General features: G+C 44.2%; 3 protein-coding genes across 4 annotated transcripts in view; 2 read left to right on the forward strand and 1 right to left on the reverse strand.

Annotated features, from left to right (window-relative positions):
- Positions 1-5,556: 5,556 nt before the first annotated feature.
- Positions 5,557-24,589, forward strand: LOC135558141 (protein shisa-like-2A). 2 transcript variants are annotated; one of them, XM_064991876.1, is made up of 3 exons: positions 5,557-5,738; positions 7,888-8,024; positions 23,555-24,589. In XM_064991876.1, the coding sequence occupies exons 1-3, from the start codon at positions 5,557-5,559 to the stop codon at positions 23,746-23,748; spliced, it is 513 nt and encodes a 170-aa protein (XP_064847948.1). In that variant the 3' UTR covers positions 23,749-24,589. The 2 variants fall into 2 exon arrangements, 1 of the variants encoding a protein (XP_064847948.1); XR_010458313.1 differs by lacking the exons at positions 5,557-5,738; positions 7,888-8,024 and adding an exon at positions 18,806-19,105 and having other exon boundaries at positions 23,555-23,643.
- A 31,965-nt stretch (positions 24,590-56,554) lies between these two features.
- On the reverse strand, positions 56,555-96,114 carry LOC135558142 (cilia- and flagella-associated protein 57-like). The gene is made up of 22 exons (XM_064991878.1): positions 95,894-96,114; positions 94,285-94,598; positions 93,400-93,659; positions 92,421-92,604; positions 92,162-92,314; positions 88,124-88,263; positions 85,824-85,989; positions 85,513-85,626; positions 85,153-85,365; positions 84,393-84,566; positions 83,235-83,396; positions 81,860-82,015; positions 79,411-79,504; positions 78,704-78,894; positions 77,562-77,735; positions 75,969-76,127; positions 72,865-73,008; positions 69,874-69,990; positions 59,925-60,059; positions 59,188-59,331; positions 58,677-58,806; positions 56,555-57,394 (listed from the first exon to the last, which is right to left on the reverse strand). The coding sequence occupies exons 1-22, from the start codon at positions 96,048-96,050 to the stop codon at positions 57,216-57,218; spliced, it is 3,660 nt and encodes a 1,219-aa protein (XP_064847950.1). The 5' UTR covers positions 96,051-96,114; the 3' UTR covers positions 56,555-57,215.
- Positions 96,115-122,653: 26,539 nt separating this feature from the next.
- Positions 122,654-144,179, forward strand: part of LOC135558099 (low-density lipoprotein receptor-related protein 8-like) — a 148,476-nt gene continuing 126,950 nt past the window's right edge. Inside the window, exons 1-2 of the mRNA XM_064991847.1 lie at positions 122,654-122,717; positions 123,338-123,460. Coding sequence (XP_064847919.1) covers positions 122,654-122,717; positions 123,338-123,460 — 187 coding nt within the window. The remainder of the gene's footprint in view (positions 122,718-123,337; positions 123,461-144,179) is intronic.

Raw genomic sequence — 144,179 nt, forward strand, 5'->3', positions numbered from 1 at the left:
GCTGAGCCAACCGGGGAACAGAATCCTCTCGAGCCAGCTAGGGCCTGGAAGCACGACAAGCCAACTAAGGACCCGACGACACCACCAACCGAAAATCCAGCATTCTGTAAGAACCAACGCTGGAGTAGAAAAGCAGGTACGGAGAGTGAACATTTAATTTTGCACAGACATAGGACAGGACCAGCGTCAGAACCGGGTAAACACAACAACATACGACATTTAATGATGAAGCGGGGGAACAGACAGTTAAAGGAGAGCTAATAACACAGGTAATTGAGTCCACGACGAGAGAAGCAGGTGTGAGTAATTATGGTGGCAGGAGTGCATAGTGCTGGGCAGCCTGGTTCTTGAGCGCCAGGGAGGGAGAGCAGGAGCAACATGCATCAAAGTTGTTTACACTTTTAGAGTTCTGTTTTCAGTTGGCGTTAACACCTCGATCACAACAACAATGGTTTGCAACATCATCTGTGTGCAACAACATTCACCTTCTGCTACAATTTCTGTCAAGCTGCATATGCATACAGTTTAACGCATACATTCATTTTTATTTACCTTGGCAAGTCAGTTAGGAACAAATTCTTATTTTCAATGACGGCCTAGGAACAGTGGGTGAACTGCCTGTTCAGGGGCAGAACGACAGATTTGTACCTTGTCAGCTCGGGGATTTGAACTTGCAACCTTCCGGTTACTAGCCTAACACTCTAACCACTAGGCTACCCAGCCGCCTTGTTAAATGAAATGTATGCACCACATAGAAAGCACTTTGTCTGCCTCTGCAACGCAATGCTGCAAGACAAATGCAGCGTTCCATTGGAAATGAATTTACTTCTGGTGTAACAAAATGCAAAGGCTGGCATTGAGGTGCTAGTGCTCTTTGGCAATTTCAATTTGTAAAAGCCAGCACTCTGCTATTTTCCAACCCTGGCCCCAGGGTTCCTGGTAGAACCCTCTGTTTAAAGGAACTCTCTGTGTACTAGGAACTCAAAAGAGTTCTACCTAGAACCAAAAGAGTTCTACCTGGAACCAAAAGAGTTCTTCCTAGAACCAAAAGGTTTCTACCTGGAACCACAAAGGGTTCTTCAAAGGGCTCTCCTATGGGGACACCCGAAGACCCCTTTTAGGTTCTAGATAGCACCTTGTTTCTAAGAGTGTAATTATCCAACTTCATGCCAAGGTCTTTATTGATGTTCACAGGTCGACACTGAATAGTAGATGTCAGATAGCAATCACCATGGATGTCTTACATCTGAAATCCGTTTTGGCTTCAATCTCTTCAGCATTTCTTTGCTATTCATCCATGGTTAACTCTCAACCTGACATAAGAGTTAAGGACATTTGCAAGCATTACTGGGAAAGCCACCCATTCATTGAATGAGGCAGCATATGTTGAATGTATGACATATATACGTATACTTGCATACATACTGCCAGAGTAAATGATGTGAGGCCATCATTATGCAGTAGAAGAGAAGAGATCCATTGGAACACACCTCCTAATGGATTGACACGAAGGAAATCTAATGTTCCAAGTTACTTAATGTTCCTTTGTACCTCCCACCTCTGATCTACAGGATAGAGCTTTGACGAGACAATCTGAACCGCTCAAACAAATTGATCCGCCTGCATACAGTACACGCAGTTTTTAATGCGTAACACTGATTTATCATTGGTTGTATTTAGTGTAGGATGGAACTGTGAATACAGTCATGCCCACACACGGTCTAACTTCCTACAGTCACTGACACCGTTCATTCAATGGGCTTTGCACATAGGCCTAATGAGTCTACACTTTCACAGAAGCTGCATGGACAAATATAATGTCCAATATAAAGAAAAAATGGGAATGTCGGTTTTATTGTTCATGATAGTTTAATTAAGAATGTAATCATCCAGCTAGATGGTACACTGTCCTTCTCTCAGCACATATCAAAGCTGCAGGCTAAAGTTAAATCTAGACTTAGTTTCCTCTATCCTAATTGCACCTCTTTCACCCCAGCTGCCAAACTAACCCTGATTCAGATGACCATCCTACCCATGCTAGATTACGGAGACATAATTTATAGATCGGCAGATAAGGGTGCTTTCAAGTGGCTAGATATTCTTTACCATTCGGCCATCAGATTTGCCACCAATGCTCCTTATAGGACACATCACTGCACTCTATACTCCTCTGTAAACTGGTAATCTCTGTATACCCGTCGCAAGACCCACTGGTTGATGCTTATTTATAAAACCCTCTTAGGCCTCACTCCCCCCTATCTGAGATATCTACTGCAGCCCTCATCTTCCACATACAACACCCGTTCTGCCAGTCACATTCTGTTAAAGGTCCCCAAGGCACACACATCCCTGGGTCGCTCCTCTTTTCAGTTCGCTGCAGCTAGCGACTGGAACGAGCTGGAACAAACACTCAAACTGGACAGTTTTATCTCAATCTCTTCATTCAAAGACTCACTCATGGACAGTCCTACTGACAGTTGTGGCTGCTTTGCGTGATGTATTGTTGCCTCTACCTTCTTGCCCTTTGTGCTGTTGTCTGTGCCCAATAATGTTTGTACCATGTTTTGTGCTGCTACCATGTTGTGTTGCTACCATGTTGTTGTCATGTTGTGTTGCTACCATGCTGTGTTGTCATGTGTTGCTGCCATGCTATGTTGTTGTCTTAGGTCTCTCTTTATGTAGTGTTGTGTTGTCTTTCTTGTCGTGATGTGTGTTTTGTCCAATATTTACATTGTATTGTATTTATATTTTTAATCCCAGGCCCCTGTCCCCGTAGGAGGCCTTTAGCCTTTTGGTAGGCCATCATTGTAAATAAGAAAGAGTTCTTAACTGACTTGCCTCGTTAAATAAAGGTTAAATAAAATAGATAAATAAAAATACAGTATATATTGTCTTCTAACATGGAGTATCTTCTATCTGGTCCTAAATGCAGGCTGCTTTGAACCCATTTTAGTATATTTTCATCAATCATGTTGAGCATGTGTTGACAAACCTTTTAACAAATCTGTACAGACCCCTTCCTGTGTTTGCAAACATTGCCTCACGAGGGCGATGCGAGCAAGTTGGTCTCAGAACAATGGTGAGTTCTTATAGAACGCCAGCAAAAAAAGCCTCTATTTAAACGTTGCTTATGAGTGCTTTTCACACTATTTTGGGATTTTAATTGGATTTTAAAGGCTCGTATGAATGTCCTGCTTATTATAATGTTTGTGTCATCATCACAAATCAACTGCATTATACTTAAAAAATATTTAAACTTTAACCAGTAAATGGCTCTTTGGCTAGCTTTTGCTGCAGCCTATATCAATGAGCGTTAGCATTCTAGCTAGCAATTGCTGCATCCAAAATAGTTATTTTGCAAACATCAGAACCATATATAATCTTAGCTACTGTTCAAGCAAAAATAATTGTAAGCATATGAGAACCCCAAACACTTTTTTTGTTGGGAAGTAACAGAAATGCAAATCTAGACTATGTTGAATGGGCGCAGATGGCAATGGTTTCTTACTGCAGCCAAGAGTCGCGCGCATCGGTACATGACGTCAGTGTGTCGTGTACTGGAACATAGTCTATTATCTAGGTGGAGGGAATTACATTAACGATGGAGATTTGAGAATGTTCTTTGGTTGATAGACAGTTTTGTCTAAGAGTCACAGAGCTATCATTAGAGAGATATCGTCGCAGAGATATTGTTACAGAGATATTGTCGCAGAGCTATCGTTAGAGATATCATTGCAGCGATATCTGAGATATTGTTACAGGGATATCGTCACAGAGATATCGTTAGAGAGATATCGTCACAGAGATTTTGTCACAGAGATATCACCTTCTTGGCCAATTTCAAGCAGGCTGCTGGTGATCTATAACGCAATTGGTTATTTTTCTGCCAGTGGAGGCTCACAGTAGTCAACAACCAATGTCTAATTAAACTATCATAGACAGCAAAACAGACATTCCTGTTTTTTCTTAACATTGGACATTATATTTGTCCATGCAGCTCCTGTGAAAAGTGTGGACTCATTATGCCTATGTGCAAAGCCCATTGAACGAAAGGTGTCAGTGACTGTAGGAAGTGAGAGTGTGTGGGCATGACTGTATTCGCAGTTCCATCCTACACTCATACAACCAATGACTGTGGCTCTTGAGTGGTGCAGAGGTCTAAGGCACTGCATCTCAGTGCTAGAGGCGTCACTATAGACCCTGGTTTGATTCCAGGCTGTATTACAATCAGCCGTAACCTGGTTTGCAATAGATCTAGGCTACAGTATATTTTCTAACATGGAGTATCTTCTATCTGGTCCTCAATGCAGGCTGCTTTGAACCCATTTTAGTATATTTTCATCAGTCATGTTGAGCATGTGTTGACAAACCTTTTAACAAATCTGTACAGACCCCTTCCTGTGTTTGCAAACATTGCCTCACGAGGGCGATGCGAGCAAGTTGGTCGCAGAACAATGGTGAGTTCTTATAGAACGCCAGCAAAAAAAGCCTCTATTTAAATGTTGTTTATGAGTGCTTTTGGATTTAATTGGATTTTAAGGCTCATATGAATGTCCTGCTTAATATAATGTTTTTGTCATCATCGCAAATCAACTGCATTATACTGCATTAACTTCAACCAGTAAAATGGCTTTTTGGCTAGCTTTCGCTAATGAGCATTAGCATTCTAGCTAACAATTGCTGCATCCAAAATAGTTATATTGCAAAGATCACTACCAAATATAACCTTAGGAACTTTTCAAGCAAAAATCAAAACATCATTGTAAGTGTATGAGAACCCCCAAAAAGTTATTTTGTTTAGAAGTAATAAAAATGCAAATCGAGGCTATGTTGAATGGGCGCAGATGGCGATGGTTTCTTACTGCAGCCAAGAGTCGTGCGCATCGGTACATGACGTCAGTCCAGAACCTCCACCTCCGGCTTCTTCACCTATGGGATCGTCGGATGGGGGAGGTGGGGGGGAGTATTTCTGTCTGTGGGGAAAACTCATTTTGATTGGCTGGACCACCCATGGCTGGACCTCTTCCCAGCCCTGTGAAAAACATAGATTTGGGCCTAATGAATGTATTTAAATGGTTTGATTTCCTTACATGAACAGTAACTTAGCAAAATCTTTGAAATTGTTGCATTTGTTCATATTTATGTTCAATATAGATTCAGTCAAATGGCTACTGTGTATTACAATAGACTAACCCACACAAGAGGATCAGCAATCTAAACGGGCTATCAATCAGAGCAATTAGTGTCTCTTATGTCCCCATCTAATTAAAGTTTTTTATTCATTTATTCCCATTGTAGGGTGTTGTATCAGAGAAAGAGAGAGAGAGAGAGAGAGACAGAGAGAGATGTGGATGGAAGGGGGTGTGGTGGGGGGACTCCAGAATTCAATATGGTACATCGGGATGCAGTTTTTCCACATTTCTCTTTCATGCTCGGAAATATGAAGCCTACTATGTTCAGCAAGGACACATTGTGCGCGACATTGCAATAAAACCCTTACACAGCTAAGAAAATTACCTCATTACCTCGACAGAGCTTTCTTTTTTTCTTACCAGCATGACTGCGAATTGCACAAGCTACTACAGCGCAGAAAATGCTTTTGTGAATGGCTTTTTGTGCCCTAAAGCGGGAAGCGGTGCCCGCGCGGTATTCTGCTGCGGATTTAACGATATCAAGTATTGCTGTGATGACCCCAACAGTTTTTTCCCCTACGAGTATGCATACATGTGGTGGCTTAGGTAAGGAATTTTTTACACATCTTTAATTTGATGTTATACCAATTCATCCGTTTTGTTTTTCCAATATAGCCTTACCCTATCTTGGGGAAATCTCATTTACTGCTGGACTTTTAAGTTTGCATAATGTACACCTATTATAGGTTACAGTAGGCTACTGTATAACGAGGGAAGCTGATGCAAGGAGAAAAGTGCCTAAATTACCTAAATACCTAAGTACCTAAATTAAAAGTGAAAATAAAAACTGAAAAAGTGTACATTTTCCTCCCACTATACTCAATACTGTATCCAGGGGCAGACTGGCCCATGTTTTTCCTCAATAACCCCATTATTAGCCAAATTATATATATTTTATTTAACCTTTCTTTAACTTGGCAAGTCAGTTAAGAACAAATTCTTATTTACAATGACGGCCTCCCCCAGCCAAACCCGGGCAACGCTGGGCCAATTGTGCGCCGCCCTATGGGACTCCCAATCACTGCCAGATGTGATACAGCCTGGAGTCAAACCAGGGACTGTAGTGATGCCTCTTGCACTGAGATGCAGTGCCTTAGAACACTGCACCACTCAGATGGACCAGCCCATCTGACATTAGCCCGAAATGCTGGATGGCCAGTCCGCCCCTAAATGTATCACTCTCAGAAAGAGTGCAATCTATTATCTGTCTTCCCCATCACCTTTCTCTCTGCTCTCCCCTGCCTTTCCCTCCCTGTATTCCCCATCACCTCTCTCTCTGCTCTCCCCTGCCTTTCCCTCCCTGTCTTCCCCATCACCTCTCTCTCTGCTCTCCCCTGCCTTTCCCTCCCTGTCTTCCCCATCACCTCTCTGCTCTCCCCTGCCTTTCCCTCCGTCTTCCCCATCACCTCTCTGCTCTCCCCTGCCTTTCCCTCCCTGTCTTCCCCATCACCTCTCTGCTCTCCCCTGCCTTTCCCTCCCTGTCTTCCCCATCACCTCTCTGCTCTCCCCTGCCTTTCCCTCCCTGTCTTCCCCATCACCTCTCTGCTCTCCCCTGCCTTTCCCCCCCTGTCTTCCCCATCACCTCTCTGCTCTCCCCTGCCTTTCCCTCCCTGTCTTCCCCATCACCTCTCTCTCTGCTCTCCCCTGCCTTTCCCTCCCTGTCTTCCCCATCACCTCTGCTCTCCCCTGCCTTTCCCTCCCTGTATTCCCCATAACCTCTCTCTCTGCTCTCCCCTGCCTTTCCCTCCCTGTCTTCCCCATCACCTCTCTGCACTCCCCTGCCTTTCCCGCTCTGTCACACATTTATGACATTCTCTCGTCTTCTCTTCCTCGCTCCCCCTTTCTCTCACCTTCTCTGTCCATTGCTTTCTCCCTGTCTTCTCCTAATCTCTTTCTCTCCTGTCCCCATCTGTCTCTGTCTCTTTCTTCATCTCTTTCTCTCCTGTCCCCATCTGTCTCTGTCTCTTTCTTCATCTCTTTCTCTCCTTTCCACATCTGTCTCTGTCTCTTTCTTCATCTCTTTCTCTATCTGTCTCTGTCTCTTTCTTAATCTTTTTCTCTCCTTTCCCCATCTGTCTCTGTCTCTTTCTTCATCTCTTTCCCTCCCTGTCCCTCACCATCCCTCCCCGTCCCTTTCCCCCTACTCCCCATCCCTCCCCGTCTCTCCCCGTCCCTCCCCGTATCTCCCCGTCCCTTTCCCCCTACTCGCCATCCCTCCCCGTCCCTCCCCATCCCTCCCTGTCCCTTTCCCCCTACTCCCCATCCCTCCCCGTCCCTCCCTGTCCCTCCCTGTCCCTCCCCATCCCTTTCCCCCTACTCGCCATCCCTCCCCGTCCCTCCCCATCCCTCCCCATCCCTTTCCCCCTACTCGCCATCCCTCCCCGTCCCTCCCCATCCATCCCCGTCCCTTTGCCCCTACTCCCCATCCCTCCCCGTCCCTCCCCATCCCTCCCCGTCCCTCCCTGTCCCTCCCCGTCCCTCCCCATCCCTCCCCGTCCCTTTCCCCCTACTCGCCATCCCTCCCCGTCCCTTCCCGTCCCGTTCCCCCTACTCGCCATCCCTCCCCGTCCCTCCCCGTCCCTTCCCGTCCCTTTCCCCCTACTCGCCATCCCTCCCCGTCCCTCCCCATCCCTCCCTGTCCCTTTCCCCCTACTCGCCATCCTCTTTCTCTTCTCCTTATTCCTTCATCTCTTAGCGTCGGGGCCCTGATAGGTCTGTCCATAGCAGCAGTGGTCCTGCTGGCCTTCCTCATCACAGTCTGTGTCCTCTGCTACCTCTTCATCGCCACCAAGCCCAGTCGCCTTGACAACGGCCTGCCACTCAGAACACCAGGTGGGTAACACTTCTGGGGTGGGCTAAGGTCTTGACACATCATCTAAAGGTATGTGATGGGATACATAGAGCCGGGCTAAGGTCTTGATACATCATCTAAAGGTATGTGATGGGATACATAGAGCCGGGCTAAGGTCTTGACACATCATCAAAAGATGTTGGGTAGGATACATACAGTGCATTCGGAAAGTATTCAGACCCCTTGACATTTTCTACATTTTGTTATGTTACAGCCTTATTCTAAAATGGATTAAATATGTTTTCTCAGCAGTCTATACACAATACCCCATAATGACAAAGCAAAAACAGGTTTTGACACATTTTTGCAAATGTATAAAAAACAAAGTACAGAGAAATCCTTGATGAAAACCTGCTCCAGACTGCTCAGGACCTCAGACTGGGGCGAAGGTTCACCTTCCAACAGGACAACGACCCAGCAAACACAACGCAGGAGTGGCTTTAGGACAAGTCTCTGACTGTCCTTGAGTGGCCCAGCCAGAGCCCGGACTTGAACCCGATCTAACATCTCTGGAGAGACCTGAAAATAGCTGTACAGCAACGCTCCCCATCCAACCTGACAGAGCTTGAGAGGATCTGCAGAGAATAATGCGAGAAACCTGTAGCGTCATACCCAAGAAGACTCGATACTGTAATCGCTGCCAAAGATGCTGAGTAAAGGGTCTGAATGTGATATTTCAGTTTTTATTTTGAGTAAACTAGCAAACATTTCTGAAAACCTGGTTTTGCTTTGTCATTATGTTCTATTGTGTGTAGATTGCTGAGGGAAAAATGATTTAATCAATTTTAAAATAAGGCTGTTACGTAACAAAATGTGGAAAAAGTCAAGGGGTCTGAATACTTTCCGAAGGCACTGTACATGAGATATTGTATAGAAAATACCAAATAAAACTCATTTTAGGGCTATCGTGCTATCACGGATACAAGTCTGTTGACCCTTATCACACAAGGCACCTTGATGACAGCCCCCAACATCAGGTAATTGAAAGTGTCTTTCTTCTGGAACCAAGTTACATGTTCCTCAGTACACAAACACACAATAATATAATGAGCCATGCCATGCATTGCTGGGCTCAGTCAGGTCTTTGACACATTCACCCGCTCCCCCACTGAAACATCACCCACAAAATGTTGGCACCATTGTAACAGGTTGTAATCAAAGCCCTGGTCTCCAGCATGGGAACAGAGGATGAATACCTGGTGGCTAGGTAGTCTCAGGTAGGAATACTAAAAAAAACTTGGCTCTGACAACGAAAGCATTTCATGTCCATCAACTTTTCCAAATACCTGTCACACCCTACAGCAGCGCTGCCCCTAACCCTCTTCCTGGAGATCTACTGTCCTGTAGGTTTTCAGCCCAACCCTCTTCCTGGAGATCTACTGTCCTGTAGGTTTACAGCCCAACTCTCTTCCTGGAGATCTACCTTCCTGTGGGGTTTCAGTCCAACCTTCATCTAACACACCTGATACTACTAGAGCTGCTCAAAAAGACCTTAACTAGCTGTATCAGATATGCTGAATTAGGGTTGGACTGAAAACCTAAAGGACAGTAGATCTCCAGGAAGAGGGTTGGACTGAAAACCTACAGGACAGTAGATCTCCAAGAAGAGGGTTGGACTGAAAACCTAAAGGACAGTAGATCTCCAGGAAGAGAGTTGGACTCAAAACCTACAGGACAGTACATCTCCAGGAAGAGGGTTGGACTGAAAACCTAAAGGACAGTAGATCTCCAGGAAGAGAGTTGGACTCAAAACCTACAGGACAGTACATCTCCAGGAAGAGGGTTGGACTGAAAACCTACAGGACAGTAGATCTCCAGGAAGAGGGTTGGGCTGAAAACCTACAGGACAGTAGATCTCCAGGAAGAGGGTTGGACTGAAAACCTACAGGACAGTAGATCTCCAGGAAGAGGGTTGGACTGAAAACCTACAGGACAGTAGATCTCCAGGAAGAGGGTTGGGCTGAAAACCTACAGGACAGTAGATCTCCAGGAAGAGGGTTGGGCAGCCCTGCCCTACGGTAACCTGTGGATCATCAGAACCTTCAGAAACCAGCAGAACGTTTATAAGCTGTTTATTGACACTTGATAGTGTCCTGTAATGATTTGTTTGAAGTGAGCCACCTTCGGTCAATCATAACATATCAATAAAGACTCTGTATAGTGTGACAGTGTACTTACGATAAAGTGAGCCACCTTCGGTCATTCATAACACGTACATATAAATGAGGCAAATGTAGTTAACACTTAAGGAATTATCACTGTCAGCTAAAACAAATAAACGTTCAAGACAAGTTTAAACATCTCTTTTTATTTTTTACATTTGAAACCCCTTCTCATTTATACTACACCTGATCGCCCTCCCTATTCCTAATCACATGGTATGTCAAATTAAAACCTTAAAACAATACAAATACAGTAAGTTTTTTTTAAATCCAGCAATGCAAATTACACTGAACATTATACAGGGTTGTGAACAGTGTAGCTTGTCCCTGAGCTGGTCGACCAACGGTTCTGGTCTCTCTGATTGCTGGAGGCACAGCATGTTGGTTTCAACCTTAAAAGTAACGAAGGTAGCAGTTTTTTTAAGGAAAAGTCTGTTACATTCGCTGGATAAAGGCATTTCTGTGCTGTACTGATATGACAGGTTGGCTGCATTGTCAGTGGTGGAAAAAGTACCAAATTCTCATACTGTAGTAAAAGTAAAGATGCCATGATAGGAAATGACTCAAAACGCGCAGCACAAAAGCTGAAACATCGCATACAGTGCCTTGCGAAAATATTCGGCCCACTTGAACTTTCCGACCTTTTGCCACATTTCAGGCTTCAAACATAAAGATATAAAACTGTATTTTTTTGTGAAGAATCAACAAGTGGGACACAATCATGAAGTGGAACGACATTTATTGGATATTTCAAAAAATTTTAACTAATCAAAAACTGAAAAATTGGGCGTGCAAAATTATTCAGCCCCCTTAAGTTAATACTTTGTAGCGCCACCTTTTGCTGCGATTACAGCTGTAAGTCGCTTGGGGTATGTCTCTATCAGTTTTGCACATCGAGAGACTGAAATTTTTTTCCCATTCCTCCTTGCAAAACAGCTCGAGCTCAGTGAGGTTGGATGGAGAGCATTTGTGAACAGCAGTTTTCAGTTCTTTCCACAGATTCTCGATTGGATTCAGGTCTGGACTTTGACTTGGCCATTCTAACACCTGGATATGTTTATTTTTTAACCATTCCATTGTAGATTTTGCTTTATGTTTTGGATCATTGTCTTGTTGGAAGACAAATCTCCGTCTCAGTCTCAGGTCTTTTGCAGACTCCATCAGGTTTTCTTCCAGAATGGTCCTGTATTTGGCTCCATCCATCTTCCCATCAATTTTAACCATCTTCCCTGTCCCTGCTGAAGAAAAGCAGGCCCAAACCATGATGCTGCCACTACCATTTTTGACAGTGGAGATGGTGTGTCCAGGGTGATGAGCTGTGTTGCTTTTACGCCAAACATAACGTTTTGCATTGTTGCCAAAAAGTTCAATTTTGGTTTCATCTGACCAGAGCACCTCCTTCCACATGTTTGGTGTGTCTCCCAGGTGGCTTGTGGCAAACTTTAAACAACACTTTTTATGGATATCTTTAAGAAATGGCTTTCTTCTTGCCACTCTTCCATAAAGGCCAGATTTGTGCAATATACGACTGATTGTTGTCCTATGGAAAGAGTCTCCCACCTCAGCTGTAGATCTCTGCAGTTCATCCAGAGTGATCATGGGCCTCTTGGCTGCATCTCTGATCAATCTTCTCCTTGTATGAGCTGAAAGTTTAGAGGGACGGCTAGGTCTTGGTAGATTTGCAGTGGTCTGATACTCCTTCCATTTCAATATTATCGCTTGCACAGTGCTCCTTGGGATGTTTAAAGCTTGGGAAATCTTTTTGTATCCAAATCCGGCTTTAAACTTCTTCACAACAGTATCTCGGACCTGCCTGGTGTGTTCCTTGTTCTTCATGATGCTTTCTGCGCTTTTAACGGACCTCTGAGACTGTCACAGTGCAGGTGCATTTATACGGAGACTTGATTACACACAGGTGGATTGTATTTATCATCATTAGTCATTTAGGTCAACATTGGATCATTCAGAGATCCTCACTGAACTTCTGGAGAGAGTTTGCTGCACTGAAAGTAAAGGGGCTGAATAATTTTGCACACCCAATTTTTCAGTTTTTGATTTGTTAAAAAAGTTTGAAATATCCAATAAATGTCGTTCCACTTCATGATTGTGTCCCACTTGTTGTTGATTCTACACAAAAAAATACAGTTTTATATCTTTATGTTTGAAGCCTGAAATGTGGCAAAAGGTCGCAAAGTTCAAGGGGGCCGAATACTTTCGCAAGGCACTGTAGCTAGCTAACTTATGCTGCTAACATTAACTAGCTATCTATCACAGCAGTTGCAGTGAAGTTAGCAAAATTATTTGAAATAACGATTGAGGTATCCATGTAATCTAGATAAATAATGTACATTTAAATTAATATTAATAAAGTTAAATTTTCCAGTTTATCCCTGTCCAGTGGCACCACAAGTGGGCATTTGATTTGCAAACTCCATCACGTGCCCACATCACCAACAAACTAGAATGAGCCAAACACACCAAGACACACCAAGAGGGCACAACAAAGCCTATTCCCCCCAGGAAACTAAAAAGATTTGGCATGGGTCCTGAGATCCTCAAAAGGTTCTACAGCTGCAACATCGAGAGCAACCTAACCGGTTGCATCACTGCCTGGTACAGCAATTGCTCGGCCTCTGACCACAAGGCACTACAGAGGGTAGTGTGTACAGCCCAGTACATCACTGGGGCTCAGCTGCCTGCCATCCAGGACCTCTACACCAGGCGGTGTCAGAGGAAGGCCCTAAAGACCCCAGCCACCCCAGTCATAGACTGTTCTCACTATTACCGCATGGCAAGCGGTACCAGAGTGCCAAATCTAGGATAAAAAGGCTTCTCAACAGTTTTTACTCCCAAGCCATAAGACTCCTGAACAGGTTACCAATGGTTACCCGGGCTATTTGCATTGTGTGCCCCCCCAAACCCCTCTTTTACGCTACTGCTACTCTCTGTTCATCATATATGCATAGTCACTTTAACCATATCTACATGTACATACTACCTCAATCAACCTGACTAACCGGTGTCTGTATGTAGCCTCACTACTTTTATGGCCTCGCTACTGTATATAGCCTCGCTATTGTTTGTCTCAAAAATCAACACCTCAAAAGTGGTCCCCTGATGTGGTTTAAGCATTGTTGTGATCATAGAACATCCAATTCGGTGTTTTTTTCTTTAAAAAATGTTGTGTTTTTTTAGACCGAAATCCAGAAAAAATGAGAAAATCAGACACCTGGAAAAACAATAACAAGAAATGTAATTTTACCCCCCCCCCCCCCCAAAAAAAAAGTTACAACTGCTTTTAAAGGGCCCTACCAACGTTTTTGGGTGTGCGTGACTGCACTTTAGAGTGTGTGTCATGCTGCAGCACAGCATTTTTGAGGAAAGTTGAGGTCACGTCTAATATTGGCTATACACCTAAAATGGAATTTTAGTTGTCTTTTTGTATATTTTTCATTGAACCTTTATTTAACTAGGCAACTAATTCTCATTTACAATGACAGCTTAGTAATATAATATAATATATGCCATTTAGCAGACACTTTTATCCAATGCAAGTGCATATGTAACGGGTGAGAAAATAGCTCGCCCTGAGAACTTGAAGTAGTTGTTTCCTCGTGGAATGCATTGTGGGTAACTGTTGTCGATGTGTTCAGAGGGTCCTTGGTTAGAGCCCATGTTGGGGCAAGGAGAGGAACGTAAAGCAATATGTTTTACACATACACTTTTACTTATGGGCGGTCCCAGGAATCGAACCCACTATCCTGGCCTTGCAATGCTCTACCAACAGGCATGACAAAGTTATAGATGCTTGTGAAGCCTCAATTTAATATGATTTATAAAGCCTTTATTAAGTAGTGCTTATGTCACCGTTTGCAAAGCACAGGTTTATGTCATATTTTATATAGTGGGTTATGTCACATTTGACATAGGTTGTTATGTCACACAGTTATGCCACATTTATGAACCCTTTATAGAGCATGACATACAGTTATAGATGATTTGTGATGCATTTGTGTAGTGCTTATGAAGGCTTTATGAAGCCTTTAAAAGCTGCACTTCATTTAAAGTGGGACCAAATCGGTCATCTGTAATCCAATAACAGTTGCGTAATGACAAGCATTATAGGTGTAACAGTTGTGAAACGGCTAGTTTAGTTAACGCTAAATAGCGTTTCAATCGGTGACGTCACTTGCTCTGAGACCTTGAAGTAGTGGTTCCCCTTGCTCTGCAAGGGCCGCGGCTTTTGTGGAGCGATGGGTAACGATGCTGCGTGACTTTTGTTGATGTGTGCAGAGGGTCCCTGGTTCGCGCCTGGGTATGGGCGAGGGGACGGTCTAAAATGATGCTGTTACATAAGGCAATGTTATATACCAGAGCAAGTCAATGCAGCCAAATGTCTAGAAAAGGTAAAGAAATCGGCCAATCAGCACACTTACATAGCTAGAGTTCCCTTGATTTGGCTAATCACATCGAGAGAAAGCTCAAGTGCTACTGGATTACAATTTCATAATTTTAACAGATTTATATCTGGAAAATAGCGTCATATACATGTAACACATCTGAGGTCAGATTGACTTGAAAAACATTTCTGCTTGCGATACTGACGGTTATATTGGTCAGTTGATACAGGACTAGAAAATGCCCAGTGCGCTACATCACCGCCCTGGGATTTGAAGGTCCTGGGTTTGCTCACACACATGGTGTGTGCACATTTTAATTTATTAGGTGTCCCTTAAAAGACACTTGGGGTTCGTTGGGCTGAGTGAGAGGGGAGAGTGTGTATTAGTACTAGTGTGCACGTGTTACTACAGAGGAGGAGGAGAGAACGGTGGAAAGACCAACTCTCAATCTCTCTAGGAAGACGTCGCTGCCCTCCTCCGCTAGATGCACGCCATCTCTATGCACGCGATAAATTGCACAGGTTGTAAACGTCCCTCCTTTTCAGGAGCCACTTTCTATAATTTGAGAAGATAAGACATGTTGTCAAGCTGGCCCACGTGGAGCTGACAAATGACTTCCGAGTGCTTATTCAGATGCACACAGTACATTGTACAGTAGCACCTACAGTACATTCGGAAAGTATATTAATATTAAATAAATACTAATAACTACATTATTTCTGTTGCCATTTGTCATTATTGTTATTACTTTTACTGTACTTTACACATTATGATGCTCATATAAATGTCCTTTCCTTTTTTCGGCTCCAGACACCTGGCTACTATATAACATCCTCTTCAGGATGGATATCCCTAAACTGGGACGGTTGTTGCTAACGTGCACTAATGTGACTAGAACAACGTTGTATACTACAGCCAACATTCCTGGACAGATCATATTAATGGGGCTGCAGGGTAGCCTAGTGGTTAGAGCATTGGACTAGTGACCAGAAGCTCAAGTTCAAACCCCCAAGCTGACAAGGTACGAATCTGTCGTTCTGCCCCTGAACAGGCAGCTAACCCACTGCTCCTCAGCTGTCATTGAAAATAAGAATTTGTTCTTAACTGACTTGCTGGTTAAATAAAGGTATTAAAAAATTATTGTTAAACTAACTGTAGTGTCCAATAGTAGTTATTACGGTGAAAAAATACCATGCTATTGTTTGAGGAGAATGCACAACAACAAAACACTTTATCACGGCAACTGGTTTGATACATTCACCTCTGACGGTAAATAGTGTACTTACATTCGGTAATCTTGCTCTGATTTGTCATCCTGAGGGTCCCAGAGATAAAATGTAGCATAGGTTTGTTTGAAAAAATAAATGTTTACGTTCAAATGTAGGAACTGGGGTCTACAGTTTGACCCCACTGCTGTCTCTGGCTCCACACCCACCCCGTCCCGGCCATCTCGATGTGTGAAAGTTAGTGTAGAAACTAATGATACATCATGTATGACATTCCTGGGAGTGTGTAAACATATATTTTTTTATTACCATATAATTTAAGTATGTATCAATTAGACCAATTCGACACATTTGGGCAAACTCCTGGTAAACTTGATACAAAATATTGTGCAGTAATGAAATTCTTCACTGGATCGGTGTGAAACTTTGCACACCCACTGCTGCCATCTGGTGGCCAAAATCTAAATTACACCTAGTCTCCAATCTGAAAGTCTGGCCTTTCTCTTGAATTTCAAAGATGATGAAAAAATGTTTTTAAAAATAACTTGTATTTTTGTTTGTATAATATTTTACCAAATTTAATGTATTATATTCTCTTACATTAATTTAACATTTCCACAAACTTCAAAGTGTTTCCTTTCAAATGGTATCAATAATATGCATATGCTTGTTATCCTTGTACAGGCAGTTAGATTTGAGTATGTCATTTTAGGTAAAAATTGAAAGAAGGGGTCGGATCCTTAAGAGGTTCCATGGTTTTTATCAGCAATGTTTCAACATCTAATGGAAAGCCTTCCCAGAAGAGTGGAGGCTGTTATAGCAGCAAAGTGGGGACCAGCTCCATATTAATGCCCATCATTTTGGAATGAGATGTTTGACGAGCAGTTGTCCACATACCTTTGGCAATGTAGTGTATGTCCGAGCCTACCTCTTTCAGGTAATAAATCCAATGCAGTATTAGCCTTATATTTAGCTAGACCCGAGGTCTAGTCAACCAATTTACATGTGAGTGTATTCATGATACAGCACTGCCTCACGTTACTGTGACCAACATATTTAATTTTCATTCAAATGTACACCGTACCAATGTATCCTCCAAACACCGGCTTCGAGAACATTATCACTGTTAAACATGGGGTTACCAATATATTTAAATAATAAGTGACATAATTTCATTAAAAACGTTATTTTTATGAATGTATTCATACTATTTCATCCTTCTACAAGATATAGTCTTGACACAAGATAGTCTTGTGAAAAACAGTTTAATAAATACACTTCTAGCCTACAACCAATTTAATAAATACACTTCTAGCCTTCAACCAGTTGAATAAATACACTTCTCGCCTACAACCAGTTTAATAAATAAACTTCTAGCCTACAACCAGTTTAATAAATACACTTCGAGCCTACAACCAGTTTAATAAATACACTTCTAGCCTACAACCAGTTTTATAAATACACTTCTTGCCGACAACTAGTTTTATAAATACACTTCTAGCCTACAACCAATTTAATAAATACACTTCTTGCCGACAACTAGTTTTATAAATACACTTCTAGCGTACAACCAATTTAATAAATACACTTCTAGCTGACAACTAGTTTTATAAATACACTTCTAGCCTACAACCAGTTTAATAAATACACATCTAGCCTACAACCAGTTTAATAAATACACATCTAGCCTACAACCAGTTTAATAAATACACTTCTAGCCTAAAACCAGTTTAATAAATACACATCTAGCCTACAACCAGTTTAATAAATACACTTCTAGCCTACAACCAGTTTAATAAATACACTTCTAGCCTACAACCAGTTTAATAAATACACATCTAGCCTACAACCAGTTGTATTAATACGCTTCTAACCTCTGTCTCTTGCGCAGTACACTCCTGTGCTCTCCTGGTCTCTCTCCTTAAAACATGCATATAAGAGTCCCAGGAAAAGCTAGACTATAATAGCTTTTTGTTGTTGCATTTCTTAGGCTAATAGACTATTTGAAGAGGATGCAAGCTCTTGTCTGCTGAATCTTATATACAGTAGCCAGTAGAACTCACGGGGAGTTTAAAGCAGTAATGTGTTCCAAACCATAACCATCCGCGAAGAGAACTGAAAGCCGTCTGCAATTTAAGCATGTCATTACAATGATGATGATTAGGACAACAAAACGTATTTCATTGAAATGTTGAAGGGAGGAAGCAACAATAGAGAGAGTAGAGGTAGGCCAGGGATTCCCAACCCTTTTTGGCCCACTAAAATGAATGTGAAAAGAGTATGTAATTAACAGCCGATGTCTACTTGTTTTATTTGGTAATATGGTAGTCAATTGAAAAACATTCTAACAGTATTTCTGATTGTCTTCTTAACTCACCATCACTTACTTTTAATGTGGGGCTATGACAGTCAATTGCCAGTTAGTCTGACATGATTTGCCTTATCTCACCACGAATGAGATGGATGTGTTTGATGCATGTTGCCTAGGAGCTTCTCAATGCAGGGTGCGTGTTCGATAGTGCGCACCTCCTCTCTGCTGCCACATCCAACCTGGATCGATTTTTGGTTTGAATGCAGACGAATGCACTGAACAGCTTTACACAGAATACGAGGTCAAATCTTGACATCTGTGGTCTTCAGATCGGAAATTTGGAGCTCTATAACGAGACCCGAGTTACCGAGTTGGAATTCCGAGTTGGATAACCTTTCAAAAATATTTTCCCCATTCGGAGCTCGTTTTTTCCGAGTTCCCAGTTGTCTTGAATACACTGAACTCGGAACCCAGATTTCCGAGTACCCAGTTCCGAGATCCCAGATGTTTTGAACGCGGCATTAATGCTCAGTGGGAGACAGACATGAGGAATCAAATCTCCTCTGTGGTGATCCCTGAGTGCGGGTAGTTCAGTTAGTTTCCCCATGATTGCTAGCAATAGCATAAATTCTTCGTTTAAAAGTGTTATCTGACAAAGGTGTTTCTGTGCCTCTGCCTCCCAAAGTTTTGGACTCAAGTCACATGACTTAAACTCGAGTCTGACTGTGAAATCACAACTTTGTTGACGACACGCGACTTGATAGAAAACAAAACAAAACAAACTGAGACTTGACTTGGACCCTCAAGACTCAGGACTCGACATTGACTTGAGACTGATGACTTGAAATGATCTGGCCAGGTTTTGTAATGTTTTGTCACAGAGTATAAACGTGGATTGATTACTCTACACATATTGTAGCAGCATCGCCCAAGCAACAAAAGACTGCAACAGATTGGCTAAGGGTGAGTCAGCAAAGACATGGCCAAAGATGTTCTAGTGTTGTCATTGTTTTATCTGTGACCTTGCTGATTTGTTTTACGGCGCAAATGTCAAATTGTAGGATGAGAGGATTGCCATGATAATACAACTTGTTTGGGGATCGAGAATATTAACTTTTTACTTTGTAAACTCACCGGCAAGGGGCAACCATTACTAGCACTGATATTTTAGTATGTAACAAATGCTTGAAATTGATCATCTATTTATGAAGCTTGCATTTGGAATTTGTTGTTCGAATGAATTATTAATGTGGCGAAGACGCACCACTCGCGCGCTCCAAACCCCAGCCAGTGGAGAGCGATATTTTTTTTTTCTTCTGTTGTTTAAATGTTTGCTGTTGCTTTCAGACGTTTAAATACATAGGCCCTATGTGGTAAATATATATTCAATCGAATACTCCAATAATTGCTAGCGTTTCATCATTCCATCCCAGTACCGTTAATTGCAACACGTATACATGTCTGTTAAACCGTGCTTCTACACCTGCATTGCTTGCTGTTTGGGGATTTAGGCTGGGTTTCTGTACAGCACATGGAGATATCAGCTGATGTACGAAGGGCTATATAAATAAATGTGATTTGATTTGTTAAATGTCTGATATGCCTATGATACCTTTTCATTTAGCCAACCACTTCTGACTCTGCTCTGAGTTGGAGGTATGTTTAGAACGTTAGTGCACATTAACGTTCGCAAGACTCATGAGGTAGAAGTTCTGTTTATTTAATTCAATGTATGGTTCCCTTTGTTCATATTGCCCGGGTTATGTCGGAGGTGTGTGTGTGTCCTACAGTATGTCATTTTTGTTCTGCGTGAACAAATGAATGTTCCATGTATGCATTGTGTTGAAATATCATTCATAATCATTAATTCTGATTGAGACGAATGTAACATTGGATGTGAAAATTGCCTTTTACATTGTAGAACCAGTTTATTGGTTGTAATTGACAATTTTGTAATTGTATGGGGGCCTAGTGCTTATTATGCAGGCCTCTTCGTGTTTGAGCACCTGTTAGACAGATTCAAGGCGAGGCTGTACTGTCTTCCCCTCTACCGGTGTCCGTTCAGATAGGACAGGTCAAGCCTGTCTTTTGGGCTGTTGCCAGTGTATATTTGGTAAATCTACTGGTATATTTTTGTATGAAATGGCGCTTTCACCTTTGGATCACCAAGACCTGTAAATACCTCTACATTCTGAGCACGTCCACATGCCTTGCCTTCTGCTGATTTCATGTGACTGCTGCAAGGTCTAATCAAAAAGTCTGTTGCAGACAAAGTAATAAAACGGCCTGTCGAGTAGCCTCAATAAGTAGACACAGATTTGTAGTTGAACAAGGTGTTGCAGGTATAGATTTTTTTTTTTACTTGACTTGAAAACTTGTGACTCAACTCGACTTGCTCTTAGAACGTACGACTTGGACTTGAGTTGAGTCTTGACCCGTTTCTACCTGGGACTCATATAGTGACTTGGTCCCGCCTCTGCTGCCATGTTTTCACATTGTTTTCACCATATCAATTGCAGCCGGTGATATCAAAGTCTCTGCAATAGTGTGTGGTTTCAGAGTTTAGGAGGCCGAGCATTTCATTGTGAGAATGATTCAAGTGCGGCCTTTTCCCAGGATCTAAAGGCGCTCTCTGGTTGAATTTTGTCGTTTAGATATGAATCATTTTCAATTAGATTTTTAAGTTTAACCACATTACAATGCTTTTGAGAAACAAAGACGATATAATATATATATATATATATATATATATTTTTAGGATTTTGGAAATTCTCCAGCCCACCCTGCTTTCATATCAGACGACGCCACATGGGGTCGCGAACCCTAGTTTGGGAAGCAACCCATAGTTTAGGAGCCGCTAATGTAGGCTAATAAGCACATCGCACAACATTAGGGAAATATTCTGAAAGCTAATTAGTCAACCTACTAATCAGCCTATAAAAAATGAAAAATAGGCCTATTACTGTATATACTGTATATTTCAGAATTCAAATTCTCTAGCCTATTATTGTAACTTTGTAGGCCGCGTGTCCTGCACCTGCATACATGCTGGTGCAGGACGAGGGGCGTAATTCCAGTCCGTGTAATACAGTCCAGTAATACAGTATAATACAGTCCAGTAATACAGTATAATACAGTCCAGTAATACAGTATAATACAGGCCAGTAATACAGTATAAAACAGTCCAGTAATACAGTATAATACAGTCCAGTAATAGTGTAATACAGTCCAGTAATACAGTATAAAACAGGCCAGTAATACAGTATAAAACAGTCCAGTAATACAGTATAATACAGTCCAGTAATAGTGTAATACAGTATAATACAGTCCAGTAATACAGTATAATACAGTCCAGTAATACAGTCCAGTAATACAGTGTAATACAGTCCAGTAATACAGTATAATACAGGCCAGTAATACAGTATAAAACAGTCCAGTAATACAGTCCACACTCAAAAAGATTAGCCTGCTAAAGCTTGTTTAATCATTTTTTACCAAAAAGATTTTGCTACATCTATGGGCTTTTTTGTTTTTCTGTTGTGTGTGTAATGTGAGATTGCCTATATAATGGGCTATGTATAGGATAACTGCACAATCATTTGGGCTTGGGCTCATGAAATGTGTTTAATGTAGGGCTCATGAAATGTGTTTAATGTAGGGCTCATGAAATGTGTTTAATGTAGGGCTCATGAAATGTGTTTAATGTAGGGCTCATGAAATGTGTTTAATGTAGGGCTCATGAAATGTGTTTAATGTAGGGCTCATGAAATGTGTTTAATGTAGGGCTCATGAAATGTGTTTAATGTAGGGCTCATGAAATGTGTTTAATGTAGGGCTCATGAAATGTGTTTAATGTAGGGCTCATGAAATGTGTTTAATGTAGGGCTCATGAAATGTGTTCAATGTAGGGCTCATGAAATGTGTTTAATGTAGGGCTCATGAAATGTGTTTAATGTAGGGCTCATGAAATGTGTTTAATGTAGGGCTCATGAAATGTGTTTAATGTAGGGCTCATGAAATGTGTTTAATGTAGGGCTCATGAAATGTGTTTAATGTAGGGCTCATGAAATGTGTTTAATGTAGGGCTCATGAAATGTGTTTAATGTAGGGCTCATGAAATGTGTTCAATGTAGGGCTCATGAAATGTGTTTAATGTAGGGCTCATGAAATGTGTTTAATGTAGGGCTCATCAAATGTGTTTAATGTAGGGCTCATCAAATGTGTTTAATGTAGGGCTCATCAAATGTGTTTAATGTAGGGCTCATCAAATGTGTTTAATGTAGGGCTCATGAAATGTGTTTAATGTAGGGCACATCAAATGTGTTTAATGCATGGGTCGTTAGCCTCAGGTAGCGTCAGGTTTGAATGTTTAATGTAGGGCTCATCAAATGTGTTTAATGCATGGGTCGTTAGCCTCAGGTAACGTCAGGTTTGAATGTTTAATGTAGGGCTCATCAAATGTGTTTAATGCATGGGTCGTTAGCCTCAGGTAGCGTCAGGTTTGAATGTTTAATGTAGGGCTCATCAAATGTGTTTAATGCATGGGTCGTTAGCCTCAGGTAGCGTCAGGTTTGAATGTTTAATGTAGGGCTCATCAAATGTGTTTAATGTAGGGCTCATCAAATGTGTTTAATGTAGGGCTCATCAAATGTGTTTAATGTAGGGCTCATCAAATGTGTTTAATGTAGGGCTCATCAAATGTGTTTAATGTAGGGCTCATGAAATGTGTTTAATGTAGGGCTCATGAAATGTGTTTAATGTAGGGCTCATCAAATGTGTTTAATGTAGGGCTCATGAAATGTGTTTAATGTAGGGCTCATGAAATGTGTTTAATGTAGGGCTCATGAAATGTGTTTAATGTAGGGCTCATGAAATGTGTTTAATGTAGGGCTCATGAAATGTGTTTAATGTAGGGCTCATGAAATGTGTTTAATGTAGGGCTCATCAAATGTGTTTAATGTAGGGCTCATGAAATGTGTTTAATGTAGGGCTCATGAAATGTGTTTAATGTAGGGCTCATGAAATGTGTTTAATGCATGAGTTGTCAGGCTCAGGTTCATCAGGTTTGAATGTTTAATGTTGATCAAAGCTCTAATCAAATTCTGATTTTATTTTTTATATGCTTTATATGCTGTGGAATGCCATTTCCGGTTTGGAAATACTGGTTACCCAGGAGACGTGATTTATTCCTGAGATAGAACGTTTGTAAATTACTGGGAAAATATTCAACTGTGTGTATGTGTGTGTGTGTGTCTGCTTTTTGTGAGCGTGTGTGTGTGTGTGTGTGTGTGTACTGTATGTTTGTGTGTGTCCGTCCCTGCGTGTCTGCCTGCTTTTTGTGAGCGTGTGTGTGTGTGTGTGTGTCTGTCCTGTATGTGTGTCCTGTATGTGTGTGTGTGTGTGTAATTCCAGGAGTGGTTCCCATTCCCAGTGAGGAACCCAGCAGTCACTCCGGTGCGCGGCCTCCCAGTGGTCCCCAGGGCTTCAGGAAGTGCTTCCTCAGCCGGAAGCTGGACTGTGACAACCAGCCTCCCGACCCTGAGAGACTGTTCCAGAAGGGCTTCATGGCAACCGTCACAACTGTCAACATGGAGGGCCCTTCTTAGGAGCACTTGGAAGGACCCCTTATAAGGGGGCCAGATGTCCACTTGTTTTGGAATGAGTGTGTAAAAGGACCAATGAATCACAAAAAGGATCCTTTTCAACCTGTCAGTCACACATACTGTACAGTTAAAGTCTGAAGTTTACATTCACCTTAGCCAAATACATTTAAACTCAGTTTTTCACAATTCCTGACATTTAATCAGAGTAAATAATCCCTGTCTTATGTCAGTTAGGATCACCACTTTATTTTAAGAATGTGAAATGTCAGAATAATAGTAGAGAGAATGATTTATTTCAGCTTTTATTTCTGTCATCACGTTCCCAGTGGGTCAGAAGTTTACATACACTCAGTTAGTATTTGGTAGCATTGCCTTTAAATTGTTTAACTTGGGTCAAACGTTTCGGGTAGCCTTCCACAAGCTTCCCACAATAAGTTGGGTGAATTTTGGCCCATTCCTCCTGACAGAGCTGTTGTAACAGAGTCAGGTTTGTAGGCCTCCTTGCTCGCAAGCGCTCTTTCAGGATTGAGGTCAGGGCTTTGTGATGGCCACTCCAATACCTTGACTTTGTTGTCCTTAAGCCATTTTGCCACAACTTTGGAAGTATGCTTGAGGTCATTGTCCATTTGGAAGACCAATTTGCGACCAAGCTTTAACTTCCTGACTGATGTCTTGAAATGTTGCTTCAATATATCCACATCATTTTCCACCCTCATGATGCCATCTATTTTGTGAAGTGCACCAGTCCCTCTTGCAGCAAAGCACCCCCACAAGATGATGTTGCCACCCCCATGCTTCACGGTTTGGGGTGGTGTTCTTCGGCTTGCAAGCCTCCCCCTTTCTCCTCCAAACATAACAATGGTCATTATGGCCAAACAGTTCTTTTTTTGTTTCATCAGACCAGAGGACATTTCTCCAAAAAGTACGATCTTTGTCCCCATGTGTAGTTGCAAACCGTAGTCTGGCTTTTTTTATGGCGGTTTTCGAGCAGTGGCTTCTTCCTTGCTGAGTGGCCTTTCAAGTTGTATCGATATAGGACTTGTTTTTACTGTGGATATAGATACTTTTGTACCTGTTTCCTCCAGCATCTTCACAAGGTCCTTTGCTGTTGTTCTGGGATTGATTTACACTTTTCGCACCAAAGTGCGTTCATCTCTAGGAGACAGAACGCGTCTCCTTCCTGAGCGTTATGACGGCTGCGTGGTCCCATGGTGTTTATACTTGCTTACTATTGTTTGTACAGATGAACATGGTACCTTCAGGCGTTTGGAAATTGCTCCCAAGGATGAACCAGACTTGTGGAGGTCTACAATTATTTTCTGAGGTCTTGACTGATTTCTTTTGATTTTCCCATGATGTCAAGCAAAGAGGCACTGAGTTTGAAGGTAGGCCTTGAAATACATCCACAGCTACACCTCCAATTGACTCAAATGATGTCAATTATCCTGTCAGAAGCTTCTAAAGCCATGACATCATTTTCTGGAATTTTCCAAGCTGTTTAAATGCACAGTCAACTTAGTGTATGTAAACTTCTGACCCACTGGAATTATGATGCAGTGAAATAATCTGTCTGTAAACGATTGTTGGAAAAATGACTTGTGTCATGCACAAAGTAGATGTCCTAACCGACTTGCCAAAACTATAGTTTGTTAACAAGAAATTTGTGGAGTGTTTGAATAACAAGTTTTAATGACTCCAACCTAAGTGTAAACTTCCGACTTCAACTGTATATAAACATATGGAAGAGATGTACATTTGGAGGTGAGTGGTCAATGATCACCATGGACAATATCTAACCTCTGAACTGTGACCATGGTCCTAACTAATGTGTACTCTATTAAGTTATAAACTCTGTATTGCACTGTTGTTTGGTCTGCGGATGAAAATTGCTGAGTGTCTTCTTCATGAGGAAATAGACTGATTGTCATGCTTACAGCCAGGCAAGACCGGAAAGGACCTAGGTGTATCTAAGGACATGCTACATGTCTCAACCAAATCTTCAATCTGACTCTGAATCTCTGAAACTATTTTTACGGTAATTCCGTAAAAGAAGTATAGAGTTTTTAACTTGATCAATATCTGCATCTAACACTTTTTGGAATTGTGTTGTACAGTTTGTCTAAAATGTTAATTTGGTTGAGCGTGTTGCCCAGGAGATATAAGTATATTTCACAATGAAAATAATTGATTGACAAGTCATTTTTACATCAAATGGAATACATAGAATCAATTATGTCTGTCTTGGTGTGTAAGTATTTGTTTGAATGTTCCAAAATAGCCCAAACCTTGAATTGGATTCAAAGGTTAAAAGTCATTTTTATTTTAATAGAGATATTAAGACACTTGTGTTGGTGAAACAATGCATGTTGAATCTTCTGTGTACTGTTCGGCTGTGTTTTCCCAGTACTCAAAATAAAAAAAAATTGAAGTACCAAAATTTGCAAAGATAAATGTGTCGTAGCTGTCAATGCTTTTTCCAATTTGAACATTTCAGAAATGTCATTATTTGACATACAAAAGATGAGAAAAATTACACTTCAAAAATGTCTTGTCACAATGCATTTGTGTCATCATTAGAATAGTTTCAAGACTACTACGTAGCTATTCTAAATAATGCATAGTTCCCAGAGAGGAGTTGAATTTACATTTACATTTAAGTCATTTAGCAGACGCTCTTATCCGGAGCGACTTACAAATTGGATAATCGAATAATGGAACACCCAATAGTATCCATGGTAGGGATTGAATAATGGAACACCCAATACTATCCATGGTAGGGTTTGAATAATGGAACACCCAATACTATCCATGGTAGGGATTGAATAATGGAACACCCAATACTATCCATGGTAGGGTTTGAATAATGGAACACCCAATACTATCCATGGTAGGGTTTGAATAATGGAACACCCAATACTATCCATGGTAGGGATTGAATAATGGAACACCCAATACTATCCATGGTAGGGTTTGAATAATGGAACACCCAATACTATCCATGGTAGGGATGGAATAATGGAACACCCAATACTATCCATGGTAGGGTTTGACTAATGGAACACCCAATACTATCCATGGTAGGGATGGAATAATGGAACACCCAATACTATCCATGGTAGGGATGAAATAATGGAACACCCAATACTATCCATGGTAGAGATAGTAATAATGGAACACCCAATAGTATCCATGGTAGGGTTTGACTAATGGAACACCCAATAGTATCCATGGTAGGGATTGTAATAATGGAACACCCAATACACTATCCATGGTAGGGATTGTAATAATGGAACACCCAATACACTATCCATGGTAGGGATTGTAATAATGGAACACCCAATAGTATCCATGGTAGGGATTGAATAATGGAACTCCCAATACTATCCATGGTAGGGTTTGAATAATGGAACACCCAATACTATCCATGGTAGGGATTGAATAATGGAACACCCAATACTATCCATGGTAGGGTTTGACTAATGGAACACCCAATACTATCCATGGTAGGGATGGAATAATGGAACACCCAATACTATCCATGGTAGGGATGAAATGATGGAACACCCAATACTATCCATGGTAGAGATTGTAATAATGGAACACCCAATACTATCCATGGTAGGGATTGTAATAATGGAACACCCAATAGTATCCATGGTAGGGATTGTAATAATGGAACACCCAATACTATCCATGGTAGGGATGGAATAATGGAACACCCAATACTATCCATGGTAGGGTTTGAATAATGGAACACCCAATACTATCCATGGTAGGGTTTGTAATAATGGAACACCCAATACACTATCCATGGTAGGGATTGTAATAATGAAACACCCAATAGTATCCATGGTAGGGATTGTAATAATGGAACACCCAATAGTATCCATGGTAGGGATGGAATAATGGAACTCCCAATACTATCCATGGTAGGGTTTGAATAATGGAACACCCAATACTATCCATGGTAGGGATTGTAATAATGAAACACCCAATAGTATCCATGGTAGGGATTGTAATAATGGAACACCCACTAGTATCCATGGTAGGGATGGAATAATGGAACTCCCAATACTATCCATGGTAGGGTTTGAATAATGGAACACCCAATACTATCCATGGTAGGGATTGTAATAATGAAACACCCAATAGTATCCATGGTAGGGATTGTAATAATGGAACACCCAATAGTATCCATGGTAGGGATGGAATAATGGAACACCCAATACTATCCATGGTAGGGATTGTAATAATGGAACACCCAATAGTATCCATGGTAGGGATTGTAATAATGGAACACCCAATAGTATCCATGGTAGGGATTGTAATAATGGAACACCCAATAGTATCCATGGTAGGGATGGAATAATGGAACACCCAATACTATCCATGGTAGGGATGAAATAATGGAACACCCAATACACTATCCATGGTAGGGATTGTAATAATGGAACACCCAATACACTATCCATGGTAGGGATTGTAATAATGGGACACCCAATAGTATCCATGGTAGGGATTGTAATAATGGGACACCCAATACACTATCCATGGTAGGGATTGTAATAATGGAACACCCAATACACTATCCATGGTAGGGATTGTAATAATGGAACACCCAATACACTATCCATGGTAGGGATTGTAATAATGGAACACCCAATACACTATCCATGGTAGGGATTGTAATAATGGAACACCCAATACACTATCCATGGTAGGGATTGTAATAATGGAACACCCAATACACTATCCATGGTAGGGATTGTAATAATGGAACACCCAATACACTATCCATGGTAGGGATTGTAATAATGGAACACCCAATACACTATCCATGGTAGGGATTGTAATAATGGAACACCCAATACACTATCCATGGTAGGGATTGTAATAATGGAACACCCAATACACTATCCATGGTAGGGATTGTAATAATGGAACACCCAATACACTATCCATGGTAGGGATTGTAATAATGGAACACCCAATACACTATCCATGGTAGGGATTGTAATAATGGAACACCCAATACACTATCCATGGTAGGGATTGTAATAATGGAACACCCAATACACTATCCATGGTAGGGATTGTAATAATGGAACACCCAATACACTATCCATGGTAGGGATTGTAATAATGGAACACCCAATACACTATCCATGGTAGGGATTGTAATAATGGAACACCCAATACACTATCCATGGTAGGGATTGTAATAATGGAACACCCAATACACTATCCATGGTAGGGATTGTAATAATGGAACACCCAATACACTATCCATGGTAGGGATTGTAATAATGGAACACCCAATACACTATCCATGGTAGGGATTGTAATAATGGAACACCCAATACACTATCCATGGTAGGGATTGTAATAATGGAACACCCAATACACTATCCATGGTAGGGATTGTAATAATGGAACACCCAATACACTATCCATGGTAGGGATTGTAATAAAAAAAACATAATACAACAATTGATAATGAAATCAACTACAAATACAACAACATTCAACAAAGGGAATGTTGTAAAATAATTAGTATTCAACTTTCTAGTCATAGTATTTATACATAGATCATTATTTAAACAATACATCTTCAAAAATAAGGAACTGGAACACAAAAGTATTTAAAAGCCCGAAATGAGGTAGGAATCAACATGGTAGAGATGAAATCCCAGCAGAGGATATAGGAGGCACAGTATGTGAGAGATGTGTATGTGTAGATGTATTGTGATGGATGGTGGGGTGTGTGTTTTTGTGTTTTGGAAAAGTGTGGAGTTGAGTGAAAAAGGAAAACGGCCAGAGCCCGTGTGTCTGCGAGCAGGAGTTGTGACAGAGAGAACTTTCAATTTTGTGCAGATATGAGATATATACATTTTTAGAATAGATTATAAATATAGTTTATTTATTTATTGTCTTATCGTGATGGAGCAGTGCCCAACCCTGTACCTTAGACACCCACCTCAGCGACGCACACACCTAGGACAAGTCCTTATCTGTTTTATTGGCCTACTACAAGTAGCCTATACGCAGCCAAGGCAGAAAGTTTCCTCAAGTCGCAAAAACCATCAAGCGCTATGATGAAACTGGCTCTCATGAGGACCGCCACAGGAAAGGAAGACCCAGAGTTACTTCTGCTGCAGAGGATAAGTTCATTGGAGTTACCAGCCTCAGAAATCGGCAATTAACTGCACCTTGGATTGCAACCCAAATAAATGCTTCACAGAGTTCAAATAACAGACACATGTCAACATTAACTGTTCAGAGGAGACTGCGTGAATCAGGCCTTTGTGGTCAAATTGCTGCAAAGAAACCACTACTGTGAAGCTTTAACCTGTCTGTTAAGCTTAATTTATCCTGGCCTGTCTGGTAAAGCACCGAGACACTACTAATAATAACAAATCATAGGATGACCCAGAGAAAATCTCAATATCTGTCTCTGTGAAAAGGGGGTTGGACAAGACAGGGCATCCTTTGTTTTTCTCTGTGGTTCAATACAAAGTCTTAGAGAAGTACAACTCAGTGAAGATGTATATATTCCAACACAAAGATGGCCACTTGTGTGAAGTTTTCTGCTGCCTGTGACTGGAAAGATTTGCAAAAATCGCTGAAGTTGGAGACTTTTATCTCCCTCACCAACTTCAAACATCTGCTATCTGAGCAGCTAACCGATCGCTGCAGCTGTACATAGTCTATCGGTAAATAGCCCACCCAATTTTACCTACCTCATCCCCATACTGTTTATATTTATTTACTTTTCTGCTCTTTTGCACACCAGTATCTCTACCTGTACATGACCATCTGATCATTTATCACTCCAGTGTTAATCTGCAAAATTGTAATTATTCGCCTATTGTCACAACTTCTGCCGAAGTCGTTCCCTCTCCTTGTTCGGGCAGTGCTCGGCGTTCGACGTCACCGGTCTTCTCGCCATCATTGATCCATTTTTCATTTTCCATTGGTTTTGTCTTGTCTTCCCACACACCTGTTTTCAATCCCACTCATTACCTGTTGTGTATTTAACCCTCTGTTCCTCCTCATGTCTTTGTCAGAGATTGTTTTATTGTCAGTGTAGTTTTATGTTGTACAGGTGCGCGTCGGGTCCTCGTGCCCATGTTTGTTTATGTATGTACCTTTTAGTGTTATGGAGCATGTTACGTGGACTTTATTAAAAGACTCCATTTTACACTCTGTTTGACTCTCCTGCGCCTGACTTCCCTGCCACCTATACGCCTATGCCTGACGCCTACCTCCTCATGCCTTTTGAACACAATGTATATAGACTCTCTTTTTTTTCTACTGTGTTATTGACTTGTTAGTTGTTTACTCCATGTGCAACTCTGTGTTGTCTGTTCACACTGCTATGCTTTATCTTGGCCAGGTCACAGTTGTAAATGAGAACTTGTTCTCAACTAGCCTACCTGGTTAAATAAAGGTGTTCTCAACTAGCCTACCTGGTTAAATAAAGGTGTTCTCAACTAGCCCACCTGGTTAAATAAAGGTGTTCTCAACTAGCCTACCTGGTTAAATAAAGGTGTTCTCAACTAGCCTACCTGGTTAAATAAAGGTGAGAAAACTAAAAAAAAGTGATTGATCACTGGTGAAGGCCAAACATGCTCATCTCATTATCAACAGTATGGATTCATCTTGAATAAACCACAGTTAACACTTTACTCGAAGCACCTTCCTGTGACTATGTTTTATATTATATGGCCTGGTACACACATATTAACAGAGCCTTTAGATGCATTTCATAGAGCATTATGAAATTGTATGACGTTTCAACCTAAAGTAAAAAAACAAACAAAAAAAGGGTTTTGAGCCTTGGATGATTTCAGATGGAATGTCACGTTTGTTGACAACAACAAATCTGAATTCCAACAGGATGTTGAATTCGTACGATGTCTTTGCCCACTGTGATCCCATGCAGTCTGATACGAATTACATCTAAAAGCTAAAGTGATTTTATAATCGAGTGCCACAATTACGTAAATTCAACGTCTTTTCCACATTGGTTAAACGTCATTTCATTGACGTAGTAAGGTCTACTACGCCTGTTGTATTTGGCGCATGTGACAAATCAAATTTGATTTGACTCAACCAATGTGTGCCCAGTGGGAAGGTACTATTTCCACGGAAGGGTGATTTCCATGTTCCTCGCCCTATGACCCCTGCTCTTTTACATACTTACTCATTATGATAGATACATTAACGAGACACTAAGTGCTTCGAACCCCTTCGGTCAACGTTCCAGCCTTGACACGAGACAGGATGTATTCTCCTCTCCTTTATACCCACACGTACCCACGTACACCATTTGACAGGGGTAGAAAATAGCACTTGCCGCATGCAAATCAAGCTAAGTGGTTTACCGGTTGGAAAAAGCTTGGAAAATACATTTGAAAAGGTGCTTGGTAATTATCATGGTTTGTTCAAGTATCTCAGTTTTAATTCACCTCCTGCATCACTGATAATGTGTTGAACACTATTTCTATTTCTTCAATATGTTTCATCTGAAATGTAAAGCAGGTTTCATTTCCATACTTTTCATCATCCAATGATCCTAATCAGACCTGTTTTTGTCGACTCCATACATATGGAGTAGGACATTAGTAGAGCCGAAATATATATTTTTAAATGTCTCGATAGCTATGAAACTTAGTCTTACGAGTGTTTTAATGATGTGTCGTTCCTACAACGGCCATTTCCAAAAACACCAAACAGAAGAAAACTTTTGCAAAGTGCATTGTTGTAGAATGTGTTGATACTGATAGGATAGAAAGAGAGGCAGTGCTGTTCTCGGATCAACTTTCTCCATTCAAATCTTACCCTTAACATTATAATTATTTCAGAATACTGACAATGGATCAGCTCCTATTACCACTTATAGAGCTTACCCTATAATAATGTACTAACTCACAGATTTGTCACATCATTGCTGCCCGGTTCCAAAACGAATGCATTTTTCTTGTTGTGCAAACTCCCCCCACCGGGGTAACCCAGGCCAGATAATTAAATCCTCTCATTGGACCATAAAAATGTCTCTTTTGGGCCTCCCGGGTGGCGCAGTGGTTAAGCTGTGCCACCAGAGACCCTGGGTTCGCGCCCAGGCTCTGTCGTAACCGGCAGCGACCGGGAGGTCCGTGGGGCGACGCACAATTGGTCTAGCCTCGTCCGGGTTAGGGAGGGGTTGGCCGGTAGGGATATTCTTGTCTCATCGCGCACCAGCAACTCCTGTGGCGGGCCGGGCGCAGTGCGCGCTAACCAAGGTTGCCAGGTGCACGGTGTTAAGAAGCAGTGCGGCTTGGTTGGGTTGTGTATCGGAGGACGCATGACTTTCAACCTTCATCTCTTCCGAGCCCGTACGGGAGTTGTAGCAATGAGACAAGATAGTAGCTACTAAGAACAATTGGACACCACGAAATTGGGGAGAAAAAGGGGTAAAATTAAAATTGGATACCACAAAATTGGGGAGAAAAAGGGGTAAAATTAAAAAAATGGCTCTTTATTGACACCTAGGTGTAAAACCACATGACCCAGCAGGACTAGGACTAGCACTGCTCCCCTCTCTGTCTCTTAGCTTCCTCTCTCAGTCTCCCAGCCGACCACAGGGCAAGAACTGGTGATGACCCAGCAGAACTAGGAAAGCACTGCTCCCCTCTCTGTCTCTTAGCTTCCTCTCTCAGTCTCTCAGCCGACCACAGGGCAAGAACTGGTGATGACCCAGCAGAACTAGGAAAGCACTGCTCCCCTCTCTCAGACTCTCAGCCGACCACAGGGCAAGAACTGGTGATGACCCAGCAGAACTAGGAAAGCACTGCTCCCCTCTCTCAGACTCTCAGCCGACCACAGGGCAAGAACTGGTGATGACCCAGCAGGACTAGGAAAGCACTGCTCCCCTCTCTGTCTCTTAGCTTCCTGTCTCAGTCTCCCAGCCGACCACAGGGCAAGAACTGGTGATGACCCAGCAGGACTAGGAAAGCACTGCTCCCCTCTCTCAGTCTCCCAGCCGACCACAGGGCAAGAACTGGTGATGACCCAGCAGAACTAGGAAAGCACTGCTCCCCTCTCTCAGACTCTCAGCCGACCACAGGGCAAGAACTGGTGAACTGAGAGAAGTTATGGAAAGTACCCAGGGGGGAACATAGCCTCTTCAATACAACAGTTGTGACGAGGGACGCAAGTACATTGAGTACCCAAGTACAGTCTCAGAAGACATAAGACCTTAAGGAGTTCGCGTAGCCTGGACGATACAAGAAGCTAACCTTCTTCAAGGAAGGAAGGAGAAGACCATCAGAGCACAGTATACAGTATAAACAAGCCAAAAAAGGACCACCACAAGGAACCCTGACTCAGAGTAGAGGAACAAGCTCAAAAGACCAGCTCAGGACTAGAGGCCCTTCCCTTTGTTCTCGTCCATGCTGCCTGAAGAGCAAAGAGGCCACAACAGAATGAGGTTAACATTACTTCAATGTTTCCATATTCTCTACATCTTGTCTATCACCTTGTTCGCAACCCCTTTTCTCTGATCATTCTCATGTTCGTAAATATTTTGAATTAGTGTAAGTACATTTTGATTGCATGAAGAAATTGTTTGTCTTTATTATTCTGGTACAAAGTGAGCTCCTATTGATTCTCAAAAGAAGTCCAACCTTCAAATAACATAATGTCCTACCATTGTTACTACTTGTGTCTTATAGTGTAATTATTAAGATAACTCATATGTCAGGCCTTGCGGCGAGGAGCATTTTGTCCAATATTAGACTGCTGATCCGTTTTAATAATTTAATCGTAATAAGTGTTCACACTACTCTAGAAAGACGACGGTTGTGTCAGTCTTAGTTAATTGGCTGTCTTTGGACACCTCTCTAACCTATCTCCGTGGACACCACCAACCCTGCTAAAAGGATTCACCCTAAGAAAAAACACTGCCAGAACAATAGTGCATTTTAAACAGCTCACGATTACACTTTGCACTTAGTGTGACAGGGAAGTCATTAGAGAAATATATTCAGAGATGCATAGACAACAACCTCAGAGAGAGGTTGTCTAATTAAGTCTATTGCACCATTCCGAGAGCTTTGAATGATAAGATTCTACTGTATCTTCTTTTTAGTCAAAAACTGAGTTATTGACATAGTCTTGTTCTGTAGAAAGTTATCTCTGTCCTATATATTATTCTAAATAGAGAGAAAGAACATCTTAACAAACCCTTCACACTGGGGCTGGAGAAAACCCTTCACACTGGGGCTTGAGAAAACCCTTCACACTGGGGCTGGAGAAAACCCTTCACACTGGGGCTGGAGAAAACCCTTCACACTGGGGCTGGAGAAAACCCTTCACACTGGGGCTGGAGAAAACCCTTCACACTGGGGCTGGAGAAAACCCTTCACACTGGGGCTGGAGAAAACCCTTCACACTGGGGCTGGAGAAAACCCTTCACACTGGGGCTGGAGAAAACCCTTCACACTGGGGCTGGAGAAAACCCTTCACACTGGGGCTGGAGAAAACCCTTCACACTGGGGCTGGAGAAAACCCTTCACACTGGGGCTGGAGAAAACCCTTCACACTGGGGCTGGAGAAAACCCTTCACACTGGGGTTGGAGAAAACCCTTCACACTGGGGCTGGAGAAAACCCTTCACACTGGGGTTGGAGAAAACCCTTCACACTGGGGCTGGAGAAAACGCTTCACACTGGGGCTGCAGAGAACCCTTCACACTGGGGCTGGAACATTGTGTTTCAACAGTTTCACACTATTCGAGACAACCCGGGTCTAGAGACTAGAAGTGACGCCACCTGTTGCCAGACAACGGGATAAAAAGAAAGACGTTTCATGGGAACAGTGTGGAGGACATAGAAGCTTTAGAAGCTATATTTTGTTAAGTAGCCCTCATGCTAAAAAAAAAGTTTGGACACCCCTGCTATAGAAGAGTTGCAAATATGATCTGTAAAATGGTTCCATGATGTGTAAACATATGACATTTTTTTGAGCAGTATAACGGTCCCCCTTTTTCTCTGTCGTCTCTTCACGCAAATGATGGGGATTTGGGCTTGTTCCCAGGTAAGCGGTATATCCTTCACGTCGGGCTCGTCAGACTCATTAAAGGAAAAAGTTTCTACCAGTTTTGGGTGAGTAATCACTGTTCTGATGTCCAGAAGTTATTTTTGGCTAAAGAGACAGTAGTAGCAACATTATGTACAAAATACGAATTAAGGAGATTCTGAAGTACTGTTGATGACTTGTAGTGAATTACATGATTAGAAGACAACAATGGGAAACGGGTTAAATCATTGGAACAGCTGTCAAGATGAGGGAAAAAATAATTTCTCATAAAATAAAATTAAAAGAACATGGAATGAGGGAAAGAAGACTTGGCAGCATGTATAGCAAGCATGTATAACAAACATGTAAAACAAGCATGTATAACAAGCATGTATAACAAGCATGTAAAACAAGCATGTAAAACAAGTATGTATAACAAGCATGTAAAACAAGCATGTATAACAAGCATGTATAACAAGCATGTAAAACAAGCATGTAAAACAAGCATGTATAACAAGCATGTAAAACAAGCATGTATAACAAGCATGTAAAACTGCATCTCAGTGCTAGAGGCGTCACTACAGACACCCTGGTTCGAATCCAGGCTGTATCACAACCGGCCGTGATTGGGAGTCCCATAAGGCAGTACACAGTTGGCCCAGCATCATCCGGGTTTGGCCGGTGTAGGCCATCATTGTAAATAGGAATTTGTTCTTAACTGACTTGCCAAGTTAAATAAAGATTACACATAACAAGCATGTAGAACAAGCATGTAAAACAAGCATATATAACAAGCATGTAAAACAAGCATGTAAAACAAGCATGTAAAACAAGCATGTGTATAACAAGTGTGCATAACAAACATGCATAACAAGCATGTAAAACAAGCATGTGGAACCATGAGTTCCATTCCTGTCTTCTAGACCCAGGATTTGAACGCGTTACCTTCAGCACGTTAACACAACATTACTCAAAGTTTACTGTGGCTAAGCTACGCTCCTGCAATTATTAGGTTTTACCACGTGACCTGTCAGGAAAAACACATCGATTCTGCCCTCATGTAAATGTCTGATTCAATGTCACAGAACCTTATTCAAACAAAGTATAATCGATCTAGTGTGTCGGATCCGCCTCTATACATTTTTCAGAGTCAACTTGACATAATGAGTCTCTTTCATCGAATATTTTTTCTCGAAAGTAAGCGATGGAATGAGTGGTCATTGAAGTTACTATATTCTTACGTTTGTTAGAAAGAATTTTACACATCATTCATACAAAGTAGAATCTAACTAGTGACGGATCTGCCTCTTCACGTTCTTCAGGGTCAGCTTGGCCTGCTTTGTCTCAAGGTAACATTTGATTTGAAAGGACAAGAGAGAATGAACTACATCAAATGAGGAGGTATAGTGAAAGTTCAAAAAGCAGACTTTTCTCTTGACATAATGAGTCTCTTTCATCCAAGGAAAACGACTTCGAAATATTTTTGCTCAAAAGTAAGCGATGGAATGAGTGGTCATTGAAGTGACTATATTCTTAGATTTGTTAGAAAGCATGTTACACATCCTTGTCATGTCTAAGCTACATTTGACAGAAAAATGAATTCATTATTTTGTGTTCAGAGTCAGCATGAAAGGTGGTAATAGACTTACAGAGAGAGAGAGAGAGAGAGAGAGAATGAGAGAGAGAGAGAGAGAGAGAGAGACACAGAGAGAGAGAGAGAGAGAGAGAGAATGAGAGAGAGAGAGAGAGAGAGAGAGAGAGAGAGATTGGTGGATAAGAATAAGAGAGAAAGTGTGTACCTGGAAAGTGTGATATTCACAGTCCTGCATTCCTGAATTCTTGACTGTATTCCATTTTGAGATAACAGGGTAAAATATAATATTTTTAAATCTACACTGAACACAAATATAAACGCAACATTTACAGTGTTGCTCCCCTGTTTGATGAGCAGAAATAAAATATACCAGATATTTCTCTAAAATGTTGCGAACAAATTCATTTCCTTCCCTGTTTGTGAGCATTTCTCCTTTGTCAGTATAATCCATCCACCTGACAGTTGTTGCATATCAAGAAGCTGATTAATCAGCATAATCATCACAGTGCTGGGGACAATAAAAGGTCTAAAATGTGCAGTTTTGTGACACAACTCAATGCCACAGATGTCTCAAGTTTTGAGGGAGCGTGCAATTGGCTTGCTGACTGCAGGAATGTCCACCAGAGCTGTTGCAAGATAATTTAATATTCATTTCTCTACAATAAGCCTCCTCCAATGTCGTTTTATAGAATTTGGCAGTACGCCCAACTAGCCTCACAACCACAGACCACGTGTGGGCGAATGGTTTGCTGATGTCAACGTTGTGAACAGAGTGCCCCCTTGTGGTGGTGTGGTTATGGTATGGGCAGGCATAAGCTACGGACAACGAACACAATTGCATTTCATCGATGGCAATTTGAATGCACAGAGATACCGTGACAAGATCCTGAGGTCCATTGTCGTGCCATTCATCCGCCGCCATCACCTCATGTTTCAGCATGATAATGCATGTCCTCATGTCGCAAGGATCTGTACACATTTCCTGGAAGCTGAAAATGTCCCAGTTTATCCCTGGTCTGCATTCTCAGACATTGAGCATGTTTGGGATGCTCTTGATCACTGTGTACGACCGCGTGTTCCAGTTCCTGCCAATATCCCAGTTACTTGGCACAGCCATTGAAGAGGAGTGGGACAACATTCCACAGGCCACAATCAACAGTCTGATCAACTCTATGTGAAGGAGATGTATGCTACATGAGGCAAATGGTGATCACACCAGATACTGACTGGTTTTCTGATCCCCACCCCTACCAATTTTTTAAGGTATTTGTGACCAACAAATGCATATCTGTATTCCCAGTCATTTTAAATCCATAGATTATGGCCTAATGAATTTATATCAATTAACTGATTTCCTTATATGAACTGTAACTCAGTAAAATCTTTGAAATTGTTGCATGTTGTCTTTCTATTTTTGATTAGTGTTGTAAAGACCAGTAATGTTTGACTTTGCTGAACCGACTCTTCAAACACGGACAGAAGCCAGCTCTCTCTTCTCTCTCTCTGGTCTGTTCACACACTGGCAGGGTTTGTTCATTCTGAGATAATTCATATCTATCTGTTTTTGAAGATCGCAAGTCTTTTCCGTTATGACAACATCATAAATCACAGTCCAGTCCACCACCCTAAACGAAATTCCTCCCTTTATGTTGTTTTTTTTTTTTATGGTAAAGCTCTCTTTGAACTCCAGCACTATACGATGTTAAGTGTGGTGAAGCATGTTAACCTCAAAGTCCAGTGTCAAGATGGCTGCCATGGGTCAAATAGGCTGACCAGGAAATGGACATGTTTTAATAAATACATTGAGAGCCCTTCTAATACACTGTATATAACCATGCGAAACAGTGGAGGCTGCTGAGGGGAGGACGGCTCATAATAATGGCTGGAATGGAGCGAATGGAATGGCATCAGACACCTGGAAACCATTTGATTCCATTCCTCTGATTCCATTCCAGTCATTATCACGAGCCCCGTTCTCCCCAATTAAGGTTCTACCAAAGCTTTTCAGAGATAAATCTCTCACTTACCTCACAGTGTGATCAGTAGATAGCATTGACTATTCAGGCTGGCTGCATCATGTGCTTTTTACATTTTGCCGCGTCATTGCCCCTGACATGTTAACTCTGAAGACAAGCAGGAAGTAGGAACAAGTCAACTGGGCATAATAGAGGGGATGTAATGTAACAAGTTCTTAATTCAATTGTCTACTTCTTCATTAAAACTATACTGCTACACAAACAAACCTACTCGTGTTTCTTTTGGTTCATTTTCTTCCATTAACACCTAGACAATGTGTTTATCTCTGTGTAGAAAAGTATATCTTATATCCTAAATAGTCATGATAACTCTGGTGTCTGACGTTTCTCTCTCTGATGTGGAGAGTTAATTGACATACATGGGAAAAGGTGTAGGACACTAGAGAATGACTCTAGCGTCCAAAAGCCTGTTTTAGCATGGGTAGCGCCATTGAGGAATTTCACAATTTTGAAGTAGTCAATTGGGTGGGACTTCCTATGGGGTTAAAGAAGGATGACAGAATTCCATCCAGGTCATCAGGAGGGATCAGCCAATGAATTATACTCTTGAGCAAACATTCCATAACTGCAAGTGGCAGTAAATCTCCAACATGTTCAAACAACACACTCTAGGTGGCAGTATGAACAATTTCAGTTTGTTTACTAACTCATAGAAGTAGTAGAAAATTGACAACTTTAAAATGGAAATGGCCTCAATGATGGCCTCGAGCTCACAGCACTGAACTATGAAAGAACTAAAAAATTGTGTCCAAGATGGCCGACCATTTTTTTTAAAGTAATCTACTCTCGTTCGCATACGGCGATTCGTGGACCGGCTATATCCAGGTTGCATCCGGTTTATTTGGCCACACTCACATGCGAACTAGCACAGAGAGCAGCGCAAACAAAAACGACATCATCACGTAATCCACAAACATGTTAAACTGCACTTCCCGAATCAAGTCAAAAAGCTTGCCTCCAGACCGGACAGACAGACGCCATAATGGGACAGATACAAAGAAGAGTCCTCTATGGCAGGGTTTCTCAAACTCGGTCCTGTGTGCTGCGTGGCTATATTGACGGAAAACAGATTCCATGAGATTGAATGGTGGGTTTTTGCACAGATGGGGCTCCATCTATGGCGGGACGGAGGGCAGGCCTCTGCACTTGTCACGACTTCTGCCGAAGTCGTTCCCTCTCCTTGTTCGGGCAGTGCTCGGCGTTCGACGTCACAGGCCTTCTAGCCATCATTGATCCATTTTTTATTTTCCATTGGTTTTGTCTTGTCTTCCCACACACCTGTTTTCAATCCCATTCATTACCTGTTGTGTATTTAACCCTCTGTTTCCCCTCATGTCCTTAGTGTCCTTTTGTCTTGTTCTGTGTTAGTTTACACAAGTATAGGCTGGTTCGGTTTTCGTTACGTTTATTGTTTTGTAGTGTTTGTGTTTAGTGTGTTTTATCATTAAACATGAATCGTAATCTACACGCCGCATTTTGGTCCGACTCTCCTTCCCATACAGAAAACCGTAACAGCACTCTGGTTATGAATGTCTCCCTCTGCCATATGGATGCATTGTATGATACACCGACGCACTCTGGTTATGAATGTCTCCCTCTGCCATATGGATGCACTGTATGATACACCGAGAGCAACTGGCGGCAAAAGATCTGAGCACAGAACTCTGAGATATACTGCAACAGGTAACTTAGATTGTAAACTACATCAAACCACATTCACTGCGCGTATGCCTGTTCACTAAACTATGTGGAGATCAGTAGAGGCTCTTCAGAAGAGGAAGTGGAAGACCCTCCTCCTCAGTGAATTCCATAAAAACATTGAAACTTTAAAAAAATATATATTTTTAGATAAAAATATACTAAATATATTCACGTCACCAAATAATTTATTAAAACACTGTTTTCCAAAGAACGTCTACAGTAGCTTCAACAGCACTCTGTAGGGTAGCACCATGGTTGAAAAAGCTGGTGCTACCCTACAAAGTGCTGTTGAAGCTACTGTAGACGTTCTTTGGAAAACAGTGTGTTTTAATAAATTATTTGGTGACGTGAATATATTTAGTATATTTTTATCTAAAAATATATATTTTTTTAAAGTTTCACCATGGTGTAGCCGGGGTACAGGTCCTTTCCGTGACTCTTCCAAGTCAAGGTAAGCTTTTGGTTTTATTCATTCATTGCCATCGGGGCCCGCTGGTGTAACTGTTAAACTTTTGCTGACTGTACACTCTGCTGCATGATTGTAGCGGGTTTACTAATGCGTTAGTTCTAGTAGCAATATTGACTAGCTTATGACGTTTGTTACCATATTATCTTTAATATAGGCTGTGTGTAGTGGTTAGCGGTTATGATATGAAGGTTTAGCTTGGAAAGTTAGCTGATGTGTTGTGCACTGAAGTCTATAAGCGAGGAAAAATGTGAGAGTAGGAGAGTGCGTAGATGGGAGAAAGAATTCCACAATGAGCAAAGTGATCATGCTGTTTGTATGTGGCTGCTATGAAAGAGAACTGTGTGTGATCAGGGGTGTATTCATTCCACCAATTCTGTTAAAAAAAACGTTTCTTAAAAGGAAACAAACCGAACGAAACGGGGATAAACATACATTAATTTGTCCAATAGAAACCCTCGTTTGCAACTGTTGGACTAATGATTACACCCTAGATCAGCTAGATGCAGGCAAGAGTTGTGCAATGTGATATTGAATGTGTCACTGTCTGCCACCTTGATTGCTCACATTTTTCTCTCGACCTGTTTACGTTGTACGTTGTAAACCTTCATTCATCGGCTAAGCTGTAGCAACCTCATGATAGGAATGGGGAGAATTTGAGTATCATGTGGTAGCCTAAACCTATCGATGTTACATTGAGCTGGATGAATTAAATATGAATGACAGTCATCCAATATCCTCCCTCATATTAAATGTCCCCGACCACCACTGGTAATTGGTAGTTATAGAGGGGGAGTGTTGGAAAGATGTTTTGCATTGAGAGAGGAACTGTTGTCATTCACACTGTATGTAAAAAAAAACGGACTTGGTTGACTTTCTGTGTAATGAAAAGAAAATGTGCATCCTTGCTTATGTAACAGACATATTTGGGAAACTGAACAAACTTGTAACGGCGTTCTTCGTTTGTCGCAAGAAAGTCGGACCGAAATGCAGCGTGTTGGTTACTCATGTCTTTAATGAAACAAATGACGATACATGAAATAACTTCTAAATACAAAAACAACAAACGGAACGTGAAAAACCTATACAGCCTGTCTGGTGAACACTAACACAGAGACAGGAACAATCACCCACAAAAAATACTAAGACCAAGGCGTGACAAAACTGAACGCAAGCAGACAGATGAGTGACCAAATCCAGGGGAGTCAGAAACTATGCCCCCTTCCCTTGGCTGTGCATGTTTCTAGCAGAAAACAGCATCAGTAAGTGTCCCACACTAGTGATGACTGCTCACCTCCAACACTTGGAAGAGCACTTTGGGACCTACTTCCCACTCTGTTTGACAGCTGAGCATTAAAAGGTAAACATTGGCTGTTAATTACACATTTTTTTCTCCACATGGTTGGGATTGGAAGAATTTTCAGATATCAAAATGCGGTCGTGGGCCAAAAACATTTGTGAAGCACGAGTGTAGGTCTACTTGGACACCGGCAATGGCACATGTAACTGTACTGCCACCTTCTTGTTATAACACTGAACTGCTGTTGAATTTGTGAAGTAAACAAATGGAATGTTCCTCAAATTCAAGCCACAGATTTCCACTTGATGAAGTCATTATTCTCAGATGACCAACAACGGGCAAAGTAAGCACACTGAAAATAAACTCAATAATTCCTTGTGTGCTGATTCAAGCCTTGAATTGAAGGTTTAACAGATAGCGCTTCCACCTGAAAGTAATTTCCAAGGAAAATACTACTCTTTCCCACGAATATATTTCATCCATTGCTTACCTAATTACAAACTTGAGTCTTACACAGCTGACTAAATTAAGTGACAGAGATAGGAATAAATGAATGACAAACCAAACCCAGTTATAAAGTCACTTATTAACTGTCTCTTTAAGGCTACGAATGGGGCAGACAATGACATTTCCTTCAACCTTTAGCACAAGTCTCCTTGCAGTCAGCTAAACAAGAGGACAAAAACACCTGCCGAGAAAACATCTCAAAGATATTAAGTCTATCAACGTCATTGTCTGTCAGGTATGTACAAGTCATTTGCCAAAATTAATATGAGGAGCGGACTACAGATTGTTGTTGAGTAATGTCAGTTATAGGCATGTGGTGGTCATGTGACAACAGGGTGTTTTTGACATAGAAAAGTGCACATTATGGGGGAATTACGAGAGGTGGTTGAAGTGGCACCACCCTAGTGGTTGTGTCAACTGTGTTGAATATATATATTACTTTAAATTTGTTTTATCAAGAGGTACAGTTTATCTTTTTTTAAATTATTTTTTATATTATATATATATTTATTTTTTTATATGTTCAGAACTTTTGTGAAATAGCACAGTAACAAATATATGGCAAATAGAAGTAAAAACAAGTCCTATATCGACATAACCTGAAAGACCGCTCAGCAAGGAAGAAGCCACTGCTCCAAAACCGCCATAACAAAGCCAGACTACGGTCTACAACTGTAAATGGGGACAAAGATCGTACTTGTTGGAGAAATGTCTTCTGGTCTGATGAAACAAAAATAGAACTGTTTGGCCATAATGATCATCGTTATGTTTGGAGGAGAAAGGGGGCTTGCAAGCCGAAGAACACCATCCCAACCGTGAAGCACAGGAGTGGCAGCATCATGTTGTGGGAGTGGTTTGCTTAAGGAGGGACTTGTGCACTTCACAAAATAGATGGCTTCATGAGGGAGGACAATTAAGTGGATATATTGAAGCAACATCTTAAGACATCAGTCAGGAAGTTAAAGCTTGCTCGCAAATGGGTTTTCAAAATGGACAATGACCCCAAGCATACTTCCAAAGTTGTGGAAAAATGGCTTAAGGACAACAAAGGTATTGGAGTGGCCATCACAAAGCTCTGACCTCAAACCTATGAAAAATTTGTGAGCAGAATTGAAAAAGCGTGTGCGAGCAAGGAGGCTTACAAACCTGACTCAGTTACACCAGCTCTGTCAGGAGGAACGGGCCAAAATTCACCCAATTTATTGTGGGAAGCTTGAGGAAGGCTACCAGAAATGTTTGACCCAAGTGAAACAATTTCAAGGCAATGCTACCAAATACTAATTGAGTGTATGTAAACTTCTGACCCACTGGGAATGTGATGAAAGAAATAAAAGCTGAAATAAATAATTCTCTACTATTATTCTGACATTTCACATTCTTTAAATAAAGTGGGGATCCTAACTGACATAAGACAGGGATTATTTACTCTGATTAAATGTCAGGAATTGTGAAAACTGAGTTGAAATGCATTTGGCTAAGGTGAATGTAAACTTCCAACTTAAACTGTATGTTTGTATCTGTGTATATGTAGGCATGTTTACACAAACATATATATGTGTGTGTGTATGTATGTACGTACGTACATGTGTGTGTACATATATATGTGTATATGTACATATGTGTGTGTGTGGGAATGTGTTTGTGTGTATATATATAATATATATATATATTCACCCCCAAAATTAACGGGGCATTGGAAATTATGCAGATAATTACATTGATGGAAGTAACAATCCATTTGCAATATTAAAGCTGACCCCCCACCCCCCAAAAAAGATGGACCCTTTTCAGTTATATTCCAGGGAGGATTAGGAACAGGTAGAATGATTGGATTCTTTCATGCTCATCATATCACCCAAATCTTCCTTTTTCTGCAGGACAGTCATGGAACATCTGGGCTGCAGGCCCATCGTGGCCTTTTGTTTTGTGGGGGCACTTATTGCAGGTGCACATCCTCCTGGATCAGTCCTGGGGGAGACTCAATCATTTCAAAGAAAACTCCTGATGGAATATGATAATAACCCTGCCTCAACAACCAGTACGTTTTTTTTCTACTATTACATTTAAATGTAACACCTTCACAGAGTGCAGTGCCTTCGGAAAGTGTTCAGACCCATTGACTATTTCCACATTTAGTTACGTTACAGCCTTATTCTAAAATGGTTTAAATAAAAATATTTCCTCATCTATCAACACACAATTCTTCATAATGACTGGCCAAATAGTCTGGCCACTCTAACATAAAGGCTTGATTGGTGGAGTGCTGCAGAGATGGTTGTCCTTCTGGAAGGTTCTCCCATACCTAGGATAGGATAAAGTAATCCTTCTCACCCCCCCCCCCCTTAAATGATTTAGATGCACTATTGTAAAGTGGCTGTTCCACTGGATGTCAGAAGGTGAATTCACCAATTTGTAAGTCGCTCTGGATAAGAGCGTCTGCTAAATGACTTAAATGTAAATCTCTGGAGCTCTGTCAGAGTGACCATCGGGTTCTTGGTCACCTCTCTGACCAAGGCCCTTCTCCCCTGATTGTTCGGTTTGGCCGGGCGGCCAGCTCTAGGAAGAGTCTTGGTGGTTCCAAACTTTTTCCATTTAAGAATGATGGAGGCCACTGTGTTCTTGGGGACCTTCGATGCTGCAGAAATGTTTTGGTACCCTTCCCCAGATCTGTGCCTAGACACAATCCTGTCTCTGAACTCTACGAACAATTCCTTTGACTTCATGGCTTGGTTTTTGCTCTGACATGCACTGTCAACTGTGGGACCTTAGACAGGCGGGTGCCTTTCCAAATCATGTCCAATCATTTGAATTTACCACAAATGGACTCCAATCAAGTTGTAGAAACATCTCAAGGCTGATCAATGGAAACAGGATGCACCTGAGATGAATTTCGAGTCTCATAACAAAGGACCACTCCTCAGTAAAAGGCACATGACAGCCCGCTGGTAGTTTGCCAAAAGGCACCTAAAGGACTCTCAGACCATGAAAAACAAGATTATCTGGTCTGATGAAACCAAGAGTGAATGCTTTGGCCTAAATGCCAAGCGTCTCATCTGGAGGAAACCTGGCACCATCCCTACAGTGAATCATGGTGGTGGCAACATCATGGTGTGGGGATGTTTTTCAGCAGCAGTGACTGGGAGACTAGTCAGGATCGAGGGAAAGATGAACGGAGCAAATTACAGAGAGATCCTTGATGAAAACCTGCTCCAGAGCGATCAGGACCGCAAACTGGGGCGATGGTTCACCATTCCACAGGACAACAACCCTCACCACACAGGCTTCGGGAAAAGTCTCTGAATGTCCTTGAGTGGCCCAGCCAGAGCCCGTACTTGAAACCAATCAAACATCTCTGGAGTAAAAAATAATAGAAAATAAAAAAGATTGTGGAAAAAGTCAAGGGGTCTGAATACTTTCTGAATGCACTGTACATATGAGTCCCACCAATACAGTGTCAAATTACATTTTTGAGTGTTGAAAAAAGAACACTGTTTCAGTTTATGGGCATATACCTTGACATACGTTGACACAATACACTATGAAAGTGATGTGGCATTTTCCAGGAAGTAACCTTCCAAGAAGTAGCCTTTTTTAACTTTTGTAGGCTTTTTGAGGGTTCTTTAATGGACCAAACCTTTATAAAAAGGCCTCTGGTAGAAATAAATTCATCCACAAACACAAATGTAATTTTATACATATCTTAAGTGATGGCGTTTCACAAATGTTATGATATAAACATCAAGCCCATTCAAAAGATTAGGGTACAGGACCCGGAAGTATGACATCATTTTGCACAGCGTATAGTTTTTGGTATAGGCTACATACAGTATTAGTGTGGACAAAGTGGAAAATAACCATACAATGTTCAGTAACTCTTCATAATCATTCAATTACAATAAACATGCTTACATTACAATATCCACACTAGCACATATCCACACTAGCACAATATCCACACTAGCACAATATCCACACTAGCACAATATCCACACTAGCACAATATCCACACACACACATATCCACACTAGCACATATCCACACTAGCACAATATCCACACTAGCACATATCCACACACACACATATCCACACTAACACACATATCCACACTAGCACAATATCCACACTAGCACAATATCCACACTAGCACATATCCACACTAGCACATATCCACACTAGCACAATATCCACACACACACATATCCACACTAGCACAATATCCACACTAGCACAATATCCACACTAGCACATATCCACACTAGCACACTGGTGAATTCTAAATACATTACTTCAATATACAGAGCCTTCAGAAAGTATTCACACCCCTTGACTTTTTCCACATTCTGTTGTGTTGCAGCCTGAATTTAAAATGGATTAAATGTATATTTTGTGTCACTGATCTACACACAATACTCCATAATGTCAAAGTGGAATTATATATATTTGAAATATTTTCAAATTAATAAAAAAAAAATGAAAAGCTTAAATATCTTGAGTCAATAGGCATTCAATTATTTTGTTATGACAAGACTAAATAAGCTCAGGAGTAAAAATGTTTATTTTATTTTATACAAGTCACATAATAAGTTGCATATACTCACTCTGTGTGCAATAACAGTGTTTAACACATACCCCACACATACAAATATCTATAAGGTCCCTCAGTCGAGCAGGGAATTTCAAGCACAGATTCAATTACAAAGACCAGGGAAGTTTTCCAATGGTTCGCAAAGAAGGGCACTGATTGGCAGATGGGGAAAAAAGGGGGTTCACTACAAAGATACAGGTGTCCAACTCAGTTGCCGGAGAAGAAGGAAACCGCTCAGGGATTTTCACCATGAGATCAATGGTGACTTTAAAACAGTTACAGAGTTTATTGGCTGTGACAGGAGAAAACTGAGGAGGGATCAACAACATTTGAGTTACTCCACAATACTAACCTAATTGACAGAGTGAAAAGAAGGAAGCCTGTACAGAGGAACAATATTATAAAATAATAAAATATTCTAAAACATGCATCCTGTTTGCAATAAGGCACTAAAGTAATGCCAAAAATGTGGCAAAGCATGGTGGTGGCTGCATCATAATATGGGTATGCTTGTCATAGGCAAGGACTAGGACGTTTTTTAGGATAAAAAAATTTATTAAATAGAGCTAAGCACAGGCAAAATCCTAGAGGAGAACCCGGTTCAGTCTGCTTTCCTACAGACACTGGGAGACAAATTCACCTTTCAGCAGGACAATAACTTAAATCACAAGGCCAAATATGCACAGGAGTTGCTTACCAAGACGACATTGAATGTTCCTGAGTGACCTAGTTACAGTTTTTACTTAAATCGGCTTGAAAATCTATAGCAAGACTTGAAAATGGCTGTCTCAACAACCAACTTGACAGAGCTTGAACAATTATTTAAAGAATAATGGGCAAATATTGTACAATGAGCAATCCAAGTGAGCAAATGCCTTACCCAGAAACACTCACTCCCTGCCAAAGATGATTCTAACATGTATTGACTCAGGGTTCAATACTTATCTAATCAATATAATCTAATCAAATCTAATCAATTTTCATTCATATATAGTCCCAGTCAGTACCAGTCAAAAGTTTGGACACCTACACATTCCAGGGTTTTTCTTTTCAGTATTGACTAACCTTCATGTCTTAATGTAATGATCGACTGTCGTTTCTCTTTGCTTATTTGAGCTGTTCGAACATAGCCCTTTTACCAAACAGGGCTATGTTCTGTAAACTACCCCTACCTTGTCACAGCATAACAGATTGGCTCAAACGCATTAAAAAGGAAATTACTTTTAACATGGCACACCTGTTAATTGAAATGCATTCCAGGTGACTACCTCATGAAGCTGGTTGAGAGTGCCAATATTGTGCAAAGCTGTCATCAAGGAAATAGGTGGCTATTTATTTATTATTATTCTTTTGAATTTTACCCCATTTTCTCCCCAATTTCGTGGTATCCAATTGTTTTTAGTAGCTACTGTCTTGTCTCATCGCTACAACTCCCGTAAGGGCTCGGGAGAGACGAAGGTCGAAAGTCATGCGACCTCCGATACACAACCCAACCAAGCCGCACTGCTTCTTAACACAGCGCTCATCCAACCCGGAAGCCAGCCGCACCAATGTGTCGGAGGAAACACCGTGCACCTGGCAACCTTGGTTAGCGCGCACTGTGCCCGGCCCACCACAGGAGTCGCTGGTGCGCGATGAGACAAGGACATCCCTACCGGCCAAGCCCTCCCTAACCCGGACTACGCTAGGCCAATTTAGCGTCACCCCACACCCTCCCAGTCGCGGCCGGTTACGACAGAGCCTGGACGCGAACCCAAAGTTTCTGGTGGCACAGCTGGTGCTGCAGTACAGCACCCTTAACCACTGCACCACCCGGGAGGCCAAAAGGTGGCTATTTTGAAAAATCTCAAATATACTTTTGATTTGTTTAACACTTTCTTGGTTACTACATGATTCCATATGTGTTATTTCAGAGTTTTGATGTCTTCACTATTGTTCTACAATGTAGAAAATAGTTTAAAAAAAAATAAAAAATAGGTGCTCGAATAAATGAGTAGGTGTGTCCAAACTCTTGACTGGTACTGTACATATATATTTATTTTTTATTATTCCACTTTGACATTAGTGTATTTTGTATAGATCGTTGACAAAAAATATACAATTAAATCCATTTTTGTCCCACTTTGTAACACAACAAAATGTGGAATAAGTCAATGGGGTGTGAATACTTCCTGAAGGCTCTGTGTGTAGTAGCTTGTGTGGTGGATAATGGAACATTCTCTGTTTATTCTCTGAATTTACCCCAGTGTCCTGTCCCCTGCACCCCACAGCTGTCCACCCCACCGTGGCTGGTTCCTCCGCAGGCTCTACCTACCTGGCTGCAGCACTGGCCTCCACCTTCACTGTCTCCCTGTTCCTCGTGGTGGCCTTCAAGTGCCGCCTGTTCCACTGCTACCTGGCCAGCAACCGCCACTCCCTGCTCCCCGAGGGGGACACAGCCAGCCAGTACAGCCCAGACGAGGTGACCTTCCCTGGGCACGGCATGGTAGGCCGAGGGGGTGAAGGCAATAGGACCCATCGAGGGTTGGATACAGATGACGACGATGGCTTCATAGAGGATAATTACATCCAGGCCAGTGAGAGGGCGAGAGCGGAGAGTCACGTGGATGACGGGATGGAAGGAGAGGATAGTGATGATGATCTCCTGATTTGAGGTGATTTAGGACTGGTTGAAAGGAATAGTTAACAGTTGACTTGATGACAGTTGTGGGTTCACGTCATAGAGTCCAATGCTGTCCAGACCAGGCCTGGGTATAAATAATATTGGATTTCTTTCAAATATTTCAGCTGTGCTTAATTGAGCTTGTGTGACACAGCTGAACTAAATGAATCATCTCAAAAATGAAAAACCCCACCCAACAGGCACTCCAGGCAGGCTCAATAAAACACTCAAAGTATTTTAAAGAAAACAATTACTATTTGAACCCAGGTCAGGTGAGAATATGTTGAAAGATGACAGAGATACTGAGAAAAGATCATGGTCCCACTTAACAACTTACTGTATAATTACTGTATACTTTTTAAATACTTCATAGAACATTCATCAAAAATATAACATTCATCATAAATACTTAATTAGGCTGTTTGAGAAGGTTTGAATCTTAAGCAACCTGCACACACATGATTTGAAGTACAATAGACCAACATAGCTACTGTAGTAGGTCAAAGCTGTGCGCTGTAAAACCTTGGTATGACATGGGTGAAGTACGCATCGTGGCGCTCATGTGAATTTCCTTTATTTATCGGCTGCATACCAATGCCTACTTCTCACTCAAAACAGTTTTTTATTTTTAACACTACATATAGTGATTTACAATTAATTTGTAAGAAAATACTGTAAAACCATGTTGATATACTAGGTCATAAAATCTGATTCTTTGCCAAATGTGGTATAGTAACCCCTTTAAAAAGGGTTTATGAAGGCTTCATTAACAGTTAAAAGTGTTTCCTTTGAAGTGGGACATTTTTCAAGTGAGAGACGAAATGGGCCTGAGCCACATTGAAGATGAGTTGTTACTGTTTGATATGCAATGATTTTTATTTTCTGAAGGCCGCAATGCAAAATAAATATCCTTGATTCTTTTTGTATGTACAGTACCAGTCAAAAGTTTGGACACACCGACTCATTCAAGGGTTTATCTTTATTATTATTATTTTTTAAACTATTTTCTACATTGAAAAGCATTCCTCATGAAGCTGGTTGAGAGAATGCCAAGAGTATGCAAAGCTGTCATCAAGGCAAATGGTGGCTACTTTGAAGAATCTCAAATATAAAATGTATTTTGATTTATTTAATAGTTTTCTGGTTACTACGTGATCTCCGTTTGTGTTATTTCATAGTTTTGATGCCTGCACTATTGTTCTTCAATGTAGAAAATAGTACAAATAAAGAAAAACCCTGGAATGAGTCGGTGTGTCTGACTGGTAATGTACAAAGCCTTTTGACACTTTTATATCTGTTAATGTTAATAATGTTGAAGATGCAAGATCCATTCAACACTATGCTCAACAAGTGATGTTGTTTTTATAGTCCTTAAAAAATGATGTATGTTATCATCGATATTGATAACTTTATTATAATGCACTGTGTAAATCAATTATTGAAACGTTGCTGTTGTAGATTATTTTTTTTTTAAATCTTCATTCATATTCTTAGCCACTTTAACATCACAGATGAAGAATTAAGACAATAAATCCTTCTTTACACCTGGTGCTAACATGCTTCCTTTGCCCTGATCTGGTCCACATTCTCATCATGCCCACATTTTCAGAAATATGTCTACACACATGGTATGGTAATGTGTCTGTTATCCGTCCAATGTGTCCGCATTGTGACCAGATATCCTGGTCCCTCCGTCCCTGATTGTAAATTATTTTACATCCGTTCTTTCAAAATAATCTAAATGTTTTTACTCAGTCATATTGATGCCATTAGTCCATGGTGGCACAACGGTACCAACTCTTAATGACTTTAGAAAGCGGATAATTATGATTCGCTGAAGTGTTACAGATTGCACACAATGTTTACCGTGAACGCGGTCTCTGCTAACGCGGGAACATTGCCTTTAAACTGCTAACGCTGTAATGCTGAATTTCCGCGATACGGATTGAATAGAGCCCCAACTGTCCAGATCCGTCTACACTTGTAAGATTTCCAGGCACTAAGCGTGCCAGACTACCTTCCGAGGTGCCCAGGAAGATCCTATCACAATCAGATCACAACGCGTCTACAACTGACTGAATATGGAGGCACAATCAGAATGTGGACCAAGGACACATTCTAGAACCAGGTACAAACGGGGCTAAAGTCTCATGGAGAAAATATTAACCTTCGTGTTTACAGTTCTCAGGTTTGTGCACATCGTGTCTCCTTTTTTCCCCTGCATTTAATTTAAAAAAGCAGAATACACAATCCATACAGACACAAATGGTGATTATTAATCCGATACATCCTGTTTTATGGTGTCCATATTAGGACAGCTCAGAACAAGCCCTGCTGAGACTGAGGATGTCCTAATATGGGGGGGGGGGTCCGCCCACCACCACTCATCATTAACTCTATCCGTCTCCGGCTGCGAACGCAACTCATGTCCTGGATGGCAGAGTTTAGGAGCTGTTTGAGGAGGACAGCCAGCACTAGGAGGCAGAGCATGTTGCCGGATCGGGACACCACCAGTCCAGAGCTGCTCAGGAATGGCAGCAGGCAGGTGTGAGTGCATCTGAATGCACAGTGAGGCAAAGACTTTTGGAGCATGGCCTGGTGTCAAGAAGGGCAGCAAAGAAGCCACTTCCCTCCAGGAAAAACATCAGGGACAGACTGATATTCTACAAAAGGTACAGGGATTGGACTGCTGAGGACTGGGGTAAAGTCATTTTCTCTCACGAATCGCCTTTCCGATTGTTCAGGGCATCTGGAAAAAAAGGTGAGCACTACCATCAGTCCTGTGTCATGCCAACAGTAAAGCATCCTGATACCATTCATGTGTGGGGTTGCTTCTCAGCCAAGGGAGTGGGCTCACTCACAATTTTGCCTAAGAACACAGTCATGAATAAAGAATGGTACCAACATATCCTCCGAGAGCAACTTCTCCAAACCATCCAGGAACAGTTTTGTGACAAACAACTTTTTCCAGCATGATGGAGCACCTTGAAATAAGGCAAAAGTGATAACTAAGTGGCTCGGGGAACAAAACATCAATATTTTGGGTCCATGGCGAGGAAACTCCCCAGACCTTAATCCCATTGAGAAGTTGTGGTCAATCCTCAAGAGGCGGGTGGACAAACAAAAACCCACAAATTCTGACAAACTTCAAGAATTGATTATGCAAGAATGGGCTGCCATCAGTCAGGATGTGGCCCAGAAGTTAATTGACAGCATGCCAAGGCGGATTGCAGAGGTCTTGAAAAAGAATGGTCAACACTGCAAATATTGACTCTTTGCATCAACTTCATGTAGTTATCAATAAAATCCTTTGTCACTTATGAAATACTTGTAATTATACTTCAGTATCCATAGTAACATCTGACAAAAATATCTAAAGACACTGAAGCAGCAAGCTTTGTGGAAATTCATATTTGTATCACTCTCAAAACTTTTGACCACGACTGTAGAGTCAAATTGCAGTCGAGGTAATGTGTACATGTAGGTAAAGTGACAATGAATAGATAATAACTAGAGAGTAGCAGCAGCGTAAAAGAGGGAAGAACAATAGATTTTCACTTTGTCAGCTTGGGGATTCAATCTTGCAACCGCGCGGTAAAAAATCCAACTCTCTAACCACTAGGCTACCCACCTCTCTAACCACTAGGCTACCCACCTCTCTAACCACTAGGCTACCCACCTCTCTAACCACTAGGCTACCCACCTCTCTAACCACTAGGCTACCTACCTCTCTAACCACTAGGCTACCTACCTCTCTAACCACTAGGCTACCCACCTCTCTAACCACTAGGCTACCTACCTCTCTAACCACTAGGCTACCTACCTCTCTAACCACTAGGCTACCTACCTCTCTAACCACTAGGCTACCTACCTCTCTAACCACTAGGCTACCTACCTCTCTGACCACTAGGCTACCTACCTCTCTGACCACTAGGCTACCTACCTCTCTAACCACTAGGCTACCTACCTCTCTAACCACTAGGCTACCTACCTCTCTGACCACTAGGCTACCTACCTCTCTGACCACTAGGCTACCTACCTCTCTAACCACTAGGCTACCTACCTCTCTAACCACTAGGCTACCTACCTCTCTAACCACTAGGCTACCTACCTCTCTAACCACTAGGCTACCTACCTCTCTGACCACTAGGCTACCTACCTCTCTAACCACTAGGCTACCTACCTCTCTGACCACTAGGCTACCTACCTCTCTGACCACTAGGCTACCTACCTCTCTGACCACTAGGCTACCTACCTCTCTGACCACTAGGCTACCTACCTCTCTGACCACTAGGCTACCTACCTCTCTAACCACTAGGCTACCTACCTCTCTGACCACTAGGCTACCTACCTCTCTGACCACTAGGCTACCTACCTCTCTGACCACTAGGCTACCTACCTCTCTAACCACTAGGCTACCCACCTCTCTAACCACTAGGCTACCTACCTCTCTAACCACTAGGCTACCCACCTCTCTGACCACTAGGCTACCTACCTCTCTGACCACTAAGCTACCTACCTCTCTAACCACTAGGCTACCTACCTCTCTAACCACTAGGCTACCCACCTCTCTAACCACTAGGCTACCCACCTCTCTAACCACTAGGCTACCTACCTCTCTGACCACTAGGCTACCTACCTCTCTGACCACTAGGCTACCCACCTCTCTGACCACTAGGCTACCCACCTCTCTAACCACTAGGCTACCCACCTCTCTAACCACTAGGCTACCTACCTCTCTGACCACTAGGCTACCTACCTCTCTAACCACTAGGCTACCCACCTCTCTGACCACTAGGCTACCTACCTCTCTGACCACTAGGCTACCTACCTCTCTGACCACTAGGCTACCTACCTCTCTGACCACTAGGCTACCTACCTCTCTGACCACTAGGCTACCTACCTCTCAGACCACTAGGCTACCTACCTCTCTAACCACTAGGCTACCCACCTCTCTGACCACTAGGCTACCTACCTCTCTGACCACTAGGCTACCTACCTCTCTGACCACTAGGCTACCTACCTCTCTGACCACTAGGCTACCTACCTCTCAGACCACTAGGCTACCTACCTCTCTGACCACTAGGCTACCTACCTCTCTGACCACTAGGCTACCTACCTCTCTGACCACTAGGCTACCTACCTCTCTAACCACTAGGCTACCTACCTCTCTAACCACTAGGCTATCTACCTCTCTAACCACTAGGCTACCTACCTCTCTGACCACTAGGCTACCTACCTCTCTGACCACTAGGCTACCTACCTCTCTGACCACTAGGCTATCCACCTCTCTAACCACTAGGCTACCTACCTCTCTAACCACTAGGCTACCCACCTCTCTAACCACTAGGCTACCTACCTCTCTAACCACTAGGCTACCTACCTCTCTAACCACTAGGCTACCCACCTCTCTAACCACTAGGCTACCTACCTCTCTAACCACTAGGCTACCTACCTCTCTGACCACTAGGCTACCTACCTCTCTGACCACTAGGCTACCTACCTCTCTGACCACTAGGCTATCCACCTCTCTAACCACTAGGCTACCTACCTCTCTAACCACTAGGCTACCCACCTCTCTAACCACTAGGCTACCTACCTCTCTAACCACTAGGCTACCTACCTCTCTAACCACTAGGCTACCTACCTCTCTAACCACTAGGCTACCTACCTCTCTAACCACTAGGCTACCTACCTCTCTGACCACTAGGCTACCTACCTCTCTAACCACTAGGCTACCTACCTCTCTGACCACTAGGCTACCTACCTCTTTGACCACTAGGCTACCTACCTCTCTAACCACTAGGCTACCTACCTCTCTAACCACTAGGCTACCTACCTCTCTGACCACTAGGCTATCCACCTCTCCACATGATGTGTAATACATCCAAACACATATTTCAGGAAAATTGTTAAATCTTTATTTACATCACACAAATAGCTTCGCGTTGCCCGACTATATAATATAAATACACTCTGCTCGTATTTGACTGTTGAAATGGTGTTTTCAATACTTCACTCAGTGTGACTATGTGATATTGTGGGCAGACACCTGATCAATCCCTGGCCCTGTGTTTCTGCAGGTGGCTTCGAGCTTGGTCCCAGATCAGTTTGTGCTGCATAGCCAACTCCTATGATCGTTGTCATGCAAATCAGCACAAACAGATCTGGGACCAGGCTAGATGCCCTCAGCTCGACTACCTCCATGTATAATCAGTACATGTATCTCTGCATGTATGTTGTTCATTGGGTATATACCAAATCTACTGCTCATGTCCACCAATGTCAGGTTCATTCCATTAAAACTGAGTTCCTTCAGGATCCTAATCAGACCTGGGTTCAAACAGTATTTATTTTCGCTCAGCGTTTGATTGAGCCAAACAGGAATGCTGGATATGCACGTTTATGGTCTGTTCTACTCACTCCATTGTACCAGGCAAGCTCAATCAAACTCTGCTAAATGTTTTTTAAGAAAAACAATAACTTTTAACCAATAACTCTTAACTCGTGTAACCATCACAACCCATCTCCACCCTCCTCCTCCTCTCCTCCCCCAGGATCAAGTGGTGAGTACAGGCAGCTTGGTGCTGCTAGAGGGGGGTATTAGGGAGTGGCTCTGGCCCTGCATCTGCATCTTCAGCCTCTGGATCTCCACGCGCTGCAGCTGGATGATACGCTCCGCTTCCTCCTCGAAATTCAGCCTCGCCACCAAACCCCTCCCCTCCACAGAGGTCAGCGCTATGGGGATACAGAGGTCAGAGGTCAGCGCTATGGGGATACAGAGGTCAGCGCTATGGGGATACAGAGGTCAGAGGTCAGCGCTATGGGGGATACAGAGGTCAGCGCTATGGGGATACAGAGGTCAGAGGTCAGCGCTATAGGGATTACAGAGGTCAGAGGTCAGCGCTATGGGGGATACAGAGGTCAGCGCTATGGGGATACAGAGGTCAGAGGTCAGCGCTATGGGGATTCAGAGGTCAGAGCTATGGGGATTCAGAGGTCAGCGCTATGGGGATACAGAGATCAGCGCTATGGGGATACAGAGGTCAGCGCTATGGGGATACAGAGGTCAGCGCTATGGGGATACAGAGGTCAGAGCTATGGGATACAGAGATCAGCGCAATGGGGACACAGAGGTCAGAGGTCAGCGCTATGGGATAAAGAGGTCAGCGCTATAGGGATACAGAGGTCAGAGGTCAGTGCTATTGGATACAGAGGTCATCGCTATAGGGATACAGAGGTCAGAGCTACGGGATACAGAGGTCAGCGCTATAGGGATACAGAGGTCAGTGCTATGGGATACAGAGGTCAGCGCTATAGGGATACAGAGGTCAGCGCTATGGGGACACAGAGGTCAGAGGTCAGCGCTATGGGATAAAGAGGTCAGCGCTATAGGGATACAGAGGTCAGAGGTCAGAGCTATGGGATACAGAGGTCAGCGCTATGGGGACACAGAGGTCAGCTCTATAGGGATACAGAGGTCAGAGGTCAGTGCTATTGGATACAGAGGTCATCGCTATAGGGATACAGAGGTCAGAGCTACGGGATACAGAGGTCAGCGCTATAGGGATACAGAGGTCAGAGGTCAGTGCTACGGGATACAGAGGTCAGCGCTATGGGGACACAGAGGTCAGAGGTTTACACTACAGTGATGCAGAGTGGTCAAGAGGGTCATATCATGCTTTTTCTTGCATTAATGTTAATTTATTAATTAATTTGTTTCATTTTAGAATGCATGGGAAGTTGTTCCATCACTACATAGAAACAAGAACGCGTTCAAAACTATTGAAGATGAACAGGGGACAAATTTACTAGCTAAGCGTTTGCACCAAAGTTTGCAGAATGTTTTTTCCAAAAAGGATTCCATTATTGAAGACAGAACAAAAAGGTCAAATAAAGGTCAGAAGTGTGAACGCAGGATGAACCGATAAAACAAGTAGCAACAGATCAACTCTCAGGTCCAACTGTTATCTGGGTTATAGTGAATATCAGATATTGTTGTGTGTGAGGGTTCAGTCACCAGTGAGGTCTGAGGAGCTCAGTTTCTTTTTGCTGATGCCTGATTGGCTCTTATTGTCGTGGACCTGAGTCCTCACCAGACGCAGCTCCCGCCTCAGATCATTGATCTCCTTTATCAGAGACACGTTCTCCTGGAAAAGAGACATGAAACTGAACATCAGTGCTAAACTGAAATTAGGATTTTGAAATATCATTTAATTAGTGGAATATGGAATGTGAATAAACCACACTATATATCAAGGTACATTTCTAGCTCTCAAAATTGGGTTGTAGACATCATCATTTTCTGTTTGAAATGTCATGTTCAGCAGGGGGAAACGTTTTTAACTGGGTAGGTACAACCTGAATTTATCCAATAAGAACAGGTTTCGGTTACAAAATGTTTTGCTACAGTGTGCCCTACTGAACACAACCTTGGTTTTTCACGTTGAAGCATTGTCTTCACAGGCTTTTCTCAACCCATTTTGCCCATGGGGCTTCGGTTGGTGTTAGCGAGCGTCTCTCCCTCCCACCTTCATGATCTTGACGTTTTCTGTCCGGTGGACCTCTGTGTCTTTGGCCAGCTTCCTCTTCAGAGACGCCACATTCCTCTCCAGGTGTTCCCTCTGACGACTGTACTCCCTCTGGATGTCTGCGTCCACACCCACTATGTCCACCTCAACACACACATTACACACATAACATACACATTACACACACATTACCCACTATGTCCACCTCAACACATACATTACACACATAACACACACATTACACACATTACACACACATAACACACACATTACACACATTACACACACATTACACACACAACACACACATTACACACATAACATACACATTACACACACATTACCCACTATGTCCACCTCAACACACACATTACACACATTACACACACATTACACACACACATATTACAGACACACATATTCATTTTACTAGCATGTGTGTATTTGTGTTTCCTGAATATTTATTCCGGATGCTAACTGGTAATTCATTCCCTTAAAGTGGTAATTTATCAAAAACATTTTAGAAATGCATCCAACTAATCTGTGTTAAGTGTGTGTCTGTGAGCCAGCATGCAGAGCAGCACTTGAGTGTGTGTGTGTGTGTGTGTGTGTGTGTGTGCGCGCACGCATGCATCATCGTCCTGTCTCGTCCTGCCATAACCTTCCACACATAATACTTTTTAGTGTGTGTGTGCGTGCGTGTGTGTGCGCGCGCATTCACTGGCACGTAATCTCACCACATCACTCTGCTGGACGTAGTGGTCATAGAGCTCTCTGATACTATCCTTTAACCTCTTAGGTTCCTGGATGAAGCCTACACAGTTATGGAGGTCTGTCTTGAACCTGCGTACCAGGGCCTCCACGTCCCTCACCTGGGTGAAGAGAGCAAGAGTACACCATGACGGTTTCTGGAATTACCAGACAGATATATTAATATACTGTTTATGTACAGCATCAAATCAAAATGTTAATTGTCACATACATGTGTTTAACAGATGTTACTGCAGGGGTGTAGCGAAATGCTTGTGTTTCTAGCTCCGACAGTGCAAGTTCATTTTATCTTTATTTAACTAGGCAAGTCAGTTAACAACAAATTCTTATTTTCAATGACGGCCTAGGAACAGTGGGTTAACTGCCTGTTCAGGGGCAGAACGACAGATTTGTACCTTGTCAGCTCAGGGGTTTGAACTTGCAACCTTTCGGTTACTAGTCCAACGCTCTAACCACTAGGCTACCCTGCTGCCGATATACTCTCACACGTCATAAAAATACATCCACAGGTATACCTCCAATTGACTCAAATGGTGTCAATTAGCCTATCAGAAGCTTCTAAAGCCATGGCATAATTTTCTAGAGGGCACAGTCAACTTAGTGCATGTAAACTTCTGACCAACTGGAAATGTGTTAAGTGAATAAGTGAAATAATCTGTCTGTAAACAATTGTTGGGAAAATGACTTGTGTCATGAACAAAGTAGATGTCCTAACAGACTTGCCAAATCTATAGTTTGTTAACAAGAAATTTGTGGAGTGGTTGAAAAACTTGTTTTAATAACTCCAACATAAGTGTATGTAAACTAGTTTTAATGACTCCAACCTAAGTGTATGTAAACTAGTTTTAATGACTCCAACCTAAGTGTATGTAAACTAGTTTTAATGACTCCAACATAAGTGTATGTAAACTAGTTTTAATGACTCCAACCTAAGTGTATGTAAACTAGTTTTAATGACTCCAACCTAAGTGTATGTAAACTAGTTTTAATGACTCCAACCTAAGTGTATGTAAACTAGTTTTAATGACTCCAACCTAAGTGTATGTAAACTAGTGTTAATGACTCCAACCTAAGTGGATGTAAACTAGTTTTAATGACTCCAACCTAAGTGGATGTAAACTAGTTTTAATGACTCCAACATAAGTGGATGTAAACTAGTTTTAATGACTCCAGCATAAGTGTATGTAAACTAGTTTTAATGACTCCAACCTAAGTGTATGTAAACTAGTTTTAATGACTCCAACCTAAGTGTATGTAAACTAGTTTTAATGACTCCAACCTAAGTGCATGTAAACTAGTTTTAATGACTCCAACCTAAGTGCATGTAAACTAGTTTTAATGACTCCAACCTAAGTGTATGTAAACTAGTTTTAATGACTCCAACCTAAGTGTATGTAAACTAGTTTTAATGACTCCAACCTAAGTGTATGTAAACTAGTTTTAATGACTCCAACATAAGTGTATGTAAACTAGTTTTAATGACTCCAACCTAAGTGTATGTAAACTAGTTTTAATGACTCCAACCTAAGTGGATGCAAACTAGTTTTAATGACTCCAACCTAAGTGGATGTAAACTAGTTTTAATGACTCCAACCTAAGTGTATGTAAACTAGTTTTAATGACTCCAACCTAAGTGTATGTAAACTAGTTTTAATGACTCCAACCTAAGTGTATGTAAACTAGTTTTAATGACTCCAACATAAGTGTATGTAAACTAGTTTTAATGACTCCAACCTAAGTGTATGTAAACTAGTTTTAATGACTCCAACCTAAGTGTATGTAAACTAGTTTTAATGACTCCAACCTAAGTGTATGTAAACTAGTGTTAATGACTCCAACCTAAGTGGATGTAAACTAGTTTTAATGACTCCAACCTAAGTGGATGTAAACTAGTTTTAATGACTCCAACATAAGTGGATGTAAACTAGTTTTAATGACTCCAGCATAAGTGTATGTAAACTAGTTTTAATGACTCCAACCTAAGTGTATGTAAACTAGTTTTAATGACTCCAACCTAAGTGTATGTAAACTAGTTTTAATGACTCCAACCTAAGTGCATGTAAACTAGTTTTAATGACTCCAACCTAAGTGCATGTAAACTAGTTTTAATGACTCCAACCTAAGTGTATGTAAACTAGTTTTAATGACTCCAACCTAAGTGTATGTAAACTAGTTTTAATGACTCCAACCTAAGTGTATGTAAACTAGTTTTAATGACTCCAACATAAGTGTATGTAAACTAGTTTTAATGACTCCAACCTAAGTGTATGTAAACTAGTTTTAATGACTCCAACCTAAGTGGATGCAAACTAGTTTTAATGACTCCAACCTAAGTGGATGTAAACTAGTTTTAATGACTCCAACCTAAGTGTATGTAAACTAGTTTTAATGACTCCAACCTAAGTGTATGTAAACTAGTTTTAATGACTCCAACCTAAGTGTATGTAAACTAGTTTTAATGACTCCAACATAAGTGTATGTAAACTAGTTTTAATGACTCCAACCTAAGTGTATGTAAACTAGTTTTAATGACTCCAACCTAAGTGTATGTAAACTAGTTTTAATGACTCCAACCTAAGTGTATGTAAACTAGTTTTAATGACTCCAACATAAGTGTATGTAAACTAGTTTTAATGACTCCAACCTAAGTGTATGTAAACTAGTTTTAATGACTCCAACCTAAGTGGATGCAAACTAGTTTTAATGACTCCAACCTAAGTGGATGTAAACTAGTTTTAATGACTCCAACCTAAGTGGATGTAAACTAGTTTTAATGACTCCAACCTAAGTGGATGTAAACTAGTTTTAATGACTCCAACCTAAGTGTATGTAAACTAGTTTTAATGACTCCAACCTAAGTGTATGAAACTAGTTTTAATGACTCCAACCTAAGTGTATGTAAACTAGTTTTAATGACTCCAACCTAAGTGGATGTAAACTAGTTTTAATGACTCCAACCTAAGTGGATGTAAACTAGTTTTAATGACTCCAACATAAGTGGATGTAAACTAGTTTTAATGACTCCAACATAAGTGGATGTAAACTAGTTTTAATGACTCCAACATAAGTGGATGTAAACTTACAACTTCAACTGTATGCATTGTCTGTCAATATACCTGGTAATACAATGGTTAATAAACAGTATTTGGCATGACAGGCCCCATAAAACTATCTTTTGTATTTTTCTGAATATGTTTTATTTGTCCTGGTTTGGGATGTTTTTACTCTCAATATTAAACATTTTAATTGAAAAAAAAACAAAAAAAATGAAAATGGATGTTCTGAGTCCATGTCGAAGCTTAAATCACATCAGAAGACAATTTGCTGGGTCTAAAAAATATAGAATTTTGACTTTTGAGTGTAATTCCCCTTTAATTGCGCATCGAGCAAGAGAGGAACGTGTCGGTTTAGCGATGTTTCTGCTGTTAGGCCTACTGCTGCAACACATGTCATGGCAGAGTTAGCAAATCAATTGCCATCCAAATTATACAAATAATGATGATTTATTTCTGTCAGGTAAGCCTACTTTGCAGTGCACATTTAGCTGAGTAGGATTTTGTAGCCTTTCTATCGACAAACAAGACACTGGTTATCATTAGCATCACTAACTGGCTACATAAGGCCTGACGCACGCATCAAACACAGACAGACAGGCAATATTAATGTAAATGAATAGGCAGATATTGTGTTACGTGTCTAACCAAGGGTGGGATAATGTCAACACGGCTTCGATTGGATAGTAGTAGTGGGAGTTTTGTGTTTATGACAGTTTGTAACTGTTCCCGAGTGGCGCAGAGGTCTAAGGTACTGCATCTCAGTGCAAGAGGTGTCACTACAGACCCTGATTCGATCCCAGGCTGTATCACAACCGGCCGTGATTGGGAGTCACATTGGGCGGTGCACAATTGTCCCAACGCCGTCCGGGTTAGGGTTTGCCGGGGGTAAGCTGTCATTGTAAATAAGAATTTGTTCTTTAACTGACTTGCCTAGTTAAAGAAAATGTTCAATAATTACGGAACACATGAAAAAATGAATGTACTTTGGCATTGGCGAGCTGCTCGTCGGTGGGCTGGTAGCTGGCGACCTGTCGGAGACGCCCTGCTCTGACTATATCTTCCATTAAACCTCATGATAGTATACAGTACATAGCAGTTGAAGACATGTATAAGTGCCTATGACATAGGGGTCCCTTTCAGAATAGGTATTCCCTTTCCATGTCTTTAAGATTCTCTACTATGTACAGTGTTTTCATGAGGTGAAGTGAAATATTTAGTATGAGCCTTCTCTCGCTCTGCCCATAGTCCCCCCAAAACCTCTGTGATTCTCATCCATTCTCATGTAAAGCAGACAGGCGTCCTCCAGCCTCTCTCACCCTCTGCCCATAGTCCCCCCAAAACCTCTGTGATTCTCATCCATTCTCATGTAAAGCAGACAGGCGTCCTCCAGCCTCTCTCACCCTCTGCCCATAGTCCCCCCAAAACCTCTGTGATTCTCATCCATTCTCATGTAAAGCAGACAGGCGTCCTCCAGCCTCTCTCACCCTCTGCCCATAGTCCCCCCAAAACCTCTGTGATTCTCATCCATTCTCATGTAAAGCAGACAGGCGTCCTCCAGCCTCTCTCACCCTCTGCCCATAGTCCCCCCAAAACCTCTGTGATTCTCATCCATTCTCATGTAAAGCAGACAGGCGTCCTCCAGCCTCTCTCACCCTCTGCCCATAGTCCCCCCAAAACCTCTGTGATTCTCATCCATTCTCATGTAAAGCAGACAGGCGTCCTCCAGCCTCTCTCACCCTCTGCCCATAGTCCCCCAAAACCTCTGTGATTCTCATCCATTCTCATGTAAAGCAGACAGGCGTCCTCCAGCCTCTCTCACCCTCTGCCCATAGTCCCCCCAAAACCTCTGTGATTCTCATCCATTCTCATGTAAAGCAGACAGGCGTCCTCCAGCCTCTCTCACCCTCTGCCCATAGTCCCCCCAAAACCTCTGTGATTCTCATCCATTCTCATGTAAAGCAGACAGGCGTCCTCCAGCCTCTCTCACCCTCTGCCCATAGTCCCCCCAAAACCTCTGTGATTCTCATCCATTCTCATGTAAAGCAGACAGGCGTCCTCCAGCCTCTCTCACCCTCTGCCCATAGTCCCCCCAAAACCTCTGTGATTCTCATCCATTCTCATGTAAAGCAGACAGGCGTCCTCCAGCCTCTCTCACCCTCTGCCCATAGTCCCCCCAAAACCTCTGTGATTCTCATCCATTCTCATGTAAAGCAGACAGGCGTCCTCCAGCCTCTCTCACCCTCTGCCCATAGTCCCCCCAAAACCTCTGTGATTCTCATCCATTCTCATGTAAAGCAGACAGGCGTCCTCCAGCCTCTCTCACCCTCTGCCCATAGTCCCCCCAAAACCTCTGTGATTCTCATCCATTCTCATGTAAAGCAGACAGGCGTCCTCCAGCCTCTCTCACCCTCTGCCCATAGTCCCCCCAAAACCTCTGTGATTCTCATCCATTCTCATGTAAAGCAGACAGGCGTCCTCCAGCCTCTCTCACCCTCTGCCCATAGTCCCCCAAAACCTCTGTGATTCTCATCCATTCTCATGTAAAGCAGACAGGCGTCCTCCAGCCTCTCTCACCCTCTGCCCATAGTCCCCCCAAAACCTCTGTGATTCTCATCCATTCTCATGTAAAGCAGACAGGCGTACTCCAGCCTCTCTCACCCTCTGCCCATAGTCCCCCCAAAACCTCTGTGATTCTCATCCATTCTCATGTAAAGCAGACAGGCGTCCTCCAGCCTCTCTCACCCTCTGCCCATAGTCCCCCCAAAACCTCTGTGATTCTCATCCATTCTCATGTAAAGCAGACAGGCGTCCTCCAGCCTCTCTCACCCTCTGCCCATAGTCCCCCCAAAACCTCTGTGATTCTCATCCATTCTCATGTAAAGCAGACAGGCGTCCTCCAGCCTCTCTCACCCTCTGCCCATAGTCCCCCCAAAACCTCTGTGATTCTCATCCATTCTCATGTAAAGCAGACAGGCGTCCTCCAGCCTCTCTCACCCTCTGCCCATAGTCCCCCAAAACCTCTGTGATTCTCATCCATTCTCATGTAAAGCAGACAGGCGTCCTCCAGCCTCTCTCACCCTCTGCCCATAGTCCCCCCAAAACCTTTGTGATTCTCATCCATTCTCATGTAAAGCAGACAGGCGTCCTCCAGCCTCTCTCACCCTCTGCCCATAGTCCCCCCAAAACCTCTGTGATTCTCATCCATTCTCATGTAAAGCAGACAGGCGTCCTCCAGCCTCTCTCACCCTCTGCCCATAGTCCCCCCAAAACCTCTGTGATTCTCATCCATTCTCATGTAAAGCAGACAGGCGTCCTCCAGCCTCTCTCACCCTCTGCCCATAGTCCCCCCAAAACCTCTGTGATTCTCATCCATTCTCATGTAAAGCAGACAGGCGTCCTCCAGCCTCTCTCACCCTCTGCCCATAGTCCCCCCAAAACCTCTGTGATTCTCATCCATTCTCATGTAAAGCAGACAGGCGTCCTCCAGCCTCTCTCACCCTCTGCCCATAGTCCCCCCAAAACCTCTGTGATTCTCATCCATTCTCATGTAAAGCAGACAGGCGTCCTCCAGCCTCTCTCACCCTCTGCCCATAGTCCCCCCAAAACCTCTGTGATTCTCATCCATTCTCATGTAAAGCAGACAGGCGTCCTCCAGCCTCTCTCACCCTCTGCCCATAGTCCCCCCAAAACCTCTGTGATTCTCATCCATTCTCATGTAAAGCAGACAGGCGTCCTCCAGCCTCTCTCACCCTCTGCCCATAGTCCCCCCAAAACCTCTGTGATTCTCATCCATTCTCATGTAAAGCAGACAGGCGTCCTCCAGCCTCTCTCACCCTCTGCCCATAGTCCCCCCAAAACCTCTGTGATTCTCATCCATTCTCATGTAAAGCAGACAGGCGTCCTCCAGCCTCTCTCACCCTCTGCCCATAGTCCCCCCAAAACCTCTGTGATTCTCATCCATTCTCATGTAAAGCAGACAGGCGTCCTCCAGCCTCTCTCACCCTCTGCCCATAGTCCCCCCAAAACCTCTGTGATTCTCATCCATTCTCATGTAAAGCAGACAGGCGTCCTCCAGCCTCTCTCACCCTCTGCCCATAGTCCCCCCAAAACCTCTGTGATTCTCATCCATTCTCATGTAAAGCAGACAGGCGTCCTCCAGCCTCTCTCACCCTCTGCCCATAGTCCCCCCAAAACCTCTGTGATTCTCATCCATTCTCATGTAAAGCAGACAGGTGTCCCTCCAGCCTCTCTCACCCTCTGCCCATAGTCCCCCCAAAACCTCTGTGATTCTCATCCATTCTCATGTAAAGCAGACAGGCGTCCTCCAGCCTCTCTCACCCTCTGCCCATAGTCCCCCCAAAACCTCTGTGATTCTCATCCATTCTCATGTAAAGCAGACAGGCGTCCCTCCAGCCTCTCTCACCCTCTGCCCATAGTCCCCCCAAAACCTCTGTGATTCTCATCCATTCTCATGTAAAGCAGACAGGCGTCCTCCAGCCTCTCTCACCCTCTGCCCATAGTCCCCCCAAAACCTCTGTGATTCTCATCCATTCTCATGTAAAGCAGACAGGCGTCCTCCAGCCTCTCTCACCCTCTGCCCATAGTCCCCCCAAAACCTCTGTGATTCTCATCCATTCTCATGTAAAGCAGACAGGCGTCCTCCAGCCTCTCTCACCCTCTGCCCATAGTCCCCCCAAAACCTCTGTGATTCTCATCCATTCTCATGTAAAGCAGACAGGCGTCCTCCAGCCTCTCTCACCCTCTGCCCATAGTCCCCCCAAAACCTCTGTGATTCTCATCCATTCTCATGTAAAGCAGACAGGCGTCCTCCAGCCTCTCTCACCCTCTGCCCATAGTCCCCCCAAAACCTCTGTGATTCTCATCCATTCTCATGTAAAGCAGACAGGCGTCCTCCAGTCTCTCTCACCCTCTGCCCATAGTCCCCCAAAACCTCTGTGATTCTCATCCATTCTCATGTAAAGCAGACAGGCGTCCCTCCAGCCTCTCTCACCCTCTGCCCATAGTCCCCCAAAACCTCTGTGATTCTCATCCATTCTCATGTAAAGCAGACAGGCGTCCTCCAGCCTCTCTCACCCTCTGCCCATAGTCCCCCCAAAACCTCTGTGATTCTCATCCATTCTCATGTAAAGCAGACAGGCGTCCTCCAGCCTCTCTCACCCTCTGCCCATAGTCCCCCCAAAACCTCTGTGATTCTCATCCATTCTCATGTAAAGCAGACAGGCGTCCTCCAGCCTCTCTCACCCTCTGCCCATAGTCCCCCCAAAACCTCTGTGATTCTCATCCATTCTCATGTAAAGCAGACAGGCGTCCTCCAGCCTCTCTCACCCTCTGCCCATAGTCCCCCCAAAACCTCTGTGATTCTCATCCATTCTCATGTAAAGCAGACAGGCGTCCTCCAGCCTCTCTCACCCTCTGCCCATAGTCCCCCCAAAACCTCTGTGATTCTCATCCATTCTCATGTAAAGCAGACAGACGTCCTCCAGCCTCTCTCACCCTCTGCCCATAGTCCCCCCAAAACCTCTGTGATTCTCATCCATTCTCATGTAAAGCAGACAGGCGTCCTCCAGCCTCTCTCACCCTCTGCCCATAGTCCCCCCAAAACCTCTGTGATTCTCATCCATTCTCATGTAAAGCAGACAGGCGTCCTCCAGCCTCTCTCACCCTCTGCCCATAGTCCCCCCAAAACCTCTGTGATTCTCATCCATTCTCATGTAAAGCAGACAGGCGTCCTCCAGCCTCTCTCACCCTCTGCCCATAGTCCCCCCAAAACCTCTGTGATTCTCATCCATTCTCATGTAAAGCAGACAGGCGTCCTCCAGCCTCTCTCACCCTCTGCCCATAGTCCCCCCAAAACCTCTGTGATTCTCATCCATTCTCATGTAAAGCAGACAGGCGTCCTCCAGCCTCTCTCACCCTCTGCCCATAGTCCCCCCAAAACCTCTGTGATTCTCATCCATTCTCATGTAAAGCAGACAGGCGTCCCTCCAGCCTCTCTCACCCTCTGCCCATAGTCCCCCCAAAACCTCTGTGATTCTCATCCATTCTCATGTAAAGCAGACAGGCGTCCTCCAGCCTCTCTCACCCTCTGCCCATAGTCCCCCCAAAACCTCTGTGATTCTCATCCATTCTCATGTAAAGCAGACAGGCGTCCTCCAGCCTCTCTCACCCTCTGCCCATAGTCCCCCCAAAACCTCTGTGATTCTCATCCATTCTCATGTAAAGCAGACAGGCGTCCTCCAGCCTCTCTCACCCTCTGCCCATAGTCCCCCCAAAACCTCTGTGATTCTCATCCATTCTCATGTAAAGCAGACAGGCGTCCTCCAGCCTCTCTCACCCTCTGCCCATAGTCCCCCAAAACCTCTGTGATTCTCATCCATTCTCATGTAAAGCAGACAGGCGTCCTCCAGCCTCTCTCACCCTCTGCCCATAGTCCCCCCAAAACCTCTGTGATTCTCATCCATTCTCATGTAAAGCAGACAGACGTCCTCCAGCCTCTCTCACCCTCTGCCCATAGTCCCCCCAAAACCTCTGTGATTCTCATCCATTCTCATGTAAAGCAGACAGGCGTCCTCCAGCCTCTCTCACCCTCTGCCCATAGTCCCCCCAAAACCTCTGTGATTCTCATCCATTCTCATGTAAAGCAGACAGGCGTCCCTCCAGCCTCTCTCACCCTCTGCCCATAGTCCCCCCAAAACCTCTGTGATTCTCATCCATTCTCATGTAAAGCAGACAGGCGTCCTCCAGCCTCTCTCACCCTCTGCCCATAGTCCCCCCAAAACCTCTGTGATTCTCATCCATTCTCATGTAAAGCAGACAGACGTCCTCCAGCCTCTCTCACCCTCTGCGTCTCCTTGTGCATCTCCTTATCGGTGGCTTTCAGTTTGAGTTTCAGCTCAGTGATGTTCAGCTCCAGCTGAGTGTTTCTCTTGTGGACCTGGTCCAGCTCGCCCTCCATCTAATAAAGAGAGCATCCATTTTGCCAGTCAGTCAATCTCAATGAGTGCTACAATACATACACTGAGTATACAAGACATGATTTAGGAACACCTCTTTCCATGGCATAGACTGACCACTACTCTGGTTCTCCCTCCCTCCATCTACTCTGGCTCTCCCTCCATCTGCTCTGGCTCTCCCCTCCATCTGCTCTGGCTCTCCCTCCGTCTACTCTGGCTCTCCCTCCATCTGCTCTGGCTCTCCCTCCATCTGCTCTGGCTCTCCCCTCCATCTGCTCTGGCTCTCCCTCTGTCTACTCTGGCTCTCCCTCCATCTGCTCTGGCTCTCTCTCCATATGCTCTGGCTCTCCCCTCCATCTACTCTGGCTCTCCCTCCCTCCATCTGCTCTGGCTCTCCTTCCATCTACTCTGGCTCTCCCTCCATCTACTCTGGCTCTCCCTCCCTCCCTCCCTCCCTCCCTCCCTCCCTCCCTCCCTCCATTTACTCTGGCTCTCTCTCCATCTACCAACAAGGTAACACTATACTTAAAGCCTACAGGTATGCTGCAATGAAGAGAGCACTGGGTACTCAACCTCAATTAGCTCACAGTGTAGGCTATTGCAGTTTGCTGCAGCATCATATTCATGTCCACCTACATCTTACATGCATCCTCATGTGTTGACTGGAGGGCTACAGAGAGGGGTCAATGGAGGGCAGAGAGAGGGGTCAATGGAGGGCAGAGAGAGGGGTCAATGGAGGGCAGAGAGAGGGGTCAATGGAGGGCAGAGAGAGGGGTCAATGGAGGGCAGAGAGAGGGGTCAATGGAGTGCAGAGAGAGGGGTCAATGGAGGGCAGAGAGAGGGGTCAATGGAGGGCAGAGAGAGGGGTCAATGGAGTGCAGAGAGAGGGGTCAATGGAGGGTAGAGAGAGGGGTCAATGGAGGGCAGAGAGAGGGGTCAATACAGGGCTAGAGAGAGGGGTCAATGCAGGGCTAGAGAGAGTGGTCAATACAGGGCTACAGAGAAGGGTCAATGCAGGGATAAAGAGGGGTCAATACAGGGCGAGAGAGAGGGGTCAATGGAGGGCAGAGAGCGGGGTCAATGGAGGGCAGAGAGAGGGGTCAATACAGGGCTAGAGAGAGGGGTCAATGCAGAGCGAGAGAGAGTGGTCAATACAGGGCTAGAGAGAAGGGTCAATGCAGGGCTAGAGAGAAGGGTCAATGCAGGGATAGAGATGGGTCAATACAGGGCGAGAGAGAGGGGTCAATGAAGGGCTAGAGAGAGGGGTCAATGCAGGGCTAGAGAGAGGGGTCAATACAGGGTGAGAGAGAGGGGTCAATACAGGGTAAGAGAGGGGTCAATACAGGGTAGGAGAGAGGTCAATACAGGGCGAGAGATGGGTCAATACAGGGTAAGAGAGGGGTCAATACAGGGTTAGAGAGGGGTCAATACAGGGTAAGAGAGGGGTCAATACAGGGTAAGAGAGGGGTCAATACAGGGTAAGAGAGAGGGGTCAATACAGGGTAAGAGAGGGGTCAATACAGGGTAAGAGAGAGGGGTCAATACAGGGTAAGAGAGGGGTCAATACAGGGCTAGAGAGGGGTCAATACAGGGTAAGAGAGAGAGGTCAATACAGGGCTAGAGAGGGGTCAATACAGGGTAAGAGAGGGGTCAATACAGGGTAAGAGAGGGGCCAATACAGGGTAAGAGAGGGGTCAATACAGGGTAAGAGAGAGGGGTCAATACAGGGCTAGAGAGAGGGGTCAATACAGGGTAAGAGAGGGGTCAATACAGGGTAAGAGAGGGGTCAATACAGGGTAAGAGAGGGGTCAATACAGGGTAAGAGAGAGGGGTCAATACAGGGTAAGAGAGAGGGGTCAATACAGGGTAAGAGAGAGGGGTCAATACAGGGTAAGAGAGAGGGGTTAATACAGGGTAAGAGAGGGGTCAATACAGGGCTAGAGAGGGGTCAATACAGGGCTAGAGAGAGGGGTCAATACAGGGTAAGAGAGGGGTCAATACAGGGTAAGAGAGAGGGGTCAATACAGGGTAAGAGAGGGGTCAATACAGGGTAAGAGAGGGGTCAATACAGGGTAAGAGAGGGGTCAATACAGGGTAAGAGAGGGGTCAATACAGGGTAAGAGAGTGGTCAATACAGGGTAAGAGACGGGTCAATACAGGGCTAGAGAGGGGTCAATACAGGGCTAGAGAGAGGGGTCAATACAGGGTAAGAGAGGGGTCAATACAGGGTAAGAGAGAGGGGTCAATACAGGGTAAGAGAGGGGTCAATACAGGGTAAGAGAGTGGTCAATACAGGGTAAGAGACGGGTCAATACAGGGTAAGAGAGGGGTCAATACAGGGTAAGAGAGGGGTCAATACAGGGTAAGAGAGGGGTCAATACAGGGTAAGAGAGGGGTCAATACAGGGTAAGAGAGTGGTCAATACAGGCGATTGAGTGCTTTCGTGTGTAAATGCAACATGGCAAATGTACTGTATGTCATGGCATTTTGATCAGTTATATGAAATTGTGGATTTTTTGTGGGCTTTTTTTCCCCATGTTAGATGTGCAATGAGTGAGAAAATGTAGCGGTCAATGCTGATGATTCAGGTGGGTAAAAACATGATGACATGAATGTCAGTAGTAGCATTTTGATCAGCAATAAGAATGTATGTATTTCAGATTTTTCTGCTGCTCACCGGTATGATCATATAATATTATACACCATTTAGCAGACGCTTTCATCCAAAAAGACTTAGTCATGCCTGCATACATTTTACTTACTGCTGGATCCGGGAATTGAAACCCCTATCTTGGCATTGCATGCGCCATGCTCTACCAACTTAGATACAGAGGAACCACTGAGACCATCTAAAAACAGATCTAGCTGTCTCTGACCTCTTGAATCTGCTCCTTCATCTCCTTGATGTCGTTCTCTCTGGGCTCGATCTGTTTCTTCAGTTCTTTGATCTTGTAGTCCAGGACAAACTTGAACTTCTCCAGCTCCTGGTTCTTCTTCTTCAGGTCATAGATTCTCTTCTCCTGCAAAAAGGAGGAGAGGAGTTTTGTTACCTCTTTTATAACCCAAAACATGTCTCTGTTGAAGTAATAGCTACTGTGATAGTTTGTGACCTGTGGTAGTTCTGACATTTTGGTCCAAATGAGTTCTTCACAATAGAGTTGCACTTCAGGCTGTCCTTTACATGTGAGACATGTCAGATAAAAACAAAGGACGTTTACGATGAAAAACATGTAACATCAGAAAGATCCCTCTGCGCCAAACACCTTTTAACTCGGTGTTATAAGGTCCTATCTGCAATCCAATCACACAACACTGGGTTGTCAATCAAAACAACTGTATGTAAGAAAATATACTAATTTGAGTCAAAAAGAGGAAGACATCACAAAACAGATCCCAATACCCATTATCTCAGAACTATACAGTCTGCAAGATAGAACCTTATAGTCCCAGGTCCTTGATTATTTATATCATAGGTTCTGGTCCTCTTTTTAAATGACTTAGATGTTTTTATCACAACTGTTTCAGAAGACTGGCCATAACATAATGTAAGCTCTTTAAAGGTAAAACAAATAAATACGAGTTCCTTAGATCATGTTTTAGGCCATGTTTTTGTCTTGTTCTTTATCAATAGGAAAATCTCCATGGAAGGAGTATTTCACTAAAATTATAAAACTTACCACATTTTATTGATAACTAGCCAAGTAGTTTACTGACTTTGGTTGAAAAATATATCAGTTTAGTCATCCAGAGCTAAGCTTTAGCAATGTTGCTAGTTATCCATAAGATGTACACTGAGTTTATCCCTCAGAACAGCCTCAATTCATCGGGGCATGGATTCTAGAAGATGTCAAAAGCGTTCCACAGGGATGCTGGACCATGATGACTCCAATGCTTCCCACAGTTGTGCCAAGTTGTCTGGATGTCCTTTGGGTGGTGGACCATTCTTGGTACACAAGGGAAACTGTTGAGCATGAAAAACCCAGCAGCGCTGCAGTTCTTGACACAAACCGGTGCGTCTGGCATCTACCACCATACCCCGTTCAAAGGAAATGAGGGATCATAGCTTTCTTTTTTTTTTGGATGATGGCTGAACCCAGATAGGATCTTATAGCTGAACCCAGAGAGGACCTTATGGCTGAACCCAGATAGGACCTTATAGCTGAACCCAGAGAGGACCTTATGGCTGAACCCAGATAGGACCTTATGGCTGAACCCAGAGAGGACCTTATGGCTGAACCCAGAGAGGACCTTATGGCTGAACCCTGATAGGACCTTATTGCTGAACCCTGATAGGACCTTATTGCTGAACCCAGAGAGGACCTTATGTCTGAACCCAGAGAGGACCTTATGGCTGAACCCAGAGAGGACCTTATGGCTGAACCCAGAGAGGACCTTATTGCTGAACCCAGAGAGGACCTTATTGCTGAACCCAGAGAGGACCTTATGGCTGAACCCAGAGAGGACCTTATGGCTGAACCCAGATAGAGCCTTATGGCTGAACCCAGATAGAGCCTCATGGCTGAACCAAATAGGACCTTATGGCTGAACCCAGATAGAACCCAGAGAGGACCTCATGGCTGAACCCAGAGAGGACCTCATGGCTGAACCCAGAGAGGACCTTATGGCTGAACCCAGAGAGGACCTTATGGCTGAACCCAGATAGAGCCTTATGGCTGAACCCAGATAGAGCCTCATGGCTGAACCAAATAGGACCTTATGGCTGAACCCAGATAGAACCCAGATAGGACCTTATGGCTGAACCCAGATAGAGCCTTATGGCTGAACCCAGATTGACATTTCAGAGCCATAAGGTTCTATCTGCGATTGCACCCCCCCCCCCCTACTCTGCACTTTAGGTACCTTTAAGGACCTTACTGGGTCATGACAGAATGATGTACTACATATTCAGTTGTATCTAGGAAAGATGTTCCAGAAGAAGAAGCTAACATAATCAGTGTCTCGTCTCCCTACCAATAACTGGTGCTAGAAGGTGGATCCAATACATATGAGGTCAATAGCCCCCTTATACAGAACGCGTCCTACAGTAAGTCATGTTTCTGTTAAAGAACACAAAACAACATTTCTCGTTACATTTCTTTTTCTCCATCTCAGTCCCTTTTCTCTTGTTTGATGCTTGATGCCTAATGAACAGGACCCTGTCCATCCCCACTTTGACTTGGATGGCCTCGTCTCTCTCCTGGATCTCCATCTTCAGGCCCACAATGTGCGTCTCCAACCCTCCCCTGGCCTAGGTTCCTCCAGTACCTGTACCCACCCCATCCCCCTGCAGCCACCCACCACCCACCTTATCCTGGATGGTCTCGTCCCTCTCCTGGATCTCCTTCTTCAGGCCCACAATGTGCGTCTCCAACCCTCCCCGAGCTTAGGTTCCTCCAGTACCTGTACCCACCCCATCCCCCTGCAGCCACCCACCACCCACCTTATCCTGGACGGTCTCGTCCCTCTCCTGGATCTCCTTCTTCAGGCCCACAATGTGCGTCTCCAACCCTCCCCGAGCCTAGGTTCCTCCAGTACCTGTACCCACCCCATCCCCCTGCAGCCACCCACCACCCACCTTATCCTGGATGGTCTCGTCCCTCTCCTGGATCTCCTTCTTCAGGCCCACAATGTGCGTCTCCAACCCTCCCCGAGCCTAGGTTCCTCCAGTACCTGTACCCACCCCATCCCCCTGCAGCCACCCACCACCCACCTTATCCTGGATGGTCTCGTCCATCTCCTGGATCTCCTTCTTCAGGCCCACAATGTGCGTCTCCAACCCTCCCCGAGCCTAGGTTCCTCCAGTACCTGTACCCACCCCATCCCCCTGCAGCCACCCACCACCCACCTTATCCTGGATGGTCTCGTCTCTCTCCTGGATCTCCTTCTTCAGGCCCACAATGTGCGTCTCCAACCCTCCCCGAGCCTAGGTTCCTCCAGTACCTGTACCCACCCCATCCCCCTGCAGCCACCCACCACCCACCTTATCCTGGATGGTCTCGTCCCTCTCCTGGATCTCCTTCTTCAGGCCCAGGATGTCCTTCTCCAGGGACTTGATGACCCCTCGTAGCTTCTGCTGCTCCACCCTCAGCTTCTCAATCTCCACGTTGCGGTCATCTATATCCTTCTGCATGCTGCTGAACTGTCACAGGAGAAGACGGAGGGGGGAGAAGAAAGAGAGGGGAGAAGACGGAGAGGGGGACCAGAGAGAGAAGACAGATAGGGGAGAAGACAGAGAGGGGAGAAGACAGAGAGGGGAGAAGACAGAGAGGGGAGAAGACAGAGAGGGGAGAAGACAGAGAGGGGAGAAGACAGAGAGGGGAGAAGACGGAGAGGGGAGAAGACAGAGAGGGGGACCGGAGAGAGAAGACATGTTTAAAAGGTGTGAATGAGAAGTGGAGATTAAATAGTGTGTGTGGACGCTATAGCATACTGTATGTGGAAGCTATAACATACTGTATGTGGAAGCTATAACATACTGTATGTGGAAGCTATAGCATACTGTATGTGGAAGTTATAGCATACTGTATGTGGAAGCTATAACATACTGTATGTGGAAGCTATAACATACTGTATGTGGAAGCTATAACATACTGTATGTGGAAGCTATAACATACTGTATGTGGAAGCTATAGCATACTGCATGTGGAAGCTATAGCATACTGTATGTGGAAGCTATAACATACTGTATGTGGAAGCTATAACATACTGTATGTGGAAGCTATAGCATACTGTATGTGGAAGCTATAACATACTGTATGTGGAAGCTATAACATACTGTATGTGGAAGCTATAGCATTCTGTATGTGGAAGCTATAACATACTGTATGTGGAAGCTATAGCATACTGTATGTGGAAGCTATAACATACTGTATGTGGAAGCTATAACATACTGAATTCACCAATTTGTAAGTCGCTCTGGATAAGAGCGTCTGCCAAATGACTTAAATGTAATGTAAATGTATGTGGAAGCTATAGCATTCTGTATGTGGAAGCTATAGCATACTGTATGTGGAAGCTATAGCATACGGTATGTGGAAGCTATAACATACTGTATGTGGAAGCTATAGCATTCTGTATGTGGAAGCTATAGCATACTGTATGTGGAAGCTATAGCATACTGTATGTGGAAGCTATAGCATTCTGTATGTGGAAGCTATAGCATTCTGTATGTGGAAGCTATAACATACTGTATGTGGAAGCTATAGCATACTGTATGTGGAAGCTATAACATACTGTATGTGGAAGCTATAGCATACTGTATGTGGAAGCTATAGCATACTGTATGTGGAAGCTATAGCATACTGTATGTGGAAGCTATAGCATACTGTATGTGGAAGCTATAACATACTGTATGTGGAAGCTATAACATACTGTATGTGAAAGAGAAAAAAGCATTGTATCATGGAATAATGAATGTCGTTAACCCATTGTTTCAAAGACATTTGAGGACTGGATATGAATAAGTCATTGTGTTCTGGTTTTCTGTGGTCTGGTTTTTACATGATGAGTGGATTAGGGTTATTATACGAGTGGGGAACGTAAGAGTGAAGATGACTGTTTATTTTGTATTCACCTTTTTCCTCATGACGCCCGTCTCACCCTTCAGGCGCAGGTTGATCTCTTTCTCTACCCGTAGCTTCCTCTCGTACTTGATGCGGATGTCCTGGATCTCCCGGTCTCCGTCCTCCTCCATCTGCTTCTTGGACTCCTCAAACTCCCTCATCTGCTGCCTGGACTCGTCCTGACACTGAGAGACACACACACAATCAGAACTCAGATACACAAATATGATAAGCTTGAAGAGGGGCTGAACTTGGCTTTTCCGCCTGCTCATTGAGAAATGCAAGAAGCCACGAGCTGTTTTGCAGGTGTGATTTGCTTTTGGTGTGTTATATTTGCTATAGCCTGCAGTTGTGTGTTCCTTTTAACCCGCCGTAGTTGAAATATCCAAACAACCACAGCATCAACCGCGTGACGCAGCATGATAAGGTGACGCAGCATGACAACGTGACGCAGCATGACAACGTGACGCAGCATGACAACGTGACGCAGCATGACAACGTGACTCAGCATGACAACGTGACGCAGCATGACAACGTGACGCAGCATGACAACGTGACTCAGCATGACAACGTGACGCAGCATGACAACGTGACGCAGCATGACAACGTGACGCAGCATGACAACGTGACGCAGCATGACAACGTGACGCAGCATGACAACGTGACTCAGCATGACAACGTGACGCAGCATGACAACGTGACGCAGCATGACAACGTGACGCAGCATGACAACGTGACTCAGCATGACAACGTGACGCAGCATGACAACGTGACGCAGCATGACAACGTGACGCAGCATGACAACGTGACGCAGCATGACAACGTGACGCAGCATGACAACGTGACTCAGCATGACAACGTGACGCAGCATGACAACGTGACGCAGCATGACAACGTGACGCAGCTTGACAACGTGACGCAGCTTGACAACGTGACGCAGCATGACAACGTGACGCAGCATGACAACGTGACGCAGCATGACAACGTGAATGTGATAGATCAAGTATTCCAAGCCCCAAGTTTCCTCTTTTCTAGAGTAGTATCTTTGATGACAGTTTGTGATGGAGCTTGGCCTCGTACAAGAGGGTGAGCTCCTCCAGGGTACATCCTAGCCCCATCCGCCCACCCCCAGACCCCCAATCCCTACCCTCACCTGGCCCAGCATGAGCATCTTCTCCTGGAGCTTGGCTTCGTAGAAGAGGGTGAGCTCCTCCAGGGCGCGACCCTTGCTGTCCACCATGGCCTGCAGCTGCCGCTCATAGCCCTCCTGCATGAGCTGCGACTTGAGCTGCAGCTCCTGGTACTTCTCGTACTCCAGCATCAGCTTCTGGTTACTGGTCGACTCTGGAGAATGACGAAGATAATGACATGGCGGCAGGTGTTAAGAGCGTTGGGCCAGTAAGCGAAAGGTTGCTAGATCGAATCCCCCGAGCTGCCATGGTAAACATCTGTCGTTCTGCCCCCTGAGAACAAAGCAGTTCACCCACTGTTCCTCGGCTGTCGTTGTAAATAAGAACTTTTTCTTAACTGACTTGCCAAGTTAAATCAAAAATATATACAAAATGTTCATCTAACAGATGCCTTTACCTTAAACAGTTTACACTGTACAATGTGGCCCATGCAGGAATCAAACCCATGACTCGTGAAGGGTGTGCGTGTATGAGTGTGCAAATGTGGCAGTAAAATACGAGGCCCAGCAGGGTTATTGAATACAAAACTTCATCTGAATGTTCTGTTGTAAAGTATTAAGAGGTTCCACTCAGCTAAGGTCATAAGGTTTCAGAATATTTGATTGATTCTTAAGAAATTGCATTCACGTGTGGTTACGTACAGTTAAAAAAAAATGTATTTCTCTCTTACCGAAATCCTGCTGCTCTCTGGAGTGCTTCTCCACGACCTCCCTCATGACCTCCAGGTGGGACATTTCCTGCTTCTCTTTCTCCGTTTTCAGGACCTGCAACACAACAGATCAGCCCTGGGTTCAATTTCCTTCATCAATTAACGTTTGCTTTAGCCTTGTCATTTAAAAAAACTTTTTCTATTGGTTCTGTTGAAACAGGGAAGCTCAGTCAAGCCCAGATAAGAGTATTCGGAATGATTTCAAATAGTATTTGAAGCCAGGTCCGCAACTGAATAATGTATATAAACATATAGGCTGTGAATATGCATGTCTATATCAGCACAACAGACGGACCACGACCCTGAATGAAGGGTTCTCTCAAAGGAAAATGTACTGAGTGTTGACATACAAACATCTGCACATTTGTCCCATACCAGGGGCTGCATTAGAGTAAACAGTAATGATTGTTTGTGAGAAGTAAGCAATAGTTGAGTGATTCTGCTTTTAGCAGGCTACTTGAAGAACAAACATCTGCTTTACTATAGGAGATGTAGTCGGCACAAAGCGCTCGTCTAGCTTCAAAGCGCTCGTCTAGCTTCTTCACTCATTGGAAAACAGATATCTGCTTTCCTATAAGAAAATCATATATCATATAAGTTTGAAAACATTGAAAAAATAAATAAATAAATATATATATATATATATGATATATACGTATATCATTAGTAAAGCCGCATACAAACATGGTCTCTTTCTTGTTTTCTTGAGTAAGGTAGCTCCAAAATACAGGTGTTTCAAGCTAGCTCAGTGCTTTCTGTAATGGTGGGGCAAGCCAGCAGAAAATACGAAGCGTTGCACTGAGAGTGAATTGGCTCAGTGTTCTGTCACTCATGAGGACACTACGTCACCGCCAAGTCTAAGGGTAGACTTTAAATATTATAGCCTCTTGGGTGCTGCCATAGAGTTACATTCGAAGTGTCAATCCAAGAAGGCTCAAGGTGTTTGGCCAAGGATACAATTACGTCAAATCATGTTACATGTACAGTAGTTTTGATTAGACTGATCATGTCAACATCATACTTTCAAAATCTTAGCAAGTAGTCATCATCATGAATCAAGTTGACAATCTACTGGCAAATCTTTTTTAATTCTTGTCATTGAAAATAAATAATGAAGAGAAATTATAGATGAAACGTATCGGTGCTCATCGGCCATTGGACATAAACATCACACAACAAGTTGGAAATCGGAAATTCAACAATGAGTGGTTTGGTAGGAATCAGTGGCTAACTGCAAGCATTGCAAAAAAAATCCTTAGCCTTCTATTCAGTGGAGTGGCTGTGTGGTCCCAAGTCACAGATTAAGGGTCTCTTTTCCTAGGGTCTCTTCCTGCGCCCAAAACAACTGTAAACTCGGAACTTCAAAATCTGGCTTTAGTGGGTTCAAGACAACTGGGAACTCAGGTAAAAACGAGCTACGACTGGGAAAATAAGTTTTTAACTTTCATCCGACTCGGAATTGTAAATCGGGAACTCAGGCATCTTTCAAGAGCTATGACCTAAAGATCACTGACGTCCTCATGATTCAACCTTTTTTTCTTTTTCGGCGTTCCCGGTTGTCTTGAATGCACCATAAATCCAGAGAATGCCAGACTTTGATGACAAAATTTGCCCACGAAGGACCACCGCGTCACTTTCCTGTTCAAGTGAGCAGAGCACATCAAGGTGAGTCCAAAAATGGCCTGTATGCTGCTGCATAAATGATGTAATATACCAGAGAGATATGTGGACTGTAGCTAAGAAAGCAATACTAAGTGGGATGTTGTGTAGTAAGATGTTAGTAGCCCATGTGCCTCACCCTAATAATTTGGTCTATTTATCTTCTTAATTTCACCTACTGTTCTGACTTGGTGGTGCACATGTAGCCTATAACTTGTTTTAGAGAAATGTAATCATCAAATATTGTAAGAGCTTTCATTGTTTGCTTATATACCCACTTTATCTATCCTACGGTTCTGACTTGGTGTACAGGGAGAACACTGTAAGAACAGACCATGTTCTGAATTCTGTCGCTGTACATTTCAAAAGTGCTGAACAAATAGTTATATTGACTACTTCTATCCTAGCTCGCTCATTAATGTCTTAATCGAAATTACGTATTGCCTCTTATCCGCTTGTTGTCCCCTTATGCCATAGTTTGTACATCTCAATTGTCAATAGAAACCACATTTGTTTAAGCAAGTCAGCCATATCAGCTATGTTTTTTTAAAGTCAGTAAATGAGGCTGAATGAACTGTTTCGCTGCCAGACAAGGCTCCGTTGATAGCCATGTGTAGCAGTGGTATAGTGCAATTCATGTATTGTTTAGTGTTATGTTGTGTAGTGGCTTTGCTGGCATGCATCCCACATCTATTTTTTCCCCACCAATGGGCATGCTAAAATACATGATAAAAATCGCCACTGGTTGTACCTGGTTTTTGGTCTTGAGGGACTCGATCTCTTGGACAAACTTCTCTGAGAGGTCCTTGATTTTCTCGTTGTAGTTCATGTCCTTCAGACGCAGCTGGTACTCATTTTCCATCTTCAGCTCCTCCACACGGGTCTTCAGTTCCATCATGATCTGGTTCTGTTACAATAGAATAAAGTACAATAGAGTAGAATAGAACAGAACAGAGTAGAGTAGAGTAGAACAGAGTAGAGTAGAACAGAGTAGAGTAGAACAGAGTAGAGTAGAACAGAGTAGAGTAGAGTAGAGGAGAATAGAAGAGAGTAGAATAGAACAGAACAGTAGAATAGAAGAGAGTAGAATAGAACAGAACAGTAGAATAGAAGAGAGTAGAATAGAACAATAGAATAGAACAGTAGAATAGAACAGAACAGTAGAATAGAAGAGAACAGAGTAGAGTAGAAAAGAACAGAGTAGAGTAGAACAGAGTAGAGTAGAACAGAGTAGAGTAGGACAGAGTAGAGTAGGACAGAGTAGAGTAGAGTAGAGGAGAATAGAAGAGAGTAGAATAGAACAGAACAGTAGAATAGAAGAGAGTAGAATAGAACAATAGAATAGAACAGTAGAATAGAACAGAACAGTAGAATAGAAGAGAACAGAGTAGAGTAGAAAAGAACAGAGAAGAGTAGAACAGAGTAGAGTAGAACAGAGTAGAGTAGGACAGAGTAGAGTAGGACAGAGTAGAGTAGAGTAGAGGAGAATAGAAGAGAGTAGAATAGAACAGAACAGTAGAATAGAAGAGAGTAGAATAGAACAATAGAATAGAACAGTAGAATAGAACAGAACAGTAGAATAGAAGAGAGTAGAATAGAACAGTAGAATAGAACAGAGCAGTAGAATAGAACAGTAGAATAGAAGAGAGTAGAATAGAACAGTAGAATAGAACAGTAGAATAGAATAGTAGAATAGAACAGTAGAATAGAACAGTAGAATAGAAGAGAGTAGAATAGAAGAGAGTAGAATAGAAGAGAGTAGAATAGAACAGAGTAAAATAGAACAGAGTAGAATAGAACAGAAGAATAGAACAGTAGAATAGAACAGTAGAATAGAACAGAATAATAGAACAGAAGAATAGAACAGTAGAATAGAAGAGAGTAGAATAGAGTATAGTTTTTTGGGGGACAGAGAGGAAGGCAATGCATGATCAAGAACAACAACCTAGACTACGATCCAGTTAACCATTTACATGCACCTACTAGAGGCATGGTACTCAAAGCATTAGTAGCAATGGGCAAACCAGACCTAAATCAAAAGACATGCAAGTCTCTCATGTTTTAACTGTATTTTCTCTCTCCCGTATGTCGCCCTCTTTTTCTCCATAGTCCGTCATGGCCAGTACCTTCTCCTCCAGGTCTGACTTGGTGATGAGGATCTCCTCAGCGTAGGTGATGTCCTTGTCTCTCTTCAGGCCGCGGCCCTCCTTGTCTATGATCTTCCAGATGAGCAGGCAGCAGTCCTCAGACACCGTCAGCAGGTACTGGTCGTCAAACGTGATCACCATCTGAGTGGGGACAGGGTAATAATAAGAACACCTTTTATTTAAGTGTTCTAGGTGGTACCTCCTTGTTTCATTCCATTACGAAACACTTTCTCCTTACTGAACAAGACCAACGTGATCATTATTTATATTTGTTCATTCAGTAGACTTTATTGTACAATGTACACGTAACTACCAAAATAAAGGAAACACCAACATAGTGTCTCAAGGTGTTGGGCCACCAGGAGCCAGCAGAACAGCTTCAATCCACCCTGGCATAGATTCTACAAGTGTCTGGAACTCTATTGGATGGATGCGACACCTTTGTTCCACAAGAAATTCCATCATTTGGTGTTTTATTGATGGTGGTGGAAAACGCTGTCTCAGGTGGTGCTCCAGAATCTCCCGTAAGTGTTTAATTGGGTGACTGAGACACACCCTTTAAACCCCCTGTGCTCCTTTGATCCCCCTCTTTCAAAGTCACTGAGATCTCTTCTTCTAGCCATGGCATTCAATATAATGGGCATCTGGACATTTTTATACATGACCCTAAGCATGATGGGATGTACGTTGCTTAATTAACTCAGGAACTACACCTGTGTGGAAGCACCTGCTTTCAATATAGTATGTATCCCTCATTTACTGAAGTGTTTCCATTATTTTGGCAGTTACCTGTACATGCTGGGGTAAATCCACTGGAGAAATGGGAGCAGAAAGGAGAGAGGGCTAAACGACCACACATGTACGCTCAAAAAAACACTTTACAGTTGTCTTGATTTGATTTGCTTTCACATGAAATGGCAGAAAAGTCCTAGCCTGGCCCGAGATATCATAGATCAAGCATCAATTGATCTGCAAGATTCGGACATTCCTAGATCTGTTGGTGCTGTATGGTCAAATTTTACTGTAGTCGTTATTTTCATGGCAATGATCAAAAGAGTTAGCATGACAACATAAACAGATCTTTCAGGTACGCCACAATTGAATATTCTGGGATTGGGCGAAACATCACACACCCACCTTGGTGACAGCCCCTGAGTGGGCCTGGTACTCGATCCAGTCTTTCTGTGTGGATAGAGGGTACTTGATGGCCCTGACAGTCCCGATGGAGGTCCCTGCGAAGAGCACCCGTCCTGACCGGGACATAGCGATGGTGGTGTAAGCCACGTCGTCCGCTGCCACCTCCCTAAGGATCTGAGAACAGTTTGTCACATTGGTACAAAGCACAAGCCCGGTCCCAGATCAGTTTATGCTGTCTCGCCAACTCCTATGGTCATAGTTGGCAAGGCAGCACAAACAGATCTGGGATCAAGCTAGTACACCATGTCATTCACACTAGGGGCTTCTTCTCCTCACAGTGGCGAGGCAGAGGGAGAGGAGGGAGAAGGGGCTTCCTCTCCTCACAGTGGCGAGGCAGAGGGAGAGGAGGGAGAAGGGGCTTCCTTCCCTCACAGTGGCGAGGCAGAGGGAGAGGAGGGAGAAGGGGCTTCTTCTCCTCACAGTGGCGAGGCAGAGGGAGAGGAGGGAGAAGGGGCTTCCTCTCCTCACAGTGGCGAGGCAGAGGGAGAAGTGGGAGAAAGATGAAACTGGGCCAACATTCTGCACATTTTCTCATCGATGAAATCATAGAAATGGATCTCTGTGGATGAGACATTCAATCTAAATGCAGTTTTCTACTCCCAAAACTACAATTTGTTACAAACACAGTTACCTAAACTAAGTTTTGTAGACTTGTTATCTGGGGAACCATCCTTAGCTGAGGGTATAACCTCCATCCCACCTGACAGTCTTGGATCTCCTTAAGGGTACAGTCTGTCCCCACGGCGAAGATAGTCTTGGCATCGGGCGAGATGGTGACGCCAGTGTAGCTGCAGGACTTCAGAACGCTCTCCGACTCGCGCTTGCTGTTCAGCGTGTTCCACTCGTACACGGCCCCGTCCATCCCGCACGACACCAGGCGACTGTCGTCCGTGCTCCACACGATGGCCCGCACCTGACAAACATAATTTATACGCAATAACAAGTCAGACAGCAGGGAGATGTAGTAGTGACAGTCAGCTGGGTTTCATACATAGTCTCTGAGGGAAATTATGTTTGATGAGTATAGGACCATAGATTTTCCTGATCAGGGAAAACACACCTTTCCATTGTGGCCCTTCAGATTTAAGAGGTTGTCAAATGTAGTGGAGGAGTAGATGTGTATGAGGTTTCCGTTGACCGCAGCGAACATGTGTCCCCCATGACTGAAAACACACTAGGAATGGAGAAACACAGACAAGCAACAAGTCCTGGCTTATTATTCCATTTACCGCAATACAATATTCTTCATTTAGTTCAACTGACAGTATCTATAGTGAAGTTTATTTTGACATGGAGTACCTGTAACCCATACATACAGTACCACACACCCCACCCCACCCCACCCCACCCCAACACCAACCCTTCCCCTACCTCTCTGCAGCCCCTGACAGTGAACTCCTTGAATGTCCTAACATCGTCGATGAGCAGGTTCATGAGGCGCAGCTTGTCGGAGAAGCCCACCAGGATGAAGAGACCAGAGGGGTGCAGGGCCACGCTGAAGGCCTCTTCCTGGAACTCTTTATGCAGCTCCAGCACACTGACACAGACAGGAGGAGAAGACTCTCATGTAGAACACAGCGTTAGTAGAAACCTGTTGTTGATGGGCTATGCTCCAGGAGGAGTAAATTAGTACTTTTTTATATAAATCTATTTGGTGTTAATCATGCTTTGGAGCCAATAGCAGATTTGCACTAACGTTTGAATTGAGCGTAGGTTTCCCAAGAAGGGTGACCACATTTAAAATACTCAAATGAGGAACAACCAGAGTGTAGCCTACAGTAACAGTCAGAAGTTTGGACACACCTGACTCATTCAAGGGTTTTTCTTTACTATTTTTACTATTTTCTACATTGTAGAATAATAGTGAAGACATCAAAACAATGAAATCACACATACGGAATCATGTAGTAACCAAAAAAGTGTTAAAAAAATCTAAATATATTTTATATTTTAGATTCTTCAAAGTAGCCACCCTTTTCCTTGATGACAGCTTTGCACACTCTTGACATTCTCTCAACCAGCTTCATGAGGTAGTCACCTGAAATCCATTTAAATTAACTGGTGTGCCTTGTTAAAAGTTAATTTGGGGAATTTCTTTCCTTCTCAATGCATTTCAGCCAATCAGTTGTGTTGTGACAAGGTAGGGGTGGTATACAGAAGATAGCCCTATTTGGTAAAAGACCAAGTCCATATTATGGCAAGAACAGTTCAAATAAACAAAGAGAAGCGACAGTCCATCATTACTTTAAGACATGGAGGTATGTCAATACGGAAAATGTGCAGTCCCAAAAACCATCCAGCGCTATGATGAAACTGGTTCTCATGAGGACTGCCACAGGAAAGGAAGACCCAGAGTTACCTCTGCTGCAGAGGGTAAATTCATAAGTGTTACCAGTCTCAGAAATTGCAGCCCAAATAAATGCTTCACCGAGTTCAAGTAACAGAGACATCTCAACATCAACTGTTCAGAGGAGACAGCTTGAATCAGGCCTTCGTGGTCGAATTGCTAAAAAAGAAAACACTACTTAAGGACAACAATAATAAGAAGAGACTTGTTTGGGCCAAGAAACACGAGCAATGGACATTAGACCGGTGGAAATCTGTCCTTTGGTCTGATGAGTACAAACTAGAAATTTTAAGGTTCCAACCACCATGTCTTTATGAGACGTAGAGTAGGTGAACGGATGATCTCCGCATGTGTGGTTCCACCGTGAAGCATGTAGGAGGTGTGATTGTGCTTTGTTGTTGACAATGTCAGTGATTTATTTAGAATTCAAGGTATACTTAACCAGCATGTCTACCTAAACATTCTGCAGCGATACGCCATCCAATCTTTGCACTTAGTGGGACTATCATTTGTTTTTCAACAGGACTATGACCCAAAACACACCTCCAGCCTGTGTAAGGGCTATTTGATCAAGAAGGAGAGTTATGGAGTGCTGCATCAGATGATCTGGCCTCCACAATCACCCGACCTCAACCCAATTGAGATGGTTTGGGATGAGTTGGAACACAGAGTGAAGGAAAAGCAGCCAACAAGTGCTCAGCATATGTGGGAACTCCTTCAAGACTGTTGGAAAAGCATTCCAGGTGAAGCTGGTTGAGAGAATGCCAAGAGTGTACAAAGCTGTCATCAAGGCAAAGGGTGGCTATTTGAAGAATCTCAAATATATTTTGATTTGTTGAACACTTTTTTGCTTACTACATGATTCCATACAGTATGTGTTCCATAGTTTTGATGTCTTCACTATTATTCTACAATGTAAAAAATAGTATGAATAAAGAAAAATCCTTGAATGAGTAGGTGTGTCCAAACTTTTGACTGGTACTGCATATATTTTTTGGTAAATTATTGGTGTTTTAATTTGTTGATAAAATGCGGGACATGACTGTTTGGTTGCGGGACGCAGGACAATGGGCCAAAACACGGGACTGTAATGTAATGTCACGCAAAATCTGGGACATATGGTCACCCTATTCTCAGGTTTTGTCCTACAGTATGAATAGAATGGAATGAAAACCGCTGAAATATATAATCTAGGGACAAGAGACGTACACTGATGGATAACACAGTTGGGGTCGATTCCATTTAAATTCAGTCAATTCAGGAAGTGAACTGAAAATTCCCATTGAAATTTTTGCCATTGAAAAGCAAAGAGATAATCTCTTACTTGGTCTCAAAGTTCCAGATGCGTACGGAGTGGTCCAGGGAGCATGTGGCGATAAGGGGCTTGCGGATGCAGATGGACAGACCTGTGATGGTGTTGGAGTGAAACGAGTGGGACAGGAACTCAAAGTGGGCTTGCTCCCCCTGGTGGACAAGACAGAGAAATTGAGCTGAGTGCAAGAGGCCTTTCAACGTCCCAATTCTCTACTTTTCTGCTCAAAGTGTGCACTTGTTAACTTACTTTCAAACACCAATCCAATTATTTGAAATGGAAAGGGGAGGAGTGTACAAGTGCCCATTACTGTTGAAAGGATTGTCTAAAGGGAGACCAATATGGTCAATATACCTCACCTACACATATCCACACTCAATCTCAGGCTCTCAACTTTATTCCTCTGGATTGGAAGGAAGGAAGGAATGACAGTAGGTAGGATAGAAGAACAAAATAAAGAAAAGGAGCATTTGGACCTAACTTAACCTAACCTGGCCCTAACCAAACCTAACCTGGCCCTAACCTAACCTAACCTGGACCTAACCTAACCTAACCGTAACCTAACCTAACCTGGCCCTAACCTAACCTAACCTGCCCTAACCTAACCGTAACCTAACCTGGCCCTAACCTAACCTGGCCCTAACCTAACCTGGACCTAACCTAACCTAATCTAACCTGGCCCTAACCTAACCTAGCCTGGACCTAACCTAACCTAACCTAACCTGGCCCTAACCTAACCTAACCTGGACCTAACCTAACCTTACCTGGCCCTAACCTAACCTAACCTGGCCCTAACCTAACCTAACCTGGACCTAACCTAACCTAACCTGGCCCTAACCTAACCTAACCTGGACCTAACCTAACCTGGACCTCACCTAACCTGGACCTAACCTAACCTGGACCTAACCTAACCTAACCTGGCCCTAACCTAACCTAACCTGGACCTAACCTAACCTGGCCATAACCGAACCTGGACCTAACCTAACCTAACCTGGCCCTAACCTAACCTGGACCTAACCTAACCTAACCTGGACCTAACCTAACCTGGCCCTAACCTAACCTAACCTGGACCTAACCTAACCTAACCTGGCCCTAACCTAACCTAACCTGGACCTAACATAACCTAACCTGGCCCTAACCTAACCTGGACCTAACCTAACCTGGCCCTAACCTGGACCCAACCTAACCTAACCTAACCTAACCTGGCCCTAACCTAACCTAACCTGGACCTAACCTAACCTGGCCCTAACCTAACCTGGACCTCACCTAACCTGGCCCTAACCTAACCTGGACCTAACCTAACCTGGACCTAACCTAACCTGGCCCTAACCTGGACCTCACCTAACCTAACCTGGCCCTAACCTAACCTGGACCTCACCTAACCTGGCCCTAACCTAACCTGGACCTAACCTAACCTGGACCTAACCTAACCTGGACCTAACCTGGACCTCACCTAACCTAACCTGGCCCTAACCTAACCTGGACCTCACCTAACCTGGCCCTAACCTAACCTGGCCCTAACCTAACCTGACCTAACCTGGACCTAACCTAACCGGGACCTCACCTAACTTAACCTGCCCCTAACCTAACCTAACCTGGCCCTAACCTAACGTGGCCCTAACCTAACCTAACCTGGACCTAACCTAACCTGGCCCTATCCTAACCTAACCTAACCTGGACCTAACCTAACCTGGCCTTAACCTAACCTAACCTGGACCCAACCTAACCTAACCTGGACCTAACCTATCCTAACCTGGCCCTAACCTATCCTAACCTGGACCTAACCTAACCTGGTCCTAACCTAACCTAACCTGGTCCTAACCTAACCAACCTGGCCCTAACCTAACCTGGCCCTAACCTAACCTAACCTAACCTGGACCTAACCTAACCTGGACCTCACCTAACCTGGCCCTAACCTAACCTAACCTGGACCTAACCTAACCAACCTGGCCCTAACCTAACCTAACCTGGACCTCACCTAACCTGGACCTAATCTAACCTGGACCTAACCTAACCTGGACCTAATCTAACCTGGACCTAACCAAACCTGGACCTAATCTAACCTGGACCTAACCTAACCTGGACCTAACCTGGACCTAATCTAACCTGGACCTAACCTAACCTGGACCTAACCTAACCTGTACCTGACCTAACCTGGACCTAATCTAACCTGGACCTAACCTAACCTGGACCTGACCTGGACCTAATCTAACCTGGACCTAACCTAACCTGGACCTAATCTAACCTGGACCTAACCTAACCTGGACCTAACCTAACCTGGACCTAACCTGGACCCAATCTAACCTGGACCTAATCTAACCTGGAGCTAATCTAACCTGGACCTAACCTAACCTGGACATAATCTAACCTGGACCTAACCTAATCTAACCTGGACCTAATCTAACCTGGATTTAACCTAACCTGGGGCTAATCCTGCTGACTGCGAGCCCAGCATGATTTAGCATAGAATGTCATAGCAGCTGTTCACCTTGCACACATCCATATGGTCTATATCATATACCAGGGGTTCTCAAAGTGGGGTCTGCAGCCAGATCTCAACATAAAACAATCAAAAATAGGTATGTTTGAGATTCAAGTTGGAGGCAGAGAAGGCTGGGGGGAGGAGCTTTAGGAGGTTGGGCTCATTATAATAGCTGGAATGGAATAAATGGAACAGAGTTTCCATATGTTTGATACTGTTGCATTAATTTCCTTCCAGCCATTACTATGAGCCTGTCCTCCTATAGCTCCTCTCACCAGCCTCCTTTCCCTCCAACTTGTATCTCAAACAGACCATTTAAAAAATGCTTGCTAGGATTTCATACTGCCTTGGCTGAGCTGGCCAATCAGCAGTCTACTCGCATTAATATTTTTTTATGACCGGTATACCCAAACACCATTCTGTTGTTGAAGTACATCCACAACATTCTGTTGTTGAAGTACATCCACAACATTCTGTTGTTGAAGTACACCCACACCATTCTGTTGTTGAAGTACACCCACACCATTCTGTTGTTGAAGTACACCCACATCATTCTGTTGTTGAAGTACACCCACACCATTCTGTTGTTGAAGTACACCCACATCATTCTGTTGTTGAAGTACACCCACACCATTCTGTTGTTGAAGTACACCCACATCATTCTGTTGTTGAAGTACACCCACATCATTCTGTTGTTGAAGTACACCCACACCATTCTGTTGTTGAAGTACACCCACACCATTCTGTTGTTGAAGTACACCCACACCATTCTGTTGTTGAAGTACACCCACATCATTCTGTTGTTGAAGTACACCCACACCATTCTGTTGTTGAAGTACACCCACACCATTCTGTTGTTGAAGTACACCCACAACATTCTGTTGTTGAAGTACACCCACAACATTCTGTTGTTGAAGTACACCCACAACATTCTGTTGTTGAAGTACACCCACACCATTCTGTTGTTGAAGTACACCCACATCATTCTGTTGTTGAAGTACACCCACACCATTCTGTTGTTGAAGTATACCCACATCATTCTGTTGTTGAAGTACACCCACACCATTCTGTTGTTGAAGTACACCCACACCATTCCAACACAGAAAAGTAGCTTTTTAAAATACTTAATTATTTTTTTTAAAGAAAACTATCACTCATATTGTCATTAATTATAGGTCATATTTCACAGAAATCTGTAAACACTGGACAGTTACTTAAATACTTTAAAACATGTAAAACATAAATGCACTGTAATTTAAGCTTTAAAACGGCAGAGTTCTCTCTCTTCCCCATGACAAAATGTGCAGAATTACAGGAAATTATCCTAAAAACTGCTAAATGTTCTCTCTGATCCCAAGAGGAGGTCCTTTAAAATGTTCCTTCCCAGAGACGTGGTTCTTCCGGCGATGCACTGCCAAAGTCATAGTAAAACTCCTTGTATGCTATTTTGACCTCACTCGAGTTATGATTATGAGTTGGGTTCCTGATGAATTTTCTAAAACAAAAGGGGTCTCCAGCTCCCCTGTACTATACATTTAGGCCTATATTTTCACTATATCGCTGCTCACCTTGCTCATCTCAGCAGAGGACAGGGTGATGCTGTAGAGCTGACCACGGTCTGTACTGGTGACCAGGGTCTCCTCTGACGGGCTGATACACAGTGTGACCATCTCCTGCTGCTCCGCATGGCTCGGCTCGTTGCTGCACGGGTCTGCCGGGATCTGACACACACACACACACACACACATTTCAAATGAATGAGACCACCACCTCCTGTTCTGTTCATTATGAAGTCAAGTTATCATGTTCTCCAAACATTGACATTACCCTGATCTCCCTAGTCTTTCTGTAGTTGTCCTTCTCCTCTGTCTTCTCAAACAGACATACGGTCCCTGGGCCGGCAGAGCAGGCAAAGCCCTTAGAGTAGGACGTGATGGCTGTGATTCTGGGCATACGGGATGGGGCTGCCCCCTCTGACTTGACCTCCTCTGGCTTTCTCCTCTCTAGTTGTCTGTGCCGTGAAAGGACAGTCATTTGTTATCCATTTGAGAATTAAATCTGTTAATGATTAGGATCAGACAGTCCAATTGTCAATGGGGTAAGTGTGGTAGGATTCCCCCTGCAGGACGCATTCCTACAGACAGGTAGCCTAGCAGTTAAGAGCGTTGCGCCAGTAACAGAAAGGTTGCTGGTTCAAATCCCTGATTCGACTAGGTGAAAAAAATCTTGTCGATGTTCCTTTGAGCAAAGCACTTAACCCTAAGTCGTCTGCTAAATGACAAAACAAATAAATTATTCTAAATAGCTGCTAGTGAGCTGCTAGTGCTGTAAAAAAAATAACTATGTTGTCATTGCATAACACTTTGATAAATCAGAATAGTCCAACCTTATGAATAGAATGGGCTTGGAAGCAATTTGACTAGTAAACTTATGGGTACACTCTCAATGGCTTCCTCTTATTGTGATGCAATAATTTCCATGGTATTTTGGAATGTTCATTCAACTGATGCTGGATTGCCATGGTAATGTAGAATGTTCATTCAAATGATGCTGGATTGCCATGGTAATGTAGAATGTTCTATCAAATTATGCTGGATTGCCATGGTAATGTAGAATGTTCTATCAAATGATGCTGGATTGCCATGGTAATGTAGAATGTCAATTCAAAATGATGCTAACTGATGTGGCTCATGTATTTTTCGTAATAGATGTGGTAAAGAGGTCAATGGAGTGCAGACTGTGGAGGATAGAAGGAGGAAAATGTTTGATTGATTGATCGACTGATTGATCCGTCATCCTGTCTGACCTGTCTGCCTCCTGTAGGGCAGGCTTGGTGGTGACGCTCATCTCCCAGCGCAGGTCACCTGACTCGAACACCAGCAGCCTTCCCGTCTCTGTCCCAGCTATGACACGCTCCTCGGACATCCAGGTGTGCGACAGGAAGTTATGGGACTCCAGCTTAAGGAAGTTGGACTGCTTCAGGGCGCCCTCAGCATAGCGGAAGAGCTTGAAGACCCCATTGCCGCTCACGCAGATCTGGGTGTTGTCCTGCGGGTTAAAGCTGACCTGGGGGTGATGAAGATGAAGACGATGATGATAGGTCTTTTGTATTTATTTATTGGACCTTTATTTAACTAGACAAGTCAGTTAAGAACAAATTCTTGTTTACAATGGCGGCCTCGGAACAGTGGGTTAACTGCCTTATTCAGCAACAGAACGACAGATTTTTTACCTTGTCAGCTCGGGGGATTCAATCTAGCAACCTTTCAGTTACTGGCCCAACGCTCTAACCACTAGGCTGCTATATAGTTGTTCAGTGTGTGTGGTTGAGTACTTTATGGTCTGTGCTCGACATGGACTGAAATAGGTGCCGGTACTGTTTATTTAGGTGGAGGAGCTCCACAACACCTGTGAGCTAATATTCTATGAGAGGAACAGGAGCTCAAGCAGTAGTAAAACAGAGATGCCGATACTCTGGTGAGCTCCTTGCCCAAGTCAGGCAAGGTGTGTGTGTCCCTGTGTGTTCGCGTCCACAAGATACATACATCCACAACTGTACCTCAAAATGTCACACTTTTCTTTTGTTTTAATTTCACCAGGATAAAATACCATCATGAAGTAGAGGCCCACTTCTCCCCCCTCTTCTCTCCTCTCTTCTCTCCTCTGGTCTGCCTACATCTGTCACACCCACCTGGTTGATGGGGTTGGTGGACCCTGTCGTCTTCACTGAGGCCATGACCTTCTGCTTCTCCCACATCCAGTAGAACAGGGTCCAGTCGGGGGCTCCTGCCTGCCCTATCAGGTACTTGGAGTCGGGGGAGAAGGCCATGGAGACAAATTCCAGCACGGGGACCTCTCCCCCACTGAGCACCTTTCTCTTCCGGCTCTGCTCGTGCTGCAGGTCGTACACGGTGATGGTGCCCTTCTCACCACGCTCTGACACGGCCAGGTAGCGGCGGTTGGCGCTGATGGCCAGGGCCTGCATGCCCTGGCTTTTCTCTGTGCCTATGAGGAAAAATGGAGGGGTAGTGCACTACATAGGGAATAGGATGCCATTTGGGACAAACACCTAATGTTGTACATGAGGTTTTGGTCTTTGTCATTTTCATTTAATGAAGTATACCTTTACTTAACCCTCCAGCTGTGTTCCAGTTTTCTCTCTGAAAAATGTACTTCATTTAATCTGATTGTCATAAGGTTCCATGACTTTGTCCACACTGGACATCTAAACACACAAAATTCATTTGGATGATTTTCATAAAATGTTGGGTGTTTTATTTAACTTTTGTACACCTGTGGTGTTCCCGGTCAAAAATTACCGGTCTTTAGAAATGAATGGGAGAGACTACAATTAGTGTATAAAATGGATTCCCAGACCCCCACATGGATGTGTGTTTGAACACACACACATCACTCCCCTTCTTGGCTTCCATGGCAACCCCCACATGGACCTTTCCCTAATAGAATCTTACCCCCAACGGGAACCACACCTGTTAGCATTCTCACAAACAATCGCAACATTGTTTCAATAATATATAGAACTTTTCTCTCCACTCTGGTATATAAAGCTTTTTTGAGGCCTTGCCTGTTCATTTGCTAAATTGTAATTACTTCGCTACTATGGCCTATTACCTCCTCGCCATTTGAACACACTGTATATATACTTTTTTTCTATTGTGTAATTGACTGTACGTTTGTTTATGTGGAACTCCGTGGTGTTGTTTGTGTCGCACTGCTTTGCTTTATCTTGGCTCAACTGGCCTACCTGGTGAAATAAAAAAAATAAAAACGTGAGGCTCTTGATCATGACACTGGTGAGGAGAGAATCCTTGTTAAACTTTGACACAAAGTAATCTGTGATAAATAACACACAAGGTTTTATCTGAGTATTTGATAGTCAAAATAATCCATACATTATGACTTTTTTCTTACTCAAAAACGAGTTGTATGAGCTCAGGTCAATTAGGGCTACAGGCCATAAATAGCGAATAGAAGTTAAAAACGTGTAATGTTCACAAGAACTTAAGCTGATAAAAAAAGATCGAACAACATTAGGTGATAATATATATATATTATTGTGGATTTATAATCAGCTATAATGGGAGCGGTCTTTTTGGACCGGGAACACAGAATTAATTCACATGAAACGAACACAACTGGAGGGTTAACCAGACAAGTTGATTGAGAACACATCATGTTCCAATAAACTTAGCTAGCTAACGAAACGCATATGTACACTGCAAGAGAAAATAAGTATAACTAGCTAAAAATGTATACTGTTATAATTTGGAAGCAACTACCTGGAATGAACCTCTGCCATCTCTGGTCAATGTTGTAGCGTACACAGTTGTTTCCGCATGGGAAGATGACCGTCTGCTCATCGAAGTAGCAAATATTATTTATTACTCCTGTCCGCAAACCGAAGATGTAGTGACACTGGGCTACAACCGAAGCCATTGTTCAATCCGGTAACCCGTTATTAAAACCAACTGTTCTAATGTCTGTAAGACAAAGCACACAAATTTAGCTAACCAGTCACGGAATGCAAACATACAGCCAGGCTAAATTAGCTTGCTAACGTTAGCAGTTAGCTTATAGCTGAGCAAGTTCTGTTTGCAATTCAAGCTAACTGTCTAGAAATACAGAGACAACACACTCTCGGGCATTGACACTAACCTGATCCGTAGTTGAAACTTTGCAAATAAATTAATATTAGTTATCAAGTTTAGATATGTCAACCTGTCTTTCAAAAAAAAAAAAGTTTTTGTGCATGTTTTGCAGAGCGGACGTGTTCCTCTAGTGTGTTTGGTTACCAAGGATACGTGAAGCCTGAGCGATACCATAGCAACCATGGAGAATGACGCGCAACGCTGGACCATTGGATGGCGCCAAATACTGAACCTTCTCCAGATGCGATTGGCTTTGGCGTTTAAATCATATCCAAGTACTACTTATCATTTTAATATCAACATCAAGAGTCATTTTTGATTGCACATTACTGTAACACTGTAAGACAATTTTATGCTCAAAATTAATCCATTGATCTGTGGGGGTTTTTAAACTCCCAACACTCATCTGTGACACAAGACTGTATTAATATTCATGTATGCATAATGTCTGTTGTAAATTAGCTTATCCACCCACTGGCTGTTTGCCGTCTGGAAAAGAATATAATGAATCAATACATTTTTTTGTGACTTCCTTATATTCAATATTCCCCGTGTGAAGGTTGGTGTAATGTAATGCTTGTCTGAATTTGTATCAACATTTAAGAAATACTGAGAGCAATAAGATCAGGCTAAAATTATAACTCAATCTTAAAACTACAAGCTATTCCTTATGTACAAATGTGATATTAGCAATGGCACTGTGTTCCTGTTTTTGCCATTCAACATTGAATCCATATAGATTTTCTCCTGATCCAAGAGTCACTGTAATACAAAAGAAATTGGACGTGTTGAGTTTGACTGGTCTGACGGTCAACTGAATCCCATGAAGCACCCAGAGAGGCTTTACAAAGAGAACTTTTTCTTATATGTGCTTTACACTAAAGAAAACGGCATCAAATCACACAGGCCTTTTCCTCGAAACCAGCTGTTTAGGAACACGTAATGACAACAGCATTGATTTTTTTGTTATATATATTTTATTTCATGAACAACCGCAACATGGCTGTGAATATAAAACAACTGAACTGACTAATTAACAGAATGAGGAAGAAAACATTGTTCCTGATAAAGAGAAGACAAGAAATGACAAGGCAAATCTTTTTTTTTTTTTTTTTTTTTTAAACAAAAATGAGATTATATTTGACTATCACATACTGCTATAAATATGACTGTTAAAATTATTAATTCAATAATTAAACAAAAAAAGTAAAAAAATTCACTCCCCCCCCCCCCAGAAATGATAGCAGATTATTGTTGTGTTGTTGTTCTTTTATCCAATGGTTGTTATTGTGTGTACAATGAGAATTGAAACCCCTGTGCATAATGAACTACAAGGCGTAACAAGGTAAAAATGTCAACAGTGACTGAGCTAAGTCTTTGGTGCTGTATAATTGCACAACAGAAAGGGTAAATATGATTTTTCTCAAGTGGATATATGATGTTAGGATGCCAACCACATGACCTTCGCCCTCACACAGTGTTCTGGGAAGAGGAGGCATTTTCCAGTGAGCTGCTCTCTGACCCTTGGTTGCTATGGGAATGTCCACCTGTAGTAGGAGAAAGGAAAGACAGGGCGACATTGTGAGCCAATCGAGTTGTCTCTGTGGTCAGAGAATGCATTTATTTAAGTTAACTTTTATTTAAAATAGGCAAGGCAGTTTAAGAACACATTCTTATTTACAATGACGGGCTACCCCGTCCAAACCCGGACAACGCTGGGCCAATTGCGCGCTGCCCTATGAGAGCCCCAATATTGGCCGGTTGTAATACAGCCTGGAATTGAACCAGTGTCTGTAGTGATGCCTCTAGCACTGAGATGCAGTGCTTTAGACTGCTGCGCCATTCAGGACCGTCAGAGAATGTATATATATATATATATATGCCAATATATGCCAATAATATCTGTAAGAAAGTGAGAAATATAATACAATTTAGACCGGTCTCTTAATGTCCTACTGTTCTGGCATTTTCAGTTGTTACATCCTCTGCAGCATTGAGGCCTCAGTGGCAAAGCAAGTGGTCTCTATGACATTATACATTATCCACTAACACAGTATGATTGCCGGCAACAGCCACAAAACACACATACTTGTTCCATGTTCTCTGTCCTTAGGTAGAGAAGGCTGTGGTGACGGATGCGACCTCAGAACCAGCTCCTCTAGGTAACTTCCAGGACGAATGTCACTGCCAGGGGGGTGAGGGGCAAATAATGGCACTCTGCCACCCTGGGTGCAAACCATACACATTCACATACAAGCAAACGGGCTTCCATCCATTTTGTCAGGGTTAATTTTCACCAAAATAGCTATACACTGTCATGGCATAGTATGGATCGCAAAAAATATATATTAATCTGTCATGTCATAGGCATAATGTAATGTCCTTAAAGTGTAAAGCCCGTTTTGACAGCACATTTACTTCAGTATATATATTTTTAATTCTAGTGCTTTTTGGTCTTAAGTTTATAGGACCTGCCTCAGGAGGGTAGTGCATCGGGCCAGGTGCTGGAAAGTGAGGGAAACCCATTGGACCATTTCCAACCTTGAAAGGCCCTGGTGGTGGCAGCGGCATGTTCACCAGAATGGCTGGGCAAGCTGCGTAGCCATTCGGGTAGCCTGAGAAGAACTTAAAGGGGAACTGCATGGCCACCATTTCTCCAGAGTACATGTCTCTCTGGCCGCCAACCTCCGCTATAACATAGTCGCTGGGGAAATGTGGGCCGCCTTTGTGGATGCGAAGTAAAGAAAGAAAGAAAACATGTAAATGCGAGTTTGTACGTACAGCATTATGTGTAGGCTACATAATCACAAACACTGAAACTCATCCCAACAAGAGAATAAAAAGGCGCGAAATTAGAGCTCTGAAATTCAATAGCAACCTAACCATGTTAGCTACCCTGTTAATAACAAGGTTTATCAACAATATTAAAATATATATCGTTTTTAAAAAAAAAAATATTTATTATGTTTTTCAAGAGTGTAACGTTAGCTAGCGCTACAAAAAACCACATGCATGTTAAATGAATTTATTCAACAAAAGATTGATCAACTTACTTCGACTCATCGCTGAAGACGCATCCTGAATCCCACTCCAAGGCGCCCCGTAACCACCGTCTTCACCGCCATGATCACCACCTCCAGGGGTGGACTTTCTCTGCGGTTCATGAGTGATCCATGGGCCATGGCTATCTTTGGCAGACTTGTCGGGGACCTCCATCTCCGCATAGGTCCTACCGTATGCCTCTTCAATTTGTTGTGGTGGCATCTTGATGACTGTCTCTGTACGTGTTCCGGGGCCAGGAAACATCACTCCAGATGTGTCGGGCAGATGTGCGTTTTCCACCCGGCCGCTCAAAGTGCCATCAACCGGTGTATCACCAGGCCTTGACCAAGTCAAATTAAGTGCTGATTCTTCTTTGTTAGTTTTCTTGATCCGTCTTTGAAATGCCATTATTTTCGTTCTCTCTGCAATCAGAGAACATTTCCAACAATTGCATTTAAGAAATTGACACTGTCCCGAATGTCCCTTGAGTTGAACAATGAATCCATGATTTCTGCATCTGGCACACTTTGGGTTTCGTGGACTTTTTTGCGGTTTGTAAACATTTGACATGATTAATTCTACTTAGCTAGCTAGTTATCCGGCGATCAAGAAGGCCTGCAAGTCAAATCGAAAGTTAACCCCCCCAAAAATGGCTTAATTTTCCTACTGATTGTGTTGCTAGCTATGCTTGTCACGATCATGAGCTTTCAGTCAAGAGGGGTTTCACTCAGGAACAACACAATTTAATGCGGCGGTGCCACGTGACGTGAAACCTTGTATCTATTTGGGCGTGGGAATAGTTTGCAAACGTTGTTCACAGGAGCGTCGTCAATTAATTGTAAAAAAAAAAATACAAAATGTACTTTCGAGTTTCAGAATGGGCTCATGCATGCTGGTTTTGCACGCAATGTCTTATCAATGTGGAATTAAATGTACAACACTATATTTAACACTATACTGTAAATAGCACTACTATTTGTAAGATGTATTAATAATTTATGCATGTTTTAATTGTATTTGAAATACCAGCAGAAACGGCTATTTTTCTTCAAATAAATATAAACTATATACAATTTAAAAAGAAATCTGAGCACACAGAGTATAACATTCTTAAACTAAGGATATGAAAAGTTACACCACACATCCCATTTGTCAACCATAAAATAGACTACTAATTGCCTAATAATGAGGCGTCTTCAACATAAAACGTCAATCTTTATAAAGTGTTTGCTTGCTAGTGTTTGGTTGTATGTGTTGCCAAGGTGATGGGGGAGAAGAGGTTGTGATTTATGATGGTGTCACTCAGCTGCCATTAGGCTGTCTATGCTCGGCTGCACAGTGCACCACTGTGTCACGCTACATCAGTCAGTTCAGATGTACACCAGCCTCCTGGCTCTGAGGTTCTGGGCGGAGACAGTGTGAGACAATCCCAAAACCACTGAATAGTATCCAAGTGTGAGTGATTGAAAAGTACAGAACAGTGCTTGTAAGGTAGCAGCGACTGTGGCACGTACATGCAAACACTATACTTTATACATTACATGAATAGCCAACCGGGGCTCAGTCTACATGTGGACTTGATGGTAAGATCAAATCAAATGTATTTATATAGCCCTTCGTACATCAGCTGATATCTCAAAGTGCTGTACAGAAACCCAGCCTAAAACCCCAAACAGCAAGCAATGCAGGTGTAGAAGCACGGTGGCTGGGAAAAACTCCCTAGAAAGGCCAAAACCTAGATTATACTGCACTGTGTTGCAAGGATGCTGCTGCTGCTACTGAATCATGACAATACAACATGACAATGTTCTGTAAAAACACAGGAGTATAATTACAATACTGCAGTGCATCCAAACTCAAAACAACAGCTGTGTTAAAGGGGAATGATGAGGTTCAGGATACCTACTGTACACGGGGTCCTGTTCCAATAGTATTCTTTCCGTGACATACAGTAGCTTTCACCACTTATCCAATGTCAGACCAGTGATAATTTAAAGGAAGGATGGAATCATCTCAGAGTATTCTAACAGGGTCCATGGTGTTCTCTGGAAATGACATCATTGACTGGATATAAAGTGACAGATGCAGATCAACCAGTTTTCAACTCAGCCGAGACAGCACCGCCACCGTCAACTCTCATAGCATTGGTATAGGCTGTCGGAAGAGAGGCATTGGTATAGGCTGTTGGAAGAGACTAGCATTGGTATAGGCTGTTGGAAGAGACTAGCATTGGTATAGGCTGTTGGAAGAGACTAGCATTGGTATAGGCTGTGGGAAGAGACAGACATTGGTATAGGCTGTCGGAAGAGAGGCATTGGTATAGGCTGTCGGAAGAGAGGCATTGGTATAGGCTGTGGGAAGAGAGGCATTGGTATAGGCTGTCGGAAGAGAGGCATTGGTATAGGCTGTCGGAAGAGAGGCATTGGTATAGGCTGTCGGAAGAGAGGCATTGGTATAGGCTGTTGGAAGAGACTAGCATTGGTATAGGCTGTTGGAAGAGACTAGCATTGGTATAGGCTGTTGGAAGAGACTAGCATTGCTATAGGCTGTTGGAAGAGAGACATTGGTATAGGCTGTTGGAAGAGACAGACATTGGTATAGGCTGTTGGAAGAGAGACATTGGTATAGGCTGTTGGAAGAGACTAGCATTGGTATAGGCTGTGGGAAGAGACTAGAATTGGTATAGGCTGTGGGAAGAGACTAGCATTGCTATAGGCTGTTGGAAGAGAGACATTGGTATAGGCTGTTGGAAGAGACAGACATTGGTATAGGCTGTTGGAAGAGAGACATTGGTATAGGCTGTTGGAAGAGACTAGAATTGGTATAGGCTGTTGGAAGAGACTAGCATTGCTATAGGCTGTTGGAAGAGAGACATTGGTATAGGCTGTTGGAAGAGACAGACATTGGTATAGGCTGTTGGAAGAGAGGCATTGGTATAGGCTGTTGGAAGAGACAGACATTGGTATAGGCTGTTGGAAGAGAGGCATTGGTATAGGCTGTTGGAAGAGACTAGAATTGGTATAGGCTGTGGGAAGAGACTAGCATTGCTATAGGCTGTTGGAAGAGAGACATTGGTATAGGCTGTTGGAAGAGACAGACATTGGTATAGGCTGTTGGAAGAGACTAGCATTGGTATAGGCTGTGGGAAGAGACTAGCATTGGTATAGGCTGTTGGAAGAGACTAGCATTGGTATAGGCTGTTGGAAGAGACTAGCATTGGTATAGGCTGTTGGAAGAGACTAGAATTGGTATAGGCTGTTGGAAGAGACTAGCATTGGTATAGGCTGTTGGAAGAGACTAGCATTGGTATAGGCTGTGGGAAGAGACTGGTATTGGAAGAGACTAGTGTTGTTATAGCTCTAGCCTCCCCAGTCATGAAGGTCCCAGAGTGTCTGTATGGCACTAGACAGATGTGTCATTTCAAGCAGTGGTGGAATAAGTACTCAATTGTCATACTTAAGAAAAAGTAAAGATACCTTAATAGAAAATGACTCAAGTAAAAGTCTCCCAGTAAAATACTACTTGAGTAAAGGTCTAAAAGTATTTGGGTTTAAATGTACTTAAGTATTAAAGTAAAAATATAAACCATTTCAAATTCCTTATAATAAACAAACCAGACTGCACAAAAAAAACAGACTGTTTTTCTTTTTATTGACGGATAGTCTTTGGCACACTGCAACACTCAGACATAATTTACAAACAAAACATGTGTTTAGATCAGAGGCAGCAGGGATGACCAGGGATATTCTCTTGATAAGTGTGTGAATTGGACCATTTTCCTGTCAAAATGTAACGAGTACTTTTGGGTATCGGGGAAAATGCATGGAGTTAAAAGTATATTATTTTCTTTAGGAATGAAGTGAAGTAAAAGTTGGCAAAAATATAAAAACTAAAGTACAGATCCCCCCCCAAAAACGTTTTAAGTAGTACTTTAAAGTATTTTTACTTTAATACTTTACACCACTGAAGTCTGAAAGGGTTTTTTAGCAGGTAAGAGGCTGTGCTCATAGGTAGTGGGTTTTAGTGGTATTTACATTACACATTTTACATTTGAGTCTTTAAACCGATGCTCTTATCCAGAGCGACTTACAGTTAGTTAGTGCTTTCATCTTAAGATAGCTAGGTGGCACAACCACATATCACAGGCATAGGAAGTAACTTTTCCTCAAAGCAGCCATCAGCAAAGTCAGAGTTAGAAGGGGGAGGAGTCAAGTGTTGGTTCAGGAAAGTGTTATTATGTATTAATACACACTGCATTATTTTGGTTCATGTCCAGTGATTTGGTTCATGTCCAGGGATTTGGTTCAGGTCCAGTGATTTGGTTCAGGTCCAGTGATTTGGTTCAGGTCCAGTGATTTGGTTCAGGTCCAGGGATTTGGTTCAGGTCCAGTGATTTGGTTCATGTCCAGTGATTTGGTTCAGGTCCAGGGATTTGGTTCAGGTCCAGTGATTTGGTTCATGTCCAGTGATTTGGTTCAGGTCCAGTGATTTGGTTCAGGTCCAGGGATTTGGTTCAGGTCCTGTGATTTGGTTCATGTCCAGTGATTTGGTTCAGGTCCAGTGATTTGGTTTAGGTCCAGGGATTTGGTTCAGGTCCAGTGATTTGGTTCATGTCCAGTGATTTGGTTCAGGTCCAGGGATTTGGTTCAGGTCCAGTGTTTTGGTTCATGTCCAGTGATTTGGTTCAGGTCCAGTGATTTGGTTCAGGTCCAGGGATTTGGTTCAGGTCCTGTGATTTGGTTCATGTCCAGTGATTTGGTTCAGGTCCAGTGATTTGGTTTAGGTCCAGGGATTTGGTTCAGGTCCAGTGATTTGGTTCATGTCCAGGGATTTGGTTCAGGTCCAGTGATTTGGTTCTGGTCCAGGGATTTGGTTCAGGTCCAGTGATTTGGTTCAGGTCCAGGGATTTGGTTCAGGTCCAGTGATTTGGTTCAGGTCCAGGGATTTGGTTCAGGTCCAGTGATTTGGTTCAGGTCCAGTGATTTCGTTCATGTCCAGGGATTTGTTTCAGGTCCAGTGATTTGGTTCAGGTCCAGGGATTTGGTTCAGGTCCAGGGATTTGGTTCAGGTCCAGTGATTTGGTTCAGGTCCAGGGATTTGGTTCAGGTCCAGTGATTTGGTTCAGGTCCAGTGATTTTGTTCAGGTCCAGGGATTTGGTTCAGGTCCAGTGAGTTGGTTCAGGTCCAGTGATTTGGTTCAGGTCCAGGGATTTGGTTCAGGTCCAGTGATTTGGTTAATGTCCAGGGATTTGGTTCATGTCCAGGGATTTGGTTCAGGTCCAATGATTTGTTTCAGGTCCAATGATTTGGTTCATATCCAGTGATTTGATTCAGGTCCAGTGATTTGGTTCAGGAACATCCATTTTAGCGATTTGCCTTTGTCACCACAGAAAACCACAGTGACCACATACTGTGTAGCTACAGACATACAGTGCATTCGGAAAGTATTCAGACCCCTTGACTTTTTCCACATTTTGTTACGTTAAAGACTTTTTTTGAAAATGTAGTAAATAGTTTTTTTCCTCATCTATTTACACACAATACCCCATAATGACAAAGCAAAAACAGGTTTTTAGAAATTTTTACAAATTTATTTAAAATTAAAAACTGAAATATCACATTTACGTAAGTATTCAGTCCCTTTCCTCAGTACTTTGTTCAAGCACCTTTGGCAGCGATTACAGCCTTGAGTCTTCTTGGGTATGACGCTACAAGCTTGGCACACCTGTATTTGGGGAGTTTCTCCCTTTCTTCTCTGCAGATCCTCTCAAGCTCTGTCAGGTTAGATGGGGAGTGTCGCTACACAGCTATTTTCAGGTCTCTCCAGAGATGTTCGATCGGGTTCAAGTCTGGGCTCTTGCTGGGCCACTCAAGGACATTCAGAGACTTGACCCGAAACCTCTCCTGTGTTGTCTTGGCTGTGTGCTTAGGGTTGTTGTGCAGTTGGAAGGTGAACTTTCACCCCCAGTCTGAGGTCCTGAGCTCTCTGGAGCAGGTTTTCGTCAAGGATCTCTCTGTACATTGCTCCGTTCATCTTTTCCTCGATCCTGACTAGTCTCCCAGTCCCTGCCTCTGAAAAACATTCCCACAGCATGATGCTGCCACCACCACGCTTCACCTTAGGGATGGTGCCAGGTTTCCTCCAGACGTGATGCTTGGTATTCAAGCCAAAGAGTTCAATCTTGGTTTCATCAGACCAGAGAATCTTGTTTCTCATTTGCCTTTTGGCAAACTCCAAGTGGGCTGTCATGTGCCTTTTACAGAGGAGTGGCTTCCATCTGGCCACTCTACCATAAAGGCCTCATTGGTGGAGTGCTGCAGAGATGGTTGTCTTTCTGGAAGGTTCTCCCATCTCCACAGAGGAACTCTGGACCTCTGTCAGAGTGACCATTAGGTTCTTGGTCACCTCCCTGACCTAGGCCCTTCTCTCCTGATTGCTCAGTTTGGCCGGTCGGCAAGCTCTAGGAAGATTCTTGGTGGTTCCAAACTTCTTCCATTTAAGAATGATGGGGGCCTCTGTAACGGCCGTTGGTGGAAGAAGGTGAAGACCAAAGTGCAGAGTGGTAAGTGTTCATGATTATTTAAATCAAATCAAATTTTATTTGTCACGTACACATGGTTAGCAGATGTTCATGCGAGTGTAGGGAAATGCTTGTGCTTCTAATTCCGACAATGCAGTAATAACCAACAAGTAATCTAACTAACAATTCCAAAACTACTACCTTATACACACAAGTGTAAGGGGATAAAGAATATGTACATAAAGATATATTAATGAGTGATGGTACAGAGCAGCATAGGCAAGATACAGTTATGGTATCGAGTACAGTATATAAATATGAGATGAGTATGTAAACAAAGTGGCATAGTTAAAGTGGCTAGTGATATATGTATTACATAAAGATACAGTAGATGATATAGAGTACAGTATATACGTATACATATGAGATGAATAATGTAGGGTATGTAAACATTATATTAGGTAGCATTGTTTAAAGTGGCTAGTGATATATATTACATCATTTCCCATCAATTCCCATTATTAAAGTGGCTGGAGTCGGTGTGTTGGCAGCAGCCACTCAATGTTAGTGGTGGCTGTTTAACAGCCTGATGGCCTTGAGATAGAAGCTGTTTTTCAGTCTCTCGGTCCCAGCTTAGCGGGGTGAACAGGCAGTGGCTCGGGTGGTTGTTGTCCTTGATGATCTTTATGGCCTTCCTGTAACATCGGGTGGTGTAGGTGTCCTGGAGGGCAGGTAGTTTGCCCCCGATGATGCGTTGTGCAGACCTCACTACCCTCTGGAGAGCCTTACGGTTGTGGGCGGAGCAGTTGCCGTACCAGGCGGTGATACAGCCCGCCAGGATGCTCTCGATTGTGCATCTGTAGAAGTTTGTGAGTGCTTTTGGTGACAAGCCGAATTTGCTGCTGCGCCTTCTTCACGATGCTGTCTGTGTGGGTGGCCCAATTCAGTTTGTCTGTGATGTGTATGCTGAGGAACTTAAAACCTACTACCCTCTCCACTACTGTTCCATCGATGTGGATAGGGGGGTGTTCCCTCTGCTGTTTCCTGAAGTCCACAATCATCTCCTTAGTTTTGTTGACGTTGAGTGTGAGGTTATTTTCCTGACACCACACTCCGAGGGCCCTCACCTCCTTCTGTAATAGAACAGAACACTGAATGACAAAAACGACAAGAGAACAAAATGAAACCAAAACAGTTCTGTCTGGTGCAGACACAAAACAGAAAACAACTACCCACAAAACCCATGTGGGCAAGAGCTACCTAAGTATGGTTCCCAATCACAGACAACGATAGACAGCTGTCCCTGATTGAGAACCATACCCGGCCAAAAACAAAGAAATACAAAAACATAGACAAAGGAACATAGAATGCCCACCCTAGTCACACCCTGGCCTAACCAAAATAGAGAATAACAGCCTCTCTATGACCAGGGCGTGACAGGCCACTGTGTGGTCTCTATGACCTTCAATGCTGCAAACATGTTTTGGTACCCTTCCCCAGATCTGTGCTTCGACACAATCCTGTCTTGGAGCTCTACGGATAATTCCTTTGACCTCATGGCTTGGTTTTTGCTCTGACATGCACTATAGAGTCTCTTCTATCAGTATGCAGTTCTGTCTCATTTGATTAACATTTAAATGCATTTTGTAGAACCGTTTTGTAAATGTTCCGCTCTGGGATTTATACATTGCTGCAATCGATTGACAAACATCTCTCTCTCTCTCTCGCTCTCTCTCTCTCTCTCTCTCTCTCTCTCTCTCTCTCTCTCTCTCTCTCTCTCTCTCTCTCTCTCTCTCTCTGTCAATCAATCTCTGTCTCTCTGTCAATCAATCTCTGTATCCCTGTCAATCAATCTCTGTCAATCTCTCTCTGTCAATCTTTCTCTGTCAATCTTTCTCTCTGTCAATCTCTCTCTCTCTCTTTGTCAATATCTCTCTGTCAATCAATCACTGTCTCTCTGTCAATCAGTCTCCGTCTCTCTGTCAATCAATTCAATTCAAGGGGCTTTATTGGCATGGGAAACATGTGTTAACATTGCCAAAGAAAGTGAGGTAGATAATATACAATCAATCTCTGTCTCTCTCTCTCTCTCTCTCTCGCTCTCTGTCAATCTCTGTCAATCTCTCTCTCTGTCAATCTCTGTCAATCTGTCAATCTCTCTCTCTCGCTCTCTCTCTTCTCACACAGGATGTTGTAATGAACATGAGGGGAGACAGAGAGCTGGTTTCAAGCGCAGATGTTTATTGAAAAGGACCACAGGAGGAGGCAGGTAGCTGGGTCCAGGGGCAGGCAGAAGGTCATACACAGGAGGAGGCAGGTAGCTGGGTCCAGGGGCAGGCAGAAGGTCATACACAGGGGGTCCAAAAGGTCAACAGTACAGGCAGGGAAAAGGCTCGTAACACCGTCTGGGAGATCAGGCTATAGGTAGGTTACAGGAAATCCGATAGACTAAAGTACAGGCAGGACATAGGCAAAGGTGTCGTTAGTGAGGCAGGCAGAAACTATCATACACAGGAGGAGTAAATCACTGAAAAAACAGCACTCCATGGGCTTGGGTCTAGTCTGAATTATGACATGTATATTTTAGTATACACATTAGCATATTTTCACAGTCTGTGGTGTCCCCATATGCTTATTACATAGGCATTCAAATGATACCTATAGCTGAGAGATTTTTTTGTTGTTCTTTATTTGTACTTTATTTATGGATTTTCAATTATATTTATTTATTTAAGGTTTATTTTGAATTGTACACATTTGCATCTAAAAGCTGAATTGCAGCTTACATAGGCCTATGTAGGTAAATACAACATGTATACAGTATATATAGACTGTAGTATACAATGTTACATTTAAGCAGCATTAAGCAGTCTCACAAGAGTAAGGCATAGGACTGTTGTTGTACCTGTCAGTCCAAGTAGGGGGAAGGATCAGTTTGTGACTGGTTCAGGTAGTAGGGGGAAGGATCAGTTTGTGACTGGATCAGGTAGTAGGGGGAAGGATCAGTTTGTGACTGGATCAGGTAGTAGGGGGAAGGATCAGTTTGTGACTGGTTCAGGTAGTAGTGGGAAGGATCAGTTTGTGACTGGATCAGGTAGTAGAGGGAAGGATCAGTTTGTGACTGGATCAGGTAGTAGGGGGAAGGATCAGTTTGTGACTGGATCAGGTAGTAGGGTGAAGGATCAGTTTGTGACTGGATCGGGTAGTAGGGGGAAGGATCAGTTTGTGACTGGATGAGGTAGTAGGGGGAAGGATCAGTTTGTGACTGGATCAGGTAGTAGGGGGAAGGATCAGTTTGTGACTGGATCAGGTAGTAGGGGAAGGATCAGTTTGTGACTGGATCAGGTAGTAGGGGAAGGATCAGTTTGTGACTGGATCAGGTAGTAGGGGAAGGATCAGTTTGTGACTGGATGAGGTAGTAGGGGAAGGATCAGTTTGTGACTGGATCAGGTAGTAGGGGAAGGATCAGTTTGTGACTGGATCAGGTAGTAGGGGGAAGGATCAGTTTGTGACTGGATCAGGTAGTAGGGGAAGGATCAGTTTGTGACTGGTTCAGGTAGTAGTGGGAAGGATCAGTTTGTGACTGGATCAGGTAGTAGAGGGAATGATCAGTTTGTGACTGGATCAGGTAGTAGGGGAAGGATCAGTTTGTGACTGGATCAGGTAGTAGGGGAAGGATCAGTTTGTGACTGGATCAGGTAGTAGGGGGACGGATCAGTTTGTGACTGGTTCAGGTAGTAGTGGGAAGGATCAGTTTGTGACTGGATCAGGTAGTAGAGGGAAGGATCAGTTTGTGACTGGATCAGGTAGTAGGGGAAGGATCAGTTTGTGACTGGATCAGGTAGTAGGGGGAAGGATCAGTTTGTGACTGGATCAGGTAGTAGGGGGAAGGATCAGTTTGTGACTGGATCAGGTAGTAGGGGAAGGATCAGTTTGTGACTGGATCAGGTAGTAGGGGAAGGATCAGTTTGTGACTGGATCAGGTAGTAGGGGAAGGATCAGTTTGTGACTGGTTCAGGTAGTAGTGGGAAGGATCAGTTTGTGACTGGATCAGGTAGTAGAGGGAAGGATCAGTTTGTGACTGGATCAGGTAGTAGAGGGAAGGATCAGTTTGTGACTGGATCAGGTAGTAGGGGGAAGGATCAGTTTGTGACTGGTTCAGGTAGTAGAGGGAAGGATCAGTTTGTGACTGGATCAGGTAGTAGGGGGAAGGATCAGTTTGTGACTGGATCAGGTAGTAGAGGGAAGGATCAGTTTGTGACTGGATCAGGTAGTAGGGGGAAGGATCAGTTTGTGACTGGATCGGGTAGTAGGGGAAGGATCAGTTTGTGACTGGATCAGGTAGTAGGGGAAGGATCAGTTTGTGACTGGATCGGGTAGTAGAGGGAAGGATCAGTTTGTGACTGGATCAGGTAGTAGGGGGAAGGATCAGTTTGTGACTGGATCAGGTAGTAGGGGGAAGGATCAGTTTGTGACTGGATCAGGTAGTAGGGGGAAGGATCAGTTTGTGACTGGATCAGATAGTAGAGGGAAGGATCAGTTCGTGACGATCAGGTAGTAGAGGGAAGGATCAGTTTGTGACTGGATCAGGTAGTAGGGGGAAGGATCAGTTTGTGACTGGATCAGGTAGTAGAGGGAAGTATCAGTTTTTGACTGGATCAGGTAGTAGGGGAAGGATCAGTTTGTGACTGGATCAGGTAGTAGGGGGAAGGATCAGTTTGTGACTGGATCAGGTAGTAGAGGGAAGGATCAGTTTGTGACTGGATCAGGTAGTAGGGAGAAGGATCAGTTTGTGACTGGATCGGGTAGTAGAGGGAAGGATCAGTTTGTGACTGGATCAGGTAGTAGAGGGAAGGATCAGTTTGTGACTGGATCGGGTAGTAGGGGGAAGGATCAGTTTGTGACTGGATCAGGTAGTAGGGGAAGGATCAGTTTGTGACTGGATCAGGTAGTAGAGGGAAGGATCAGTTTGTGACTGGATCAGGTAGTAGGGGGAAGGATCAGTTTGTGACTGGATCAGGTAGTAGGGGGAAGGATCAGTTTGTGACTGGATGAGGTAGTAGGGGAAGGATCAGTTTGTGACTGGATCAGGTAGTAGGGGAAGGATCAGTTTGTGACTGGATCAGGTAGTAGGGGAAGGATCAGTTTGTGACTGGATCAGGTAGTAGGGGGAAGGATCAGTTTGTGACTGGATCAGGTAGTAGGGGAAGGATCAGTTTGTGACTGGATGAGGTAGTAGGGGAAGGATCAGTTTGTGACTGGATCAGGTAGTAGGGGAAGGATCAGTTTGTGACTGGATCAGGTAGTAGGGGGAAGGATCAGTTTGTGACTGGATCAGGTAGTAGGGGGAAGGATCAGTTTGTGACTGGTTCAGGTAGTAGTGGGAAGGATCAGTTTGTGACTGGATCAGGTAGTAGAGGGAAGGATCAGTTTGTGACTGGTTCAGGTAGTAGTGGGAAGGATCAGTTTGTGACTGGATCAGGTAGTAGAGGGAATGATCAGTTTGTGACTGGATCAGGTAGTAGGGGGAAGGATCAGTTTGTGACTGGATCAGGTAGTAGGGGAAGGATCAGTTTGTGACTGGATCAGGTAGTAGGGGGAAGGATCAGTTTGTGACTGGTTCAGGTAGTAGTGGGAAGGATCAGTTTGTGACTGGATCAGGTAGTAGAGGGAAGGATCAGTTTGTGACTGGATCAGGTAGTAGGGGGAAGGATCAGTTTGTGACTGGATCAGGTAGTAGGGGGAAGGATCAGTTTGTGACTGGATCAGGTAGTAGGGGGAAGGATCAGTTTGTGACTGGATCAGGTAGTAGGGGGAAGGATCAGTTTGTGACTGGATCAGGTAGTAGGGGGAAGGATCAGTTTGTGACTGGATCAGGTAGTAGGGGGAAGGATCAGTTTGTGACTGGTTCAGGTAGTAGTGGGAAGGATCAGTTTGTGACTGGATCAGGTAGTAGAGGGAAGGATCAGTTTGTGACTGGATCAGGTAGTAGAGGGAAGGATCAGTTTGTGACTGGATCAGGTAGTAGGGGAAGGATCAGTTTGTGACTGGTTCAGGTAGTAGAGGGAAGGATCAGTTTGTGACTGGATCAGGTAGTAGGGGGAAGGATCAGTTTGTGACTGGATCAGGTAGTAGAGGGAAGGATCAGTTTGTGACTGGATCAGGTAGTAGGGGAAGGATCAGTTTGTGACTGGATCAGGTAGTAGGGGGAAGGATCAGTTTGTGACTGGATCGGGTAGTAGAGGGAAGGATCAGTTTGTGACTGGATCAGGTAGTAGGGGGAAGGATCAGTTTGTGACTGGATCAGGTAGTAGGGGAAGGATCAGTTTGTGACTGGATCAGGTAGTAGGGGGAAGGATCAGTTTGTGACTGGTTCAGGTAGTAGGGGGAGGGATCAGTTTGTGACTGGATCAGGTAGTAGAGGGAAGGATCAGTTTGTGACTGGATCAGGTAGTAGGGGGAAGGATCAGTTTGTGACTGGTTCAGGTAGTAGAGGGAAGGATCAGTTTGTGACTGGATCAGGTAGTAGGGGGAAGGATCAGTTTGTGACTGGATCAGGTAGTAGGGGGAAGGATCAGTTTGTGACTGGTTCAGGTAGTAGAGGGAAGGATCAGTTTGTGACTGGATCAGGTAGTAGGGGGAAGGATCAGTTTGTGACTGGTTCAGGTAGTAGGGGGAAGGATCAGTTTGTGACTGGATCAGGTAGTAGAGGGAAGGATCAGTTTGTGACTGGATCAGGTAGTAGGGGGAAGGATCAGTTTGTGACTGGATCAGGTAGTAGGGGGAAGGATCAGTTTGTGACTGGATCGGGTAGTAGGGGGAAGGATCAGTTTGTGACTGGATCAGGTAGTAGGGGGAAGGATCAGTTTGTGACTGGATCGGGTAGTAGAGGGAAGGATCAGTTTGTGACTGGATCAGGTAGTAGGGGGAAGGATCAGTTTGTGACTGGATCAGGTAGTAGGGGGAAGGATCAGTTTGTGACTGGATCAGGTAGTAGGGGGAAGGATCAGTTTGTGACTGGATCAGATAGTAGAGGGAAGGATCAGTTCGTGACGATCAGGTAGTAGAGGGAAGGATCAGTTTGTGACTGGATCAGGTAGTAGGGGGAAGGATCAGTTTGTGACTGGATCAGGTAGTAGAGGGAAGTATCAGTTTTTGACTGGATCAGGTAGTAGGGGGAAGGATCAGTTTGTGACTGGATCAGGTAGTAGGGGGAAGGATCAGTTTGTGACTGGATCAGGTAGTAGAGGGAAGGATCAGTTTGTGACTGGATCAGGTAGTAGGGAGAAGGATCAGTTTGTGACTGGATCGGGTAGTAGAGGGAAGGATCAGTTTGTGACTGGATCAGGTAGTAGAGGGAAGGATCAGTTTGTGACTGGATCGGGTAGTAGGGGGAAGGATCAGTTTGTGACTGGATCAGGTAGTAGGGGAAGGATCAGTTTGTGACTGGATCAGGTAGTAGAGGGAAGGATCAGTTTGTGACTGGATCAGGTAGTAGGGGAAGGATCAGTTTGTGACTGGATCAGGTAGTAGGGGGAAGGATCAGTTTGTGACTGGATGAGGTAGTAGGGGAAGGATCAGTTTGTGACTGGATCAGGTAGTAGGGGGAAGGATCAGTTTGTGACTGGATCAGGTAGTAGGGGAAGGATCAGTTTGTGACTGGATCAGGTAGTAGGGGAAGGATCAGTTTGTGACTGGATCAGGTAGTAGGGGGAAGGATCAGTTTGTGACTGGATGAGGTAGTAGGGGGAAGGATCAGTTTGTGACTGGATCAGGTAGTAGGGGGAAGGATCAGTTTGTGACTGGATCAGGTAGTAGGGGGAAGGATCAGTTTGTGACTGGATCAGGTAGTAGGGGAAGGATCAGTTTGTGACTGGTTCAGGTAGTAGTGGGAAGGATCAGTTTGTGACTGGATCAGGTAGTAGAGGGAAGGATCAGTTTGTGACTGGTTCAGGTAGTAGTGGGAAGGATCAGTTTGTGACTGGATCAGGTAGTAGAGGGAATGATCAGTTTGTGACTGGATCAGGTAGTAGGGGGAAGGATCAGTTTGTGACTGGATCAGGTAGTAGGGGGAAGGATCAGTTTGTGACTGGATCAGGTAGTAGGGGGAAGGATCAGTTTGTGACTGGTTCAGGTAGTAGTGGGAAGGATCAGTTTGTGACTGGATCAGGTAGTAGAGGGAAGGATCAGTTTGTGACTGGATCAGGTAGTAGGGGGAAGGATCAGTTTGTGACTGGATCAGGTAGTAGGGGAAGGATCAGTTTGTGACTGGATCAGGTAGTAGGGGGAAGGATCAGTTTGTGACTGGATCAGGTAGTAGGGGGAAGGATCAGTTTGTGACTGGATCAGGTAGTAGGGGAAGGATCAGTTTGTGACTGGATCAGGTAGTAGGGGGAAGGATCAGTTTGTGACTGGTTCAGGTAGTAGTGGGAAGGATCAGTTTGTGACTGGATCAGGTAGTAGAGGGAAGGATCAGTTTGTGACTGGATCAGGTAGTAGAGGAAGGATCAGTTTGTGACTGGATCAGGTAGTAGGGGGAAGGATCAGTTTGTGACTGGTTCAGGTAGTAGAGGGAAGGATCAGTTTGTGACTGGATCAGGTAGTAGGGGAAGGATCAGTTTGTGACTGGATCAGGTAGTAGAGGGAAGGATCAGTTTGTGACTGGATCAGGTAGTAGGGGAAGGATCAGTTTGTGACTGGATCAGGTAGTAGGGGAAGGATCAGTTTGTGACTGGATCGGGTAGTAGAGAGAAGGATCAGTTTGTGACTGGATCAGGTAGTAGGGGGAAGGATCAGTTTGTGACTGGATCAGGTAGTAGGGGGAAGGATCAGTTTGTGACTGGATCAGGTAGTAGGGGGAAGGATCAGTTTGTGACTGGTTCAGGTAGTAGGGGGAGGGATCAGTTTGTGACTGGATCAGGTAGTAGAGGGAAGGATCAGTTTGTGACTGGATCAGGTAGTAGGGGGAAGGATCAGTTTGTGACTGGTTCAGGTAGTAGAGGGAAGGATCAGTTTGTGACTGGATCAGGTAGTAGGGGAAGGATCAGTTTGTGACTGGATCAGGTAGTAGGGGGAAGGATCAGTTTGTGACTGGTTCAGGTAGTAGAGGGAAGGATCAGTTTGTGACTGGATCAGGTAGTAGGGGGAAGGATCAGTTTGTGACTGGTTCAGGTAGTAGGGGGAAGGATCAGTTTGTGACTGGATCAGGTAGTAGAGGGAAGGATCAGTTTGTGACTGGATCAGGTAGTAGGGGGAAGGATCAGTTTGTGACTGGATCAGGTAGTAGGGGGAAGGATCAGTTTGTGACTGGATCGGGTAGTAGGGGGAAGGATCAGTTTGTGACTGGATCAGGTAGTAGGGGGAAGGATCAGTTTGTGACTGGATCGGGTAGTAGAGGGAAGGATCAGTTTGTGACTGGATCAGGTAGTAGGGGGAAGGATCAGTTTGTGACTGGATCAGGTAGTAGGGGAAGGATCAGTTTGTGACTGGATCAGGTAGTAGGGGAAGGATCAGTTTGTGACTGGATCAGATAGTAGAGGGAAGGATCAGTTCGTGACGATCAGGTAGTAGAGGGAAGGATCAGTTTGTGACTGGATCAGGTAGTAGGGGAAGGATCAGTTTGTGACTGGATCAGGTAGTAGAGGAAGTATCAGTTTTTGACTGGATCAGGTAGTAGGGGGAAGGATCAGTTTGTGACTGGATCAGGTAGTAGGGGAAGGATCAGTTTGTGACTGGATCAGGTAGTAGAGGGAAGGATCAGTTTGTGACTGGATCAGGTAGTAGGGAGAAGGATCAGTTTGTGACTGGATCGGGTAGTAGAGGGAAGGATCAGTTTGTGACTGGATCAGGTAGTAGAGGGAAGGATCAGTTTGTGACTGGATCGGGTAGTAGGGGGAAGGATCAGTTTGTGACTGGATCAGGTAGTAGGGGGAAGGATCAGTTTGTGACTGGATCAGGTAGTAGGGGGAAGGATCAGTTTGTGACTGGATCAGGTAGTAGGGGGAAGGATCAGTTTGTGACTGGATCAGGTAGTAGAGGATCAGTTTGTGACTGGATCAGGTAGTAGGGGGAAGGATCAGTTTGTGACTGGATCAGGTAGTAGGGGGAAGGATCAGTTTGTGACTGGATCAGGTAGTAGGGGGAAGGATCAGTTTGTGACTGGATCAGGTAGTAGGGGGACGGATCAGTTTGTGACTGGATCAGGTAGTAGGGGAAGGATCAGTTTGTGACTGGATCAGGTAGTAGGGGAAGGATCAGTTTGTGACTGGTTCAGGTAGTAGTGGGAAGGATCAGTTTGTGACTGGATCAGGTAGTAGAGGGAAGGATCAGTTTGTGACTGGATCAGGTAGTAGAGGGAAGGATCAGTTTGTGACTGGATCAGGTAGTAGGGGAAGGATCAGTTTGTGACTGGTTCAGGTAGTAGAGGAAGGATCAGTTTGTGACTGGATCAGGTAGTAGGGGAAGGATCAGTTTGTGACTGGATCAGGTAGTAGAGGAAGGATCAGTTTGTGTCTGGATCAGGTAGTAGGGGGAAGGATCAGTTTGTGACTGGATCAGGTAGTAGGGGAAGGATCAGTTTGTGACTGGATCGGGTAGTAGAGAGAAGGATCAGTTTGTGACTGGATCAGGTAGTAGGGGAAGGATCAGTTTGTGACTGGATCAGGTAGTAGGGGGAAGGATCAGTTTGTGACTGGATCAGGTAGTAGGGGGAAGGATCAGTTTGTGACTGGTTCAGGTAGTAGGGGGAGGGATCAGTTTGTGACTGGATCAGGTAGTAGAGGGAAGGATCAGTTTGTGACTGGATCAGGTAGTAGGGGGAAGGATCAGTTTGTGACTGGTTCAGGTAGTAGAGGGAAGGATCAGTTTGTGACTGGATCAGGTAGTAGGGGGAAGGATCAGTTTGTGACTGGTTCAGGTAGTAGGGGAGGGATCAGTTTGTGACTGGATCAGGTAGTAGAGGGAAGGATCAGTTTGTGACTGGATCAGGTAGTAGGGGGAAGGATCAGTTTGTGACTGGATCAGGTAGTAGGGGAAGGATCAGTTTGTGACTGGATCGGGTAGTAGGGGGAAGGATCAGTTTGTGACTGGATCAGGTAGTAGGGGGAAGGATCAGTTTGTGACTGGATCGGGTAGTAGAGGGAAGGATCAGTTTGTGACTGGATCAGGTAGTAGGGGAAGGATCAGTTTGTGACTGGATCAGGTAGTAGGGGAAGGATCAGTTTGTGACTGGATCAGGTAGTAGGGGAAGGATCAGTTTGTGACTGGATCAGATAGTAGAGGGAAGGATCAGTTCGTGACGATCAGGTAGTAGAGGGAAGGATCAGTTTGTGACTGGATCAGGTAGTAGGGGGAAGGATCAGTTTGTGACTGGGTCAGGTAGTAGAGGGAAGTATCAGTTTTTGACTGGATCAGGTAGTAGGGGGAAGGATCAGTTTGTGACTGGATCAGGTAGTAGGGGGAAGGATCAGTTTGTGACTGGATCAGGTAGTAGAGGGAAGGATCAGTTTGTGACTGGATCAGGTAGTAGGGAGAAGGATCAGTTTGTGACTGGATCGGGTAGTAGAGGGAAGGATCAGTTTGTGACTGGATCAGGTAGTAGAGGGAAGGATCAGTTTGTGACTGGATCGGGTAGTAGGGGGAAGGATCAGTTTGTGACTGGATCAGGTAGTAGGGGGAAGGATCAGTTTGTGACTGGATCAGGTAGTAGGGGGAAGGATCAGTTTGTGACTGGATCAGGTAGTAGGGGGAAGGATCAGTTTGTGACTGGATCAGGTAGTAGAGGATCAGTTTGTGACTGGATCAGGTAGTAGGGGGAAGGATCAGTTTGTGACTGGATCAGGTAGTAGGGGAAGGATCAGTTTGTGACTGGATCAGGTAGTAGGGGGAAGGATCAGTTTGTGACTGGATCAGGTAGTAGGGGAAGGATCAGTTTGTGACTGGATCAGGTAGTAGGGGGAAGGATCAGTTTGTGACTGGATCAGGTAGTAGGGGGAAGGATCAGTTTGTGACTGGTTCAGGTAGTAGTGGGAAGGATCAGTTTGTGACTGGATCAGGTAGTAGAGGGAAGGATCAGTTTGTGACTGGATCAGGTAGTAGAGGGAAGGATCAGTTTGTGACTGGATCAGGTAGTAGGGGGAAGGATCAGTTTGTGACTGGTTCAGGTAGTAGAGGGAAGGATCAGTTTGTGACTGGATCAGGTAGTAGGGGGAAGGATCAGTTTGTGACTGGATCAGGTAGTAGAGGGAAGGATCAGTTTGTGACTGGATCAGGTAGTAGGGGGAAGGATCAGTTTGTGACTGGATCAGGTAGTAGGGGGAAGGATCAGTTTGTGACTGGATCGGGTAGTAGAGGGAAGGATCAGTTTGTGACTGGATCAGGTAGTAGGGGGAAGGATCAGTTTGTGACTGGATCAGGTAGTAGGGGGAAGGATCAGTTTGTGACTGGATCAGGTAGTAGGGGGAAGGATCAGTTTGTGACTGGATCAGGTAGTAGGGGGAAGGATCAGTTTGTGACTGGATCAGGTAGTAGAGGGAAGGATCAGTTTGTGACTGGTTCAGGTAGTAGGGGGAAGGATCAGTTTGTGACTGGATCAGGTAGTAGGGGGAAGGATCAGTTTGTGACTGGATCGGGTAGTAGGGGGAAGGATCAGTTTGTGACTGGATTGGGTAGATCTGCCGCTGACAGGGCCTCTCGTCTGAGGCAGCCACTTGTTGTTAATCCTGGGAAATTGCAAGCATAATGAGAACAGAGAGACGGTTACAGCAAGTGTAACATCATCTTTGCTTGAGATGGATTATATCCTTTCACTTATCCTTACATTGAAGATCATGTTACTTTCAAGAGGTGTCTAGTTCATTTCTTCAGTATTTCTCATCTGGCAAGGGAACAGATGCCTCTTGCCCCCTATCCCTGTGGATAATGAGACAGCCATAATCAGTGACATTCAGGCCCCCAATTTCTGCTGTTGCTCACTGGGGCAAGAGGAGGTTTCCACAGTGGGCTGAAAGTCAGATATTGTATGTTTCTTTGCACACAGCACTCAAGACATTGACTCTTAGACAGTAATGCCAGAAAATGTATTTGATCAGAGCACAACAATGGCCTCCAAAATGTATTTTTCACTCATCAATGCATCCATTATAACAGGCATAACAACATGTTTCCTTCTTTGGTTTAACTCTCTGATTGGCTAAGGATATTATTGTCATGTGTGTGTGTGTGTGTGTGCGCGTGCGTGTGTGTGTGTGCGTGTGCGTGTGTGTGTGTGTGTGTGTTGGAAGAAGGGGGTGGTGGTGGGATTAAGTTCCACTTCAGCTTAAATCTCCATTAAATGACAGATTTTTTTGCTGTCAGCAGTGGTCGTGGCCTAGATTTGATTTACGGCACCGTTTGTTTTGGCGAGGAGATCGTCGACACTGTAAATACCCATTGTTGTGCTCCCCCCTCACCACAGTGCAGAAACCTCACTGTGTTAAGCACAACCAGTTAAACAGTTGCATGGTGGGTAATGAGGGGGAAATAGTAATGTTGTGCTGCCACCACAGGGAGCCGGAGACTCTTGCTCACCTTACCATTTGCATATTAGACGAGAGGTGTTTTTGTCTTCATAATTGTTTGGTGTGTTGTCTATTAAGATTAGGGTTGTTGAAAAAATATATGGCAGTGTCAAGGGGGGAGCTCCTACTGTAACTTTTTGCGCTGGTGCAGATAGAGAAAAGCCACAGAGGGACTCTCTTGACCCTTTTTTAAAAGATGCACACGTTGAGCATCTGCTGGCAAACAAGTCCAGACGTGTTTTAAACACCTGCAGGTGCAGAATCGTTTGACCGGCTTAACCCCATTTATATTTGCCTCTGCCTAGTTCCCCACTTCACCTTACTGTTGTGTCTGTCTGTCTGTCTGTCTGTCTGTCTGTCTGTCTGTCTGTCTGCCTGTCTGTCTGCCTGTATCTGTCTGATTGTAGAGCCAGCTGGGTAGAAGTGTTCTGGCCAGGTTCCCCTCTCTCCACTGGGATTCTCTGCCTCTAACCCTATTACAGAGGCTGAGTCACTGGCTTACTGGTGCTCTTCCATGCCGTCCCTCCCAGAGCGCTAAGAACCTTGGCGTGATCCTGGACAACACCCTGTCGTTCTCAACCAACATCATGGCGGTGGCCCGTTCCTGTAGGTTCATGCTCTACAACATCCGCAGAGTACGACCCTGCCTCACACAGGAAGCGGCGCAGGTCCTAATCCAGGCACTTGTCATCTCCCGTCTGGATTACTGCAACTCGCTGTTGGCTGGGCTCCCTGCCTGTGCCATTAAACCCCTACAACTCATCCAGAACGCCGCAGCCCGTCTGGTGTTCAACCTTCCCAAGTTCTCTCACGTCACCCCGCTCATCCGCTCTCTCCACTGGCTTCCAGTTGAAGCTCGCATCCGCTACAAGACCATGGTGCTTGCCTACGGAGCTGTGAGGGGAACGGCACCGCAGTACCTCCAGGCTCTGATCAGGCCCTACACCCAAACAAGGGCACTGCGTTCATCCACCTCTGGCCTGCTCGCCTCCCTACCACTGAGGAAGTACAGTTCCCGCTCAGCCCAGTCAAAACTGTTCGCTGCTCTGGCCCCTCAATGGTGGAACAAACTCCCTCACGACGCCAGGACAGCAGAGTCAATCACCACCTTCCGGAGACACCTGAAACCCCACCTCTTCAAGGAATACCTAGGATAGGATAAGTAATCCTTCTCACCCCCCTTAAATGATTTAGATGCACTATTGTAAAGTGGCTGTTCCACTGGATGTCAGAAGGTGAATTCACCAATTTGTAAGTCGCTCTGGATAAGAGCGTCTGCTAACTGACTTAAATGTAATGTAAATGTCCCTAGGAGGGGTGCGTCACTTGAGTGGGTTGAGTCTCTGACATGATCTTCCTGCCCAGGTTGACGCCCCCCTCGAGTTCGTGACGTGGGGGAGGTCTTTGTGGGCTATACTCGGCCTTGTCTCAGGATGGTAAGTTGGTGGTTGAAGATATCCCTCTAGTGGTGTGGGGGCTATGCTTTGGCAAAGTGGGTGGGGTTATATCCTGCCTGGTTGGCCCTGTCCGGGGGTATAGTCGGACGGGACCACAGTGTCTCCCAACCCCTCCTGTCTCAGCCTCCAGTATTTATGCTGAAATGGTTTATGTGTCGGGGGGCTAGGTTCAGTCTGTTATATCTGGAGTATTTCTCCTGTCTTATCTGGTGTCCTGTGTGAATTTTAAGTATGCTCCCTCTAATTCTCTCTTTCTCTCTCTCTCTCTCTCTCTCTCTCCCTCTCTCTTCTGTCAGGGGACCTGAGCCCTAGGACCATGATACAGGACTACCTGGCCTGATGACTCCTTGCTGTCCCTAGTCCACCTGGCCGTGCTGCTGTTACAGTTTCAACAGTTCTGCCTGCGGCTATGGAACCATGACCTGTTCGCCTGACGTTGTACCTTGTCCCGGACCTGCTGTTTTCGACTCTCTCTCTCTCTACAGCACCTGCTGTCTATAACTCTGAATGATTGGCTATGAAAAGCCAACTGACATTTACTCCTGAGGTGCTGACCTGTTGCACCCTCTACAACCACTGTGATTATTATTACTTGACCCTGCTGGTCATCTATGAAGGTTTGAACTTCTTTGCCATGTACTGTTATAATCTCCACCCGGCACAGCCAGAAGAGGACTGGCCACCACTGAGAACCTGGTTCCTCTCTAGGTTTCTTCATAGGTTCCTGCCTTTCTAGGGAGTTTTTCCTAGCCACCGTGCTTCTACATCTGCATTGCTTGCTGTTTGGGGTTTTAGGCTGGGGTTCTGTACAGCCCTGAAAAAAGGGATTTACAAATACATTTGATTGATTTATTGTGTATCTCTCTCTTGCTCTGTCTGTCTCTGTGTGTGGGTGCGTGAGTGTGTGTGTGTGTGTGTGTGTGTGTGTGTGTGTGTGTGTGTGTGTGTGTGTGTGTGTGTGTGTGTGTGTGTGTGTGTGTGTGTGTGTGTGTGTGTGTGTGTGTGTGTGTGTGTGTGTGTGTGTGTGTGTGTGTGTGTGTGTGTGTGTGTTTGCGTGTGTGTGTGTGTGTGTGTCTGTCTGTGTCGGTGTGTGTGTGTGTGTTTGTGTGTGTGTGTGTGTGTCTGTGTGTGTGTGTCTGTGTGTCGCTCTCTCTTCAATATTTATGTGATACATACAATTATTTTGCAGAAAAATTTCAATTAGATATTAAATTAATAAAACATGGTTTATTGTGTATTATTGTGGTAGGACAAACCTTCGTTTTGGTCCTTGTTTCCAGGGGACCCTAATTAGTGGGGAACATTATAAAACGAATACAATTAAATCTGTTCAGGTAAGAGCTTTGTCCTGAAGGTCCACTGTCGAGTTGTTATTTTAAACCTTTGTTATATATTGTTTTCATCTATAGACTCGGATACTGTAATAAGTTATTATATGCGTTGGTCTATGCATCCTCATGCATTCCTGCCTATCCATCACGAGTGAAGAACAAAAGTTAATTCTTAGTTTTGGGAATTCCCGACGGTGTTTTGGCCTTTCTGTAGAACATTGTAAAAATTATAGACTACAGTAGACTACACACATTCACGTCATCGGCAGTAAAGAATGGGGCGCGTTAATTAAAAAGACTGCTTTATTTTCTTGGCACAATCCCCGCCCATACACGCCGTCGTCACCGATTCAAATTGCCAGTGAGGCTGAGGCAAGGCAAGGGGGGTTCGGCCGGTAAAGTAGGCTAACACCGTCGCATCGCTAGAAGAACGGATTTTCGGACAGGCTTTGTTTGTGTATGAGCTCCATCACCTCCTCCAGAAATGTGGACGGATATAAGGAAACTACTGATCTTTCATTTGTTAGTCCTAAAACACTGCTCAAAAGGTTGGTCCTATTTTCCTTGATCACTAAAATGATGGTAATCGGTTAAAATGATACCCGTAATACGCTAAACAGAGAGGGGTCCAGATGCGGTCTCCTCCGGGTGATAGCGCTACAGCAATGTGGGACAACCCCTCATTGTTTCTGAAAGCTCAATGAAAATAGCACACAATACAAAAATTGGGGGCGTTTAAACTGTATTTTCGATGTAAAATAAATGAGAACATTTATGGACAATTTGTTCGTCTACTTGGCATGTGTTCCTCCTTGAATGTGAGACAGCATCCATATAATTGCAACATGGGATGTGGGGCAGTAGGCTGGCAACATTAATCTTTGTCCCATTGTAACGATGTGGTTTATTAAATTGTAGCCTATAATGATCAATTAGGTCTACAGAATCGGTCCGTTACAGTTGTGTCTCCAGTTGCCTTTAACAAAACAGCCTCTGACGCTCATAAACAGAATCCTCAGTCACTACTTACTGACTGAATGAATATGCTGAATATCAAGTAGGCATTCATTTGCAAATGACAGTTTGAGTGCGTGCCTTTTGAGGATGCATATTAATGTGTGTCCACCCCAACACACACACAACACACACACACACACACACATTGCAGGAACAGAGGCAGAAGAGTGTGAGGAAGGCCAGTTTCAGTGCAGTAACAGAAGGTGTATACCGACCATATGGAGGTGCGACGACGATGACGACTGCTCAGACAACAGCGACGAGGAAAACTGTGGTAAGTGGAAAAACAAAAATGTCTTTTAAGTTATCTTTTAAAGTTTGTCTCCCGTTTTCAATTGCTTTTAGCCTACAAACACACCTGACACTGGATAAACAGACCATGACTAGTGTAACAGTGACTCTTTGGCATATTTGGTAGATTATGGTGGTTTGCTGTCTTTGCATCACAGAAACGTTTGTCAGATAATGTTAAAAGAGCGTAACTTTTATTTGACTGGCAGAATCTCTTGGTAGTTATTTTGAACCGGGTGGCTACTGCCTTGCAAGTAAAGCTTTCCCACTAGTGATTGAAAGACCAAGAGGATAGGAACCAGGGGGATAGGCACCAGGAGGATAGGCACCAGGAGGATAGGCACCAGGAGGATAGGCACCAGGAGGATAGGCACCAGGAGGATAGGCACCAGGAGGATAGGCACCAGGAGGATAGGCACCAGGAGGATAGGCACCAGGAGGATAGGCACCAGGAGGATAGGCACCAGGAGGATGGGCACCAGGGGGATAGGCACCAAGAGGATAGAGTTAGGGGAATTGACAGGTGTAACCTCACACCTGAGTTGGGAAGCTTTAGGGCAGGGATGGGCAACTTTTAACAGGGTCGGGGCCATCCCTGCTCTAGGGCCCGATGGTGTAGCAGGTGATGTAACTCCTGTTGTCGAGAGTTCCAGGCTATTTTGGGGTCTCAGGCCTCTGGTGGAATTTGTGGTGGAGGCGTGAAAGATGATTGGACAGCACATCTTTCCCATTTCTTCCCACCCACACAGTGCAATCGGCTGACAGCTAGTATACAGTATAGAAGCCTATGCATAGAGTTTTGATAGGTAGCCAGAATGCTGCCAGACTCATGTCCAGCCCGTGTCCCATGTTTTCAGTGGAGAGGCCCAGCCCGTGTCCCATGTTTTCAGTGGAGAGGCCCAGTCCGTGTCCCATGTTTTCAGGAGCGGCACAAACAAAGACGTTGGTAAAGTGGAGCCAGAAGTGAAAACCGTTGATCTTTTGTCTCTTTGGGTTTATTGTGGCTCAAGAGGAATTCCTGCAACTCCCTCTGTACACACACACCGCCCCCCCCGCCCCCCACACACACACACCGTTCCACACACACCGCCCCCCCCCCCGCCCCCACACACACACCGTCCCACACACACCGTTCCACACACACCCCCCCCACACACACCCTCCCACACACCACCCCCCACACACACACACCCTCCCACACACCCCCCCTACACACCCACACCCCCACAGGAAATAAAAACAACAGTAAAAAGACAGTGAAAACTAACAGTAGCGAGGCTATAAAAGTAGCGAGTAACATACAGACACCGGTTAGTCAGGCTGATTGAGGTAGTATGTACATGTAGATATGGCCAAAGTAATTATGCATATATGATGAACAGAGAGTAGCAGTAGCGTAAAGGGGGTTGGTGGGTGGCGGGACACAATGCAGATAGAGCTCTTTCTATCTCACACCCACAACGACTTTGTACAGCATTTAGATGTATTATGGCGATAAAGCCTGAGCCCCTTGGCATCCTAGCCCCTTGGCATCCTAGCCCCTTGGCATCCTAGCCCCTTGGCATCCTAGCCCCTTGGTATCCTAGCCCCCTTGGTATCCTAGCCCCCTTGGTATCCTAGCCCCCTGGTATCCTAGCCCCCTTGGTATCCTAGCCCCTTGGTATCCTAGCCCCTTGGTATCCTAGCCCCTTGACATCCTAGCCCCTTGACATCTTAGCCCCTTGGCATCCTAGTCTCCTTGGCATCCTAGCCTCTTGGCATCCTAGCCCATTGACATCCTAGTCTCCTTGACATCCTAGCCCCTTGACATCCTAGCCCCTTGGCATCCTAGTCTCCTTGGCATCCTAGTCTCCTTGGCATCCTAGTCTCCTTGACATCCTAGTCTCATTGACATCCTAGCCCCTTGGCATCCTAGTCTCCTTGACATCCTAGCCCCTTGGCATCCTAGTCTCCTTGACATCCTAGTCTCCTTGACATCCTAGTCTCCTTGACATCCTAGCCCCTTGGCATAGCCCCTTGGTAACCTAGCCCCCTTGGTAACCTAGCCCCCTTGGTAACCTAGCCCCCTTGGTAACCTAGCCCCCTTGGTAACCTAGACCCTTGGCATCCTAGGCCCCCTTGGCATCCTAGGCCCCTTGGCATCCTAGGCCCCTTGGCATCCTAGGCCCCCTTGGCATCCTAGGCCCCTTGGCATCCTAGGCCCCTTGGCATCCTAGGCCCCTTGGCATCCTAGGCCCCTTAACATCCTAGGCCCCTTAACATCCTAGCCCCCTTGTCTCTGACAGTGACACCAGCAGGATGAGTCGTCAGGCCTCACTGTGAAAGCACGTCGTTTGGAGCATCGATCTCAGACTCCCTAAAAGATTAATGTGTCACTGTTCCACACCCCAGGATACTGTCTGGGACATTTGTTATGTTGTAGATGTAAGGTATTGGTCTGCTGGACCTGTTTGCTTGTTATTAATGTCCAACAGGGTTAGTGGGTCCAATTACATTTCAATCCAGGAAGTAAACCATATTTTTCTCACAGAGAAGAAATGTGGAGAATTAGATTTTTTGTTTACTCTCTGGATTGACTGAATAAAAAGGTAATTGATTCCAAGTAGCCCTGCTGTCCAACCGAATATTAAGTTTTCAGTAAGTGGGTTGCATGTTGGAAATGTCATCTGTAGAAATGCTTTTGGAATGGCCAAAAATATCAGCAGGCTAAACAGTTACGCTGCTAAAAAATGATTTTAGCAGGAGCCAACTTCTATTTGATGATTGCACTATTTCAACCCGCCATTAGGTTCTGAACAAACGGACGACTACGAAAAGCTCAAACCAAGTTTATTCAACCCACTGGGTGCCTCAGCTGCAAGAACACTCTGCACATGATCAAACAACTATTTATTTGTCAGCATGAGAGTAGGGTTGCAACACTACGGGTGCATTGCCTTATTCTGAACCAGATTGTCGCCAGCCAGCATCCTCCTCTCCTCACACAGTTGACCTGCTGTCAATGGGCCAAGACCCCTGCCATATTGGATCATTTCCCCCATTTTCATATAGGCAAGATTTTAATATATCAGTTGGATAGTTATTGTACTAGTAGTACTGTATGTTAAAGAGGAATGTGAAAATGTCCACAGGCTATTGTATAATTAACTTAGTTTCCAATGGTGTGACGGAGAAGGCAAGAACAGATGTCAAAGGACTATACTGGTTAGATAGTGCACAGTTTATTTTTCTATATTAAAGTTTAGAATGTAGAAAGTGTTTTTGAGGCTGAACATAAGCAGAGTTTACTGTATCATGTGATGAAGGACAAGACACAGGGAGATGTACTGTGTGACGGTGGAGTGTGATGCAGAAGGACAAGACACAGGGAGATGTACTGTGTGACGGTGGAGTGTGATGCAGAAGGACAAGACACAGGGAGATGTACTGTGTGACGGTGGAGTGTGATGCAGAAGGACAAGACACAGGGAGATGTACTGTGTGACGGTGGAGTTTGAACGTGTCCAACAGATGGTGTGCAGGAGGAGGGAATGGGGAGGATCTAGATGGTTCAGAAAGCCAGTACAACCCAGTGATTTGGTCTGACGGGTCTGAAGAGATTGTTACTGTTCTTTCTCTAGTTAAACAATTACTGTATTGGTTTCTGAACAATTACTGTCCTGGTCAGTACACACTTCACAATACCACGTAGAATAATAGAATAATGGTCAAAAAAAAAGTGTGTGTGTGTGGACAGGTGCATTTATACTGTGTAAAGTGTGTGTGTTTGTAGATTGAGTCAAACGGTATGAAGCCTTTGAATAAATCTATTCTGTGTTCCTCTTGCTTGAATATGGCATTGATTGTCTGAATAATATGGCCATTCTCTTGTGTAGTTAGAGCGCTCATCTTAAACCACTGTCACACAGTGCAGCTCCCTCAGTACATTTCCACATACAACACCCGTTCTGCCAGTCACATTCTGTTAAAAGTTCCCCAAAGCACACACATCCCTGGGTCGCTCCTCTTTTCAGTTCGCTGCAGCTAGCGACTGGAACGAGCTGCAACAAACACTCAGACTGGACAGTTTAATCTCAATCTCTTCATTCAAAGACTCAATCATGGACACTCTTACAGACAGTTGTGGCTGCTTCACTTGATGTATTGTTGTCTCTACCTTCTTGCCCTTTGTGCTGTTTTCTGTGCCCAATAATGTTTGTACTATGTTTTGTGCTGCTACCATGTTGTGTTGTTGTCATGTTATGTTGCTAATTTGCTATCATGCTGTGTTGTCATGTGTTTCTGCCATGCTATATTGTTATCTTAGGTCTCTCTTTATGTGTGTTTTCTCCTATATTTATATATATTTTTTATTTTAATCCCAGCACCCGTCCCTGCAGGAGGCCTTTGCCTTTTGGTAGGCCGTCATTGTAAAGAAGAATTAGTTCTTAACTGACTTGCCTCGTTAAATAAAAAAACAACAACCAGTTGATAGTGGTGCTGATGCTGGGTGCTGATGCTGGGTGCTGATGCTGAGTGCTGGGTGCTGATGCGGGGTGCTGATGCTGGGTGCTGATGCCGGGTGCTGATGCCGGGTGCTGATGCTGGGTGCTGATGCTGATGCGGGGTGCTGATGCCGGGTGCTGATGCTGGGTGCTGATGCCGGGTGCTGATACGGGGTACTGATGCTGGGTACTGATGCGGGGTGCTGATGCTGGGTACTGATGCTGGGTACTGATGCTGGGTGCTGATGCGGGGTGCTGATGCTGGGTACTGATGCGGGGTGCTGATGCTGGGTACTGATGCTGGGTACTGATGCTGGGTGCTGATGCGGGGTACTGATGCGGGGTACTGATGCTGGGTACTCATGTGGGGTACTGATGCTGGGTACTCATGTGGGGTACTGATGCTGGGTGCTGATGCTGGGTGCTGATGCTGGGTACTGATGCTGGGTAATGATGCGGGGTACTGATGCTGGGTGCTGATGCTGGGTGCTGATGCGGGGTACTGATGCTGGGCATTCATGTGGGGTGCTGATGCTGGGTACTGATGCTGGGTACTGATGCGGGGTACTGATGCTGGGTACTGATGCGGGGTGCTGATGCGGGGTGCTGATGATGGGTACTGATGCTGGGTGCTGATGATGGGTACTGATGCTGGGTACTGATGCGGGGTGCTGATGCGGGGTACTGATGCTGGGTGCTGATGATGGGTACTGATGCTGGGTACTGATGCTGGGTACTGATGCTGGGTGCTGATGCGGGGTGCTGATGCTGGGTGCTGATGCTGGGTGCTGATGCGGGGTGCTGATGCTGGGTGCTGATGCTGGGTGCTGATGCGGGGTGCTGATGTGGGGTACTGATGCTGGGTGCTGATGCTGGGCACTGATGCCGGATGCTGATGCAGGATGCGGGGTGCTGATGCAGGATGCGGGGTGCTGATGCAGGATGCGGGGTGCTGATGCTGGGCACTGATGCCGGATGCTGATGCGGGGTGCTGATGCAGGATGCGGGGTGCTGATGCTGGGTGCTGATGCGGGGTGCTGATGCTGGGTGCTGATGCCGGGTGCTGATGCTGGGTGCTGATGCCGGGTGCTGATGCGGGGTGCTGATGCGGGGTGCTGATGCCGGGTGCTGATGTGGGGTACTGATGTGGGGTACTGATGCTGGGTGCTGATGCTGGGTGCTGATGCTGGGTACTGATGTGGGGTACTGATGCTGGGTGCTGATGCTGGGTGCTGATGCTGGGTACTGATGTGTGGTGCTGATGCTGGGTGCTGATGCTGGGTGCTGATGCTGGGTACTGATGTGTGGTGCTGATGCTGGGTGCTGATGCTGGGTGCTGATGCCGGGTGCTGATGCGGGGTGCTGATGCCGGGTGCTGATGTGTGGTACTGATGTGGGGTGCTGATGCGGGGTACTGATGCGGGGTGCTGATGATGGGCACTGATGCGGGGTACTGATGCTGGGTGCTGATGCTGGGTGCTGATGCCGGGTGCTGATGTGGGGTGCTGATGCTGGGTACTGATGTGTGGTGCTGATGCGGGGTAATGATGCTGGGTGCTGATGCTGGGTGCTGATGCCGGGTGCTGATGCGGGGTAATGATGCGGGGTGCTGATGCTGGGTGCTGATGCTGGGTGCTGATGCGGGGTGCTGATGCGGGGTACTGATGCTGGGTGCTGATGCGGGGTGCTGATGCTGGGTGCTGATGCCGGGCACTGATGCCGGGCGCTGATGCCGGGTGCTGATGCCGGGTGCTGATGCCGGGTGCTGATGCCGGGTGCTGATGCGGGGATACTGATGCTGGGTGCTGATGCGGGGTGCTGATGCTGGGTGCTGATGCGGGGATACTGATGCGGGGTGCTGATGCTGGGTGCTGATGCGGGGTGCTGATGCTGGGTGCTGATGCTGGGTACTGATGCTGGGTGCTGATGCGGGGTGCTGATGCTGGGTGCTGATGCTGGGTACTGATGCTGGGTGCTGATGCCGGGTGCTGATGCCGGGTGCTGATGCCGGGTGCTGATGCCGGGTACTGATGCCGGGTAATGATGCTGGGTGCTGATGCTGGGTAATGATGCTGGGTGCTGATGCTGGGTGCTGATGCGGGGTGCTGATGCGGGGTAATGATGCTAGTCTGTGGCTGTTCAGCAGTGGGTCTCCATTCCCCTCCCCTCTGCCCTCCCTAAGCACCCCACTGTCTCTCCATCCCATTCCTCCAACCATCCCAGCCCTGTAGTCCCCATTGACCGACCCCCCCCCTCACACACCTTCACACACGGACGAAGACGCTAGCACACAGACACGCATGCATAATCTAACACATTCAGGCATATGTACACACACACACACACAGTGACATATTAGTGGCATATTTTACACTCAGCTTATTTTTCTGCTTATGAATTATGTATATTATGTATTGTATTAAATATGAAAACATTAATCAATTGAGTTCCTATGCAACACAGAATACCATAACACCATTGTGACACTCTCCTTGTTGTTACGTAGCTTAGTTATTCCATTTTAGAATGCAGAGACACTCTTCTTCTCTTGTCTACAAGTTGACCACACTGTGGATCCTACACAGGAATCCTCCCTAGTGTTCCGGAGTCAGATTGGTAACAACCCTGACATGGTGCTTTGGCATAATCCTCTAATATCCTCTAATAGCAATATCTCACAAATGATACCGTCTGTTTCCCAAATGATACCCTGTTCCCTTTATATAGTGTACGACGTTTGCCCAAGGTCCACTATAAAGGGAGTAAGGTGCCATTAGGTATGCGGAGTGTATCTCTCCCATTTCATCTTTTGGAGAGTTCCCTTTAAAATCTCACTGGCCGTTCCTCCTTTTATTTGGTTGTCATTCAGATATCTTATTTTATAGATCTAGGCCTATTCTTGCAGCTTCAGTGTAGTGGGTTCGATTCCCGGGACCACCCCTACGTAAAAATGAATGCATGCATGACTCTCTCTAAGTGGCTTTGGTTAAAAGCGTCTGATAAATGAAATCCATTATTAATACTCCTTCAACAATAGTCTACTCCTTTAAAATAAAGATGTGTTTTGATAGCTATACCAGGAGAGAACGTCTGTCCATGTCAGGTTCAAAGAGTTCTGTTTGTCTCTGAACAGACATTTTACATTTGAGTTCTTTAGCAGACGGTCTTATCCAGAGTGACTTACAACTCAGTACATTCATCTATGCTAGATAAATCAACCACAGCACAATTATTACAGTCAGTGCTAGCATAAATAAGAAAATACAAGTGTGAATGAAGGATGGACAAGAACAACAGTTTGTCTAATGTTCTGTTAGGTTCTAATTTTCAGAGTAAAAACTCAAGGACACTATGAAAGCTTAAACCAAGTCTATTCTTCCCAGAGGGTCAATACATTAGACAAAGACATTTCACACAAGCGCTGATATTTAACACGATCTCCTAGGCCGAGTCTCCTCCTACACATCTGAACAGCCAATACATCTCTGTTGATAGACAGAACCTTAGTGATATCTGTTCTTCCTACTTCATCTGACCTGACCTCTACCCCAAAGTGCTCACTCCTCCCCAACTCACGGCTGTCATGGTGACTGGTACCAGACTGTGTCTCTTCTCCTCCCAGCGGATCCATGATGACTAACAATCACATATCCTGACATAATGTAAACGTTATACATTACCCTCTCTCCCTCAGTGACATGAATATTTAATTATTCTCAGAACCCAACAGTACATTCTAGTCTATTTTCTCTATATTGTAGCTAAAATGAATCCAGACATGGGCTTAAAACACTCTCTCTCTCTCTTTCCACTTACCTCCCCATTACTCCCGAGTGGCGCAGCAGTCTAAGGCACTGCATCTCTGTGATCAGGAGTCTCATAGGGCGGCGCACAATAGGCCCAGCGTCGTGAGGGGGAGGGTTTAGCCGGTGTAGGCCGTCATTGTAAATAAAAATATGTTCTTAACTGACTTGCCTAGTTAAATATATTTGTATTTTATTTAGTTTATCCCTTCATACGAAGTGTGCATTCCAAATTACACTTTATATCCTACATAGGGTGCACTACTAGGGTGCCACTCGGGACCAAATCTCTGATTGGATGTGGTTTCTTCTTCTGTGTCAAAACACTTCCTCCAATCCCCAACACAGTCCGCTTATATATCAGGATGTTATTTTGGGTGGGGGAACCAGTTTGATTGGCGTCACAGAGGTTAGTCATGACTTTGGCGCAGCAGTGTTGCTGTGTCCCAGTGCAGCGTTCGCTCCCCGTTGTGTTCTGGGGACGAAGAGAAAGAATGTATTTATTTATCCACGATAGCACTGCAGCACTGTGTTGCCTTCTGTTCTGTCATGATCAGTGGAGGCTGCTGAGGGGAGGACGGCTCCAAATAATGGCTGGAACGGAGCGAATGGAATGGCATAAAACACATGGAAACCATGGAAACCATTTGTGTGATGTATTTGATACAATTCCACTTGTTCCCACTCCAGCCATTACCACAAACCACATTGCCATCCTCCCCAATTAAGGTGCCACCAACCTCCTGTGGTCATGATCGACTACAACAGACATTGATGTGATTGGTTCCACATTGGTTCTGAACATGTAAAGCTTCCAAAATGGCATTTCCTCTTCTACCTATTGGTTCTCCTGAGTCCTGATACAGACAACAGATGTGAATGTGTTCGGTTCAGTGGTTCAGGTTAACCCACGTTGGGAGTGTTGTCTTCTGAAAGCAAAAATGTAAAGCTTTCAAGAGTCATGATGGGCGACAGGTGTTGATGTGGGTTGGTTCAATGGTTCAGGTGGCGTATCCAATTATCTGGCGCTATAGAAAAACAACAATATACCGCTAATATTCAACTGTGTTATGCTCCCCAGTGACTTGTTCAGACACATATCAGACAACATCAGTTCAATCCCTGTGGTATCTTTGTCAGGTGACAGAGTTGCAGAGTAATTTTTGTTGTTTTTCAGGTAACCTTGTGGTTATAAAGTATTCTTCTCTCTGTGGTGTGGTACGATGGGCTGTGAGTGTGGTGTGTGTGTGTGAGTGGTTCACGGTTTCCGTTAGGAAGGTTTAAACGTATCGGAAATTTTAAGAAACGTACCTGTCTTCCATATGCATTGGGTGGATAACCCATAAGGCCACCAATCCACACAGCCAGCGCCATAAATAAACCAGGGATGTTTGCCAAATTAGTATTATTGGCCACATGTACACTACCATTCAAACGTTTGGGGTCACTTAGAAATGTCCTTGTTTTTGAAAGAAAAGCATTTTTCTTGGTCTATGAAACGAACATCAAATTGATCAGAAATACATTGTAGACATTGTTAATGTTGTAAACGACCCGCGGTCTTCCACTCCTCTTTCTATTCTGGTTAGAGCCAGTTTGCGCTGTTCTGTGAAGGGAGTAGTACACAGCGTTGTACGAGATCTTCAGTTTTTTGGCAATTTCTCACATGGAATAGCCTTCATTTCTCAGAACAAGAATAGACTGACGAGTTTCAGAAGAAAAGTCTTTGTTTCTGTCCATTTTGAGCCTGTAATCGAACCCACAAATGCTGATGCTCCAGATACCCAACTAGTCTAAAGAAGGCCAGCTTTATTGCTTCTTTATCAGAACAATAGTTTTCAGCTGTGCTAACATAATTGCAAAAGGGTTTTCTAATGATCAATTAGCCTTTTAAAATGATGAACTTGGATTAGCTAACACAACCTGCCATTGGAACACAGGAGTGATGGTTGCTGATAATGGGCCTCTGTACGCCTATGTAGATATTCCGTTAAAAATCTCTGCCATTTCCAGCTACAATAGTCATTTACAGCATTAACAAGATCTACACTGTATTTCTGATCAATTTGATGTTATTTTAATGGACAAGTTTCCTGTTCTTTCAAAAACAAGGACATTTCTAAGTGACCCCAAACTTTTGAATGTGTGTGTGTGTGTATTTTAGGTGGGCCAATAGGGGGCAGTACCATGGTATATGACAATGTTTTATGAGTACATAATCACAATACGATAACGGTTGACATCGCCCAACCCTAGTTTGTAGGCTACATTCACGTGGATGTGTGTGTTTGTGCGTGCATACATGAGTGTGTATGTGTTTTCACTCCTGGCCTACACACAGCACTGTGTCTGTCTGTCCTCCCACTAAGAGTCAGTCAGTCCCCTAACGGGATCATTAGTTAAGGAGTCCACAGCTCAAATCCAGTTTTTAACTCAGATCATTTGGTGAGACACTGAAGGCAGATTAGTGAATGCTCAGAGAGAGGAGAGACTGGATTAATAGGGGTGTTGGGGGCAGGCATCACTCACAACAACAACACACACACACACTCGCACAGTGTGGCTTTCTCGATGTCCTTTTCACTGTTCATCCACTTTAAAAAAAATCAAATCCAATTTTATTCAAACACAGTTTAGCAGATGTTATACTTGCCAACTGTTTGTATTACTAGCTAACAATGCAGTAAAAAGTACACAAATACTCATCAAAAATACTAATCAAAAACTTAAAAACAAGCGATTGTTGGTAGGAATGGGAGGTTTTTTTGTGTCATTTGCCTTTTTTTATTGCGATGTCTATTAGGCTTTTTTCGCCTGAAAATCGGCAGTGACGCCGTTGAAGGTTCCGTAGTTGACAGAGGCTGTTTCTCGGTTTGTATCAGACCACAACTCATTTTCTACGAGTTGGTAATGCCCTCCTAAAGCCTTGTTTTATTGTGTTTCTATTGCAGCGCAAAAACATTTGTCAAAACATCGACACAAGGTTTACGTGTCACGTCAGCTCGGCGTTGACAGAAGGTTGTGGAAATGATATTATTCCACTATCCAGTCAATGGGGAAACAGTAGCAGATGTACCTTGGTGATTCCTATTAGTAGCCTAGCAAATAGCTAGCAGCAGTATAGTGGTGGTGGTGGTGGTAGTCGTCGTCGTAGTAGCTTAGCCAGTCAATGGGGAAACAGTAGCAGATGTACCTTGGTGATTCCTATTCCCATAACTACTGCTGGCATTTATCCCCCTCGGAGGCACAGCTAGAAAGTAGACACATTTACCAAACGACAAGTCGAGAGAGAGAACAGTTATACATTTAAGTAATTTAGCAGACGTTCTTATCCAGAGCGACTTACAATGGTGGGTCCACTGTGGGAATCAAACCCACAACTCTGGCATTGCAAGCCTAATGCTGGTACCAACTGAGCCACACGGGACACGACTATATAAAATATTTGGGAACAGAGTCGGGGGAAAAGGCCCAGTAGACAAATCAACTCCATTACACTCTGGTCTACAGCTAGAGTCGATAAGGAGATGTTTCCCCAACGCACCTGTTGTGTGCCTCTAGACTATAGCGTACAGTGCTGGACTGGTAGTAGCCTATAATGTTTAAGAAATCAAAATCCGGGTTAGTTTTCCCCATAGAGATACTGTAGACAGTCCTTTTTATTTCTAGAGTTTTTCCAATGTTGTATGTGATATCTCAAGGTTTTTCCAATGATAACTGGGTGAAGAAGTCTGCTGGGTGAGCAGCAAGGTTAAGGCTAGAGACTGGGATCGATAAGACAGACGGACCTGGGTGAGTCGCTGTAGAGAGCGACTGCCTGTTGGACTCCCGAGTCTAAACCACGGGGATACAGGCAGGCTGCTCCTGTCAGCCAGAATGGATGTCAGATTGGGCCAACACACACGGGGGATGTTTGCACACATACCAAATACTCTGCTTGCCATTCCTCACTCAGAGCTCACTGCTAGTGACTCACGTTGATGCTCCACTGCGGATGAAATGACCGTTTCTTTTGACTCAACTGACATTCTTGTTAATCCACAGCAACAACCTCAGGGATGGATGTTCTGACTAACTGCACTGTTCTGTCTTTGTTTTGCGATTGGTTGATTTAGTTTTGCGATTGGTTGATTTAGTTTTGCGATTGGTTGATTTAGTTTTGCGATTGGTTGATTTAGTTTTGCGATTGGTTGATTTAGTTTTGCGATTGGTTGATTTAGTTTTGCGATTGGTTGATTTAGTTTTGCGATTGGTTGATTCATTTTTTTTTTTACCGTCTTCTAGAAATATAACTGCTTTTGGAATCAGAAGCACTCCCTTATCGCTACGAAAGCCTCCCTGCGTTGGTGTAAGACTTCATTCATCTGACCACACAGCTCATGTCATATGACCAAAATACATTTACACATGCATGTTATTCAGTCATTTCACCCACACTGCTAGCACGCGTCAACGAGCGTCTGCGTGGCCAGTTGCTAAAATAGAGCTTGGTTCTATTTGTGACGCTTGACGCGCTGCAAATCCCGCCTCTCCCATCTCCTCATTGTTTTTTTTAGTAGCATATACTCACGTGGGTGAATGAAAGATGACCTGAGCTCCACACTCCAAAGTGCAATGGTCTGAAGGACTTTTCCCATTCTAGTAATAACATTTCTAAATGGCAACCTATTCCCTACAGAGCCCTATTGGCCTTGGTCAAAAGCAGTGCACTATGTAGGGACTAGTGTGCCATTTGCAACGCTGGCTAAGCGGCACTGACACCCACAGAGGACTGGATTAGAATGGTTAAAGACTGTATGGATCTGTTACTCAGCTCAATCGCTCTGCTGGGATGGAAATCAGTCGGGGCCTGAAATCACACCGTTCGCCCACACGTCTCCTCGCTCCATCACCAACCACGGCACGGAGGCGTCTCGCCTTGCCTGTCCCCGGACTTAAACGCTAAAGCTAATGCATTCCTCAAAAGGGCGACGGGGGCCTCGACAGAGGAAAAGCGATAAGGGGCCCCAACGTTGGCTAGCTGTGACTATTAATTGCATAATGGTATTCTCACGGGCTACACTGTCAAGATGGAGATAATGTCCATGGCTAAGTAGTGATTAACATAGGCCTTTTCTTCAGAGTTAGTTTTGACAAAATGTTTAATAACAACCACACCCCTTATTACAGTAGTTTGGGGAGTTAATAGCCTATTTTCTAGTGGCTATTGAAGCAAAAATAGTAGTAGCAGCAGTTTTAGCTGTAGTGGTGGTGGTGGTAGTAGTAGTAGTAGTCGTCGTAATAGTAACCTAACAACTAGCTAGCAGCAGTATAGTAGTAGTGGTGGTGGTAGTAGTAGTCGTCGAACTAGTAACCTAACAACTAGCTAGCAGCAGTATAGTAGTAGTGGTGGTGATGATATTAGTAGTAGTCGTCGTCGTCTTAGTAGCCTAGCAACTAGCTAGCAGCAGTATAGTAGTAGTGGTGGTGGTCGTCGTAGTAGCCTAGCAACAGGCTAGCAGCAGTATAGTAGTAGTAGTGGTGGTGGTGGTGTTAGTAGTAGTCTTTCTAGTAGTAGCCTAGCGAATAGCTAGCAGCAGTATAGTGGTGGTGATGGAGGTGGTGGTAGTAGTAGTAGCCTAGCAACTAGCTAGCAGCAGTATAGTATTGGTGGTGTTGGTAGTATTAGTAGTAGTCGTTCTAGTAGTAGCCTAGCAAATAGCTAGCAGCATTATAGTGGTGGTGGTCGTCGTCGTAGTAGCCGAGCAACAGGCTAGCAGCAGTATAGTAGTAGTGGTGGTCGTCGTAGTCTAGCACCAGGCTAGCAGCAGTATAGTGGTGGTGGTGGTGGTAGTCGTCGTCGTAGTAGCCTAGCAACTAGCTAGCAGCAGTATGGTGGTGGTGGTGGTCGTCGTCGACGTCGTAGTAGCCTAGCAACAGGATAGCAGCAGTATAGTAGTAGTGGTGGTGGTGGTGGTTGTCGTAGTAGCCTAGTACCAGGCTAGCAGCAGTATATTAGTGGTGGTGGTGGTGGTAGTCGTTGTCGTAGTAGCCTAGCAACAGGCTAGCAGCAGTATAGTGGTGGTGGTGGTAGTCGTCGTTGTAGTAGCCTAGCAACTAGCTAGCAGCAGTATAGTAGTGGTGGTGGTGGTGGTGGTCGTCGTAGTAGCCTAGCAACAGGCTAGCAGCAGTATGGTGGTGGTGGTGGTAGTCGTCGTCGTAGTAGCCTAGCAACTAGCTAGCAGCAGTATAGTGGTGGTGGTGGTGGTGGTGGTGGTTGTCGTAGTAGCCTAGCACCAGGCTAGCAGCAGTATAGTAGTGGTGGTGGTAGTCGTCGCCGTAGTAGCCTAGCAACAGGCTAGCAGCAGTATAGTAGTGGTGGTGGTGGTCGTCGTAGTAGCCTAGCAACAGGCTAGCAGCAGTATAGTAGTGGTGGTGGTGGACGTCGTCGTAGTAGCCTAGCAACAGGCTAGCAGCAGTATAGTAGTGGTGGTAGTATTAGTAGTAGTCGTAGTAGCCTAGCAACAGGCTAGCAGCAGTATAGTAGTAGTGGTGGTGGTGGTGGTGGTGGTCGTCGTAGTAGCCTAGCAACAGGCTAGCAGCAGTATTTGATATTGTATATTGATACACATAGAGTTTTAGTGTAAGTGTCAGTAGTGGTAGCTTTAGTAACTGTGTTAGTGGAAGTAGTCTAATAACATTAGACACAGTAGTGTCAGATCTTAGGTCTCTCTCCTGATGTGTTGTATCTGACCCCCAATGCCTTTAGGGGGGTTTTTGATCAAAGCTCAGCTGAGACAAACCCAGAGCCACTGTACACTGGCAGGCAGGCACCCAAACGGAAACACCCCCCCCCCCCCCACACACACACACACACACACACACACACACACACACACAAACACACACAAGGTGTGGGCTCGTTCTCTTGTTCGCTGCCTGCACCTCCAGTGCCCTTCCTACAGAATAGGTTCGGACATGTTCGGGCCCCGCCTTCAATCTGATGTTGATCACAACAGAAAGATGGAAGAAGAAAAGACAAGGAGGTGGAAGAGGTGGTGGAGGAAACAGGAGGAGGAGGAGATGGACAGAGGAGAAAGGAGCCAAGAGGGGAGATGAGAACTAAAGCTGGGTGGGGGTGGGCAGCAGAGCACAGGACTGCTGCAGTGTCATTGATTTTAGAGGGAATGTTAACTGTGTTTTTGACGTGGATGCAGATGTGGTTGAATGGACAAGATTGGCACGTTCCAAAGGAAGCACAGGTTCAGTTAAGGTTATGCTGTATTGAAGATGTAGGTTGTAGATGGCTGCCATCTTGAACAAATCAAATCAAATTTATTTATATAGCCCTTCGTACATCAGCTGATATCTCAAAGTGCTGTACAGAAACCCAGCCTAAAACCCCAAACAGCAAGCAATGCAGGTGTAGAAGCACGGTGGCTAGGAAAAACTCCCTAGAAAGGCCAAAACCTAGGAAGAAACCTAGAGAGTAACCAGGCTATGAGGGGTGGCCAGTCTTCTTCTGGCTGTGCTGGGTGGGGATTATAACAGAACATGGCCAAGATGTTCAAATGTTCATAAATGACCAGCATGGTCGAATATAATAGTTGCCGAGGGTGCAGCAAGTCAGCCTCTCAGGAGTACATGTCAGCTGGCTTTTCATAGCCGATCACCAAGAGTTTCTCTACCACTCCTGCTGTCTCTAGAGAGTTGAAAACAGCATGTCTGGGACAGGTAGCACATCCGGTGAACAGGTCAGGATTCCATAGCCTCAGGCAGAACAGTTTAAACTGGAGCAGAGGCACGGCCAGGTGGACTAGGGACAGCAAGGAGTCCTCATGCCAGGTAGTCCTGAGGCATGGTCCTAGGGCTCAGGTCCTCCGGGAGAAAGAGAGAGCATACTTAAATTCACACAGGACACCGGATAAGACAGGAGAAGTACTCCAGATTTAACAAACTGACCCTCGTCCCCCGACAAAAACTACTGCGGCATAAATAGGGGTCAGGAGACACTGTGGCTGATACCCCCGGACAGGGCCAAACAGGAAAATTATAACCCCACCCACTTTGCCAAAGCACAGCCCCCACACCACAAGATGGATATCTTCAACCACCAACTTACCATCCTGAGACAAGGCTGAGTATAGCCCACAAAGATCTCTGCCACGGCACAATCCAAGGGGGGGCGCCAGCCCAGACAGGAATATCACATCAGTGACTCAACCCACTCAAGTGACGCACCCCTCCTAGGGACAGCATGAAAGAGCACCAGTAAGCCAGTGACTCAGCCCCTGTAATAGGGTTAGAGTTAGAGAATCCCAGAGAATCCCAGAACAGATCTCTTTTGAGGAAAAAACAAAACAGGATTTTATATCTGAGACTCGCTACACACACCTCGCTACACACACCTCGCTACACACACCCTCAGTACACACACCTTAGTACACACCACAAAGCTGGATGTAGGCCTATTTTTATGACCACCTCTATAGTACAAAACCCTTGACTGTGCATTATAGTCTTAACACTGTCATCATTGATGGTGAGCATAAAAAACTATGGAAGTGGGGCTGCAGTGTTTCTGCTACCTACATTATTTTCCAGGTGGGGTGCCTAAGGCCCCCAAATTAACATCCAGCTTCAATTAAATCAAACATGTGAACTGAAGCCAATTGAAGCTACATGGGGAGGGACAAAACTATCCAATCAGTGTCCTCTCAGAAACAAATTATGGGTTTAGCATCAATATCCCATGTGGGCAATCTCTGCGCTTTGGAGTAGTCTGTCTTCTGATTGGTTGAAAGGGATCCAATCTAAGGCTGTCCCTGACTGACTAAAAATCTTGGTCGAATACAAGTCGTCTGTTCTTTTGACAATTGATTGGCCAACATTTTTAAATGTGTATTTTATTATATAGACACACCCTATGTGTTTTAATAAAAATCAAATATATATATGCATTGAGCTTGTCTGATGCTTTAAGCACACTGTTAGATGAAATATGACACAAATGACTCGAGGGAGCCAGAGATCAAGAAACCGAAGGAGAAAAAAAACTTAACTTGTCCCGACCATCCTCCTCCTGCTCCTATTGGCTTTCGCAGATTATGGTGTGCCAGTTATGGTTTTCATATGCACATTTTCGTGGAACAGTTTAATTTCATTTATAAAAACGTCTTCGTATTTCAACATCATTGTCATGTGGTTAATAGAAATTGTATCCAAATCTGAATGAAAATGATACAAACCTAAAAAGTTACTTCTATGTCCATTGCAAAGTATGTACAAATAGCCTATAAAGCCTACAAATAAAACATTGCAGCCCGCAGGGAGAAAATATCCTTATTAAAAATGTATATTCTATAAATCACTTTGGCTACACATGGCCTGTCTGCAACGAACTTGAAACATTGTATCAACTATTACCGTGGGTCTGGCCAAAGCTTGCACTAGACAACTTGCAACTAGTTTTAAAATATTCTAAAATATTCTGTCCCCTCAAAGTTTCCGGTACCAGTGAGCTCGGGACAGACACTGGTACCGCTGTAGGCTAAGATTTCATCAGGTAGGTCTATTTTATGACGTTTCCCCTGGATCTGAGCATGACATTTTTTTCCCTTTCACGCTGAGTAGTTCTCAAAAGGGAGAGAGCTGGAAAGATTTTTCAAATACATTGAGGAACTATTGTAATTCTCAACGGATGTGAAAACAGACTTCATTTCCTTACTGTTTTGAGGTGAAGAAAACATTACTTTGAGAAGCTCCACAGCTCATTAGTGGTGGTGTGTTAAGACAATCGGAAAAAAGATCAGATCCCCAAATGGGCACATTTCTATGCTTACATTTGCGTGCAGGCCAGCTAGCCTATAGGTCTACTTCTATGTGTGTAGAGCAGGCCAGCTAGCCTATAGGTCTACTTCTATGTGTGTAGGGCAGGCCAGCTAGCCTATAGGTCTACTTCTATGTGTGTAGAGCAGGCCAGCTAGCCTATAGGTCTACTTCTATGTGTGCAGAGCAGGCCAGCTAGCCTATAGTTCTACTTCTATGTGTGCAGAGCAGGCCAGGTAGCCTATAGGTCTACTTCTATGTGTGCTGAGCAGGCCAGCTAGCCTATAGGGTCTACTTCTATGTGTGTAGAGCAGGCCAGCTAGCCTATAGGTCTACTTCTATGTGTGCAGAGCAGGCCAGCTAGCCTATATGTCTACTTCTATGTGTGCAGAGCAGGCCAGCGAGCCTATAGGTCTACTTCTATGTGTGCATCCTTACTCAACATTGACAGACGAACTCCAAACAAAAGACAATGACGAAATTGACAAAACTCATCAATGGAATGAAATAAAACTAAACTGTGCCTACAGCGTGTCCATCGTTCCTACAACTTGTCCTTTCCTACAACATGTCCATCATTCCTACAACGTGTCCATCATTCCTACAACGTGTCCATCATTCCTACAACGTGTCCATCATTCCTACAACGTGTCCATCATTCCTACAACGTGTCCATCATTCCTACAACGTGTCCATCATTCCTACAACGTGTCCATCATTCCTACAACGTGTCCATTCCTACAACGTGTCCATCATTCCTACAACGTGTCCATCATTCCTACAATGTGTCCATTCCTACAACATGTCCATTCCTACAACGTGTCCATCATTCCTACAACGTGTCCATCATTCCTACAACGTGTCCATCATTCCAACAATGTGCCCATCATTCCAACAACGTGTCCATCATTCCAACAACGTGTCCATCATTCCAACAACGTGTCCATCATTCCTACAACGTGTCCATCATTCCTACAACGTGTCCATCATTCCTACAACGTGTCCATCATTCCTACAACGTGTCCATCATTCCTACAACGTGTCCGTTCCAACAACGTGTCCATCATTCCTACAACGTGTCCACCATTCCTACAACGTGTCCACCATTCCTACAACGTGTCCGTTCCAACAACGTGTCCGTTCCAACAACGTGTCCATCATTCCTACAACGTGTCCACCATTCCTACAACGTGTCCACCATTCCTACAACGTGTCCACCATTCCTACAACGTGTCCGTTCCAACAACGTGTCCATCATTCCTACAACGTGTCCATCATTCCTACAACGTGTCCACCATTCCAACAACGTGTCCATCATTCCTACAACGTGTCCACCATTCCAACAACGTGTCCACCATTCCAACAACGTGTCCATCATTCCAACAACGTGTCCATCATTCCTACAACGTGTCCACCATTCCTACAACGTGTCCACCATTCCTACAACGTGTCCACCATTCCTACAACGTGTCCACCATTCCAACAACGTGTCCATCATTCCAACAACGTGTCCATCATTCCTACAACGTGTCCACCATTCCTACAACGTGTCCATCATTCCTACAACGTGTCCACCATTCCTACAACGTGTCCATCATTCCTACAACGTGTCCATTATTCCTACAACGTGTCCATCATTCCTACAACGTGTCCACCATTCCTACAACGTGTCCACCATTCCTACAACGTGTCCACCATTCCTACAAAGTGTCCACCATTCCTACAACGTGTCCATCATTCCTACAACGTGTCCATCATTCCTACAACGTGTCCATCATTCCTACAACGTGTCCATCATTCCTACAACGTGTCCACCATTCCTACAACGTGTCCACCATTCCTACAACGTGTCCACCATTCCTACAACGTGTCCACCATTCCTACAACGTGTCCACCATTCCTACAACTTGTCCACCATTCCTACAACGTGTCCACCATTCCTACAACGTGTCCACCATTCCTACAACGTGTCCACCATTCCTACAACGTGTCCATCATTCCTACAACGTGTCCATCATTCCTACAACGTTTCCACCATTCCAACAACGTGTCCACCATTCCTACAACGTGTCCACCATTCCTAAAACGTGTCCATTCCTACAACATGTCCATCATTCCTACAACGTGTCCATCATTACTACAACGTGTCCATCCTTCCTACAACGTGTCCATCATTCCTACAACGTGTCCATCATTCCTATAACATGTCCATCATTACTACAACGTGTCCATTCCTATAACGAGAACGGGAAGAGTGGAATAATAATAATATATTGAATGCGTTAACAGAAATGACTGTAACCAAACAAACATTGTAGATGAGAAATTGTAGCAATTAGCGGTAAATGTACTACAGATGATATTTGTAATGGGGAATAGACAGTAACAATAAAATGCCAAACAATTCACACAATGAAATGACGAAACAATGAATGTGCACAAATTGGCGGGAGAAAGTTCATTCTGGAGAGAGACGTGCTGGAGAGAGATCTTTAGGGGATTGTCTCATACCATGGGAACAGATAGCAGAGCATCTTTAGGGGATGGTCTGATACAGTGGGAACAGAGCATCTTTAGGGGATGGTCTGATACAGAGAACAGAGCATCT

This window comes from Oncorhynchus masou, chromosome 17 (assembly GCF_036934945.1).
Source record: "Oncorhynchus masou masou isolate Uvic2021 chromosome 17, UVic_Omas_1.1, whole genome shotgun sequence".
Classification (NCBI taxonomy): Eukaryota; Metazoa; Chordata; class Actinopteri; order Salmoniformes; family Salmonidae; genus Oncorhynchus; species Oncorhynchus masou.

Coding starts and splice junctions, on each gene's coding strand:
- LOC135558142 (XM_064991878.1), bottom strand. CDS start 96,050: ATGGCTTCGGTTGTAGCCCAGTGTCACTACATCTTCGGTTTGCGGACA. Junction 79,505..81,859: donor CCCTCAAGACCAAAAACCAG/GTACAACCAGTG, acceptor GTTGTGTTGCAG/GTCCTGAAAACGGAGAAAGA. Junction 59,332..59,924: donor ACGTCCAGCAGAGTGATGTG/GTGAGATTACGT, acceptor GTGTGTGTTGAG/GTGGACATAGTGGGTGTGGA.
- LOC135558141 (XM_064991876.1), top strand. CDS start 5,557: ATGACTGCGAATTGCACAAGCTACTACAGCGCAGAAAATGCTTTTGTG. Junction 5,739..7,887: donor GCATACATGTGGTGGCTTAG/GTAAGGAATTTT, acceptor TTCATCTCTTAG/CGTCGGGGCCCTGATAGGTC. Junction 8,025..23,554: donor CCTGCCACTCAGAACACCAG/GTGGGTAACACT, acceptor GTGTAATTCCAG/GAGTGGTTCCCATTCCCAGT.